Raw genomic sequence first — 144179 nt, 5'->3', positions numbered from 1 at the left:
GGTCTATTTTGATATATCCTCTTTTTATAGTCCTATGACTCGTATTTATTAGTTTTCTAGCATTTCCGACAGTACTTTTTTTTTAGTTTGAACGCAAAAGGACAAAATTCCCCGAAGCGCTGTAAAATAACGTCCTTCTCTCCACCCTGTTAGAGTCAGTGTCAAGTAACCTCGAGGGCGTTGGTGGCCCAGGTGTCTCAGGGGGTGCAATTTGTTGCGCAGCGTTGCGTCATTAAGGCGTACCAGGATCCTGTTATTGTAGGTTCGAATCCCAGATCCGTGCTGATTTCGATCCCATGTTGTCTTACACGTGTTTGTGGGTTTCAAAGCCGTAAATGTCTAAGACCTGCAAAAATTCGGGTCTTCATCCAAAGGTATTACTAAGCTGCTGACCCCGAATCTCACTCACTCCAAATATTTATCTATATTATTGATATTCTTATATTATTGTTAAAGTTATAAGAATAATATTGAAATTGTTGTTGATTTTCAAATATTGTTATTAGGGTTTTTTCTCCAATTAATATGGTTATCTTTTTTTTTGTTTTTACTCTCATCATCATTTGTTTTTCTTACTCTCTTACTCATTCCATACATAGGTTAGGCGCCGCAATTCGCTTTTCAGAGTTGCGTCCCTTGGTCACGCCAGAAACCTATGATCGCGGGTTCTAATTGCGGTTCGCCCTGATTATGTTTCTAGGTTTGTCAGCACCGTAACCGTGCTCGTGGGTATCACCGAAGTGGTAAACGTCTGAAACCTGCATCACTTCGGGCTTTCCTCCCACATTAAGCTGACACGCCGTGATATAACTGGAATAATGTTAAAAGCGGCGTTAAACCCAACTCACTCACTCATTTTGAGTCCGTGCTTTTGTGTGACTCGTTACCATTAAGGAAGATGGAGATTGTGACGTCACTTCACAAAGGAAGTTGTCATGGTAACTCCAAGATAATCCACTGCATAATTCAGGAGAACGTTCACCAAGCTCTATCATGTAAAATATGGTACTTGTTGTTACCCTGCCTGGTGCTCGGCATTAAGCGGCTAGAACAAGGACTGGTCGGCGCGGAGTCAGTATACTGTGTCTGAGTGGGGTATTCATGTTGAACTTCGGCATGGTATCTCAGTGGGCTAGCACTATAAATCCGCATCAGTTCAGGCTGGTACAAGCACATGCACGCACGCACGCACGCACGCACGCACACGTGCATGTACGTCGCTATATAGGTGCAATAATAATCTTGGACGAGACGTTAAACACCATTTCAACTCAACTGTGTCTGGCGCTCGGCATTAAGGGGCTAAATCAAACACTGGTCGGCCCGGAGTCAGTATACTGTGTCTGAGTGGGGTTTTCATGTTAAACTGCGGCATGGTATCTCAGTGAGCTAGCACTATATATCGGCATCAGTCCGGACTAGTACAAGCAGCCACACACATATGTGCATGCACGTCGCTATATAAGTGCAATAAACCCAATTTAACCTCACCTTGTGTTAATCTAAGATAAAAGCGAAAAAAAATACTTCCGTCATCATAAGAGTCGATTGTACGATTCCGACGATATCATGAGCATGTGATCATGCATCACTATCAAATAGTGATGATACCAGGTGTTTGCGATAAGGTACGCGTAACTTTTCGCTCACATCCTTGTGTCGTCTCTACAGTGATCCCTCGCTTCAACGCTACCTTCGGGGTCCAAATAATTGATGAGCGTTAAAGTGAGTGAGTGAGTATGGTTTTACGCCCGCTTTAGCAATATTCCAGCAATATCACGGCAGGGGACACCAGAAATGGGCTTCACACATTGTACCCATATCGGGAATCGAACCCGGGTCTTCGGCGTGACGAGCGAACGCTTTAACCACTAGGCTACCCGACCGCCCCTGAGCGTTAAAGATGATCAGCGGTTTAACGAAGGTCGAGTCGTAGGTAGTAGATGGCCAACAAAACAGTATACATGCTCTGCCTACCTAACACGATCTACGTTGCACGCTTCAGAGTTTAGAAAAAGATTACAATAAAAGTTGTTTATGATTCATACTGTAAAAAAAATGATTTATCAAGAATTTTTATCCGATTTAATTTACCATGGAAATGGGTTTTTTTGCGCTTTTATTCTATATGTTTTTTGCCATTCTGAATGAAATCATATACTTTATTATGATTGGAGCTGGTAAAAATCTGTAACATGAGACGAATTATTTGTTGTTTAACGCCGAACTCCAACTATGTGACAGTGGTCTGTAAATATTCGAGTCTGGACCAAGGAATCCAGTGATTGACATCATGAGCATCAATCTACACAATTAAGATACAATGACGTGCATCAACCAAGTCACTGAGTCTGGCCATCCGATCCTGTTAGTCGCCTCTTACGACATGCATGGGTTGTTGAAAAGACCAATTCTAACCTGGATCTTCTCGGGAAAGATTGTAAAAAACTCTATTTTGACGCTTTCTTAACATGTAATTATTTTCCTACAGAATTGTTAATTTCTTGAACTTGATATAAGTGACATATCAAATAGGGTTACATATGAGGACAGTATGTTAACTGAGGCAGAAATCTGCCCAAACCATGTTCTATCAAGTTCTAATTTGACTCTAAAACATTCCTCTTTTATACTAGATTCCAAAGCTCCATAAAAATTCGTACAAACAGCAAAAGTGCCACTAAATCCATGTCTCAATGATTAACCATAATCTTTAGGAATCCAAGGAAGGTTTTTCTTTATATTCACAGAAAGGACTAGGGGAATTAATTCCATGTGGCTTTTCAAAAACTCCAAATTTCCAATTTCAGAAAAGAGCCAAGTTCAATTCTGTCAAAGGATTTGAGTTTTCAACTGTGTACAACACTATCCTAAATGACAAATTTAAGCAAAAACTTCATTCCTAGATCCATGGGGCATTTGTCACAAAAAGTGGGAAATGCTGGGCTTTTTCATTGATAACATATATGTAACATTTGGGGGTAAAACATTCAGTCAGGTCCCTTTTTTTACATGTACACGTGTTTTTTTCAGGTGAAAGATAATCCGATCTCATAACCGGTTCGAAGGACACTTCTCATTCCCCCCCATGTTTTTTTTTTAAGGTAAACAATTGCCTTGCCTTTGCATGTGTTTGTGACGGATGGCACCGTGGGGCAGTGTATACTCATCTTGTCGCGAACACCTGGTATCATCAATATTTGATATTGATTCATAAATCCATGCTCGTGATTTAGTCGTAATTTATGTAACATTCATTACAATAACAATTACAATTACAGTAATCATTTTAATATGAGATGACATCAAGAAACATATGTCAAATCCACCTTTTGAAAACCAACAATTGTTATTCAACATATTTTCCACAGCAATAGGGATTTGACACGCGTACGGAATGGATAATAATAGCTTAGTAAGAAAATAACTCAGACGTTCTATAATGTCTAACTGCGAACGCTGGGAATTACACCTTGGTATTTTCGTCATGAAGATGCGATGTCGTTGCTTCACGTCTGGGTGTCATTCAGAACGGTCACACTGACATTAATGCGATCTGAGTATGTCTGCTGGTTAAGTCTACAATGAATTTGCATTTTCTCGATTCTGATCGGTCAATCAGAGGTTCAAATTACAATAACCCCCTCTGATTGCAATCTCATTAAAATCAGACCTTAGTTTTCACTACCGCTAAACAAAGATCTGAAGACATCGTTAGGGGTCACGTCAGAACGACCTTTCATCCGACCAATCAGAGTACGCTTACCAGATTATGAAAGTAACAGTCGGAATGTGATTTCTAATCATGCAACCTCGAAAACTTTAACATGGCGTATTCCGAACGATAGTTACGGGTTTAAGGATTGAATCCTTACAATCTAGACCATCTATTAGCCATCTATTGTTCAGGTTTCAAATTTGTAATCGAGAATTTGTCAAAATATATTTCGAAGCGTAGTCGCCAATTTGAAATTAGTGCCGTAAAGCACGAGAAAGCTGCCTTCTGATTGGTCATTCCATTGGTCGGTCAAAGTTCGCGGAAGGTCGGTCTGACATGACCCGTAATGGGATGTCCTGAGATCTTAGTTTAGCGGTAGCGAGAACTAAGACATGATTTTTATGAGATTGCCCTGACTGAAACAACCGATTTGATGTCTCCCAACACCACAGAAGCTAATATTTACAGAGTGAGTGAGTTGTGTTTAACACCGCTTTTAACATTATTCCAGTTATATCACGGCGTGCCAGGCGTGGGAGGAAAGCCCGAAGCGACGCAAGTCTCAGACGTTTACCACTTCCGTGAAAGCCACGATCACGGGTATGGTGCTGACAAACCTAGAAACATAATCGGGGCGAACCGGGATTTGAACCCACAGTCTTAGGTTTCTGGCGTGCCCAAGGGACGCAACTCTGCACAGCGAATCGCGGCGCCTTAGACGACTGGGCCACCCGTGCCCCCTAATATTTACAGAGAAGTACTTCTTTCTAAATCAGTGTCGACGGGCATTTTGAAATGATGACATGTCCAAATTATGGTTACATGCATCTGATGATAATGATTTAGTAAAGTCATCTTTGCGAGGTGTCCATAACTACTTTTATGTCATCATTTGCAGGAAGATCAATAGGGGGTGACGGGAAACTGGATTTAACGTCGCGTCCAAGATTATTGCACTAAAAAACGTGACGTGCATGCACGTGTGTGTGTGTGTGTGTGTGTGTGTGTGTGTGTGTGTGTGTGTGTGCGTGTGCGTGTGCGTGTGTGTGGCTGTTTGTACTAGTCCGGACTGATGCCGATTTATTGTGCTAGCCTACTGAGATACCATGCCGCAGTTTAACATGGATACTTAACTTAGACTCCGAGCCGACCAGCCCTTGTTTTAGCTCCTTAATGTCGAGCGCCAGGCAGGGTAACAACAAGTACCATCTATTAACGCCTTTTGGTATGACGCGACCGGGGATCGAATCCCGGACCTTTCGCTCTCCGAGCGGGTGCTCTACCACTAGACCATGGAGGCAGTCAAGATCAAATAAGTTTTGGATTTGAATTTTACACGATGTACGGCTTTTCTATTAGACAAGAGATCGGTCACATGCCCGCGAAATTGACGTTCATAAGTGTATGAACGACACAATTTGACGTTCATATGTTTTTCACGAGACCGTGTTCTTGAAATGACGTAAACACTGACGGACGAATTCCACATTTCCGTGGAAACCCCTGGGAATTCACCAACACGAATACAAACAGAAGCGTTCTTTCTGATCATTTAGATCCTTTAATCTTCAACTCAGCGTTTTAGTATACATTGAGAAACGTCAGACTGTTTGACTGCATGATTGTTCACAAATGTCCTCGCTATGACCCATCCCAGTGAAATACACATCCATTATTGTAGTATCGATAGACAGTCTACAGCAATCTATGAATTTACCTTAGTGTATTTTTGACACATCTCTTATCACCTTTCAATTATCGGCCAATTGATCAATGATGACTAAAACATGTAACTGCCACAGGTTCATTAACAACTTCAGAAATCTCTCCCGTCACGTTTATCGTGTCGACCATTTTGACGTCTTGTGCTTGATGACTGACTTACTGAGGTAGTTCTTGAAAGACCTTTCTTCATCTAAAGGTGATATCATTTGAATACATGTGTTGTGTCAGATGTTTCCGAAGCGCAAGTTGTGCGTACATACATAAGAAATTGTGATAAAAAGAAGTGATAAAATTGACTTTCTCGTTTGCGACAATGTCTATTTCAGTTAGCTCTTTAAAAAATACAGTGTATTTTTTCTTTGGAGGGAGACGCCCGACACGTTTCTAGGACTCACAAAACATTATTTTTCATAACATCAAACGTGTCAAGTAAACGTTATTATTTTTATTTTTAAAACCTCCGAATTTTCTTTAAACCATGTTCGTAAAAAGAATTAGTTTTGAAATATAATCCGGGTCGAAGAACACTTCTCGTCCGTAGAGAGTGATATTTAGAGCACCTTGTAAAACCATCCTGATATTTAGGATATTCTTTTTAAAACAACGATACCCTCGCCAAATGGTTTCAGCAAATATTGTTTTATCAAGGTTACAGCATTCACGACCTCAAAAGGTTTTATGGCAGACATGTGGACTATATTTCCAAATTTCACGTATCAGTGACAAAAGTGAGGTCCGATGGAATTCCTTACTTTGCCTGTACCATATCTTTCCCCGTGTGTGTTTTTTTTCAGGTAAACAATTGACTTGCCTTTGCATGTGTTTGTGGCGGATGGCACCGTGGGACAGGATATGCTCACCTTTTCGCGAACACCTGGTATCATCACTATTTCATAGTGATTCATAAACATATGTTCGTGCTATAGACAGAATCGCACAATCGATTATAATTTTGCAGAGATTTCTTATGAATATTGAAAGGGTTTTGTCGCTTTTATTTATTATTCAGACTCATTGGAGGGTCATTAGGAGTCCGGCCCCCTCACCACCCTCCCCTTTGGAAAACCAAATGTAATATATTGTAGGCAGTAAAATTGATTTTGATATGTTTACCCCTCCCTTTTATATATGCTGGATACGCTCTTGAATATTATACAACTTCCCATTGGCGATGTATTAAATCCTGCTAGGGCCCGTGCACATAGCAAAAGTACTGTAGGTCCCCATAGTGCCCTAGTGTGTGTGTGTGGGGGGGGGGGGGGGGGGGGGTATATGAGGGGGAGGGGGCACGGGTGGCCCAGTCGTCTAAGACGCCGCGATTCGCTGTGCAGAGTTGCGTCCCTTGGGCACGCTAGAAACCTATGATTGTGGGTTCGAATCCCGGTTCGCCCCGATTATGTTTCTAGGTTTGTCAGCACCATACCCGTGCTCGTGGGTTTCACGGAAGTGATAAACGACTGAGACCTGCATCACTTCGGGCTTTCCTCCCACATTAAGCTGACACGCCGCGATATAACTGGAATACTGTTAAAAGCGGCGTTAAACACAACTCACTCACTCACTCCCTTGTGTGGTGATCTACCTTCAGTGGCTGGCGATCAATAGCCCTTTTTTTATCATGTATTGTGTATTGTTACGTCTTTTTATTGTTCCATGCTAGTTTTATATTCACATCTGTGATCTTGATCTCGTCACTGCATGGCTGAAATATTGCCGATGTGACGATAAATCTTAACTCACTCACTCACTCACTCACTCATTTGCGAAAAGTTTTCGACTTGAAACTGATTCTCGGAGATCGATGTAAACCCTGTCTTGTATTACATGTCGGCGTCGTTGTTGACGAAAGGTGTCAGTTTGAACTTGGGTTTTTTTCCCCAAGCGGCTGTTTGTCGCGCCATTTCATTTCACGACTCTGCGAGATACGTCGTCCTGTGCGTATTCTCTCATGGCAAAGCCAGTGTGTTCGAACCGGCAGCGTAATTCGTCGCTCTAACTCGCCAGGTAATTAAGGCATTGGGCGGTCACCGATGGGACAATGAGAGTGTCGGTTGCTGCGTTTTAAGAACCACACACAATCTCGCCCTGGGAAACAAAGCATCCTCTCCAAGTAGCCGTGGTGACGGAGGCCGCTCTAGCGAGCAGACGATATTGTTAACAGCTCCGGTAGACTATTGTGCTCCGCCTTGCTGTGTCCAAGTGCTAATTACACTGTCTAAATCTTAGCCTTACCTCATTTCCTGGATGAAGCGCAGATTCAGTGTTTGAAACCCAATATGGCGTCGCCCGCCGCCTTCACATCTGAGCAGACGACAGCCAGCAGACGACAGTTCATTGTGTGGAACTAATTTGATACACACTTCAAGACTGATGATTTTAGCTTTGAACTTAAACAAACAGTTTAATCTTGAAAGGAATCTTCTAACCAGTTTTGAAAAGCAAGTCTCTCGCCCCAGGAGAAAGGTAAGAATTTGAAAAGATTTTCTAACCAGGATATGACACCTTGTTTACCAAAATTAGTGTTATATTATGATCCTATTTGTTTATGTAGACACACACTTATCCCGGTAATGTTATACTTTTACTATATCAACGATTGTGAAAAGAAACACAATCTGTATATTTGTTTGGGGTAGGTTCTTCTTCTTGTTATCCTTACAACTATAAAAACTTACAAAATAAGTTATTATTTTGATATAAACTGCCGAGCGAAAGAAAGTATATACCCATGTTTGATGGTGGCTGAAAATGAGTGAGTGAGTATGGTTTAACGCCGCTTTTAGAAACATTCCAGCGGGGGACACCAGAAATGGCTTCACACATTGTACCGATGTCGGGAATCGAACCCGGGTCTTCGGCGTGACGAGCTAACGCTTAAACCACCAGGCCACCCGACCACCCCTGTCTATAATAGAAGAAGTTTATTTCAGTATAAAGGCCACAGGCCCAAGTACCCTATGGATACATGTATTATATACAAAGTACAAATTGGAATTATAATAACGAACAACGAGAAGACAGGGCATCTTTAATGTATTTAGCACATAATGACAAAGTTTCAATGTTAGAAGTTTGTACTTAATTAAGTTCTGGGAGAATATTCATTTTTTAAGTTATTGTTGTGAAAATAAGTATGTCTCATAATTTGTGCATACTAACAAAAATGTAACTCATCTTCTATAAGAGTTTGACAAAAAGGACAAATTTAAGGTTTCTATATAGCTAGGTACACCCTCTCGCCGACTTATGTTTTTCATAATTTTTATTCTCCAATTCTTAATAATTTTGAATGTTTCTTTGGTCTCTTTGGTGTATATGAAGCAAATGTGGTTCACTTGCGAAAAATCTTAATTTGAATGTTCATTTAACTTTGAAAATAGAGATTGAACACAACAGTCTTTAACTCTTTGTTGAAATTCTAAAAGGAATAAATCAATGTTTCTAATATTATATATAGATATATAGATATGTCTACATTTGTTTGTTTGTTTGTTGTTTAACGCCGCCCTCAGCAATGTTCTCTGTAAATAGGGGCGGTCGGGTAGCCTAGTGGTTAAAGCGTTAGCTCGTCACGCCGAATACCCGGGTTCGATTCCCGATATGGGTACAATGTGTGAAGCCCATTTCTGGTGTCCCCCGCCGTGATATTGCTGGAATATTGCTAAAAGCGGCGTAAAACCTCACTCACTCACTCACTCTCTGTAAATAATCGAGTCTGGACCAGACAATCCAGTGTTTGACACCATGAGCATCGATCCACGCAATTGGGATACGATGACATGCATCAACCAGGTTAGCGAGCCTGACCAACCGATCCCGTTAGTCGCCTCTTACGACAAGCACAGTCGCCATTTACGGCAAGCATAGGTTGTACCCAGGATCTTCACGGGTCATGACAAGGAGAGTGACATTACGATGGAAGGTCAAATTTGACAGCAAGTAGTCGTGAATCATTACTATTGACGATTACCTGACGTACATCTACAAAACAAAACATTGCTGTAGGTATTTGAGCCATCGTCGTTCAAGCCATCCATAATCCTCGCCTTTGGACTGATAGATTACCTTTGCTTGATCAGCACGATGTCGACGAGTCAATATGAAGTTCAATGAAAGTAATGAATAACGTCTGTCGAGGGTTCATGGTGACTGGATTGTGTTGATAAGTTGCAACATTAGACTCGCTTGATAATTAATAGTGTCTGTCGGGGGTGATAGCAGCTATCGGCGTGATCCAGCTGGGTAGAGCTTGCATACAGAAAGTCTATTCCCTTCGCTTCGTAGACGTCTTCTATTAATTATTGGTGCTTTGTATTTGCCGGCATCAGGCAACAAACAGACACCTACTTTTTCATGAAGATTGTGTTAGTCGCGGGTGCTACCAATAGAGCAGGACCTGTTTACCTTTTTTGCACCTGGTGCCATCACTTAGTTTCTGTCTTCAATTCATATTATTTTCACCGCTCTTTTGCCTTTTACGCTTGGATAATCGTTGGATAATCGAGATGGATAATCTCTACTGGTGACGTTATGTATTCGGGTGTACACTCCTTATCAAAGCGGGTATTGTTCACGTGTTTGTTGGTGGGTTAGTGAGTGAGCTGGTGGGTTTAACGCTACTTCGAATAGTATTTCAGTTGTATCACGGCGAGTCACCTTGATGTGGGATGAAAGCCCGAAGTGATTCCCGATGGTGCTCACCAAGTGGAACCGGCGATACCCGGGTATTATGCTGGCTGACTAATCCTTACGTGGCCTTGCCTATGGTGTTTCGTTTTTTTCCCGATGGCTACCTACTACTGGGGTTCTACTTCCGGTGAAACACTGAAACTGACGACGACACACACAAAAAGAATAGAATTAAAGAAATTATAATTGAAAACATAATGACACTCTCTAAGGTTTTATTTTGTCAAGCGAATCCTACTTCGCAATAGTATAAAACCGATCTGTTTTCTGGTGTCCCCCTCTGGGATATTAATAAATTCGGCGTTAAACCATACCCACTCACTCACTCACTCACTCACTCACTCACTCGCTCACAGGATCGACTGATTTTGAACCATGGTATCATTCACATCAGCACCATTCACATCTTCGTATGTTTTCCCAACAGTAAGCTGTGCTATAACTGAATACTGTTCAAAGTAATATTATCCCCATTACACCCCACTCACTCACTCACTCACTCACTCACTCACTCACTCACAAATCCCCATAAAGTTGATCGTGCTGCAGAGTATTCGAAGAGGTCAAGGTGACTACGTTTTCGCTCAGTTCGACGATAGCTTCATTTTCAGAATAGACATATGACAGTTAGAGCTATTGTATATTACTCCGACTGTAGATCCAGTGAAACGCTGATTTTGTCAGAATGAAAACATGACCCTGTTCCCATCCCAAAACTTTGGAACTGAGTTTTTTCCAACGTTTAAACCATTGTTCTTGCAGTTGTTTCTGATCTAGGAATTCACTAGCCACCCTGAACGTTCATTTTATACAATAAAAACTGAATTATACATCGCCCATAACATGGTTTAACTTAGGGAAATCATTCTAATCCTTCGGAATCATCATAATCTAATGATTTCCCCATCACTGGAATTGGGAGCTCTTCCCAAAATGGTCGGACATGTGACTCAATATCGGCCACTGTAACACCAGGGCCCACTTGCACAAAACGATCTTAGCGCTAATACTACTGTAAGCCTATGCTAAAGTATGGGAGTATGGATCATCTGAGCGCTAAGTTCGCTTTGTGCAAGTGGGCCCAGGAGAAGTGTATGCATATACATATATGTTCCTCCCTTGCGTTAAACGTTTAAAACAGAATCCGTTCCAAGTTAAAAAACTGAAATATCTAGAAAATATTTTGATACCACCAATTGCTAAGGCCGAATCATCAAACTCGTAACAGACGTTATAGATCTGCAGGTTGCCCCTGACAACAATTGAGTTCATCTATGTTTCCTCTTGGATATAAATTGTCAATGCAATAGAATAACCAGTCTTGATTATCCGCCGGACGTCATGCCATCATGATGAAACTTAGTATGAAAATCATCAAACGTGTTTAAGTGCCATTAGGTACATCTAGGCATTTTCCTTTCTTACACTAGTCTTTTGGAGTTCATTCATTTCAATTTATTCTGGTAATTCCTTAGAATAGCTAAAATTTTGGTGTCCAGGGCCCAAAGTGTGTTTACCAACTTTGAAGAGACTGTATCTTTATGCCCTGAAGAGTCCACTTGGCCCCACAAAAATGGTTATATTCAAATATTAGGAAAATGATTTTCAACGCATTTCAGCATCAACTACACATTTAGCGTTGCTATACATCTAACACATGCGCGTATTGAAATAAAGCAACATATCTTCTCATATGAACAAATTTTGTAACTTCCATCGGTATTTTATAGGTTTTGCTAACGCTGGGAGCTGAACAATCAGATTTGTTTCTTTGTTGTTTAACGCCGCACTCAGCAATATGACGGCGGTCTGTAAACAATCGAGTCTGGACCAGACAATCCAGTGATTGAAATCACGAGCATCGATCTACGCAATTGGGATACGATGACATGCATCGACCAAATCAGCGAGCCTGACTACCCGAACCCGTTAGTCGCCTCTTACAACAAGCAGAGTCGCATCTTACGACAAAAGCTAGCTCGTGTTGCTGAAGACCTGGTCCAATTCTAACCCGGATCTTCACGGTTATTGAAATATTTGTGTATCTACCGACACACTAGTTTGGACGCGCATAATGTGACTTAATAATAAAGAAAATACAGACGGTTTAGCGATTGTGTGGAAATTAAAAAGTCAAACGTTTGTACATGGGTAAGTTTTACTCTTGATTAGAAATTAACACGTGAATTAAGATGTGAGGTGAAATGGGGTTTAACGTCGCGTCCAAGATAATAGCACTAATATAGCGACGTGCATGCACGTGTGTGTGTGTGTGTGGCTGCTTGTACTAGACCGGACTGATGCCGATTTATAGTGCTAGCCAACTGAGATACCATGCTGCAGTTTAACATGAATACCCCACTCAGAAACAGTATGCTGACTCCGAGCCGACCAGTCCTTGATTTAACCCCTTAATGCCGAGCGCCAGACAGGGTAACAACAAGTACCATCTTTTATCGTCTTTTGGTATGACGCGGCTGGGGATCGAACCCCGGATCTTCCGCTCTCCGGGCGGACGCTCTACCACTAGACCACGTAGGCGGTCTGTTGAATTAAGAAGTATCCCTGTTTGAAATTTTGTGCAAGAGAGGAAGCACTTATAAGGCTAACGTTGGAATTAAACTTAGACCATCAGTTTGTGCTCAAAGTCGTATAGAAATGTGTGAGAGCAAACAATTCTAGTATAGAAATCAATCATGTTCAGCTTCATTTTTATCAATTTTCTTTTAAAAACTTCATTGGTTGAGGGACATCATTTCGAGAGGACTTCTCGCAAATTAATGCCGTATATAAAATATATTTAGGGGAAACTGTTTGGTTAGGGTTTTCGATCTAATCAGTTTGTGTAAAGTGCAAAGCAAGTCTGATTCGAATCAGTTCTGCTCTTTGCAACCGCTTTGCTCTTTCTCTGATTCCATTGCTCTCTCTCTCTCTAATTCCATTGCTCTCTCTCTCTCTCTCTCTCTCTCTCTAATTCCATTGCTCTCTCTCTCTATCTCTCTCTCTAATTCCATTGCTCTCTCTCGCCCTCTCTCTCCCTCTCTCTCTCTCTCTCTCTCTCTCTCTCTCTCTCTCTCTCTCTCTCTCTAATGCCATTGCTCTCTCTAATTCCATTGCTCTTGGGGTTAAATGACATAGATCTTACGGTTCAAAAACGCCGTATCGCCACTCGCATGTTCATCTGTAAGTGTATGTCGCATAAGTGACGATGTTCTGCCCACTCATCGAGTCAAGGCACCGCCACCCTGCTACATTAACTACGAATGAAATCAGTCGGAAACGATATTAACCCTTGGCTAGATAATAGTTCTGTATAACGTCCCCCATGTGTATACACGTCGTCATTACAGATCGATTGACAACGACAACGTGGACACGACAATGTGAAGCCATTATCACTGACTTCAGATACATCAATGGAATATAGATAACAATAATACGGTATCTTTATTCAAACCGATATTTTTAAGACCCATTGCGCATTAACCTAGGCTAAACATCGGTCAGCTACCACGACGCAAATCACCAATTAATGTCTGGCTCATGAAACCCGCTTGACTGAAATCCTCAATCTCGTCGATCATTTATCAACCACGTTACTGGCTGTCCGTGAAAGTTCGTTAGCGCGTTTATCAACAAAGAGTAGGAATCAAGGCTTAAGACTGAAAGACTGCGTGGGTGTTTCAATTGTGAGCTCTCTGTGATAGATGGTTTGTTAAAACTACATTGTAAACCAGTGTATCGGTAATTCAAAATGATAGAAAATATCCATCAGCCTCTTAATAGGGAAGATGTTTTCTAGGCATTTAGCAACCCTGGCGGCCATGACGTCGAAAGTCGTCCCCTGGCGTCGACGTCGCCCATAACGTTTCGACTTTTTTCCGAAATGGTGAGTGAGTGAATGAGTTTGGTTTAACGCCCCTTTTAACATTACTCCAGTTATATCGTGGCGTGTCAGCTTAATTTGGGAGGAAAGCCCGAAGTGATGTAGGTCTAAGATGTTTACCACTTCGGTGAAACCCACGAGCACGGGTATGGTGCTGACAAACCTAGAAACATAATCGGGGCGAACTGGGATTCGAACCTACAATCATAGGTTTCTGGCGTGCCCAAGGGACGCAACTCTGCACAGCGAATCTCGGCGCCTTAGACGACTGGGCCACCCGTGCCCCCTCTGAAATGGTTTATGGGTTCAGCTGAGAATGTGTGTGAATGTTTGTTAGTTGAAGATCTTTGGTGTTAGTTGCAGATCTTTGCTGTTGGTTTCAAGATATATGTTATATTTTGTGCAAACGTTTGACCTTCTTGACCATGCTTGAATGAATGAATGAATGAATGGCGATTATGCTATAATGAGCACGGATGATTGTAATGTTATAACGTATGTGCACATTAAGCCATTTTTATTTGTATTCGTTGGTTTAATGATCAGTGACCACAAATGTAAAGAGAGCCTGTTATGTTGTTGGTTGGTTTGTTGTTTGAACTAAAGTTAATTAAAGTTGTTAACGTAGGAAGCGGATTAGCCCTTATACTTGACATTCCTAAAGGTTTATGTTTTGAGAAATCTGCCTATATTATGCGAAAGCAGAGTCCATTGTACGATTCCGACTCAAATAGTGATAATACCAGGTGTTCGAGAAAAGGTGAGCGTATCCTGTCCCACCGTTGGCACCCGTCACAAACACATGCAAAAGCAAGTCAATGGTTATCCTGAAAAAACACGGGAACATATGGTACAAGGAAACAAATAGAGAATAGCATATGACATACTTTTTGTCACAGATGCAGCAAACTTGGAAATGTCCTCCACGTGGCTTCAAAACTGTTTGAAAGCCTTCATGAAGCCTTATTGAAGCCTTCAAAGTTAGAACCATGATCAAACAACTTTTGAGAAAAAGTCGTATGACACTCTTTGAAATCTTAATCATTTCCTATTTTTACCTTGAAACGTTTTGTTACTTTTATTTAAATTCTAACAAGAAACATAAAGCGAGGTTGAAACATATTTTGTTTGTGGAGAGACGTCGACAGTCATTCTGTGGCGTTTCTGTGCGAGATGATCCAGGGGTCTAAGTTGCAATATATCTATCTACAGAGTTGCGTCCGCTGACTAAGGGTTCGACTCCCGGGATTGACTGATTATGAACTATGGTATCATTCACATCATTCACAACAGTAAGCTGTGCTATAACTGAATACTGTTCAAAGTAATATTATCCCCATTACACCCCACTCACTCACTCACTCACTCACTCAGTCGGAAAGGAGCAAAGCATATCACGTTATGTTTGTGACGGGTGCAACCGGTGGGGCAGCATATGCTCACGTTTTCGCGAACACCTGGTGTTTATTCATAAACACATGCTCATGATATTGTCGGAATCGTTCAATCGACTCTGCCTTACCCATATATCTCTATTGGATATGGAAAAGGGTTTGTAGCTTTATTTCACTTTATAAACCTATCACCGTCTTCGAATCTACAACCTCAAATATCGTGTTAAGTTTTGTAACCCACTGTGTTCCCACTGACCTACTGGGGTAGGTGATGAGAAGTTGTTCAATTTTACATTCATGACTCCAGATGGTCCATGCTGCACGTGTTGTTTTCTCTCGTTCACGTTGATCGAATTCCTTTTATACCACGACACACTGTATTGTTTCACTAAAGGTATGTATGTTTCATATTTTTTCTGGTATTTCTCTCGTCGTTATATGGCTGAGATAATGCCGATGCGACGTTGAATTTTAACTCACTCACTCTGGTATTTCTTGCCTTTAGACGGTTCATTAGTTGGATAAAATGACCCTTACATACGTACGCCATATCGTAACATGCGACCCATGGGGTAGAATAAGTCTTCAGCAACCCATTCTTGCCGTAAAAGGTGACTATGCTTGTAAGAGGCGACTAACGGGATCGGGTGGTCAGGCTCGCTGTCATCGATCCCAGTCATGCATGTCATCGATCCCAATTGCGTGGATCGAGGCTCGTGATATTAATCACTGGATTGTCTGGTCCAGACTCGATTATGTACAGACCGCCGTCATATGGCTGGAATATTGCTGAGTGCAGCGTTAAACAACCAACCAACTGTAACATGCTGCCTGCATTCAGTGATTTAGTACTAATTACAGGACTGCCGTAAGTGACACGAACCAAGAGCTGACGTTAATGTACGTTCTTGTCGCAGGGGGACATTCCGGGCGTTAATGAAACACATCTGTCGATCCAAATTTACTTCGTGTCAAACAGTGGATGAGTTGAAGCACTTCGGGTGTCTGCACTAACTAACTATGAGGACTTTGGCAAATATTAGGAAACCTCACAAACAGATGTCAGAGTAGCGCTGTCAACATGCGTGGCTAACAAACAGTAAGCCTGGTTTAGACGTCACACAAGATCGTTACACAATGCCATCAGATGCTGATATTTCTGTATTTACATCTTTTCAGAGCTGTAGTTTATTTCCGTATTTTGGGCCCTGTGGTATATATTACAGTTACAAGTGCTGTAACATGTGGCTTACATATAACATGTAATTTACATTTTCCGATTATTCGGAATTTTGGCTCAGATTGTCAAAGTCAAAACAAGGTAATTTGCAAGAAGATTCAGGTATATCGATGATCTGATATCGTTCAATAACAATCACATAGCCAATTCCCTTCCACTGATTTACCCAAATGAACTAGAAATAAAGGAGACCGGTGAGCTCGCTTCATCTGTTTCATATTTAGATTTATGCATAAACATTCAGAGTGACAAAACAAGAATGTGTGATAAGAGAGATGACTTCAACTTTCTAACAGTCAACTTTCACTTCATGTCGAACAATATTCCTGCAGCTCCAGCCTTTGGTGTCTACATTTCACAACTGTTGAGGTATAATCGAGCATGCTCTTTCTGCTATGATTTCATTGAGTGCCACCGACTCTTTCTCGGGTGAAGTGAGGTGCATTATTGCACTTATATAGCGACGTGCATGCACGTGTATGGCTGCTTGTACTAGTCCGGACTGATGCCGATTTTTAGTGCTAGCACACTGAGATACCATGCCGCAGTTTAACATGAATACCCCACTCAGACACAGTATACTGACTCCGAGCCGACCCGTCCTTGTAACAACAAGTACCATCTTTTAACGTCTTTTGGTATGACGCGGTCGGGGATCGAACCCCGGCGGTCCACTCTTTCTCAGAAGTTGTTTGATCAAGGCTACAACATTCAAGGCCTCAGTAAAGCTTTCAAAAGATGTTATGGTAGCCATGTGGAGGATTTTTCCAAATTTGGCACATCAGTGACAAAATTTATGTCCGATGCAATTCCTTACATTGACTTGTACCATATGTTCAAAAATAATTTAGATTCATCTAGAGCGAGACAAAATGGTTATTTTGAGTTTAAGATTTTTAATTCGCTGTTTATATGTCTTTTATTTACTTACATAGTTACACAATCAAATACCATGGAATTTCAGCTGTGTAGGAATATTGTAAATATTATGATTTATTGTACTTTTAAAAGCCGGTGTAAATGATAACTTAATAGAGTTTAAGAAAACAGTGATTACGTTTGACAAAAGGCGTTTGGTTTGTAAATTAGTCAAACTTGCACGGAAATCGTCAAAACTGATTATATTCTTCTTGATGGGCATTATTTTTGTTTGTTTTACGTTGTAAAGCATGTTCATTGTTTTGATTGTTTGTGAAGCGGTCCTTAGCAAATCCGTTATCGTTTGTTAATGACGTCGCATAGTATGACTGTGCTGATCAGCTAACTTATTACTTAATTCATATTAGAAATTTAGAAATTATTAGATAAAAGAGGTTTAGAAAATCATAATTACCGATGTTTTAATACTTAAAAGAACTTCTACCAAATGTCTGACCAAAAGTCTTATACATATATGTTGTATATCAAGTGTATTTAACATCTATATACTCTGAAAAGTTCATTATGTGTTTCTTGCTGACTACAAAAATGAAGCCGAATATGAAAATTGGGTCAATTTTTTTTAATCTATTTTTTTTCAAAACCCTCAAGGGTGCCAAAGAAGCATCCATTAGTTTATTCATATGTAGTGTCTGAACAAATGAAATCATGCAAAAACAACTGTGGGACCTATATTGCAAGGTCATGTCAACATTCTGCCGGACTAAACACTTTGGTTTTCCGCGATATCTGATTTGCCCGTACTTTATTGGTTTTCGCTTTGATCACACTTCCGATTAAAACCAGATTTGTGGCAGACACCAACAGCTGATGCAGGGTAACAGATAACTCTTCTTTAATTAACGGGGGCACGGGTGGCCGAGTGGTCTTAGGCGCCGAGATTCGCTGTGCAGAGTTTCGTCCCTTGGGCACGACAGAAACCTATGATTGTGGGTTGGAATCCCGGTTCGCCCCGATTATGTTTCTAGGTTTGTCAGTACCATACCAGTGGTCGTAGGTTTCATCGAAGTCGTAAACGTCTGAGACCTGCATCACTTCCGGCTTTCCTCCCACATTAAGCTGACACGTCGCGATATATCTGCAATATTGTTAAAAGCGGCGTTAAACCCAACTCACTCACTCTGTAATTAGCAGACAGGCGTCAAGTATTAGCTGTGATGACTCTTTTTGTGATCGTACAGCCCGCACTTTTCGGCAATTCTTAGAAAACATGGTTAGGACATTGACAAAAATTGAGCTTCGAGGAATGGCGAGGAATCTCTCTGCATTAAGATGTCATATTGCTGGAATATTTGACAAAGCGGTAGTAGAGGAGCGTTGTACCCGTCTCTCTCACTCAGCGGTGATATGACGTGGTATTGATGTCTTGTTATTAACTGTAAGTAATGCTGATGAATACGTTCAGCGTGTTACCGAGGGATTTACTTAGCGAAATCAATGCTGCCTTTGTGTAAGAACAGTTCCACCGCCCAGCCACCAATTCTGCAGAAATTCTGCCATGTCAGCGATTAATTAGTTCCGATGATAACTTTAGACGTATTGATTCATCAGTTGGGTGATCTCAGATTGATATTTATCAAAGATAGATATGATCCTCTGTAGCTCACCTCCTAACTGTGAGCGCCTCCATGATCAAGTGGAGAGCGGAAGGTCCTTTGTTCGATCCCCGGCCGCGTCATACCAAAAGACGGTACTTGTTGTTACCCTGCCTGGCGCTCAGCATTGCGGGGCCAAAACAAGGACTGGTCGGCTAGGAGTCAGTATACTGTGTCTGACCGGGGTATTCATGTTAAACTGCGGCATGGTATCTCAGTGGGAAAGCACTATAAAATCAGCATAAGTCCGGACTAGTACAAGCAGACACACACCCGTGCATGCACGTCGCTATGCAATGGTCTTGGACGCGATGTTAAACCCCATTTCATCTCCCCAACCCTTTTAACTGTATTTTGAAAGCATACGGTGAGCAGTGACATCCAGTGAATGGACGTCGTACACAAAACCTTCTCATATCTACAAAACATAATTATAAATGAACAATTATATAATATTGCAATTTGTTGCCAGTGATTAAATTATATTAAGAGGAACTGATTGCGTCTGGTTATACGACGCTTTGAACAGTATTCTGCTAAATCACATGTATCAGTTTAATGTTGGAGAAAAGCCAACTTCACGCTGGCTGGAGACGCTTAGCAAATAAGGAAGTCAACGTCAGAGATTAATAAGTCCTGAGTATCCATTGGTTGTAAAGGCAAAACAGTGGTGAAAATTATTTAAATGGATCACTGAAAATCAGTAATGAAACAAGGTGTTCACGGAGAAGGTTTGGTGGTGACAGACGAAACGGGGGTAAATTCGGGATTCGAACCCACGATGCAGTCGTACTGCATCACGCGATTGACGAACTATACATAGTCTGGGACTTGGCAGTGAAGACCAGAATTTTAACCTTGAATATAAGACCGGAATATAAGTCCATGTAATTATATTAGTTCTATTTTAAAAGTTGTGATTATTATTTTCCATGTATGTGTTAATTATGAACTGACCTGGGGGATAATTGTCCGATAAATGTAACATCGTTCCGACATTATCCAGGCTGCTTGCCCTGACTGTAGTGAGTGAGTGAGTGAGTGAGTTGGGTTTAACGCCGCTTTTAACATTATTCCAGTTATATCACGGCGTGTCAGCTTAATGTGGGAGGAAAGCCCGAAGTGATGCAGGTCTCAGACGTTTACCACATCGGTGAAACCAACGAGCACGGGTATGGTGCTGACAAACCTAGAAACATAATCGGGCGAACCGGGATTCGAACCCACAATCATAGGTTTCTGGCGTGCCCAAGGAACGCAACTCTGCACATCGAATTGTGGCGCCTTAGACCACTGGGCTATTGAGAGAACCATTGTATGACAAATTAGGTGTCTCCTTTTGTCAACCAGATCAGCCCAATGAGAAACCATGCCGCAGTTATATTTTACCTGAATATCCCACTCAGACAAATTAAACTGACTCTGAGCCCACCAGTCTCTGCATTATCCCCTTAAAGCCGAGCTCCAGGCAGGGTAAGATCAAGTACCATTTTTTAACGACTATTGTTATGACGCGGCGGGGGATCGCCGACCTTACGCTCTCCGTACAGACGCTCTATCCACTACACCTTAGAGTCGGCCGGGGGATCGAACCACAGACCTACCGCTCTCAGGACAGACGCTCTATCCATTAAACCAGGGAAGCGGCCAGGGGATCGAACCACAGGCCTACCGCTCTCTGGACAGACACTCTATCCACTAGGCCAGGGAGGCGGCCACAGTAGGCAATGGGAATACAGGAGATGGAATCCTATCACTGGATGATGTGTATCTTTGAAACAGCGAAAATAGAGTTGGCGTGTTTTTAAAATAGCCGCCTTCGTCGATAAATCGTAAACTCATTACGTGGTTACAAGAACCAGTATTACAACACTGCATTGCCTGAGACATCAACCAGACTTAGAAACCATTCTTACAATAGACAGTTTTCAGACAAGACTTCCGCCAACGAAATGCCCACATAATCTGTTTATCCAGCTGCCTTGAAGGCATATTGATTATCTGTTGACCGGATTACCGGGGTTTCTTACCAATCTTAATTGAAATTGTTTGGGATCTATTTGATAGTGTTTCCCTCGGCTATTTACGTGTCAGTGCTGGCCAGAAGTAGTTCTTCTGAGAGTCTTGTATAAGTCTTAGATCTAGAATCGGCAAATTGAACAACACCGATTGTCGTGCGTGGCGTTTCTACAACGTTTCTTTATGCAAGCCAGCTGCAAGACGCATATATCGAGGAAAGGGGCGGATGTAGCGAATCGGTTTACGGCAAAGGGGCAGGCAACAGTCTCGACACCGGTAACTCTCAGCAACGAGCGAAATATGTCAGATAAACGTTTCAAGTTGAAGGGCAAAATGGATACAGATTGATCGAGAAGGATTTTTCTGTTCTTATTTTATCTTGATGTGTGTGATTTAATATTCAAGGTGATTCAAGCGTTCAATCTTACAAATAATATTTGTATCGTGATGTCAACTTCAGATTTGTGTAAATAATAGTGACAAAACCTTACCTCATAAGACATTTCTACCCAAAGCAGAATCGATTGTATGATTCCAACTGTGCTTGTTTTTATGAATTACTATCTAAGAGTGATGATACTAGGCGAAAAGATTAAATGCCAGATTCAGATGGTTTATTTCGGCTGCAACTGACCAGCTCTCTTTGAAGTTGAAAATGCGATGGTTTTTTAAATAGTTTTGTGTTTTAGCATCCGCGAGTAATATCTTGAAATCATCTTGAAATATAAACATGTTCATCATTTATTTCTCAGAATAGGTTTCTGAATTAAGACAGGGCGGCGAAGATGAAAGTATTTTGAGTGTTGTCATGGCAGTTATTGGTTCAGATTAAAACCATTTCCGTCTTGACCTTGTTGATGTCCGGCCATTCCTGCACAACGAAAAACACCAATTAGGTGAGGTGAGGTGAAGTGGAGTTTTACGTCGCGTCCAAGATTACTGCACTTATACAGCGACGTGCATGTACGTGTGTGTGTTTGTATACTGACTCCGAGCCGACCAGTCCTTGTTTTAGCCCCTTAATGCCGGGCGCCAGACAGGGTAACAACAAGTACCATCTTTTCACGTCTTTTGGAATGACGCGGTCGGGGATCGAACCCCGGACCTTCCGCTCTCCGGGCGGACGCTCTACCACTAGACAACGGAGAAAGCACCAAATATATCCTCATTAAAATGAAGTGATATCCGTGTTCACCACTTCACTTCAGCGCGCAAGGAGAACGTATTATTTCTGTACATTAGAAAACGTTTCCCAACAGAGACAGGCAAATGTGATGCCTGTGCTGATGTCGTATACTAGTACATGTGATGCCTGTGCTGATGTCGTATACTAATACATGTGATGCCTGTGCTGACGTCGTATACTAGTACATGTGATGCCTGTGCTGATGTCGTATACTAATACATGTGAAGCCTGTGCTGACGTCGTATACTAGTACATGTGATGCCTGTGCTGACGTCGTATACTAGTACATGTGATGCCTGTGCTGATGTCGTATACTAGTACATGTGATGCCTGCGTTGTACAGATGATAGTTATGCGAAGGTCGTCATGTGCATGCATACGAATGCTGCAAGGGTGTCATGTAGATATATCGACAACTATGACGTCGTATAGATAAGATGCCAGCGATGACGTAAAAAAAAGTATGATACCAGTGATGTCTTAACAAAGATATGATACCAGTGATGTCTTAACAAAGATATGATACCAGTGATGTCTTAAAGATATGATACCAGCGATGTCTTAACAAATATATGATACCAGTGATGCCTTAACAAAGGTATGACACCTGCGATGTCTTAACAAAGGTATGACACCAGCGATGTCGTAACAAAGGTATGATACCAGCGATTTCTTAACAAAGGTATGACACCAGCGATGTCTTAACAAAGGTATGACACCAGCGATGTTGTAACAAATATATGACACCTGCGATGTCTTAACAAATATATGATACTAGCGATGTCTTAACAAATATATGATACTAGCGATGTCTTAACAAAGATATGATACCAGCGATGTCGTAACAAATATATGATACCAGTGATGTCTTAACAAATATATGATACCAGCGATGTCGTAACAAATATATGATACCAGCGATGTCTTAACAAAGATATGACACCTGCGATGTGTTAACAAAGGTATGACACCAGCGATGTCTTAACAAAGGTATGATACCAGTGATGTCTTAACAAAGATATGATGCCAGCGATGTTGTAATAAATATATGACACCAGTGATGTCGTAAGAAATATATGACACCAGTGATGTCTTAAAGATATGATACCAGCGATGTCTTAACAAATATATGATACCAGCGATGTCTTAACAAAGGTATGACACCTGCGATGTCTTAACAAATATATGATACCAGCGATGTCGTAAGAAATATATGATACCAGGTGATGTCTTAACAAAGATATGATATCAGCGATGTCGTTTTGATACCAGTGATGTCTCAACAAATATATGATACCAGCGATGTCTTAACAAAGGTATGACACCTGCGATGTCTTAACAAATATATGATACCAGCGATGTCTTAACAAATATATGATACCAGTGATGTCTTAACAAAGGTATGACACCTGCGATGTGTTAACAAAGGTATGACACCAGCGATGTCGTAACAAAGGTATGATACCAGCGATGTCTTAACAAAGGTATGACACCAGCGATGTCGTAACAAAGGTATGACACCAGCGATGACGCCGTATAAATATGACGCTATCAAGCCATGCAAACAAATACAATCCCTAGCCGAGTGCACGAACAAGCATGAGTCCTGACATGGATGTGATCTGAACGTTCATCGTACGCTGTGATACCGTTCTCATAGTGAAAGTTACACGCGCTGCGTTGGAGCTTGAAGTAGTTGCTGGCTAAATGTATACATACCATCCACGTTAACACCAGTCTCGTTGATGAGGGGCAACAGACGGTGTCGTCACAGTCGGGTACATGGACCAAAGGATGTTTGACGTCCTTGTCGAACGTATGTCTGTCCACAAATAGCACGTCTCCTGTAATCAACAGGAAGCGTGAGTCTGGTTGTCACTGTCTAACTGGTTGTAATTCTTCCAACCAGCGGCGTCAGACAAACAAGCCACAAGGCCACTTTCCTGACAACCAGGCGCTCGACGTGACCCAGTAAATGTCGGCACACAAAATGTTTTAAGTATTTGTAGATTTGGTGAAAAATATATATGAGCTGTTCATAATAACTATGTTTGTAGGAAGGACTTGAGATATTGTCAACATTGTTTGAGGTGAGGTGAGGTGAAATGGGATTTAACGTCGCGTCCAAGATTATTGCACTTATATAGAGACGTGCATGTACGTGTAGCTGCTTGTACTAGTCCGGACTGATGCCGATTTATAGTGCTAGCTCAATGAGATACCATGCCGCAGTTTAACATGAATATCCCACTCAGACACAGTATACTGACTCCGAGCCGACCAGTCCTTGTTTTAGCCCCTAAATGTCCAGCGCCAGACAGGGTAACAACAAGTTCCATCTTTTAACGTCTTTTGGTATGACGCGGTCGGGGATCGAACCCCGGACCTTCCGCTCACCGGGCGGACGCTCTACCACTAGACCACGGAGGCGGTCCGACATTGTTTGAAGAGAGTGGGGTATTGTACATGTATATGACACTATGGATCTGGAAATCCACTTATTCGGAGTGTGGTTCTTCCAAAATCCTTCAACATCCTGATTGACAATAACTTCTGACGGTGAAACGGTGTGTCAAAGGATATAGACCATGAGCTTCTTGTTGCCTTTTCTGTGCTCTTCGTTTTCTAAATGACTTTATACGCGTTCTATAAGACATAAAAAGGAAAACACTTTTGAAACTTTAGTGCCTGATCAAGGGTAATGAATTGTGTTTGTTTGTTTGTTTGTTTAAAGCCGCGGTAATATTCCAGCTTTGTGACTCCGGCCTGTAAGTATCGAGTCTGTACCAAGCAATCCAGTGATTGATATCATGGGAAATGGTCTAAGCCTTTGATCACACATGTTCAAGTCAGCGAGCCTGACCACCCTATCCATAAACTCTCCTCTACGCCAAGCAAAGGTTTCTGGGGATGTATTCTCCCTGTGGTTTGTCAGCACCATACACGTGCACCTGTCTAGGACCTGCTTCTCTTCCGGATGTCGTCATACATAAAGCTGGACCGCCTCCGTGGTCTAGTGGTAGAGCGTCCGCCTGGAGAGCGGAAGTTCCGGGGTTCGATCCCCGGCCGCGTTATACCAACAGACGTTAAAAGATGGTACTTGTTGTTACCATGTCTGGCGCTCGGCATTAACGGGCTAAAACAAGGACTGGTCGGCTCGGAGTCAGCATACTGTGTCTGAGTGGGGTATTCATGTTAAACTGCGGCATGGTATCTCAGTGAGCTAGCACTATCAATCGGCATCAGTCCGGACTAATACAAGCAGCCAGACGAACACACGTCGCTATATAAGTGCAATAATCTTGGACGCGACGTTAAACACCATTTCACCTCACCTCACCTTACATCAAGCTGACACGCCGTGACATTACTGGAATATTGTTCAAAGCGTCGTCAAACCCAACTCCTCACATGCTTATGTCATAGAGGGAAACGAAGAGTAAAACCGTCAGTGAAAGTCACAAAGGATGCATCAGTGACTTGCCTTTGCATGTGTTTATGACGGGTGCTACCAATGGAACAGGATACCCTCACTTTTTTTACAAACACCTGGTATTATCACTATTTGATAGTGATCCATGAGCACATGTTTGTGATATAGTCGGAATCGTACCAGGGACTCAGCTTCTAGCAAACATTTCTTGGAAAGGAATATGGAAAAATAGTTTTTATGGAAATGGTGTCTCTCTGAAATAAACGACGTGTGGGAGTTGTTTATCGTACAATAGAATTATTCTCTCTGCTGTGTTTTAAACAACGACCACGTGAAATAAGCCACACTTCGCTCTTCATTATTCTTTGCGATTTATCGCGTAGCTATCTCATATATAACTACAGTAAACTACGGTTATAACGAACTCAAAGGGACCACTAACTTTAGTTTGTTATAACCGTAGTTCGTTATAAGCATATAAACAGTATAACAATATCAAATAGTCGTGACAGAAAAATCAGTTCGTTATATCCGTCAGTTCGTTATAAGCGTGTTCGTTATAAACGTACTTTACTGTATAAAAAAATCACGCTTCGTTGTTCTTTATTAGTACTGGGTAAATCCATAATTATTCAATAAATATTGGTTGACTCGTTGATACAAATCTTCCCGTGGGAAGGGTTTTATAATCAGTTAACGCCCTTGCGTCGGGAAGATGTTGATGACACCTTTACAGACACATTTCATGGTTATAGCCTCCCGAGTTCACACCTTAACTCGTTGATGCATCATAAATGATGTACAGTAAACTACGGTTATAACGAACACGCTTGTAACGAACTGACGGATATAACGAACTTACTTTTTGGTCCAGACTACTTGTTGTAGTCATGCTGTATATGTACTTATAACGAACTACGGTTATAACGAACTAAAATTAGTAGTCCCTTTGAGTTCGTTATAACCGTAGTTTACTGTATATATATTGATATAATAACTATGCTTATTCAGTAAAACTACTGTTATGGGTGGACAACACTGATACTGTACTGGTTGACACCGCCGTTGTTGAAGTAGTTTGACGCCGGTGTCGCCCCCGTATATACGCGCCCACGGTGAAGTCGTACCGGTTTTAGACGCTGCCCTGGGGGGAAACTACAGGAATGAGATATCCCCCGGATGTTATATTTTCCGACGCCTCCGATGTGAAGACTCCCCCGTGTATGTTTCTTAATTATTGCGTTATTTGTATTGTTTTAAGCACGGCCTTGACCGCTGTTCTCTATTGGTAATTTGTGTTTAAAACTACCTTGGGGGCTTTTGGGTAGGTGATAAGAAACAATTGTCACTTTGTTCCTTATGTGTTTTGGTTTAAGGTTAAAAATGTGAAAGATATTATAAGTCGGAGGCGAGTTGTATAAAACCTACGAGGGACGCATAAAACCTCATGTACCCTGAGTGATCCTATTTCAACGAATATATCTTATCGATATGTTTGAATTTGACATTGTAAATGTATTAAAACAAATTTAAAGTAGATAGAAAATAGCTGTTCGATTGAGGTTAGCTTGTGAAATGTCACGTGACTTTCACTGACTCAGGAAAAGCGTGCGGCCTTTTGCTTGGAAGCGGGGTATAAGGGATAATTTTTTTTATTCTGCCTTTCAAAAATCCACGTGCAGCCTGCGTTGCTCGTGGCGGGGTATAAAAGATTTGTTACCCCGCTGAGAATTTATTCCCCTCCAAGGCGGGATACACAGTATTTATCAAGATTACGTGGACCAATCAGATCTCATCATTCTGACATGAAGTTAAGATAAATCAGTTTATTTTAAGACGCCCTGCGTTCCAGCTTTTAAATCGAACCTTTCGCTACAATAATAAGAGCGGGCATTGTCACACAACAAACACATATTTTTTTATGTAAATTGTTAAGCCACGGGTACTGCGGTCGGGAAGGACATGCTTGACCTTTTTCGCAAACACCTGGTGCCTTCATTGATTATTAGTGATTTCTTCATAACATGTCCACCGCTATTTTTCTTTTGCGTTCAATGGAATCTGTTTCGTGGGATAAGTGAGACTAGTATTCTTTGGCAAAGACGTTGTATAAATCATTCTTGATTCGTAGATCGGCGTACGCAGTCAGGCCCGGGCGATATTACAAGTCACCCGACGTGGTTAAGCTTGTCAACTTTGCCTTCTGGCACACACCATTTGGGTGCACTTGATTACAAATGTTTTTCACATATTGAATCAGTCACACAAAAAAAACAACTGTAGACGTCAATACGAAATCAGTGACATCATTCAGCGCCATGATACAACACGAGCCCCACCCACCCTATTATCAGCCAATCAGGAAACAGTAGTCCATTAGTGGGCGTGGTCTTTGTCGGTTTATGGAAACATAAGGCAGACATAATTCTTGGTAGCTAATCAAAATCCACGGAATCACTTGCATTATACCTATTGTGACATAACAAAGATCACACGTCATAGGATAGGCGGACTGTTGACAGCTGATTACCTCCATATTCTGCTGACACAAACAAGGACGAATTAACCGCCGCATTGAAGATATAAGATCGACAATGTAAGACACACTATTTTATTGTCCTGTTTTCAGATTGTTTATTGTTATGAGTTTTCATTGGTTTTGCTATATTTTGCTTTTCGTTTGGGGTTTTTGGTGGTTGGTTTTAGTTTTCCATAGTGTTAACATTTGTGGGTAGAATTATAAATATTGTTTGTGTACATTGTATCTGAATATCGTTTTCTAGTATGTAGATTGTGAATATAACGTTGTGTAGGTCGATTGCTTTATGTGTAATTGCTGAATATTTACAACCATCGGCGTAACACATGTTTCTCTTCTGGTGAATGGTTAAGGTATGGAAAGGAGAGACACTTTACTCATGTATTTATACCATTTATTTATCTTTTTCATATATAAATGTAATTGTTTCGCTTTTAGAAGTTACGACAGCGGCAATACTCACTATCCCACCGGAAGTGTCTTCTTATTAAATAAAAGCGATAAAACCTTTTCCATAGCCACGAGAAATATCTGCTAAAAGCAGAGTCGATTGTACCATTTCGACTGTATCATGAACACGTGTTTATGAATCACTATCAAATAGTGTTGATACCAGGTGTTCGCGATAATGTAAGCGTATCCTGCCCCACAGGGGCACCCGTCACAAACACACGCATAGGCAAGACAATAATTCTTACCTAAACGTCTTACCACCAAATTATATAGTTGTTATCAATGAAGAAATGCAATATTTCACATATTCTTTTCTCAGTAATTTTCCTGAACCTCTTCAGATATATTGTAACTAAACTCGATGGTCACCACGTTTTCTGACAAATGCCCCATGGATCAAGGAATGAAGTTTTTAATCTGAAGGCGAAATTAATCATCTTCTGATCTATTGTGATTTTTTATTAATATCATTAAATGATCGCACTTATGTTGTTCTGGTGAATGTTCTATTAACGTCAGGGCCTTTGACGTGTTTGGTACCAGATGCATATCCAATATATATCTCTACCAAGAACCAGTTGGCTAAACCAGAAACCAGATATGTTTACTAGATGATTAATCGCCATGTTCATTTTCTGTGTTGCAGAATGGCGATCGGGCCACGCGACGTGGCCGTCCTGCACGTGCTCTGTGCTGCCATCTTGACCACAGTTGTGGCCACCGTTCGGCCAACATACTGGCAAGACAACTGCCAAACATTGTCCACGGAAGTTGATATCGTAAAGAACATTGTAGCCGAGGTTAACGGTCATAGGTTACCGGTCAGCTGCGTTGCCAGGGTAACGGTGAACAAGTGTGAGGGGGTTTGTGAATCAGTCGTATCTCCCAGTGTGCACCACTACCCCTTTAAGAAGGTAAGAATCCCACAGTCGTATTTGATTTGCAGAGTTGCGTCCCTTAGGCGTGCATGGAACCTATGATCGTGGTTCGAATCCCAGGTTCGCCCGAATAAATGGTTTCAAGTTTGTCAGTAACATACACGTGCTCGTGGGAGTCTTTAAAGCGGTGTGAGACCTGCGCCACTATGGGCTTCCTCCCACATCGAGCGGACAAGCCGTGGTATTACAGTAAACTACGGTTATAACGAACACGCTTATAACGAACTGACGGATATATCGAACTTACTTTTTAGTCCCGACTATTTGCTATAGCTATGCTGTATATATGCTTATAACGAACTACGGTTATAACGAACTAAAACTCGTAGTCCCTTTGAGTTCGTTTTAACCGTAGTTTACTGTACTGAAATACACAGACTTACGATAGTCGAGGTGAGGTGAGGTGAAATGGGGTTTAACGTCGCGTCCAAGATTATTGCACTTATATAGCGACGTGCATGTACGTGTGTGTGTGTGGCTGCTTGTACTAGACCGGACTGATGCCGATTTATAGTGCTAGCTCACTGAGATACCATGCCGCAGTTTAACATGAATACCCCACTCAGACACAGTATACTGACTCCGAGCCGATCAGTCCTTGTTTTAGCCCCTTAATGTCCAGCGCCAGACAGGGTAACAACAAGTACCATCTTTTAACGTCTTTTGATATGACGCGGTCGGGTATCGAACCCCGGACCTTATAGATGGCCAAGACTGCATGGATATAATCAAAAGCCCGTAACTGTCGTTCGGAATACCCCGTGTTAACGTTTTCGAGGTTGCTTGATTAGAAAACACATTCCGAATGCCACTTTCATGGTCTGGTAAGCGACGCTCTGATTGGTATGATGAAAGATCGTTCTGACGTGATCCGTAATGGGATGTTCTCAGATCTTTGTTTGGCGAAAGCGAAAACTAAGATCTGATTTTAATGAGATTACGTGTCGTTAAAAACGTATATGTTATATACAGTTGCAGAAATTCGATCGAAACTGACCGACTCCGTGGTCTATAGGGTACAGCGTCTGCCTCGAAAGCGGTGGCTCGGTCCCCACTATGCTTGTCGTAAGAGGCGACTAACAGGATCGGGTGGTCAGGCTCGCTGACTTGGTTGATGCATGTCATTGTATCCCCATGGCGTGGATCGATGCTCATGATGTCAATCACTGGATTGTCTGGTCCAGACTCGATTATTTACAGACCAAGTGCGGCGTTAAACAACAAACAAACAAACAAACACTCATTCATGATGACTTCTTTCCCCAGGACTGCCGTTGTTGTCGGGAAGGGGAACAAGCTCAGAGGCGCATTGTGATGCAGGAATGTTACGGAGAGGACGGGAATCTCGTGCCGCATCTACATCCGGCAACAACGATCAAGGATCTGCGCAACTGTGGCTGTTTCCGGTGTGAAAATTGATACAAACTGGATTGTGTTGACTTTGGAGTGCATCCGGTTTCAGTCTGAGAAACTGGAATTAGAATTCCGACTCGTCGTTGTGACATGACTCTGTCACAACGGAAACAGACTACCTTCCTAGTGTTCATGGCTGTTGACTGACTTACGTTACTGTTCCTTTGCCGCGATATCTGCTGAACTCGATCACCGTCAGAGGTGAGATAAGGTGTTCCTTTTAGTCATGGTGACACGGAAGTCTTGGTCACAACTTAAACCGGTTTCGGTGTCACGGAAGGATTTTTCACAACTGAAACCGGTTTCTTACTTCTCTTTGGAGACTGACCCGATCCTATGGATTGACTTTATGTTAACCTGACCAGGAATCAATTACAGCCTCCTGACATGTACAGGTCTACTCCCAGTATGATACTAGTTATAAACACGTGTGATACTAGTTATAAACACCTCTAATACTAGTTATAAACACCTCTGATACTAGTTATAAACACGTCTGATACTAGTTATAAACACGTGTAATACTAGTTATAAACACCTCTGATACTAGCTATAAACACGTCTGATACTAGTTATAAACACGTGTAATACTAGTTATAAACACGTCTGGTACTAGTTATAAACACCTCTAATACTAGTTATAAACACGTCTGATACTAGTTATAAACACCCCTAATACTAGTTATAAACACCTCTAATACTAGTTATAAACACGTCTGGTAATAGTTATAAACACGTCTGGTAATAGTTATAAACACACCTATAAAAGTTATAAACACCTCTGATACTAGCTATAAACACGTCTGATACTAGTTATAAACACGTGTAATACTAGTTATAAACACCTCTGATACTAGCTATAAACACGTCTGATACTAGTTATAAACACGTGTAATACTAGTTATAAACACGTCTGGTACTAGTTATAAACACCTCTAATACTAGTTATAAACACGTCTGATACTAGTTATAAACACCCCTAATACTAGTTATAAACACCTCTAATACTAGTTATAAACACGTCTGGTAATAGTTATAAACACGTCTGGTAATAGTTATAAACACACCTATAAAAGTTATAAACACGTCTGATACTGGTTATAAAGACGTCTGATAATAATTGTAAACAATGGGTATGATAGTACGTTGACTAAAATGGCCTCTTCAGAAGCGCAAGAAACCCGACGAGTTCAGTGTCGTTATGTCGTTGATTGTAGTTGTCATGGCTGGTGCTAGTGTTTACATTAACTCACATAAAAAGAAAAATCCCGTTTCTCAGCACCGACCGACCCTTGAACGTGCTGCTGAGGAAATCAAAATTAGATTCGGGTTTTTTTCCATGTTCTAGTTGTTTCCGCCTTCCTCCTTTCCGAAACTGGCTGCATTCAATACCCATTAAGAGGCAGTCTTAACACCACCGTTTTCCTTGAGTTTATGGGGGCAATGGAGTAGTCTAGTGGTGTAAGAGTTCGCTCGTCTCGCTGAAGGCCTGTGTTTGTTTCCCCACATGAGTACATTATATGAAGCCTATTTCTGGTGTGAATTTCTGGTGGAATATTGCTAAATGCGGTGTAAGATATTCTCACTCACTTGTTTATTTATCCAAAATATAATCTAGGTTTGGAACTATTGAATTGGTGATATATACCAAATTCCTGTTGGTATTTTTGTCTTATTCAATACAAAAATCTGAAAAAGCCAATGTGTTTCAAAGTCAAGCCAGATATGACAAGTCAAGAAAAAGCCACACCGATACACAAAAAGGCCAAATTTAAAATTCGATAATTAATTGGTTTCATAATCAAATAAATATTAAACCACAAAATCAGTACGTTTCATAATAGCTATCTAGTTTTGTTTCCCGTGGGTTATTGGTAGATTTCAATATCGTTTATCAACTTTTTAGTGAGATTATCAAGTAGTTTCACAACCACTTAGAGTAACCCCGCTTAGACTTAAATATAGGACAGAGAGAAACAATCAGCTCCGAAACGTCCGCACTTGTTTAGTAAAAGGTCTTGATCACATATAGAATACCGTATTCGACGCAATAAGCGCCTAGGGCGCTCTCAAAATTAGAAATAGGGGGCTCTGATTAATATATTTTTTTGGTGAAAAAAAACAGAGTTGAAAGATAAATTTCGTGGTTTATGCTGACAGCCTGAAATGTTTATGTATGACAGATATATTTTTCCAGAATTTAATTGCCCATAATTAATTGTGCATATAACACAGGAGTGCGTATTATACGCGAATGAATAAGTCTTGTTTACATTGATCAATCGGAAGGGGTGCTTATTGGGATTGTTCACGTGCCAATATATAAGCAAATATCGCCGTGGGCGCTTATTAGAGCGGGCCGCTTATTACGTCGAGTAAAGTAAACTAAATTTAAATTAAATTAAGAATTTCTATAGCGCATGTTCCAATTAACAACTGCTCAAATACGCTAAGGCTACGATTGATCTAGTCAAAGGCTCTCTTGAAAAGACAGGTTTTGGTTTTCTTCTCACTGTTTGTCATATTTCCATTTTCTCGGATTTCTGATTGTTCCATAGCAATGGGCGAGCATGTTGAAATTACATCTCGCCATATGTTTTGGAACGTGACTTTGGAACCACTAGCAGATATTGATCTTTTGATCGGAGAGAACGTGCAGGCTTGTATGGTACTATAAGTTCTGCAGGAGACAATGTTCTGAATGTATAAATGTTTTTGCTTTCTAAAATTAATTATATGGTAATACATCTAGCTCTTCTGGACATATCTTGTATTGCCCAGCTGATGTCGTTCATTGGTATTTTAACATATAATAGATGGAACTGAAAGTACTCTATTCCCAGATGATACTCAAGCATCTAAACTGCACTCTTTTCGTCATATATATGTATTTGCTGAGATCGGTTGTTGTTGTTGTTGTTGTTGTTGTTGTTAAATGTCATGTAATGTGGACAGATCAATTAACTTTGAATTTTAAAGGGGGTTAAAACATCAAATATGCTGAGTAATTTCATCGTCAACTTGAGAGGTATGAAATATTAATTTATTTATTTTAAATGAAGGTATAACTACATACGTATGATGTTGTAGAGCTTAATATGAACATCCATTATTCTAGCAATGATAAATTATGACGCTTAAAAATATTTAAACTTTTCAGTAGGTATAACTGGACTCTTAAAAGTTAACAATCATAATTACGATGATAACCAATATCTATTTACTTTTTTTTAAACTTTCATTGTTCCCAGAGATTAATACAGTATTCCGTCAAAAACATATTTCAGTTTGCATCGAATGACACAATACACTCTTTAAAAAATTAAAGTGAAACAAACATTGTCATATTTTAAACCAAAACGGTTGCAACACACAATCAGATACTATTTACTTATTACTATTTTCAAGCTAACCTACATGTTTATGTCATCTCAATACATGTTTTTTTGCAAGAAAAGTCAAATATTCTCTGATATACCAAGTTTGTAAAATAATGTTGTCAGTTTTTTAACGTTGTATCACGGCTAAGGTCATCTTCATTCTCCTATCTTAGAGACTGTTTGACCTTTTGCAGTTGTTGTGTTACATGCACTACCTATCATTCTGTACAAGATAGGGGTCAATTCTCTGACTGATTATTCTAAACTGTTTCTTCGTTGTTCATTATATTTTGTGTGTTAAATAAACTGAATAGAATAGTATCAACAGAATCCCATTATTTCTGAATAAATCACTATATTCTTAAACAAAGTCTTTTCGTGTGTGTTTTTCATCTACGATGGCCAAGGGTGGAACATCATCATGCAGGGGCATTGGGTGCCATACCCATCCTCGATTACCATCGTGGTTGTGAATGTCGCCATCCCTGGACCACACCAACACGCGTATAATAACAAACACTTACACACAATCTCATTAAAATCAGATCTTAGTTCTCGCTGCCGCTAAACAAAGATCTGAGGACATCCCATTACGGGTCACGTCAGACCGACCGTTCGCGAACTCTGACCGACCAATGGAATTACTGACAAGAAGTTGATATTAGCCAATCAGAAGGCGCTTTCTCGTGCTTTACGGCACTAATTTCAAATTGGCGACTACGCTTCGAAACATATTTTGACAAATTCTCGCTTAAAAATTTCAAACCTGAACAAAAGAGTTTTCGGGGTTGCATGATTAGAAATCACATTCCGACTGTCACTTTCATGATCTGGTAAGCGACGCACTGATTGGTCGGTTGAAAGGTCGTTCTGACGTGAACCCAAATGGGATGTCCACAGATCTTTGTTTAGCGGTAACGAGAACTAAGATCTTATTTTAATGATCTTACTTACACACAATAACTGTGCGCCCGAATTCAAATGGGGGCGGCGGGGTAGCCTCGTGGTTGAGCGCTGACTTCGCTCGTCACGCCGAAGATTCAATTCTCCACATTGGTACAATGTGTGAAGCCCATTTCTGGTGTCCCCTGCCGTGGTATTGGTTGAATATTGGTAAAAGCGGTGTTACACCATACTCACTCACTAATCCAAAGTTTAACGTGTCTTATTTTGCAATCTCACTATGCACTACGACTAAATTAGGACGGAACTTAATTATTTGACCCATGACTCATTTGTCACGAATTGGTTTGTTTGTCTGTTTGTTGTTTAAAGCCGCACTCAGCAATATTCCAGCTATATGAGAGCGGTCTGTAAATAATCGAGTCTGGACCCGACAATCCAGTGATTGATATCATGATTATCGATCCACGCAATTGGGATACAATGACGTGCATCAACCAAATCGGCGAGCCTGACCACCCGATCCCGTTAGTCGCCTCTTACGGCAAGCATGGGTTGCTAAAGACTTATTCTCTACCTGGCTATGTGGTGGCAATAGATATACAGTAAAGTACGGTAATAACAAACTCAAAGGAACAACTAATTTTAGTTCGTTATAACCGAAGTTCGCTATAAGCATAAATACAGCATAACTACAGCAAATAGTCGGGACCAAAAAAGTAAATTCGTTATATCCGTAGGTTCGTTATAAGCGTGTTCGTTATAACCGTAGTTTACTGTACTTACATCTCTATCTTCGGGTTCAGGACATTTGTGTTCAAAAATATAAGCGAATGTCACCCAAAGTTTACTGAAATGCACGACTACCTGATGGATAACATATTCGTGCAACTGGGGGATAGAACATGTAGGCAAGAGGTAAGCGAACCGTTTGCTGTTTGACTCACAAAGGAACATACTGTTAGGTTGCGTGAACCGACGCTCATGAACGCATCACATGTGACGTCAACAATCCAGGACTCGAGATGGACCATTTGTCTCGCGCAGGGTTAGCGTGTAAAGGTTTGAAATCACGTATTCATATCGTGATATGAATAAAGACCCTGTGGTAACACTTGACTGATTGTTAGTTTTGTCAATAAGTGGAACACGTTGGAAACATCTCTTCTGTACGTACAAACTTCTCTTTATGTTGCGTTTCTTTTGGCGTTTAGTATATATAAGAATGCGACCAGTGAAACAGCCTCAACTATTTCATATGCTTGAAAATTAAGAGTGACCACAAACTATCCACATGACTGTATGACAAAGGGGAGACTTCAACTTTCTTATAGTCATTTCCTCCCGAACTAAGCTGACACGCCGTGATATAACTGGAATACTGTTAAAAGCGGCATTAAACCCAACTCACTCACTCACTCTAATAGTCACCTTTCCCCTTATGTCGAGCAATGTTCCAGCATCCCCAGCCCCGGTGGCTGCATTTCACATTCGAGGTACAATCGAGCATGCTCTTCCCGCAAAGAGCGACATACGCATTCAGTATTCAAGGACTTCAAAAATGTGTTACGGTAGAGTGAGTGAGTGAGTGAGTGAGCTTTTAACATTATATTCCAGTAAGATCACGGCGTGTCAGCTTAATGTGGGAGAAAAGCCCGAAGTGATGCAGGTCTAAGACGTTTACCACATCGGTGAAACCCACGAGCACGGGTATGGTGCTGACAAACCTACAAACATAATCGGGATTCGAACCCACAATCATAGGTTTCTGGCGTGCCCAAGGGACGCAACTCTGCACAGCGAATCGCGACGCCTTAGACGACTGGGCCACCCGTGCCCCCTGTCATGATAGAACGTGGAGACATCGAGAAACTAACGCATCAGTGACCAAACTGATGTCACATGCAATTCCCAATTTTGACTCGTACTATAAGACCCCGGGGTTTTTTTTAGGTGAACATTTGACTTGCCTTAACTTAGTGTTTGTGACAAGTGCAGCCGGTTGGGCAGGATACCTTCAGCCTTTCGCGACCGCCTGATAGTTATATACATCATACCGACATGATATATCGAATGTATACCACTACATATATCCATTGGAAGTCACTACAAGATGTATCCAACGTTTGTCAGTACAGGACATACCAATTGTATGGCACATAACATATAATATGTATGTTACTACATAAAAAGAATGATATATCACTTGTATGTCACTACATGACATATCCAATGCATGTCACTAAATTATATATATATATATATCACATGTATGTCAACAGATACACTATACTAGCATATCAAATGTATATATAATTATGCATTTCACTCAATGATATACCCCATGTATGTCAATACATACATGATACTAGCATATCAAATGTATGTCACTACATATATCCAAAGCTTGTCACTTAATGATATATCCAATGCATTTTAATACGCACATGGTATATCAAATGAATTTATTGCATGGTACATAAAATGTATGTCACTACATGATATTTTTTTAATTGATACGGCTTTTCCATTGGACGAGAGGTCGGTCATATGACCGCGAAATTGACGTTCATAAGTGAATGAACGACACAATTTGACGTTCAAGCGTTTTTTTACGAGACTGTGTTCTTGAAATGACGTAAACATTGACGGACTACTTCCACGTCGGTGGGGAAGCCCCTGGGAATTCCCTAGCACGAAAACATCCAGAAGCGTTCTGATCATTTAGACCCTTCAAACTCAGCGTTTTAGTATACATTGAGAAACGTCATGAGTTTGACCGCATTATAGTTCACGACTATCCTCGCCACGACCTATCCCCGTGAACAAAACGAAGAAATGCTCATCCAAAATATGGTGGTAAAAGTCAGCAGCAGTCTATGAATTTACCTCAGTGTCTATTTGACACATCGTTTATCACCTTTCGATGATCGGCCAGTTGATAAATGATGACTTATACATGTAACCGCCACATATTCAAAAACAACTTCCGAAATCTCTCCCGTCACGTTTATCGTGTCGGCCATTTTGACGTTTTGTACTTGATGTAAATGTATTACGACGCGCTGTCATTGTGACCGACTTACAGAAAGCTAATGGTTAATGTGTTGTGTAAGATGTTTCTGAAGAGCAAGTTGTGCTCACATACGCCCATGTCTCCTCCTAATTCCTCCTATTGAGGAACTATTTCATTCCGCGATACGGGGCGGTCGGGTTGCCTGGTGGTTAAAGCATTCGCACGTCACACTGAAGACCTGGGTTCGATTCCCGACATGGGTACAATGTGTGAAGCCCATTTCAGGTGTCCCCCGCCGTGATATTGCTGGAATATTGATAAAGGCGGCGTAAAACCATACTCACTCACTCATTCCGCGATACAGCTGGTTGTTGTATGGCTGTCTGTCACACGTACTAAAGAAAATTGAGTATAGATCTAGGTCTACAACCTTTGAGGTAAGAAATGGTGATAAAAACATTATAAGAATTGACTTTCACTTTGCGTGTGTTCATTGGAGAATCCAATGAACTCACACAAAGTGAAAGTCAATTCTTAAATACATCAATATACATGTATATATTTAATGTACAAAAAAATAGATCAATTTTACAAGCAGCTTCAAATCAGTCACATGATATATCCAATGTTGTCATTGTATGATATATCCAATATACGTCACTATAAGAGTACAAGAAACATATACCATCCCTCTGCAACGGAAAGGTTCAATCTTTTTCTAGCTTCGCCATCGACTGAGATTTACGTTACAACCAATCTGCTTTGCATTTACATCTGTGTCATCATGATCTACACAAGTCCTTATAGTGAATCTTCAAAAGACGTGTAGAATAAGACACCGGGCATTCTATTTCAATCCTGTTCGACATTCAACTTTCAGGATGCTGGTCGGCTATTCTGGTCAAATAATACAACGTAGCAGCTCATGGAGTATGATCGCTATTGTTACCGTTTCTCTTTATCTTCGGCTAACGGTTTGTTTGCTGTAGTGGATTTATTCCCAGCTGCCATCAATCGGTCATGGAGTAATGAGACACCAGGGGCGGTATGCATAAACATTCTTAGAATTTTCTTAAGAATACTCGCTAAGAAAATTCTTAGGTATCTAAAAGCCCTCTTGAGTACTCTTAACTTTAGGAGTAATCTTAATGCTAAAAGTTTTTATGAATATGACTTCTTCGATTTAAGAGTAACTTTTCGTATTTTCAGAATTTTCTCAGACTTAAGACCTCTTTAGCACTCTAAGAATGTTTATGAATACCGCCCCAGGGCCCACTTGCAAAAAGCGATCTTAACGCTAAGATGATAGTAACCCCCATACTTTAACATAGGCTTACAATAGTCGTAGCGCTAAGATCGCTTTGTGCGCGTGGCAGTGGGTGGTTCCGATAGTGTTGTCAACAAAGTCATGAGTGTTCACACAGATGCAAAGGTACTTGCAAGCCAGTGGAGACTTAATGTAAATATGTGACCAACCATGAGATAAGGGATCTTATGGGTGAAAGTCACAGTTTGACTACTTGCTGTATTTTAAAACTACAGTATCTTAGGACCACAAATATACATTTGATGAGCTTCAATTCATATTTATTACAGAGTGACATGGCATCAAACATTTGGATTTATTTTCTGAAAGTTCCCATTTTCAGGCTTATTACTGTTTATGTAATAATTGCAGTTTTTAGGTGTAGTGTATGCTGAAATGCTTTGAAATAATGTGTTATTACATTACGAACGAGAGATACCTTTTTGACAATCCGCACACATGGCGATTTATTTATACGGAAGTAAGTTGACGTCAAACGCGTACCTCTTCATGACGTCACAGCACAATTGTATCCTAGCACCCATATGGTCCCTATTCTCCTGGCGGGTCATTGCATTCTGAATGTTTTCGAAGGTGAAATCAAGAAGAGTATCCACAAGTACTGGAATACCTTGCTTGAAATTCCATTTAAAACCTGTGTTGCAACTTCTCATATCTGTTTAGACGTCCTAAGAATTCATTCGGCGAAACACCACTGTTTGTATGCAAGATAAGGTTTGATTTTACAGTCGAACCTCGATGTGTCGAACTTGCATGTGTCGCATTCCCGGTTGTCTCCAACTCAACTTCCGGTCCCTACGAATTCCTTACACGTTCATCATCATTTAAACCCGGTTCTAACCAACAGGATGTGTCGAATTCCCGGTTGTGTCGAAGTCACCTTCTGGTTCCTACGAATTCCTTCTATATTTATCATCATTTATAATCGGATCTGTCCAGCTGAATGTGTCGAATTCCCGGTTGTCTCGAAGTCATCTTCTGGTCCTACCAATTCCTTCTATATTTATCATCATTTATACTCGGATCTGTCCAACAGGATGTGTCGAACTCCCGGTTGTCTCAAACTCATCTTCTGGTCCTACCAATTCTTTATATATCTATCATCATATATACTCGGATCTGTCCAGCTGAATGTGTCGAATTCCCGGTTGTCTCGAAGTCATCTTCTGGTCCTACAAATTCCTTCTATATTTATCATCATTTATACTCGGATCTGTCCAACAGGATGTGTCGAACTCCCGGTTGTCTCAAACTCATCTTCTGGTCCTACCAATTCCTTATATATCTATCATCATATATACTCGGATCTGTCCAGCTGAATGTGTCGAATTCCCGGTTGTCTCGAACTCATCTTCTGGTCGTCCCTACGAATTCCTCCTATATTTATCATCATTAATACTCGGATCTGTCCAGCTGCATGTGTCGAATTCCGGTTGTCTCGCACTCGCCTTCCGGTCCCTACGAATTCCTTCTATATATCTCATCATTTATATTCGGATCTGTCCAGCTGGATGTGTCGAATTACTGGTTGTCTCGAACACACCCTCTGGTCCCTGTAAATGTCTTCTATATTTATCATTCATACCCGGATCTGTCCAACAGGATGTGTGGAATCCCAACTCAACTGGGAGTCCCAAGTTCAGCATTGTATTTATATCTATGAGTAAACGATGGAGAAATTAGAATAAATGTGATTCCATTCATCTGGCACACGATCTATAATGGAAATGCGTCACATTTTGACACTTATTATATGTTAAAGCTACAGTATCTTAGGAACACCAAAATACAATTCACAAGCTTCAATTCATATTTATTTCAGAGATACAGACAGACTCAGTATCTGCAAAGTCCCATTTTCAGACTATTTTTGTATTGTTTGCAGTTTTTTATATGATGTCTGATTAATTGAAAGTAGACATGTATGCTGAAATAATAATAATATTATTGATAATAATAATAATAATAATAATAATAATAATAATAATAATAATTTTGAAAAAAAATGTTTTTATTACATTACAAATGAACGAGAGAAGAATAAGCCATTTCTGTACAATCCGCACACATGGCGCTTTTCACGGAAATAAGTTGACGTCAAACGTACCTCTTTGTTACGTCACAGCACAATTGTATCCTTGCGCCCCTAAGGTCCCTTTTCTCTTTGTGGGTCACATTGTTTTTTGAACGTCACATATATAAACTTGTACAAACGTCATCACACTTCCTCCCTTAGGCAAAAAACATCATGTGAGTTGCTGATTTGTGACGTAATGACTGACATTTGCCTCATCAAGTCTGCATGAGTGAGTGAGTAGGGTTTATCGCCGCTTTGAACAGTATTCCACTTATATCACTGCAGTTAGCTTTCATGTGGGAGGAATGCCTGAAATTGTTGCAGGTTTTTTACTTTTATTATTTTGACGAAACCCCCGAGCACCGGAATGGCGCTGATAAACCAATGATCATTATTATGTTTGTTTGTTTGTTTGTTGTTTAACGCCACACTCAGCAATATTCCAGCTATATGACGGCGGTCTGTAAATAGTCGAGTCTGGACCAGTCAATCCAGTGATTGACATCATGAGCATCGATTCAAGCAATTGCGATACGATGACATGCATCAACCAAGTCAGCGAGCCTGACCTTTCGATTCCGTTAGTCGCCTCTTACGACAAGCATAGTCGCCTTTTGTGGCAAGCATGGGTTGCTGAAGACCTATTTTACCTCGGATCTTCACGGGTCGATCATGATCATGGCGAATCATTTCAGGATTCGAACCCACAATCTCCTATAGGTATTAGATGAGTAAAGCAATAAGTCGGGATAGAACATCAATAATTCCTATGCCGAATTTGAACGTGAGGTGTCACGTGTCTACGTTCATATCTGTTTCCGGAAGTGTTGTCATTGCCTTCGCCATTGCTGTTTGTTTAGGCCTGGATCGAGCTGTAAAGAAAAATATTAACATGAGTGATAGTTAGGAAATGTTTCGAACACTAGTTTATATATACAACTCAAAAATGTCACCCGACTATGACTAGACAATGGCATGACAGATTAACTCTGGTCTTCTGAAAGAATCGAGTGTGCTTCAACTTCTTTAGTGTGGTACGAGGGGTGTTCATTAAAGATTTCCCCTAAACCACTTAGGGTTATCATATTTGGTTGAAACTTCACATGTGTAATGATACATGTATCTATGGGTTATGTCTGAATTTGCAACACCGTACTATTAATCTTACCACTTTTACAGGTGTTATGATCGAGTAGGGTGTGACAATGGAGCCAACAGAATACCGAGCAGTGATTAGGTTTTTATATTTGAAAGGTCGCACACCAAAAGAAACTCTGTGTGAGTGTGGTGCGTGCGCGTGCCTGCGTGCGTGCGTGTGTGTTGTTTAACGCCGCATTATTCCATCAATATGACGGTGGTCTCTAAATTATCGAGTGTGTGTCTGTCTGTCTGTGTGTGTCTGTGCCTGTCTGTGTGTGTATGTGTTTATGTGTGTCTTTGTCTCTGTGTGTCCTTTTGTGTCTCTCTGTGTGTACTAATCCGGATTAATTTTATACCACAGTGCGAGCCCACGGAGACACCATAACACAGTTTTACATGGATTCTATATCACTACACGTTAAACAGGGAATATATACCGTGGTCTGGTACCTGTCACCGCTCAAGCTCTAACATTTATTATGCCATGAGTTTGATTTGCTTGTCTGATGTTTAACGCCACACTCACCAATATCCCAGCCTGCATGTCTGAATTAGACAACCCAGTGATTGATATCGTAAGACAAGCCCCGACTCTAACAACAGACCCATTCCTCCTAACAAGCATGGGCTGGAGACCAATTCCAGCCCAGTATTTCCAGGGAGCTTGTGTCATGAGTGTCATGAGTGTCATGGGACATGGCCCAATATTACGTTAACTATACATATTGTATAATGACAGTTGTCCAACGACAAACGCACAGTCGGCTGTGTCTCCCAACCCTCTGTTAATCAGACCCACACCATTCTCCTGAGTCAATATGTAATGGAACAAGTAGAAATAGCTGCAATTTGTTCAACTCATATTTGAACGTCCACTCTTGTAGAGATTCTCGATCCAAAAGCAGGCCTCGAATGTCAAGCAAGTGTGGATGTACTTCCTAGCTATAACGATCTATCAATCCGCTGGGTCACATTGGTCTGAGCTTCTGTTCTCGAGTTCGTCTGTTGAAGAGCATCTCATTCAAGGTTTCCATCTTTAATCTACGGCCTGGCTCTAATGAGAATGCTGAAACACTGGCAAGGATAGGCCAAAGCCAGACAAAACGTTCGCTAAATAGCAGTAAGTGATTTAATCTGCACTCCCTAGCGGCAGGGGTGGGTGGGAGGGGAGATAATTATAGATACCTTAAGAAAGTGATACATCTGAATGACGAGACTGGGGCTGGAGTGGACTATATCATCCAGTGTGTCATATCGTTTTTCTATTTTGGCACATACCGTGGACACATTCCCTACCAAAACTCCATTTGGAAAGTGACGTTTTCAGCCCCAGCTCTCTGATCGCTAAGGGATCGGACCAGTGAAGATCCGGGATGGAATATGTCTTCAGCAACCTTTGCTTGCCGTAAAAGGCGACTACGCATGTCGTAAAAGGCGACTAATAGGATCGTGTTGTCAGGCTGCTCATGATGCCAATCACTGGATTGTCTGGTCCAGACTCGACTATTTACTGACATATAGCTGCAATATTGCCGAGTGCGGCGTTAAACTTGACTATGTACAGACCGCCGTCATATAGCTGGAATATTGCCGAGTGCGGCGTTAATCAACAGTTATTATGGGGAGAGTCGGATGGGGGTGTCAGAGGGATCAGAGGATGGTCAAGGTCACCAATAGATTTGAGAGTCTCTGGGGAAGGGTCATACAAAATAATAGTATTACACATATTCGGGGAAAAGCTTTTGTATTTTGTCCATTCAGGGAGGGTCATGAAATAAATGTACAACGACACGGGGAGGGTCATCCAAATTATGAATAAGAGGGAGAGTCATTATTTATTGTACATTAGTGCATGAAAAACCTCTGATCCACTCTCCCCTGAAACAAATGACCGGTCCCTAACTTTGCCCAGACTTTCTCACATGAATGTAATTTGACGGCAATTATTAGCGTCGTCTCATTCAAATCAATCTAATAGCAAGGCTTTTTATTTTATTTTTGATGGTTTTCAAAATATTTGGTCTTAAAATCAATGTAGGTCGAAGGAACTTCCAGATTAGTACTGCAACTAATGCATGAAAACAAACATGTGTTAACATGACAAGACACCGAAAGATAATTGATTGTATTACATTGTACGTATACCTAGTATTCACCATTTATTCACAATTTCTAACGAACAGGTCGCTACATGGCTGAAATAATGCCAGTGCGACTTTAAATTTTCACTCGCTCACTCTTACGAAGAGCAATATCAGTACCGTGTTGGTTTTTCATTTCACCTAACTGTAAAACAGAATCGTCCAAGATATTTGTTTAAAGTCACTTTAATTTTTCAGGATTGTTTTGTCGGTAGGCCAACTAAAACAGTGTAAGTTCCAGTGAATGGCTCCAGGGTATTCATCATGACAGATCCAAACGTCAACGCTAGATAGTCATCAGTATCGAGTACGTGCCGAAACCAGATGGAGTGAAGGGCAAAAACGGAGTGAAAATTTTATGAATGGATCACTGAAAATCAGAGTGTTCGTGAAAATGATAAGCATGTCCTGCTCTACCTGAGCGCCAGTCCCCGGCGATTGTCATTAAAAAAAATGTCTGTTTGTTGCCTAACACCGCAACCAGCAATACTCCTGCCATGCGACGGCGGTCTGTAAACAACCGGACCAGACAAACCAGTGATGGACTGGTTATGTAATGCTGTGGGTGATAGACGTGGAAATATATATGAAGATGCATATCCAGTGTATAATACGGAAGCGTAGCAGGGCCACGGTGAATTCTTTTTTGGTCTAAGTATCTCCTGCATAGGACTTACTATCTCCTACGTAGGACTTACTATCTCCTGCATAGGACTTACTATCTCCTAAGTAGGACTTAGTATCTCCTGCATAGGACTTACTGTCTCCTACGTAGGAGATAGTATAGTAAGTGATACGTAGGAGATAGTAATTCTAGGCCATACTAAGTCCTACGTAGGAGATAGTAAGTCCTACGTAAGAGATAGTATAGTAAGTCCTACGTAGGAGATAGTATAGTAAGTGAGTGAGTATGGTTTTACGCCGCTTTTAGCAATATTCCAGCAATATCATGGCGGGGGACACCAGAAATGGGCTTCACACATTGTACCCATGTCGGGAATCGAACCCGGGTCTTCGGCGTGACGAGCGAACGCTTTAACCACTAGGCTACCCGACCGCCCCTAGTATAGTAAGTCCTACGTAGGAGATAGTATAGTACGTCCTACGTAGGAGATAGTATAGTAAGTCCTACGTAGGAGATAGTTATTCTAGGCCATACTAAGTCCTACGTAGGAGATACTAAGTCCCCACTACGCTACCGTAGTATAACAATAAAGCCACTGAAAACATATTGACGTTTCATACGGCTCATCGAGGTGGCCGAGTAGACTGATGCGCTGTAACTGTGGCAGTCCTGAACCTGTTCTCTCGGTCGTCAGTTCGAATTCCATGTTATCATTGTTGGCACAATGCCAGCGCTCATTTGGTTTTATGAAAACACCGATATCTACGACCAGTGCCAGACTATGGTTTAAAGCGTTCGCTCGTCACGTCAAAGACCCGGGTATGATATCCAACATGCATATGGTTACAATGTGTGAAGCCCATTTCAGGTGTCCCCCGCCGTGTCATTGCTGGGATATTGCTAAAAGCGGCATAAAACCATACAAACTCAAGGTTTGTCAGCATCAGACAACGTGTCAACAGAACGTCAAACGTCTAAGGCTGCACAAGATTCGGATTTTCTCCCACATATAGCTATCACTGCTACACCAAGCCGCGTTAAACCCAACTCACTTATAATAAGTCCATTTATAATGCCCCAAACTCTCTTCAGCAAGTGAGGGGGCACGGGGGGCCCAGTCGTCTAAGGCGCCGCGATTCGCTGTGCAGAGTTGCGTCCCTTGGGCACGCCAGAAACCTATGATTGTGGGTTCGAATCCCAGTTCGCCCCGATTATGTTTCTAGGTTTGTCAGCACCATACCCGTGCTCGTGGGTTTCACCGAAGTGGTAAACGTCTTAGACCTGCATCACTTCGGGCTTTCCTCCCACATTAAGCTGAAACGCCGTGATATAACTGGAATAATGTTAAAAGCGGCTTTAAACCCAACTCACTCACTCACTCACTCTTCAGCTAGTGAATGCTCGTGGCGCTACATTATTATATCCCCGGTCAAAGAAACAGTGTGCACTCGATTTATTTTCATTTTCTGCTCCGTGGGGAGTATACAACCCAAGCTGCCTGTCAGGCGATATAAGGTTAACGGTCACATTACCATCTGATCCTACCGGGTACCCACTCACAGCTGGGTGAACAGAGGCATATTTCGGACACCACAAGGTGACACCACAGGTGCTACACGTGCTACACGTGCTTCAATGTTCCTTGGCACTTCAGTTTCACACAGTTTGGGGCGCATAGCATCCATTCCCTTACGTTATAAGATCACCGCGCGTCGTCAGCTTCGTCAACTGAAGGAGCAGTAAGACGTATTGAGCGATGTTAATTTCCGTATATACGATTCTGTCCTGATATTAAGTTTTCCAGCTACAAACTTCGAGTCGAGTTCAACATGGCTTTTCACGCTCCGTTGTTAATAGCAAAATTAAATCAACCCACCATAGACCGTAATAAAAGGACCAAAATAACCTCACGAGACGTTTCCGGATTAATGGTTTCCCAGAATATTTGCCACTGTGTGGCATCGCTGTAATAAAGCTGCCCTGACTGAACGCGCTCTAAGGGTTAAAACTGTAACTTGAAATAGGTTAACGGCGGGGGTGTAATTATTCATCAAATGAGCTAGGTTGGAGAACCAGAGTACAACCTGTCTCGACAGCACTTGCAGATGAATCTCTACTGTGACGTGTGCAATAGCGTCTCGGTCTTAAACGTGGCATGTTTGGCGTCGTAAAACGAGATATATAAAATGCGTCGGTGTACATTCCGGCTTTGATTGTCCGGTATATTGACGGAGGTATCTAGCTCTATTTAGACTGGCGTTCGGTCACCGGGCATCGAAATACTCTTAGCAATTTATGTCGTGGCGAAAATAACCAGCGCTTTTGTTTGCATCCGTTTTCGAACAATTTGATGGAAATTGATACGGTCGTCTCAAAAAATGAGGTTATTTGTCCATACAAGAAGAAGCAGATTTAGTTGTATGTGGGACCCGGTTTAGAATACTATATATTTTTTGTTTCTTTGTTTCTTTGTTTAACGCCGAGGTCAGTAATAGTCCCGCTACATCCCGGGGCCTGGTAATGGCGTCTTCATCAGACAACCCCGTGATATCATGAGCAGCGCTATTTTGCGTTATGACAAGCAATAAAGTGCACTGGCGGATCCAGAGAGGGGAGGGATGCGCCCGTCGTTTCTGACACCTTACACGTTAACAGCGCACTCGGACACAAAAGTTCGTGTTTGTTTGTTGTTTAACGCCACACTCAGCAATATTCAAGCTAAATGACGGCGGTCTGTAAATAATCGAGTCTGGGTCAGACAATCCAGTGACTGACATCGTGAACATTAGTAGTAGTAGTAGTAGGAGGAGGGGGGGGGGGAGTAGTAGTAGTAGGAGTAAAACCATTACTAAATGAGTAATATTGGATTAAACATGATTTTATCAGTGAGTATATTGCCATTTTGGTGCACTATTTTCAACTGTGATGCTTATCTTGCCCTCTGATTCTGAAATAATGCAATGATTATCCACTGAAACAATGTGTATATTTAAGACGACCATGTAAGTTAACCTGTGTCCGATCCAATAATAGTTTTATGGGAAAAGGCATGCTCGTACTGGACTGATGTCGATTTATAGTGCTAACCCACTGAGATTCCATGCCGCAGTTTAACATGAATACCCCACTCAGACACAGTATGCTGACTCCGCGACGACCTGTTCTTGTTGTAGCCCCTTAATGCCGAGCGCCAGACAGGGTAACAAGAAGTACCATCTCTTAACGTCTTTTGGTCTCACGCGGCCGGGGATCGAAACTCGGACCTTCCGCTCGACAAAAGAGGCCGTCGTGATTTACGGAAATAAGGCGTACTTTTTAATATCGAGAAACGTCACGAGTGCCTCCAAATCGTGTAACGTGAAACAGATAAATCAATATCTCAATATTGGCCGATGTGAATAGGGCGATTGAGGTGAGCCGGGAGCAACAATAATCCAATTAAAACAGATCTTAGTTCCCGCTGCCGCTACACAAAGATCTGAGGACACCCCATTACAGGTCACGTTATGAGATTGAGTGGAACAAATACAACACCGGAAAGGAAAATAACTCTAAAACTGCGGAGCCGAATTTAGCATGCAAATCATTCAAAACGTACATTATGAGAAACAAATAACAACTTTCCAGGCCGGCAATTTATTATCTGGGTGTGTTTCTAAACGCAATGCCTCAAGACAAGACTGGGGGTTCTTCAAGACTGGACGGGGTTCTTGAAAAATGGACGGGGTTCTTCAAGGCTGAACGGGTTTCTTCAATACTTGACGGGGTTCTTCAAGACAAGACTGGGGTTGCTTCAAGACTGGACGGGGTTCTTAAGACTGGACGGGGTTCTTCAAGGCTGGACGGGGTTCTTCAAGACAAGACTGGGGTTGCTTCAAGACTGGACGGGGTTCTTGAAAAATGGACGGGGTTCTTCAAGGCTGGACGGGGTTCTTCAATACTTGACGGGGTTCTTCAAGACAAGACTGGGGTTGCTTCAAGACTGGACGGGGTTCTTCAATACTTGACGGGGTTCTTCAAGACAAGACTGGGGTTGCTTCAAGACTGGACGGGGTTCTTGAAAAATGGATGGGGTTCTTCAAGGCTGAACGGGGTTCTTCAATACTTGACGGGGTTCTTCAAGACAAGACTGGGGTTGCTTCAAGACTGGACGGGGTTCTTCAATACTTGACGGGGTTCTTCAAGACAAGACTGGGGTTGCTTCAAGACTGGACGGGGTTCTTGAAAAATGGACGGGGTTCTTCAAGGCTGAACGGGGTTCTTCAATACTTGACGGGGTTCTTAAGACTGGACGGGGTTCTTCAAGGCTGAACGGGGTTCTTCAATACTTGACGGGGTTCTTAAGACTGGACGGGGTTCTTCAAGACTGGATGGGGTTCTTCAAGACTGGATGGGGTTGCTTCAAGACTGGATGGGGTTGCTTCAAGACTGGATGGGGTTCTTCAAGACTGGACGGGGTTCTTCAAGACTGGATAGGGTTGCTTCAAGACTGGACGGGGCTGCTTCAAGACAGGACGGGGTTCTTCAAGACTGGATGGGGTTGCTTCAAGACTGAACGGGGTTGCTTCAAGACTATACGTGGTTCTTCAAGATTAGACGGGGTTCTTCAAGACTTGACGGGGTACTTCAAGACAAGACTGGTGGAGCTTCAAGACTGGACGGAGTGTTTCAAAACAAGGCTGGGATGATTCAAAACAAGGCTGGGGGTACAAGACACGACTGAGATTCTTCAAGACGAAACAGAGCGTGCTTCAGGACTAGACGGGGTGCTTCAAGACTAGACTTGGGGGGCTTCAAGACACGACTGGGGGTGCTTCAAGATAAGACTGGGGACGCTTCAAGACAAGACTGATGTGCTTCAAGACAAGGCTGGGGGATTCAAGACAAGTCTGAGGATTCATCAAGACATGATTGGGGGTGCCTCAAGACTAGACTGAGGGTACTTCAAGACAGGACTATGGATGCTTCAAGACATTGTTATTTTGCTCTAAAAGTAGGAGCCGCATAAATTAATTTCTTTTTTCTCACAACACATCCAGCATGTCCAACAAACACGATCTAATGAGTATTTTTAATCCCCAGAAAGCCAACTGATCTGTTCCTAATGTGGCCTATCCTAGCTGTGTGTTTGAAGGTCCCCACACAACCCGCGTTTTACATCTGCCGCCTTGTAATCACCTCGCTGCAGTGTGGAAGCAGCAGGACCAATGATTAGCACAGATAATAGGAAGAGGGGCGCTCGTTTATATCAGCCACTGCCGACAGGTGCCCGTAACGTGATCCCCTCAGCGTCAAGCGGGGCCACATGTTTAATGCCTCGCCGCTATTTCTAAAGTACCCCCTATGGTTGCTATTCAGTTGCTCTTCGATAAACCTCATCTATTACGCTGTTTAACCAGGAGGCGTTTCTCCTGCGTCTAAGCAAAAGGTTTCAAATGACTTTGTAATCTAACTTTGCTGAATTATTACACAATTCGGTTATTTATTTGTTTGTTTATTTAGTTCGATACACAACATGTACCATGGAGTGGGGGTATCGTATGGTAGGAACAGATCTATTTCAATCAGATTAGATATACCCTTTCAGTTTATGTAGGACTCTTAGTCGTGTATCTGAAAGTTATGACATAAGTTTAATTCATACTTTGCCAAAAAAGTGAATTTCACACATAGAGACACAGACACGCACGCACGCACGCACGCACGCACGCATGCACACACAGCCACACGCAATCTGTTTCCAAGGAGATAGAAGACCCTTAAAGGTGGATGCGTCGCTTCAGTTCAACAACTGGAAGACAATACGTCTTATTTGACATCGCAATAGATGCTAATTTAGTGCTGTTTTTCCTGTGGGGCCTTACTGTCAAACATGGCCACTCCACATTGAAGTCAATATCAACGTTGACAGCAAATTTCCGATTTCGGATCAACAGATGAAATGTATTCGATGTTTCTAAGCGTATATAAGCCTACTTGATATCTAATATTATGCACTTATAGACTTTCAGGAGGTCGATACCTGTTTTTATGGACCGATATACATAGTCCTGATTTTGTCCTGCTATTTTTAGTAATTCAAGTCTAAATGGAAAACAGCGGACCTTGGATGAGGTCAGTATTAATTTCTATGATATGTCCATATGATATGATATGATATGTCATGTGATCACTTCTCTGCCAATGAAAACAGGGACATCTTCATCATTAAGAGTATGGGATTAAGATTTGGGAGACCTGAGAGCGTATTAATGTTTACGTCGTTAAATCTTGTACTTTCATCGGGATTAAATAAAACAACAAAGTTCTACTGTTTCTTTAAACGATAAATGACAAAATGATAAATCGTTTGTTATTGGGTGTTTTGACTTTACTATCTCATTATTAAGTGAGTGAAGTCTGACGGCCGTTTTAAGCAATATTCCTGGCCTGGCGGAGACATCAAAAGTGAGTGAGTGAGTTGGGTTTATCCCAGCATGTCATTTGAATGTAGGAGCAAAGCCCGAAGTGATGCAGGTCTCGGACGTTTACCATTTAGGTGAAACCGACTAGCACGGGTATGGTGCTGACAAACCTAGAAACATAATCGGAATGAACCACGATTCACACCAATGATCAAAGTTTCTGGCACGCCAAAGAAACGCAAAATTGAACAGCTAATTAAAGAGCCACTGACGTCTGGACCATTCGTGCCCAACATCAAGTGTAGACTCCACACATTGGTCTCTTGTCGGGAACGAAAACCCGGGCCTTCCGCGTGTCGAGCAACACATAAACTACTGGTCTCCTCTCCCAGACCATCTTCCCGAGGCAAGAGAATTAACTGACTATAAAAGTCCAGTTTCCACCCTTGCCGAACTAGGCTGTAATTATTGAGTTACATTTTGGCTGGACTAACGAGTCTATGCATAGTCCAATCAAAATCGCGCACCGAAATCGAAATCCGGTTCGTTAACTGTCGTGCAGATTACGGTCGATTGCAGGATTTGCAAAACATGTGCAGCGCCAACTCATTGTCAGTCGATATTTTCAAAATCTTTTCATGTTTTTAATAAAGGTGCTCAAGTGATTTGATGCATTTCGCGATGTAAGACCCGTTTTATCACAATATATATCTTGATTATCGATCAGATCGTCCTGATCGGGCGCCACCATTTTGTGTGAAGCAAACGCAAATGATACGAGAGGTGGAATCTGATTGGTCCATAGGAGAGGCTTAGAAGGGACAAAATTGGTAATAGCCACTGGTGGCGCTACGATCGAGCCCAGTAAATTCCAGCCTAGTTCGGCAAGGGTGGAAACTGGACTTTTAAAGTCAGTTAACTCTCTTGCATCGGGAAGATACCCCCAGCCCTCTATTACATGTGTTTGTTTGTTTGTTTGTTTGTTTGTTTGTGTGTTTATTTGTGTTTGGTTGTTTTATTGTTGTTTAACGCCGCACTCAGCAATATTCCAACTATGTGACGGCGGTCTGTAAATAATCGTGTCTGGACCAGACAATCCAGTGATTGACATCATGAGCATCGATCCACGCAATTGGGATCGATGACATGCATCAACCAAGTCAGCGAGCCTGACCACCCGATCCCGTTAGTCGCCACTTATGACAAGCATAGTCACCTTTTTCAGCAAGCATGGGTTGTTAACGACTTATTCTACCTCGGATCTTCCACGGGTCCCCTCTATTACAGGAGAGAAGATTCTATTTTTCTTTTTTTAAATAACTCATAATCGTAAAAAGATAAATTAACAATTATGCAATGTTATTTAAATGCAACGTTTCATTAACTCATTTACTGACTTAAAAAGTTTCCACCATTGTGTACTACCATGCCATGTGTTGACTGTATGAGAGGTGCGTAACAATCAGTGGCGTCCAATCAAAGCTGTGGTAAACAAAATATTTGCAAGCAAAAATCGGTTCCAGAAATACCAATTTACGTACGAAGGTATGTCGGTGTGGCAATCCTCAACAAGCTGCTCACGAGTGGAACAAATCTGATTCTATCCGAGACACATCAGTCTGTCCACAACAACTAGAGGCGCGAGAGAAACCAGATAATCGCGGCTGAGAGGGGAGTAGACCGACAAAGAAGGCCTCAAACACGACCCCCAATCACGAAACTGAATGCTAAGACAGCATTTCTCACAGAGCCTAGCGCGCCGTGCCACGAAGATTTCCGCTCTAAGATGATCGTAACTTCCACACTTTAACATAGGCTTTAGGAAAGTGGTAGTTCTAAGGTCGCTTTGTAGAACGGGATCCTGGAACTGGTTCTTGAGCAGGCGAACTGGAGGTCGACAGCGAACCGCTTGACTTCTGTGAAAGCACTTTGAAAGTGTAAAAGCACTAAGGTCGCTGCGCGAACCAGCAGTGGTCCCAGTCGTACATGCAGCGGTAGAGCGGAAGGTCCAAGGTTTGATCCCCGGCCGCGTCACCAAAAAACGTTTTAAAAGGTACCTTTTGTTACCCTGCCTGGCACTCGGCATTAAGGGGCCAAAACAAAGACTGATCGGCTAGGAGTCAGTTTACTGTGTCTGAGTTGGAAATTCATGTTGACTGAGGCTTGGTATCTCAGTGGGCTAGCACTATAAAATCGGCATCCGTCCGGACTGGTACAAGCAGCCACACACACGTGCAAGCACGTCGCTATATAAGGGCAATAATCTTGGACGCGATGTTAAACCCCATTTCACCTCACCTCATCTAGATCATACCGCCACACACTTGTTTCACAATGAGATATATTAGCGACACACATGAATTAAATACGTTTGGCTGGGGGCTTTGTGTTTAAACAGTCATTATATTTTTTTAGAATAACTAGGTTTTTTTTAGCGATACATTCAGTGAAGAAGCTGTGCCGATAGTTATGACACTGGACCAGTGAAGATCCGGGGTAGAATAGGTCTTCAGCAACCCATGCTTGCCGTAAAAGGTGACTATACTTGTCGTAAAAGGCGACTAACGGGACCGGGTGGTCAGGCTCGCTGACTTGGATCGATGCTCATGATGTCTGGTCCAGACTCGATTATTTACAGACTGCCGTCGTATAGCTGGACTATTGCTGAGCGCGGGGTCAAACAACAAACAAACAAAACAAAAGTTGTTTAACTTGGCCCCGTTCGACAAAGCTTTCTCAGCGCTTAACTCCCAAACCATAGGCTTACGACAGTCGTAGCGACAAAATCGCTTTGCGGAACGTGTGCGCAGTCAATTTGTTATGTATTTGGGTCACTTGTTACTCACGGGTTTCCAGCATTAGACAGTGGGAGTTTTGACAGTAGAGACGCTGAGTGGGTCCTAGGGGTCCATATTAACAAATGATCTTAGTGTTAAAGCTACTGTCAGTTCGTCTACATCAATGGGAAGCACGACAGTGCTAGCTGCAATGTTTTGTGCACTGGCTTCACAAATCGATCGTTACACTCGAAAATCTAATTTAGAATGAGATTCGATTTGAATTTCTTTGATGCCATTTCTTTATACATTGTCCGTAAAAAGGTTCAAAGGATGAAACAGTGCTAAATGGTTTGTCAGGGACAAAGGAGATTGTTGTCGGGGGCGTTATGACTCAGAGAATTCACAGGGTACAAACTCTACAGGCGTAGCAGCATTGATTTCGGTTACACTAACACAACCTTGTCAAACATTTATCGTCAAAAGTCGTCAAAATGATAGATCACGATCGTTTGTTTTTGTTTGTTCTTTCCCTTACTTTTCCCTTAAGAGAGTGTGTTGAGTTTGACAGCGGTTTTCAACAATATTCCTGCCAAGGCGGAGACATAAGGAGTGAGTGAGTGAGTTTGGTTTAACGCCAGTTTGAATAGTATTCCAGTTATATCGCGACGTGTCAGCTTGATGTGGGAGGAAAGCTCGAAGTGGTGCAGGCAGTAAACGTTTCCCACTTTGATGAAAAACAGTAACGTGATCGGGGAACCAGGATTCAAACCAACCAGCGCAGGCTTCTGGCACGGTAAAGGGACGTAACTCTGTACAGCGAAGTGTGACGCCTAGTTCCATGAACCAACACTGCTTAGAGAGACACAACAGGGGCAGGCCGTTCTGTATTATGTAGGTGAGTGTTTCGATGCCGCTTAAACAGTAGTTCAATTTTATCACGGCGTGTCAGCTTGATGCTGGTGGAACGTCCGAAAGGATGCAGGTCTCAGACGGTTACCGCTTTGACAAAGACAACGAGTGACGCTTCTATTGGGATCACCATTTAGAGTGGTTAGCGAACTGCGCTTCTTTTGAACTGGCCATCCAGCATGACGTTTGGTTGTTGTCTCAGCAATATGTGATGGCAGTCTGAAATACGTTGGCTGTGCCTTAATTTACAAGACAAAGTGGTGTTTGGGAAAATCTGAGTGAGTGAGTGAGTGAGTGAGTGGGTGGGTGGGTGTGTGGTGAGTGAGTGAGTTTAGTTCCAGCCTGTTGTGGGAGGAAACCACAAACCACACTCGACGCTAAACACTATGGTAAATCCCATGACAACAGTTATAGCCGATCTTAGGTTTCTGGTTCTACCAAGGGACGAAACTCTGCAGAAAGAAATCACCTACCTCACAAAACCCCGTTCTATATCTATTGCAAGGAAAGGAATGATAATATAATCACCCAAATGATTCATTTCAAAATAGAAAAAGAACGTCCGGATTAACGGGGTCGGTGGGGTAGCCTAGTGGTTAAAGCGTTGGCTCGTCATGCCGAAGACCCGGATTCGATACCCCAAATGGATACAATGTGTGAAGCCCATTTACCGGTGTCCCCTACAGTGACATTGCTGGAATATTGCTAAAGTGAGTGAGTGAGTGAGTTGGGCTTATCGCTGCTTTTAACAGTATTCCAGTTATATCGCGGCGTGTCAGCTTAATGTGGGAGGAAAGCCCGAAGTGATGCAGGTGTCAGACGTTTACCACTTCGGTGAAACCCACGAGCAGCGGTATGGTGCTGACAAACCTAGAAACATAATAGGGGCGAACCGGGATTCGAACCCACAATCATAGGTTTCTGGCGAGCCCAAGGGACGCAACTCTGCACAGCGAATCTCGGCGCCTTAGACGACTGGGCCACCCGTGCCCCCGAATATTGCTAAAAGCGGCGTAAAACCATACTCACTCACTCCGGATTAACGAGGGTCTGCATGTACAGGAGAGCCGACAGTTGTGATGCAGGCCTGCAGTTTCGGGCTATGATTAGCAGCACTTGCAGATTGTGTGTTGAGAGACAGGATGAGCTGACGACCAAACGTGGCTAGTCCCACCGGATCAATCAACCCTTCGGCTTAGTAATTAGGATCCGATTAAGTGGAAGATTAAATGAAGCTCAAGATTTATTTTCACGTGATAGGGACAATGTCACCCACCCACGCGCCGGTGAGGTCGTTGGAGACGGGTCTTCATTGGCGGGCTGATGTGACACGATGTGACGGCCAGGAAGATATGTCGGAAGCACTGTTTTAGAGGTCGAAGAGAATATTTGGACACTGTAGCATTACAGATGAAGAATGCAAATATTTAATAAAGGACTGATGGTGGAAATACGAAAGGCGTTCAACGTTTCCCGAAAATGCCAATCAATGAATTTTCAATCAGATGAACTAACCTTGAAGGGCTGAGAAGTTTCTAGTGAAATTCTGCGATTTCGTGTAATTTTAGTTTTTATCGGCCCTCGTGCGTGCATACGTGTAGAATTGACTTTCCGGTGTGACGTTTACCTTGTCAAATATCGTAATTATTAAAATATCATGTTTACATATTTCAAAAGGGTTGATCGTAATGTGTCTTGCCTCAATAGGAGTAAAGGATATGTATAGTATATTTTGTGAATATATGCAAATAAATTTATATCAGTCTGAGATAATTCAAACTCATCATGTATTTTGGGCCGGGTTCTGGAATGCTGAAATAACTACTTGGGCTTTAAAATACTGTATGGAAGTCGGGTTTAATGGTGCTTTGAACAATATCTCAGTTATTCCACGATTGATTTGTTTGTTTGCTTGTTTGTTACTTAACGCCGCGCTCAGCAGTATTCACGCTATATGAAAGCGTCTGTAAATAATCGATTCTTGACCAGACAATCCACTGATTGACGTCAGTAGCACCGATCCACGCAATTGAAGATACGGTGATATGCATCAACCAAGTCAGCAAACCTGACCACCCGATCCCGTTAGTCGCCTCTTACAAGCACAGTTGCCTTTTACGGCAAACATTGGTTGCTGAAGACCAATTCTACTCCGGATCTTCACTGGTCACGATGGATCTGATTACACTTGACTGAAAACTCAAAGTAATGCGTGTTTATCACTTTGTTGATATCAACAAGCGCGGCAAGGTGATAACAGATAACAGATAACAGGATGGTGATCTAGGTTTGGAACCGAGACCCCAAAAGGTGAGGTGATGTGATGTGAAATGGGGTTTAACGTCGCGTCCAAGATTATTGCACTTATATAGCGACGTGCATGTACGTGTGTGTGTTGTGTGGCTGCTTGTACTAGTCCGGACAGATGCCGATTTATAGTGCTACCTCACTGAGATACCATGCCGCAGTTTAACATGAATATCCCACTCAGACACAGTATACTGACTCCGAGCCGACCAGTCCTTGTTTTAGCCCCTAAATGCCGAGCACCAGACAGGGTAACAACAAGTACCATCTTTCAACGTCTTTGATATGACGCGGCCGGGAATCGAATCCCGGACCTTCCGCTCTCCGGGCGGACGCTCTACCACTAGACCACGGAGGCGGTCAGACCCAAAAAGAATAAAATATATACGTCTTTGCTGGAACCAACATGGAGAGGGGACTGTATAGTAGCTATAAGTTTCATGAGACGCTTTTATACCTTGCTCAAACAATTTCAATGTGTTCCATTCAACAACTTCATTCAGCTCAACTGAAATTCTGGAATTAGACATCTAACTTTGTGGTACTGACGTATCCAAACCCTAAAATGGCATGTGTTTTTTGTTTACTTAGCAGACAGGTTTTTTCCGAAATCCTGGATCTGTTCTGTGAGGATTAGACTAAACCCCTTAAAGGGGGACTAAACTCGGCTAATTGGCAGGCCCAGCAAAATTGATTCAAGTCTCTCAAACATAACGTAGGCTGATGTCAATTTATGTCGTACATCAATTTAGCAGAAGAAGTCTGTTTATATTGCGCCAGATTCCATACACGAAGACGCTTCATTATTATTACCCCGGTCAATGGATCGGTGTGCACTCAATGTGCAATTTCAGCTCCCTGGGGAGTATAGAACCCAAGCTGCCCGTGAGAGGCTAGAAAGTTAACAGTCCCATTCACTGCTGGTTGAACAGAGGCATATTTAGAACAAAGTTATGAAAAAAAAGGATACACCACATGGCCGAAGCTCTATAAACACAGGCGGACCCATGCAACTACACTCCGCGACCAAGGTTTAAAGCCACCTGATTTGTGACCATGTGGCACCAAAAAGACAATGCCTTAGTCTCACACATGTCAATGCTAGATCTAAGCAGACATGGGCGTCAGATCACTGAGAATAGAGTCTTTTAAGTGGGAAACGTAATTATGGCTTCTGATCTATACTTAACACATACGATGAACATTGACTCTCTGATGATCTCATAGCAGAATATGAGGTTTGCAGCCCTTCGGTTACTGCACACCCTATGAACCTGCGAGACTATGTCAGAGATCTTATTATGGTGTCCCCTTATTAAAGGACTTCATCGAGCGATACCCAACGGATGGAAGACCTACAGTAACACGTGACACAGTAGAGCTCCCTTTCTGCACATGTTACCAGTGTCGGAACATGTTATGATGATGAGAAGAACCGAGTCTTTCTAAAATTAGCACGATAATGTAAACCATGTGTAGAGATTAAGCAGCTCTTGGAATGAGTGGTCGATGGCTACCTTTATTTCTGATCTCGTAACGTGCTGACGTTAAACTACAAATACCATCAACCTGACGTCAGTACGCGGGATCACCGAGAGTTTAATAACTCACCGTTCCTTCTCATTTTCGACATGGCTTCCATGACACTTCCGGGGTGAAGTGCAAGCGGTGTAGCCACGGCGAGTTGTCCCCCCTTAGTAAGTTTTGTCTTGATACCAACGTTCTGGGATGAATCTGCGACTCGCGATGTCCTCTTCGGCCTTTCGGGGGGTGTTTCGTCTTCTGAATTATTTCTATTGCCCCGACCTGCAACAGACATAACATGTTGGTGGGGTTGATGTGGAAGATGTTGGTGGACATCCCCTTCAGATATATACCTCAGCAAGACCCCCCATCCTTCCACTCAGCCAAAGTGATGGCATAAATCCTGCTGGGGAATCATGCAGGAAGCATAGGTACTGTAAGTTCCCATGATCTCCAGTAACGTTGTCTAACTTTGGTTATAGGTGGTTTATAGCCTTGTTTGAATTGAAAAGACTATAGATAAATCTATGTATAACTATATGATTTCTTTTAAATTTTGATCTGGTTTGTTTTATTAAAAATACTGTGATATACCTTACTATTCTACTGTCCTTTGTCGACAGATTTCTTAAATCTAATATCTAGGTTCCATCGCTATATGGCTGAAATATTGCCGATGCGATGTAAAATTTAACTCACTCAATCACTCCTTCCAGTGAGAAGATATTAATCTTATTGGGGCCTTATGGGAATCTTAAGAGAAAGTAAGGTGGGGTAAAATGGGGTTTAAAGTGCGACGTGAATTGTGTATGTCTCTCTGCGAGCGGTTTTTATATTGCTAGCCCACTGAGATACCATGTCATTCTGCTCTCCGGGCAGACTATCCACAATCTATACACTATCCACTAAAGGCTGTCAGAGGAAGATAGTGTTTGGATGGTATAACTCCTCTATGAACACTACTTCAGCTATATCACCCCGTGTCTACTTGATCAGGCCTACCAATGAAAACTGACATACTGCCACAAAAAATGGCATACGTCTAAAATACACAAGGAATCGATGCAACTGAGTAACACCATCATAAATCTGAGAGCACGCTGCCAAAAACATGGAAACGGCAGCACTAGAAGACACAGGCTGCAACATTCCAGACTAGGCGTGCGCAGAACAAGAGTGAGTGAGTGAGTGTGGTGTTACGCCGCTTTTAGCAATATTCCAGCAATATCACGACGGGGGACACCAGCCACCTGAGGCTTTCCTCCCACATCAACAGGCCCACCAATGCTTTTTGTTTGTTTGTTTGTTTGTTGTTTAACGCCACACTCAGCAATATTCAAGCTAAATGACGGCAGTCTGTAAATAATGGAGTCTGTACCAGACAATCCAGTGATCGATATCATGAACATCGACCCATGTGATGCGATGAAATGCATAAAAAAGGTCTGCGAGCCTGACCACCCGATTACTTGCCTCTTTCGACAAGCATGGTCGCCTTTCACGGCAAGCATGGGTTACTGAAGACCTATTCTACCCCGGACCTTCACGGGTCTCCGACAAGCATGGGTTACTGAAGACCTATTCTACCCCGGACCTTCACGGGTCTCCGACAAGCATGGGTTACTGAAGACCTATTCTAACCCGGACCTTCAAGGGTCTCCGACAAGCATGGGTTACTGAAGACCTATTCTACCCCGGACCTTCACGGGTCTCCGACAAGCATGGGTTACTGAAGACCTATTCTACCCCGTACCTTCACGGGTCAACCCCAGTAATGAAATTGGTTTAGTATTCGTCAATAGTGACGTATGTAGGTCACGTGTCACTTTAGACCTAAAGCATTCGGGTGCTGTTCAATGGTCAAGTAGCTTTAGATTTATGTAAATAGGCGTAAAAGGGGACATAGCGTTTACTTCAAACATCTTTATCCATTCTTGTATTTCTCAATTATAGTTAATAGAGTATGATTACTGAATACAAAGAGCACCCAATTTATAGATGTCAACTTCTTTATGAGGAACACAACTGATGAACTCCGTATGTACTCCGTAACGTTGTGTTCCTCATAATAAAAACAATCCATAAATTCTCTTCCTTGTGTGTATCACTTCTAAATGGTTGGTTGGTTTGTTGTTTAACGCCGCACTCAGCAATATTCCAGCTATATGACGGCGGTCTGTAAATAATCGAGTCTGGACCAGACAATCCAGTGATTTACATCATGCGCATCGATCCACTCAATTGGGACCAATGACATGCATCAACCAGGTCAGCGAGCCTGACCACCCGATCCCGTTAGTCGCCTTTTACGACAAGCATAGTCGCCTTTTACGGCAAGCATGGGTTGCTGAAGACCTTTTCTACCCCCACTTCTAAGTGCCTTTCAAAGACTTGGAATTAATGCAAATGCCTTTCAAAGACTTGGAATTAATACTAATGCCTTTCAAAGACTTGGAATTAATGTACAACAAAATCTGCCTCTAAAACTGAAACAGACAACAGACTACAACATCCAGATTACAGACAAAATAAGAGAGACCAAGAGCCTGCCAATGCAATTAAACTCAATCAAACACTCCACGTGTTGTAATATTCTGAGGAAGGAAGCAAACGTGGACACATCTTTGGAAAAGAGGGGTGGTTTTGTGAGTCATTTGATTAATGCTGTAATGAATGTTCACTTCCTGTTTTTTCAGGACTTAAAAAGAAAGCCTTTCCTCCGAATGAAGCGTGTATCTGTATCTGCTATCAATCAGCCTGACAGTATTGTGGTCTCTGTATCACTTAGGGGCCGACCATTTCATATCCTGGGTTGGACGGGATTGTTTTGAAAATAGCATCAGGTGTTTCCCAAAAATAAATCACGGGACATGACTTTTGTCTGAAAAATATTGTTTGTTGGGCAAATGAAAATATTCCTCCTGAAGAAAAAAAAAATAAAATCTTAGCCCCCTCCATCACCGGAATGCATAATAGCCGGTCCCTGCTGAAAACACAACCTCAAAGTCTTTCTTCAGATCGACTTTACAAACGTGTGTTTACCTTTAGGTCTATTCTTGAGTACATTCTGTGGGAGCTGATCCAGGTATTTGATGTAGTTGGAGTTATCAACTCTCTTCTTGTAGCTTTCTTCAATTTCCTGCCTCGTTCTGGGAATCCGGAAGTCGCAACAGCAGCAGACGACTGTGGCTGAAATATCAAAATATCACACAGTGCAGACGCATGGCACAAACAAACTGGTAGCTAGACCTGTATTCTGTGTTGTGGTGTGCAGTGGGTGTGATAATACTCAAAATCCTTGATGTATGCTAGAAATATAGAATTTCTGATGAAACAACTTCAGCTAAAATCTTCCATTACAAGCATGATATACAGCCTGGCCTCTGTGGTCTAGTGGTTGAGCGTCCGCCCGGAGAGCGGAAGGTACGCGTCATACCAAAAGACGTTTATAGATGGTACTTTTTGTTACCTTGCCTGGCGCTCGGCTTTAGAGGGCTAAAACAAGGAATGGTCGGCTCGGAATCAGTATACTGCATCTACTCAAGCCACACATGGGAGCCGACACAGAATGGCATGTAAGGTGTCCGAAACAAGCAGCATCCAGCAAGAGAGGGTGAGTTAGGTCCTAACGCAGCTTTCAACAGTATGTCGGGCGGTGGGGTAGCCTAGTGGTTAAAGCGTTCGCTCGTCACGCCGAGGACCCTGGTTCTATTCTCCACATGGGTACAATGTGTGAAGCCCATGTCTGGTGTCCCCCACCTTTATATTGCTGGAATATTGCTAAAAGCGGAGCAAAACCCATCTCATGGGTGAAGCTGGGATTCAAAACCCACAGTCATAGGTTTCTGGCATTCCTAAGGGAGACAACTCTGCAGGGCGATAATATACGACTGGGTCTCTCGCGCCAATGAAACTACTTCACCCGACCTGTACATGGACCAAGTGTAGCTGCAGTAGGGTTATAGGCTAGCTGTTGATGTTCGCAGATATCAAAATGGACCTTATGCTAAAAGGTTTCGTCAACAAACAACTGTTTATCCCGTTTAGGTTACTACTCACCGAAAGTTCTACTTGGACAAAGGGAGTTAATCGAATTGTATGAAATATTTTACTGATATTATCACCAATATCTATTTCACTGTCCAGAAACTGATAATTGTTTGGTTCTTTCTTTGGGACGAAAAATATATATATCTTGGAGCAGTGACCGAACAAATACTGTAAAGAACGGTTTATCTTCCATGGGCAACGAACCATCAGCTTATGGTTATCTTCTCTTGGACATTTCCCTGACCCACATCAGAAAACATAAATACGATCAATGCCTAGTTAAATGTATCCCTTAAAAAGATTTTATCAGATTTAATCAACCAGCAATCGCGTTGACGTCACTTGGAGGGTGCTACTATAACCAGAGTGTCGCACCCCCAGAAGCATTAGGTAAGGGCAAGCGATGTATAACGTAATTCCGTTGACACGTGCTGACAATTGTCAATCAAAGTTAACTTGGGGTCTACCGTCAGCGCGGTTCACCAGGGTGGTCCAAGGTTCTTACATCGAACGAAAGCACTAACGTTTTCATCATTAGAGTGAGTGGTGAGGTGAGGTGAAATTGGGTTTAACGTCGCGTACAAGATTATTGCACTTATATAGCGACGTGCATCCACGCGTGTGTGTGTGTGTGGCTGCTTGTACTAGTCCGGACTGATGCCGATCTATAATGCTAGCCCACTGAGATACCATGCCGCAGTTTAACATGAATACCCGAATCAGACACAGTATACTGACTCCGAGCCGACCAGTCCTTGTTTTAGCCCCTTAATGCCGAGCGCCAGACAGGGTAACAACAAGTACCATCTTTTAACGTCTTTTGGTATGACGCGGCCGGGGATCGAACCCCGGACCTTCCGCTCTCCGGGCGGATGATCTACCACTAGACCTAGGAGGCGGTCCTAGAGTGAGTGAGTGAGTATGGTTTTACGCCGCTTTTAGCAATACTCCAGCAATATCACGGCGGTGGACACCAGAAATGGGCTTCACACATTGTACCCATATCGGGAATCGAACCCGGGCCTTCAACATGAAGAGCGAATGCTTTAACCACTAGGCTACCCCACCGCCCCCTCATCATTAGATAGACGGTGAGGTGAAATTTGGTTTAACGTCAAGTTAAAGAACATTTCAATTATTCACGTGCGTGCGTGCGTGCGTGCGTGCGTGCGTGTGTGGCTGCTTGTATACTAGTACGGTTTTCTAGTGCAAGCTCACTGAGATACCATGCCGCAGTTCAACATGGACACTCCACTCAGACACAGTACACTGACTCCGAGCCGACCCGTTCTTGTTTTAAAAGCTGAATGCCAAACGCCAGGCAGGGTAACAACAATTACCACCTTTTCACGACATTTGGTATGACGCCACCGACGCTCTATTTACTAGACCATGCAGGTGTTTAGAAAGACGAGTCCTGTACTCACTGATCGTCAACAGGAATGACGCTATCGCGAACACGAGATGCCACACCCGAAGAGGGCCTAACACCTTGGTTTCTATGGAAATGCCGCTGTCGCTGTTTATTTGGGCCTTGTTCACCTGCAACAGAAGCAAAAATAATTACTAAAGTATTTTGTTAATTTGACAGTTTGTAGTTTCACGCAGCAACATTCCAGCTGTATGATGGTGGCCTGTAAATAATCGAGTGTGAACGTGGAGTTTGAGCAACGATCCACGCAGTCGGGATACAATGACACGATGGCAACCTAGTCACTGAGCCAGACAAATCGACCATTGACAAATGAAATACATAAAAATAACATGCAGCACTCCTTTTCTGTCATTAAGAAGGGAGGGGGTCTTCTATACGATAACGGGAACCCGAAAATCCTAGAAAAAATCATTCAGTTCTCAGATTTTAACATTTTATCGTATCGTGGAAACGCTGGATGCCCTGAAAAATAATGAGTTATGGGTCAGGAAATGTGTTCGGCTACATTGAAATACATATTTCAAACATACTTAGTTGTTTCCCTTATATGTATGGGTCGTGTCGTAATCTAGATCTCGATTATATACAGCCTGACATATTACAGTTGGAATATTGCTGAGAGCGGCGTGATCATGTGGTCGCGTGGTGTGGTTGATTTTATGTCCCTTCACTAAGTTTGTACTCTCCGATCAGCTTTAAGTACACGCGCGCGAGGACGCGTTTTGGTACGTGCACGTATTAACGTCCTTCGTGGCCTTTGCAGGTAGATTTTAATTCTCTCCCCACAGTTACGAGAAGGAGTCCCGGGAGCCAATATGACTCAGAACCTCAGTACACTTAGCGTTTGCGTCCGTCATCGGGGTTCAAGGACATTGGAGATTTCTTTTTATAATTATGATTTTTTTGTTAACGCCGCACTGAGAAATTTTAACAGCTGTGTGACGGCGGTCTGGACCAGGCAATCAAGTGATTGACATCATGAGCATAGATCTACGCAACTGGGATACGATGACATGCATCAATGAAGTCAGCGAGCCTGTTCACCCCGACCGCCTCCACGCCCCATGCTGCTCCAGTCTACTGACACCTGGCGGTTATTATGTGGGTTGTTTGTGAGTACATGTGTATCCAAGACATGAATAGCAAGCGTGGTAGGAGTAAACACGAGTCAACGGGGAACAGATTGTATGTTATTGTCGCCTCTGCGTGGCTAGGTAGAGGCAAGACACTCTACTCCGTGCATTAAAGTACCTATACTAAGGAAATGGATATATTCTAAGTGGACACGAGGGAGGTGTTTCATATATAATTTCCTTTTGGACTTCAAAACAAGTGTCCTCGAAACAAGTCAGGACTGGTGTCATTCACTGGGTTTCATGAATGCATCACAATATGACACACAGAATACCTCATGTACATGTATGTTGAGAGAACGAGAGAATCATGGGGACAGAGAGTAAGGGGAGGGAGGGGGGGGAGATGTAGGCAGTGACACAGAGAGGTCGAGAGACAGAGAGGGGAGAGACAGTGGAGAGAAAAAGAAAGAGGAGACACAGAAAGAGGAGACACAGAATGGAGAGACAGACAGACAGGAGGAGAGACAGACAGAGAGGAGAGACAGACAGAGAGGGGAGAGACAGGGAGGGGGGGAGAGATGTAGGCAGTGACACAGAGAGGTCGAGAGACAGAGAGGGGAGAGACAGTGGAGAGATACAGAAAGAGGAGACACAGAAAGAGGAGACACAGAATGGAGAGACAGACAGACAGATAGGAGAGACAGACAGAGAGGGGAGAGACAGGGAGGGGGGAGAGATGTAGGCAGTGACACAGAGAGGTCGAGAGACAGAGATGGGAGAGACAGTGGAGAGAAACAGAAAGAGGAGACACAGAATGGAGAGACAGACAGACAGGAGGAGAGACAGACAGAGAGGAGAGACAGACAGAGAGGGGAGAGACAGGGAGGGGGGGGAGAGATGTAGGCAGTGACACAGAGAGGTCGAGAGACAGAGAGGGGAGAGACAGTGGAGAGAAACATAAAGAGGAGACACAGAAAGAGGAGACACAGAATGGAGAGACAGACAGACAGGAGGAGAGACAGACAGAGAGGAGAGACAGACAGATAGGGGAGAGACAGGGAGGGGGGGGGAGATGTAGGCAGTGACACAGAGAGGTCGAGAGACAGAGAGGGGAGAGACAGTGGAGAGAAACAGAAAGAGGAGACACAGAATGGAGAGACAGACAGGAGGAGAGACAGACAGAGAGGAGAGACAGACAGAGAGGGGAGAGACACATAGAGAGTTGAGAGACAAGGAGAGGTTAAATACACAGAGAGGAGGGACACAGAGGAGAGACACACAGAGAAGGGGAGAGACACATAGAGAGTTGAGAGACAAGGAGAGGTTAGATACACAGAGAGGAGGGACACAGAGGAGAGACACACAGAGAAGGGGAGAGACACATAGAGAGTAGAGAGACAAGTAGAGGTTAGATACACAGAGAGGAGGGGACACAGAGGAGAGACACAGAGAGGAGAGACGCAGAGAGAGGGGAACACAGAGAGGGGGAGAGACAGAGGAAATACATAGAGAGAGGGGGGACACAGAGAGGGGGAGACACAGTGAGGGGAGAGACACAGACAGTGGGAGACAGACAGAGGGGGGAGGGACACACAGAGAGGACAGACATACAGAGAGAGGAGAGGGAGTGAGACACAGAGAGGAGGGGAGACACGGAGAGTGAAGAAACAGAGGGGGGAGACACAGAAAGGGAGAGACAGACAGGGGAGAGACACAGAAAGGGAGAGACAGACAGAGGGGAGAGACACAGAAAGGGAGAGACAGATAGAGGGGAGAGACAGAGAGGGAGAGACAGACAGAGGGGAGAGACACAGAAAGGGAGAGACAGACAGAGGGGAGAGACACAGAAAGGGAGAGACAGACAGAGGGGGGAGACACAGAAAGGGAGAGACAGACAGAGGGGGGAGACACAGAAAGGGAGAGACAGGCAGAGGGGGGAGACACAGAAAGGGAGAGACAGACAGAGGGAGGAGACACAGAAAGAGAGAGACAGACAGAGGGGAGAGACACAGAAAGGGAGAGACAGACAGGGGGGGACACAGAAAGGGAGAGACAGACAGAGGCGGGAGACACAGAAAGGGAGAGACAGACAAAGGGGGGAGACACAGAAAGGGAGAGACAGACAGAGGGGAGAGACACAGAAAGGGAGAGACAGACAGAGGGGGGAGACACAGAAAGGGAGAGACAGACAGAGGGGGAGACACAGAAAGGGAGAGACAGACAGAGGGTAGAGACACAGAAAGGGAGAGACAGACAGAGGGGGGAGACACAGAAAGGGAGAGACAGACAGAGGGGGGAGACACAGAAAGGGAGAGACAGGCAGAGGGGGGAGACACAGAAAGGGAGAGACAGACAGAGGGAGGAGACACAGAAAGAGAGAGACAGACAGAGGGGAGAGACACAGAAAGGGACAGACAGACAGGGGGGAGACACAGAAAGGGAGAGACAGACAGAGGGGGGAGACACAGAAAGGGAGAGACAGACAAAGGGGGGAGACACAGAAAGGGAGAGACAGACAGAGGGGAGAGACACAGAAAGGGAGGGACAGACAGAGGGGGGGACACAGAAAGGGAGAGACAGACAGAGGGGAGAGACACAGAAAGGGAGAGACAGACAGAGGGGAGAGACACAGAAAGGGAGAGACAGACAGAGGGGGGAGACACAGAAAGGGAGAGACAGACAGAGGGGGGAGACACAGAAAGGGAGAGACAGACAGAGGGGAGAGACACAGAAAGGGAGAGACAGACAGAGGGGGGAGACACAGAAAGGGAGAGACAGACAGAGGGGAGAGACACAGAAAGGGAGAGACAGACAGAGGGGGGAGACACAGAAAGGGAGAGACAGACAGAGGGGGGAGACACAGAAAGGGAGAGACAGACAGAGTGGAGAGACACAGAGAGGGGGAGACAGACAGAGGGGGGAGACACAGAAAGGGAGAGACAGACAGAGGGGAGAGACACACAGAGATGGAAGCGACAGAGAGAGGAGAGAGACACACAGAGAGGGGAGTGACACAGAGAAGGTGCTGACAAACCTTGAAACATAATCAGAGGAACGGGTTAACGATGTACCTGGTCTAAATACATGTGTGGATGGATAGCATTTGAGTAAGGGAATTTTTATCTTGTCATGAGATAACTTAAATGCTACAGTTTCTTGTCCCGCTGTCTTACATCGTCGTGAATTGGGCATTTTAATCCCGCTTCAATCCCTGTATGAAATTAAAATCATGATAATGTTAAATTATAAATGAAGGCCATCATTGCTGGCCATGCTAACCCAAACGTTTGCATGACTGGATATTATCCATGCTACATCCCTTGCAACTATCGATAACATGGACTTCAAACACCCTGTCAGGCACATGAACAATAACACGTGATTGCAATCGGTTCTGTCTACGGATTAAATGCAGACTTCCATAAACAGGGGCCTTGGTGGAAAGGTGACATATGGCACCTCTTGCAGCGTCACCAAAGGACCTCAAAAATCTAGTATTAATATCCACCTTGTGCCAGCTTTAACATGGCCGTTAAGTTTTGAGTCACGTGTTTGACCTGCACGTGCTGCAGCGCGAGACAGGTGGATCACGTGTAACGCCATAGCCTCACCCGTCCGCACTACTATGTCATTCTGACACGCGACGCTACAAAAAACTATTTGCATCTTATATATAGCTCGGAGTGTGTACTTCCAGACTTACCTGCTGGCTTTATGAGGACTTGCGGACTAACTGTCTCGGGTGAATTCATTTTGTAATTAAGACTGTCAACATTATTTCATGATGGACATATAATCCGTAATTACGAGTTGCGAGTAGCTATTTTTGTATTACCCATAGTCTGTCTTTCTGAGAAAATGTAGCAACTGTGGGCATTGTGATCATTAGTGGATACATCGGTTCACACTCTGAAGAGGATCGGCCATTGTCTTTGAAAATTGTCTTTGGGGTGTGGTTTGTCGATTGATCAACTCAGTCAATCCACTGTTGAAATGACGTCATGAACAATGGATGACGTCATGTTATTTGCGAAAATGCGTGTTTGTGACGCCACACTACTAAGGGCCTCCTCACAAACATTGAAAACCGTGGAACTATTGGTGTATTAGCCAATCAGAAAGAAGCAAAATAATCATACTCGGTGAGAAATACAGAAAATAATTGCTTTCGATGTTGATTTCCTTGCCATTATAGGTAATATGATATTATATCCCATGGTGTACTTCGTGATCAAGGAAGATATTACAGTTACATGGCCATCCAGTGCGTGAGTGAGTGAGTGAGTTAGGTTTTAACGCCGCTTTTAACATTATTACAGTTATATCGCGGCGTGTCAGCTGAATGTGGGAGGAAAGCCCGAAGTGAAGCAGATCTCAGACGTTTACCACTTCTGTGAAACCCACGAGCACGGGTATGGTGCTGACAAACCTCGAACCCACAATCATAGGTTTCTGGCCTGCCCAAGGGACGCAACTCTACACAGCGAATCGCGGCGCCTTAGACGACTGGGCCACCCGTGCCCCCCCATCCAGTGCGAACGACATCTTTTGAAAATCACATGTGGACACCATTCACACACACACACACACACACACACACACACGCACACACACGCACACACACGCACGCACGCACGCACACACGCTCGCACACGCACATACACGTACACATACAAATTTAACAAAATTATCTATAAAATTTTAAAATACACAATGATATATATACTTTAAAATAACTAACAAGCTGAGCTGTTTCAAAATACGTCTTTGTGATATAATTATTAATTGATAATATTAACACTGAATTGCTACTTTTTGTGTCAGTCTTGGAAAAGTTGAACGCCTATTACATGTAGTTCCACGCCTGCACATGTGACTTGTGATTCCCTGGCTACACGTAGTTAAGCCTTGCGTAATGGTGGCCGTTGTTTACGGGGGCTGGTCAAAAAGTTCTAAGCCTGACTAACTTTGAGCCATAACGAAGTGAACTAACTAATGCAGTCTCTTGTTTGAGAAGTTCATTGCAAGTGCATTTTGGTCTGTTGGGGCCGTGTGTATAGGCCGTTTGTGATTGGAGTCCAAATGGAGACAGAAATGGAAAAGAACGGGTACCGAGCAGTCATCGAGTTTCTTACTTTAGAGAAAAGTACTCTCCAAGAAATCCATAACCACATGTCACAAATGTATGGGGATAAGTGCCCTAGCTATTCCACTGTTAAACGTTGGGCAGCTCTGTTAAAGGCTGGGAGAACAGGCCTTGATGGTGACCCTAGGTCTGGACGTCCCTCAACTTCCATCAATGAAGATTCAATCAAGAAGATAGAAAAACTTATAATGTCCGATAGATGTATTGTCATTGCTGAACTTGAGGAAGACACAGGTCTAAGCCATGGATCCATTGAAACTATTATTCATGAACATTTACAGATGAATAAGACATCTTCCTGTTGGGCGCCAAAGTTTCTAAATTTTGATGTTAAGGAAAAAAGACCTGACATTGCCAGAGAAAATTTAGAGCTAATGTTGGAGGATTTCGTCAAATTCAAAAAGAGATTAGTAACAGGTGATGAAACATGGGTCTACCACTAAGATCCCGAGTCAAAACGTCAATCCATGAAATGGCACCATTTCACCTCTCCGGCACCAAAGAGATTCAAGTCTTCAAAATCAGTGAAGAAAGTTATGTCCACTGTATTCTGGGATGAAAAGGGTGTAATCCTTGTTGATTACTTAGAAAATCCAAATACGATAACCGGTGCCTACTATACTGATTTGCTTCATCGCCTGAGAGATTCTATCAAAGAAAAGCGGCGAAGAATGCTGACTGATGGATTTCTACAACTTCATGACAATGCCTCTTTTCACACCTCACGACTTGCAAAGGCTGCTGAGCGACAATGTGAGTTCGAAGGGCTTCCTGACCCTCCATACTCGCCAGACCTGGCACCAAGTGATTTCCACCTGTTTCCTAAACTGAAAGAACACCCCTTCGTGGAAAGCGCTATGACGACAACGATGACCTCAAAGCTGCCTTGAATAGGCTTTCATGGTTGCTTCAGAAACATTCTTCCTGACTGGAATTGAAAAGCTTCACTACCAACATGAGAAGTGTATTGAAAAGCAGGGAGATTATGTTGCAAAATAAAATTAAAAACACTTTCACAATTGTTGGTTTTGTTTGTTAGGCTTAGAAGATTTTGACCCGCCCTCGTAGAACAAATGGTAGTATGACAAAATGGGGCACGACTAATTAGGTATGACCCAAGGAAGTCGTAATGGAGGAGTCACATCAAAGACCAAGCGTTGTCTTTCTAATGTAACATTAACATAGACTATAGCAATCAAAACAAAGTGACTTAATGTGTGCCTTCCCCTATGGGGATTCGGTGTTGGATTTAGTATCCTATAACCTAAACCTTGCTTCCATTAGGGGACTGAATGTATCGGGTGATCAGGCTCGTTGACATGGTTGATGGCGTGTCCATTGTACTCCGACGACGCGGATAGTTGTTCGCAATATCAATCACTGGTTTGACTGGATGATTCCTGGGTGTGGCGTTAAACAATAGTCAAATAATATGTTCATGCTTAAGATAATTGAATCGCAATACAGTATATAGTAAACACAATCATGCAAATAGTTTCAGTCAAAATGAGTGAGTGTGGTTTAAACAATATCACAAGAAATGGGTTTCACACATTCTACCTATGTGGGAAATCGGAGTTACGAGCGAACGCTTTAACCACTTGGCTTCCGCAAAGCCCTTACAGTCGAAGGGTAGTCTTTCTAATTTAAATTTAACCAACGACGCAGCATAAGTGACTGAATATATGATTCACAAAATATTATATACGGAGAGCGGTGATATCTTGGCAAATAATCTCCATCTTCAAAAAACGTAAAATCAAAGGTCGGGTATTAACGCTAGCTACACCTGGTAAGGTCGATAATGCGTCACTCAAATGGGCAGCGTGTAGATGAATAGGATAACTATACCTCGTTAAGGCCTGTTGTCGTCTGCGACAGCACTAGGTGGCAATGAAATAACACACAGCCGATACTTCGTAACATCTTGCCACTCGCCGCCATATCAGCGCCTTCAAAATGGCGCCCCATATCACCTTGCAGTCTACCTCACCGTGAGAGAATATTAATGTAAGGGATTGAGGTGTTGCACTGGTAAGGTAGCGATATAACTGGGTATTCTCGGGGGAGTGATTTTCATAGTTACCGAAAGCGTTCGATATCTGTGACAAATGCTGTTGATGTAAATGGCAGCTCGTGCCACTTAAGCGAGAAGTCAGTTGTCATAGCAACGTGTAAACATATCGATCTGTAGTCGGATTAGGTTTCTGAATTTGATGAATCCAAAAGAATGGATTATAAAGCCGTTTTCGTCAAAGTGCTTGTATTAAAGACGTCAACATTTAAGTGTTTCATTGGACCTAGAAAATAAAACTTAACGCATTCATTTTCAGTTTGTTGTTCGAAGACCCTTTGAAAATGTAATTCCATGTATCTATCGAGACCAAACATTTATTGTACAGGGATTAGGCCACACATGTATTGTATAGGGATTTGTTTCTTGAAAAATTGGGCATACTGTTGAACTGGGCACGAAGTAGTCTTGTCGGTCAATCATGAGGGGAAATATACATGCTTTTTATAGAAAGGCCCTAAAAAGCTTCTGTACTAAAATGCTTCTGTGGCTTACAGTAACATGTACAACAATGTTTGCAGGGATCACAGACTGCATACATTGAATTTTACCAATCAATATTCCCTTTAAAATGTTGACGTGGTAATCACGTGATAGTCGATGTGCAGGAGAGGGGTTCGGGGGGTATGTTCCGTACTTCTAGATGAAAATAATCTGTCCTCAGCTTTTTCAAAAACATTGTTTTCGGGCTCGGCTCCACGTTGTGAATATGTTCTTGGTCCACAAACTCGTTTGTCTTTCAAGGGAGAGTATATTTATGTTGCAGCCCTAACCAAAGATATAGCAGTCGGGCAAACGACTTCTACCTACCATTACTTCTATTTACAAACAAACGACGTTCTACTTACAAACTTCTACCTACAATTACTTATATTGACAAACAAACTACGTTCTACTTGCAAACGACTTCTACCTACCATTACTTCTATTTACAAACAAACTACGTTCTACTTACAAACTTCTACCTACAATTACTTCTATTAACAAACAAACTACGTTCTACTTACAAACTTCTACCTACAATTACATCTATTTACAAACAAACTACGTTCTACTTACAAACTTCTACCTACAATTACTTCTATTGACAAACTACGTTCTACTTACAAACTTCTACCTACAATTACTTCTATTGACAAACTACGTTCTACTTACAAACTTCTACCTACAATTACTTCTATTGACAAACTACGTTCTACTTACAAACTTCTACCTACAATTACTTCTATTGACAAACTACGTTCTACTTACAAACTTCTACCTACAATTACTTCTGTTGACAAACAAACTACGTTCTACTAACATACTTCTACCCACAATTACTTCTATTTACAAACAAACTACGTTCTACTTGCAAACGACTTCTACATTTAAAAAACTACTTCTACTTACAAACAAACGATTACTACTGAATTTCTTGGCTCCGGTCTACTGTCGAATTCGCAAACCGTTAAATTAAAAATGGCGTTTTGCAGTATGCATCGACTACCTGTTTCCGCAAATGATGATTAAATGTGGCTTAGGTGTTAATAATTTCTATACGTAGTTGTTATAATAGTATTTAAGAAGTCTGCTTAAGGTCATTGTGTCTGGGGAACCGTGAAGATCCGGGATAGAATAGCTCTTCAGCAACCAATTCTTGTCGTAAGAGGCGACCAACGGGATCAGGTGGTCAGGCTCGCTGGTTGATGCATGTCATGATATCGATTATTTACACACAACTGTTATATAACTGGAAGACTGCTGAGTGCGCCGTAGCGTTAAACAACAAACTAAATATTGTGTATGGGCACTAACACACTATCAGGATAGGTCCATGCCTGAAACCTATTGCGCTTGGTTCGAGTCAGGTTTTGCAGGTATGCCCTGATTATGTTTCTTGGTTTGTCAACACAATGCATGTGCTCGTGGGTTTCACGAAAGGGCAAGATCTGCAACACTTAGGGCTTTACTTCCACATCAAACGGACAGACTGTGACGTAACTGAAATACCCTTCAAAGCTGAGTTCTCTTCCGTGTGTGTGTGTGTGTGTGTGTGTGTGTGTGTGTGTGTGTGTGTGTGTGTGTGTGTGTGCGTGCGTGCGTGTGAGTGTGCAAGTGTGTGAGTGAGTGACCCTCTACCACTAAGCCACGGAGGCGGTCTTCAAGTCCAAAATAACTGATTTTCTTAGTCATGCAGAAGACGCGGAGGACTTTTAAAGAGTTTTAATAGATTTAAATTGAAAACTTCTCCCTCCCCATGTTACTTGATTACTCGAGTATGAATGATGAATTTACAATGTATTAAACTCAATGTATTTATATGTATAACTCCCCTTAAACGTCCGGGTTGTTCCACTTTTATCAACTTGTGTTGATATATTTGATATCAAAAACCACTCGGGTGAGATTTTTCTATATAAATTACAAATCTGATCACCAACAAATATTCCTTGTAGAAATAGAACATAAAATGATCCCCTTGAAATGACTGGAGTGACAAGATACATGTGAGGCTTCATTGATCCAAAGTTTAGAGTTACCTCCCCTTAGCAAGTACCGTATTCGACGTAATAAGTGCCCCTCTCCAATAAGCGCCCAGGGCGATATTTGTTAATATAGTGGCAAGTGAATAATCCCAATTAGCACCCCTTCAAACTGATCAATGTACACAAGACTTAGTTATTCGCGTATGATACACACTTGTGTGTTATATGCATCCTTAATTATGGGCAATTTAATTCTGGAAAAATATATCTGTCGTACATAAACATTTCAGGTTGTCAGCTTAAACCACAAAATCTATCTTTCAACTCTGTTTTTTACATCAAAATGATATTCTAATAAGAGCCCCCTATTCCTAAATTTGAGAGTGCCCTGGGCGCTTATTACGTCGAATACGGTACTTGAGTATTTGCTGAAACCGACCTGAGAACTCGCGTAGCTGTTTGAGCCTTGATGCATGGATGAGAACTAATCATCCTCTCAAATATGTTGGGGCTGTCATTGATGCAAGACCAGATTTCACAAAATGCGTTTTTGCAAATCTTCAACAGCATACCAACACTACCGGCTTGTTGTTCAGTGATTTTCTGAGAATGTATTTTAAAACACAGTGTTCAAACCGGACATAAAATAGTTTTGTCGGCATAACAGACTGCTTAAACTATTGATGTCACTATCTGACATGAAGGCACACAATTTGACACAAAGTAATTAAAACCTTCTTTATTAGGTGTAGAAATACCCAACAACTATTTTCATGCACTGGTCATCATATTCTTGCATTCTTGTGCTAAATCTTTACATGAATACAACATGGTATAAAATAACAATTTAATACAATCAACATCACCAACATCTAATCACGGGTAGGAGGAAACAGCACAGAGCTAAAGTGTAAATATCATAATGCGTGCGCACATAATACAACATTGGTGGTGAACACAATTTCCTTGAACAATGTCACCTTGGCCACATCTTTGGCATAAGTGGCAACAAAAAATTAATTATTTCTTCTCAATCTCATCCTCTAAAAACGGTTGTCTTAATCATTATTCATCATGAACAACTTTCATCATTCAGAAACCTATACTGAACAAAAAAAGTTAGTGACCATGAGACTGTGTGCTCTTAACTACAGGAAAAATGAATGAGTGAGTGAGTTGTGTTTAACGCTGCTTTTAACAGTATTTCAGTTATGTCGCGGTGTGTCAGCTTAAAGTGGGAGGAAAGCCTAAATTGATGCAGGTCTCAGATGTTTACCACCTTATTGAAACACACGAGCACGGGTATGGTGCTGACAAACCTAGAAACATAATTGGGACAAACCGGGATTCAAACCCACAATCATAGGTTTCTGGCATGCCCAAGGGACGCAACTCTGCACAGCAAATCATGGCACCTCAGATGACTGGGCCACAAGGAAAAACGACTTTTTTGGTTTAGTACATATGCCTTCCTTGTAAAACATGGATGACCATTTTTAACTGTTATCTGTATTATTGTCTAAAATCATCTCTACACTGACTCAAAATCCCATGAATCTAAAGTCACTTAAATGAAATCACTGATATTCTTAGGATCAACTAACACTTTAAAAACAATAAATATTGTCCTTTTATAAATGACATAAAAGCATCTCTGTGTTCTGGAAATCTACTGAAAAAAAAGGTCAATTTGTTGTTGCCTCATCTGACATACCGTATTCGTTGTAATAAGTGCCCTGCTCTAATAAGCGCCCATGGCGATATTTGCTAATATATGGGCTAGTGAACAATCCCAATTAGCACCCTTTCCAAATGATCCAGTACACAACACTATTTATTCGCGTATAATTACGCACTCGTGTGTTATACGCACCCTTAATTATGGGTAATTAAATTCTCAAAAATATATCTATTGTGTATAATACACACAGATTCTTCTTTTATATCATTTCAGAATGTCAGCATAAACAAACAAAAGTTACAATCTTTCAACTCTGTTTTTTTCTCACCAAAATTATATTCTAATAAGAGCCCCTTATTTTTAATTTTGAGAGCGCCCTGGGCGCTTATTACGTCGAGTACGGTAACCAAAGAATTTTACAAAGCAGAACCTCACTGACTCCAACATGAGAAACTCCGCATATCGCCTACTGTATCTTCATGGGAATAGTTACATTTTTGAGCACACAAAGTCTCATTCCAATCGGATCGTTTGCTCCGTTACAATATATCTCTCTAAGTGAAGTCCTGACGGACTCGTCACAGGAAGTAGTATCAAGTGAACTCCCTCATCAGCCTATCAGTCATGAGGCATTCAGAGCAGCATATCTGTATCCTAAAGACGAACAGGAATGGGCAGTTCCAAATGGAACATATAAAAAGGTGAGCTATTTTCTGATTGCATTGTTTCACAGACAAATTCTGCGATTCCACAAACGCAGAAAGATTTACAGAAAATGTTACTCAAAGCAGAATTGCAGAAAAATCACAGAATTTGCCTTTTTTATCAAACAATACACTTTTTTTCATTATTTTCAAACTTATATATCAAATTTTGCTCTTGAATGATGCCCAAACATGCAACATGTGATTCAAACATACAAATTATGAGTCCTACAATAAAACAAAATTTTAAAATAAATAATTCTCACTTTTAAATGTTCCTGTGGTATTACCACTACATTAACCATGTTTACCATAAATAAATATCAGTGACTCTTGTATGTATATCTATTTGCATAATTCTATGTCTTGAAATGTCTAAATGCAAAATTTTTAAAGAATTTCTGAGGGGGAAATGGTTACGTATCGAACAGTTTTGTATAGAATTTGGTAATTTTAGAGCAGAATTTTTAGTTTTACAATATAATTCATCTGGCTCTGATAAAGGATAAGTTTTTGTGTTCTGTATTTTTTGCAAACAGTGAAATGTCTGAATCAAGATGTAAAGAAATAAAGGTCTAACATGTTAGAAAGCTGATTAAAGATGTGCTTTCATTGGGAGTTTTTCATGCAGCAAACGGAGCAAAAGACCTGATTTTAATAACACAGTAGCACACACATTGAGCAGGTTGAGGAAAGTTGGTTGTCAGTTAGTATAACTCCCATGTCACATTCAATAAGTAAACATCTCTAAACCCAGGGGGCGGTCGGGTAGCCTTGTGGTTTAAGCGTTCGCTCATCACACAGAAGATCCGGGTTCGAATCCTGACATGGGTACAATGTGTGAAGCCCATTTGTGGTGTCCCCCGCCGTGATATTGCTGGAATATTGCTAAAAGCGGCGTAAAACCAAACTCACTCACTCACTCACTCTAAACCCAGGAGAGTCGGCCAATATACTTCATGGTCCATGCATACACTTGGAGTTGGAGGTTCACTGCACATGGGCTAACATAATAAAAGTGTTCACAGGAAATACAGTGAATATCACATAATAATGAGCCATATATATATCAAAACACTTTCCTCAAACACAAATACCCTTCAGTTTCTTCGAGGCGACATTGATTCGTATTTCCTCATCAGCATCTCGTCATGTGTATGATCAATGTTTGTACACATAATTACCAAAATGTTTTTTTTATTTATTTGCTTACAGATTCCTTGGTCCTTGGTGTGAAAATGGGATAAAAAAATTTAAAAAGATGTTTTAGTTAAAAATGTTCTGAAGTGCCGATTTCAGTGAATTAACAAAGTGATGGTATTAATACTACTCAAAAGGAGTTAAAGAACACCCGATTCTTACATATTACTATAGTTACTATGAAAAGTGACTTACCGCTGCCTGTCTTTGTAGACATGGGTATGTCTTTTTCGTCTTTTAAACCCCTCAAAGATTGCCTATGTTTCTGTGTCAGGGATGAAATCACGAATGTTTTCGTTATCTCATCGACTAGGTAGGCGCCATATTTGTGAAGCTATACGAGATACGAACAGCAATCGGATTGGATATAGTGTTTTCATTACAAGGGGCACAACTGAGGTGGTGCCAGGATCGAGCCAAGAAAAGTGGCCTTGATGTGGCAAGGGTAGAAACTAGGCTTTGATATAGGCTAGTGGACAGGCTTGCCTCGGGAAGATGGAAGGAGGTATGTGTTGCAATATGGTGACATAAATAACATTCAAGTCTGAACTTGACTGATTGCTCGGATATGTTGTCATACGAATAGTATTAGATATTTCCATGGAACTTAAGCATGTGCAAGTTCATTACACATAAATACACAGGTCAATAAGTCGTCAAGCTACGCCAGAGTATGAAGTACGTTTCAGGTACCCTATCAAATGTTAAATAGTACGTTCCACAAATTGCTATCACAACTATGTTCACTGTGTATGAATGTATAACTGCGACATGATTAGTTTTTCTCAGAATGGTCTGGACTTGCTTCGAAACAGTAGGCAATTGCTTCCTTCATCTATCTTACCCACAGAGCTGGGCCCCGTTCCTCAAAGCAATCTTAGCGCTAAGGTGATCGTATGTCCCATACTTTAACATAAGCTTACGATCATCGTAGCGCTTAGTTCGCTTTGAGGAACGAGGCCCTGAACTGATGATGTAAATATCAACCTGCTTAAGGTAATGTATGATGGGCTGATATAGGTAAAACTAAACTAAAACGCAGATTTTAAATCCAATTAAACACCGGAACACTCCACAGCACTGCTAGATAAATAAGAGTCAAACAAACTGATTAAAATACGAGTTTCTAGCACTATCATCATCACTACCATGTTATATGTACAGGTGTATATGTTCTAAAATAAGATAAAACTACCTATCAAAGTTCTAAGCCAACTAAAATTACACTATCTGGAGATTTTTGACTGGACTATGGTTTTAAAATTGCATAATAATTCAATGATATTTAAAAACAAACAAAATAACGGAAAATGCATAAAAACATTTGTGAATCTAATCCTGCAATTATACGTGAACAACAAATGCTTGATAAGCATTCAATGATATACTTACATCCACATGTAAAACCTGAGATCATCTTTCAAACCATGCAAAATAGTTCTAACAGGAATGGTAAGTTTAAACAGGTGTGACATTATGTTGGTAATCAACAGGTGAGTACCGTATTCCTTCTACTAGATGCCTGAGCGTCTATCAATTTCACATAAAACATTGACCCGGCATCTATTAAAGGTCCATCTATTAGAGGCCTGGCATCTATTCTGTTTAATGATGGCACAGTGGCAACTCACTACCTCACAGAATCCCACATTCTGGTCATTCAAAGCCTACACTTGCAGGAAACGGTCGTTATAAAGTGAAGGGAGTAATCAGTATGTGTTTTAAGCTGAAGGTAAATAATAATTCTTGATGAACAGATCCAAGACCTAACAACAGCTGAGAAGCATATGTGACCATCGATGAGATAAGGGACCTTATGGGTGAAAAATCACATTTTGACTTTTCATTATATTTTAAAATTACAGTATCTTAGGAACACAAAAATTGAATCCATGAGCTTTGATTCATATCTGTTACAGATACATGTCAGTTGGACTTATTTTCCCACTTATAGCTGTTTATGTAATAATTGCAGATTTTAGGCATAATGTCTGATGAACTGAAAGTAGACATGTATGCTGAAAGTTTTGAAATAATGTTTTTATTACATTACGAACTAACGAGAGAAAAAAATTAATTTTTTTACAGGTCCACACATAAGGCGATGTTCACTGAAGAAAGTTGACAAACGTCATATGACGTCACAGCGCATTGGTATCCTAGCACGAATAAGGTCTCTTTTTTCCTGATGGGTCACATATGTTATTTTTATGACAACTTCACATCTTAATAAAACAACTACTCCAATGTACCACTCTGACCAACCAAACCAAACAATGTTCGGGCGAGTTCCACTCTCCTACCCAGAGTTCCATGGGCCGGCAGCCAGCCAGCATATTACCTCTGCCACAGGCCAGCGCCATGTGACGATTCGTTACATCTTTCACAGTCCATTCAAGATATTGCATATGCTTTTCATCCGTTTCATGTTTGACAAGTCTACACATTTTCATAAATAAATTTCAAAGATTGGTTACGGTTCTTTAAGAAAGTATGCTAATACGTGAAAATCTACTTGTTTTTGCGTAGTTATCCTTTGTTTACATTGGTTGTACGGCTCCACATGCTGTCATCGAAGCCTAACGGAGAGCTAGCGATACGGTCACTTTGATGCATAAATATAAATTTGTGTGATAGTGACCAAGGCTAAGATCTGCTCTTATGTGCAAGTGGCATCTCTATGAGCTTGCTCTCATTCTACAAAGTGCTACAGCTATCGTAAGGCATCATGGGACTTGGAATAATCTTAGCTAGGATGTGAAGTAGGCCAGGAGTTGCCCGCCCTACAATCTGGCAGAGGTGGCACGGTGGTCCAGCAATGTTTGCATGTCCCTGAGGGTCTGGTGAAACTCCACAGTAAACTCCTTGGCACTCGTTTCCTCGTCCTCCACCCAGGACGAAATAAATGTGCCAATCCTGCAACAGTGAGTGAGTAGGTGGGGTGCTTGAGAACGATATGAATACTTATGAGTCATGTGACCCATCACCTGGAAAATGATTGGCTGGGTATCAGAAATACAGGGGCCAGGAGACCCATGGAAAAATGGAGGCTGATTTTGAATAATTCTGGGGTCCAAGACCTGGGCTGACTACCCGATCCATATGGTCGCCCCTTACAAACATAGGTTGGTGGGGACCACAGACCCTCTTCATTTTTTTATTGACAGATTTTTGGCCACAAAATTAAGGTCGTAAAGTAGGTAGGAATATAAACATGGCTGCAGGAAGAATGGGGAAGAAAACAGCAATACCGTATTCGACATAATAAGCGCCCACGGCGATATTTGCTAAACAATTGGCTAGTGAACAATCCCAATTAGCACCCCTTTCGATTGACCAATGTAATACGTGTGTTATATGCACCCTTAATTATGGGACATTAAATTCTGGAAAAAATATATCTGTCGTATATAAACATTTCAGGCTGTCAACATAAACCACGAAATTTACGATCTTTTTTTATTCACCAAAATAATATTCTAATAAGAGCCCCCTATTTCTAATTTTGAGAGCGCCCAGGGCGCTTATTATGTCGAATACGGTATGTGTCAAGGCTGGATTGGCAACAGTAAATGAATTTTGGGTCAAACATTTAACTTACACTAAACTACAGTTTTAAAGAACTCAAGGGTCCACCGATTTTAGTTCATTATAACCGTAGTTTGTTATATGCATATGTACAGCAAATATACAGCAAATTGACGGGGTGAAAACACATTTCATTATATCCGTCAGTTTGTTATAAGCGTGTTAAACGTAGTTGACTGTATTTCATATATTTCTGGTCAGCGGAATAAAAAATATACTGCTTCTGATTTTTCACATTTCAATTGTTTTTCGTCAACAAAGTTTAAAAAAAGCTCTTGCATTACAACCATGTCATACTGAAAACCTATTCTGATCCGTAATCTTCAAAAAGACTTTTTCAGGAGAATCCTGAAAAAAACTACATGGCATTTACTTTGCATGGACCTGTGATATACTCACTCATTTGAATCCATTCTGTAGAAGCAGCCATATCCATTCCTGCACATGGGGGACACTCCGCCGTACACAGACGTGTAGCCGATACTGCTTGTCGACAACACATAATTACCTCCCCCGCCACTGAAAATTTGAAATATTACATTTCTGTTATTCTTTTTGGTTATAGAGATCTCATGGAATAGGTTTTGCAGTCATAGCAATTTATCGTTGAATGTAATGAAACAGAAAATGTCTTACATATATTTTGGGAATGCAACAAAGTAAGCTCCATTTGACGAGACATCGAAATTTGGATATCGCACAAAATGCACAGCCTGGTAACAATAACCAAAGAAAATGTTCTTTTTTGTTATTTATCGAAAAATAACAATCCTTTAAACCTTATCATTATTTTGTTAAAACAAATTATATTTTCAACTTAAGAAATAACAAGTATCAACCAACATTCCAATTCATATAGGAGATCACTGAATCTTTTGAGTTAACAAAGTATTCTTCTGTTATTAATTGTAATAGAGATTACTTTCATAACCTATGGTCAAGCTGTCATGCTTTATTTCTTTCTTTGAATATATTGTTATGCAAAACAAATGCTCAAGAAAAATTTAAAAAATATATATAAAATGTTAAATGTTGTATTTTGCTGTTTGAAACAGTACTTCGGTTATCAGAAGTCTTTGATCAGAACAAATGTTAGAGACACTTTCACTGACTATAGCTGAAGTGATTCTTGCAAATCACATCACATACCATTGTCAGCTTCATAGGCCTTGTAGTTTCAGAGATATCAAACTTGCAAAAGTTAACAACAGACGGACAATGTACCAAGACATAAAAGCGTGACACCAGCACATGGTAAAGCACACTTTCCAGGAGAGTGAGTTTGTATTGTGTTCGTTTGTCGCCTCTTACGACAAGCATAGTCGCCTGTTACGGCATCATATTGAATACCTCTTGAAGAAAGTAGCATCTGTGAAGATGTCGGGCATGGGCAGTCCCTCCTCCTTGGCAGTCAAGTAGAGTCCAAACAGATGGCGGTCACAGCCGTTCATGTCCTGGGACTCCGTCATCAGCTGCTGGTGTCGGGACACGGCTCGCAGAAACAGCTGCAGGCGCTTCTGGGACTGTAACCATGGCAACAGTACAGTAGAGAGTGATTGTTAATTTTCGCAGTCAGCAATATTCGAGCTATATCATGTCAGTCCATGAATATAAAAGTGAAGGTAAAGGGAATCCAATAGACCACGGCGGCGGTCTTTAACTGCCATGTTTTACTACATGATGTCACTGTTTCCTGTTGATACTCACACTGACTCGAGCATCCAGCATGGATTTACACCAATCTACCGCCTCCACTGTGCAAGACCTCATCGTCTCAGTGCGAGCGTGGTAGAAACGCCGGGTTGTCGCTGTCTCATATGTCGGGGCAGGTCTGTTCAATAAATGTTTCATAAGGTTTTGAACAAAGCAATGAAAAGCATAACGATTGGCTGGTTGGTTGGTTTGTTGTTTAACGCCGCACTCAGCAATATTCCAGCTATATGACGGCGGTCTGTAAATAATCGAGTCTGGACCAGACAATCCAGTGATTAATATTATGAACATCGATCCACACAATTGTGATCAATGACATGCATCAACCAAGTCAGTGAGCCTGACCACCCGATCCCGTTAGTCACCTTTTACGACAAGCATAGTCACCTTTTACAGCAAGCATGGGCTGCTGAGCCTGAAGACCTATTCTACTCCGGATATTCACGGGTCAAAAGCATAAAGAACATGTCATATGTATAACATGTCTGAAAATTGTGTTGAGTGATTTAACATTAAAAGAATCATAACATACCATCATACCAACAATTGTTCTTGCACTATTATGACAGCAGTGAGGCTTGCATTTCATCAATAATGTTGTAGGGCATGTACAGTTACAGATATCAGCGACAATAGGTCTTCACCAACCCATGCTTGTCGTAAGAGGCGACTATGGGATCGGGTAGTCAGATTCGCTGACATGTTATATGCATATCATCACATACCAATTGCGTGGATCGATGCTCGTTATATTGATCAATGGATTGTCTGGTCCAGAATTGATTATTTACTGACTGCCGTCATAATGTTGGACAATTCCTGAGTGCAGCTTTAAACAACAAACAAATAAACAAACAAACAAACAAACAAAACCTTCCCCTGCTGTTTGAACTTTAGTTACAATTCTGTTGTCTCAAATAAACAAGGTCATATATTTCCAAAGCCACCATTACGCAGGCATGACTAAACTATGTGTAGCCAGGGTATCACAAGTTGTTGCATGTCAATCCCTGAATAGTCTGGTCATAAACACTCGATTACTTACATACCATCATCATTTAGCTGGAGTGAGTGAGTGAGTGAGTTGGGTTTAACGCCGCTTTTAACAGTATTCCAGTTAAATCATGGTGTTTCAGCTGAATGTGGGAGGAAAGCCCGACCTGATGCAGGTCTCAGACATTTACCACTTCGGTATGGTGCTGACAAACCTAGAAAAATAATCGGGGCGAACCGGGATTTGAACCCACAATCATAGGTTTCTGGTGTACCCAAGTGGGCCACCTGTGCCCCCCATTTAGCTGGATCACAGCATTAAACAATAAACAAACAAAGAGTACAGATTCAGCAATTCCATTTTAAAGTGAAGGATGTGAGACTGTATGCGACAGGGTACCTACTTCCTGTACTTCCTGAAGTATGTGAGTTGCAGCGCCATCTGTACGTGAGCATCGGGGTGAACTTTGACCGACTTCAAGTATTGTTTGCCGTAGTCTGTAAACAGCCCTGTCTTCACCTCCACAGTGGCACACTAGCGAGAACAGGGTGAGTGAATGAGTGAGTGGGTTTGTGTTGATGGGATACAGAAACAATACAGCAAGTCACGATATGATACGTATTAAATACAGAGGTCGCGATACGTATCGTATGCATATTTAAGTCAAATTGCGTAGATGTGAGGTGAAATGGGGTTTAACATCGCGTCCAAGATTACTGCACTTATATAGCGACGTGCATGCACGTGTGTGTGTGTGTGTGTGTGTGTGTGTGTGGCTGCTTGTACTAGTCCGGACTGATGCCGATTTATAGTGCTAGCTCACTGAGATACCATGCCGCAGTTTAACATGAATACCCCACTCAGACACAGTATGCTGACTCCAAGCCGACCAGTCCTTGTTTTAGCCCCTTAATGCCGAGCGCCAGACAGGGTAACAACAAGTACCATCTTTTAACGTCTTTTGGTATGACGCGGTCGAACCCCGGACCTTCCGCTATCCGCGCGGACGCTCTACCCCTAGACCACGGAGGCGGTCCAAATTGTGTATAAAGGTATTGACTATAAATAATGTCAGAGCAGGTTCAAAAGGAAAAGCTAGTTGCAGACACATGTCCCTTGCAGCTTTTTTAGAAGGGTTACTTAATTACAACACATTTTGCAATTTTGGACTGACAAAAACGTCAGGGAGTCATTAATGTAATGTATTTTAGCAGGTGTATCATCTTGTATCGATACATAAAAAATGTATCATGTATCGTATCGCTGCATGAAAACACACAATGCACTGATGCATCGTTTCACCTCTAGTTGGTGGGTGAGCGAGCGGTTTATGCCTTAGCTTTGACTTTTTCACAACTTCCCACAACCTTGAACAGGACTTGAGCAGACAAACTTGCTATTCCTTTGGAAAAACAGAATACAACAGTTACTTGCGGTAGAATGACTCACTGATACATCAGGATACATTAAGTTTCCGTACAATATCAATAATCGCGGTTGCTCATAGAAACTTTCACTGCATGTAGCATTATTCAGCTGTCTGTGTATCATCAGATTACTGTTATTACTCTTCATCAAATCTAGGAGATAAAACCAGGGGTCCGGAAAATTTAAAATCCCAATCGGACATTTACATTTATGCCACGCCCCATTCAAACAGCGTGTTTTAGTACGACTTTTTACACACAAATTACAAGTTGTTACGTATTCATATTATGATGAATTATGAATTGTTTCAATTTAAATTGTTTAATTCACCGGACAATTAATAACAAATAATATCATTTTAGATATATATGGAAAACATACGTTTGTTTCTGTTAAAATAACGATCTGTCAACGTTGTGAACGGTCTAATTAATATTCATGAGTCTGCTCAAGTGTACGCGTTGTAACATTTGGATCGAGACTATTATCCCATATTTGGTTATCACGTGACCTCACGGGAAAAGTGGTTTTTTTAAACTAAAGATTTTTTAAAAACAAAGTTGTCATTATCAATGATGTGGCAGTCAGTGGATCCAGGCAAATCTAAGGGACACAACTCTTCACAATGGATTCTGGTGCTTCAGATCACCGGACTACATGCATCCATCTTGTACATTGTCTTGAGATGTATGAGAAGATTTCAATGCCACACAATTTGTTAATGACACACGTAACCATGGTAACTCATGTGTCCAGATCCTACGTATTATATACATACCAGTTCTTTAAATGCATCTCTCGTGAACTTGATCCTCTGTTGAAGGACATCATCAAGGTCAAACGTGAGTTCTTCAGGGGGAGGTAACTGTCTTACAGCTGTGCTGCCCTGTCATAAATAATTCACGTCACCTTATTATCAACACCACCACTACACATGGTACATGCATAATTGAGTGAGTGAGTGAGTTGGGTTTAACGCCACTTTTAACATTATTCCAGTTATATCGCAGCATGTTAGCTTAATGTGGGAGGAAAGCCCGAAGTGATCCAGGTCTCAGACGCTTACCACTTCGGTGAAACCTACGAGCACGGGTATGGTGCTGACAAACCTAGAAACATAATCGGGGCGAACCGGGATTCGAACCCACAATCATAGTTTTCTGGCATGCCCAAGGAACGCAATTCTGCACAGCGAATTGCGGCGCCTTAGACGACTGGGCCACCCGTGCCCCCTGTACATGTATAAACTTTGATGGGAACCTGTAGCAAGACGTTGCAATATATACTCACCACCAAAAGAAACTCGAACACCATTGATGTTGTTAATATAGGAAGAATTACTCATATTCAAGAGATATTAGATTGGTTTGATGCACAAATGAATATACAGTAAACTACGATTATAACGAACTGGAAGGGGCTACTACTTTTAGTTCGTTATAACCATAATTCGTTATAAGCAGATGTACAGCATAACTACAGCATATAGTTGGGACGAAAAAGTTAGTTCGTTATATCCGTTAGTTCTTTTTAAGCGTGTTCGTTATAACCGTAGTTTACTGTACTGGTATGTTGTGTGAACCGATGCTCATGAACACATCACATGTGATGTCATAGATCCATGACTCGAGATGCACATGCAGGATTAGCGTGTAAAGTTTGGAAATCATGCGGATCGTATCGTGATAAGAATAAAGACACTCTGTGGTAACACTTGACTGATTGTTAGTTTTGTCTTTAAGTGGTACACATTGGAAACATCTCTTCTTAACATACATTTTTCTCCATATGTTTTATGGTTCGCGTTTCTTTTGATGGTGAGTATACATTCCGGGTTTTACTGCCATGCAAACTAGTGTGTCCTGTACCCTTATAAATTGTGAATAATTTCAAATAATATGTGAGTATGTGAGTAGGGATTTGCGCCACTTTTAGCAATATTCTAACAACATCATAGCAGGTGACACCAGAAAAAGACTTCACACATAGTACCCATGTGGTAGTGAGGTGAAATGGGGTTTAACGTCGCGTCCAAGATTATTGCGCTTATATAGCGACGTGCATGTACGAGTGTGTGTTTGTGTGGCTGCTTGTACTAGTTCGGACTGATGCCGATTTATAGTGCTAGCTCACTGAGGTACCATGCCACAGTTTAACATGAATACCCCACTCAGACACAGTATACTGACTCCGAGCCGACCAGTCCTTGTTTGAGCCCCTTAATGCTGAGCGCCAGACAGGGTAACAAAAAGTACCATCTTTTAATGTCTTTTGGTATGACGTGGCCGGGGATCGAACCCCAAACCTTCCGCTCTTCGGGCGGACACTCTACCACTAGACCACGGAGGCGGTCGACCCATGTGGGAATGGGTCTTTGGTATAATGAGCGAATCCTCTAACCTCAAGGCTACCCCGACCCTGAAATAATACAACCTGTGTCAGTAGCTGTGGTAGAAGCTAACACTTTTAGTCCACTAGTCCTTACAACAATAACACAGAAAGACCCTTAATAATGGCAAATTTCTACTGGTCCTTATGATACCTTAACTATTGGGCAGTTTGACAAGGACTACAGGACTAGTGCCACTTTCTAACGCCGCAGTAGCAGGGTAAAGGGGATTTTATAAGCTTGATGGGCCGGTACACCATGAGACTAAAAATCGAGAGGTGTACCTACACAGACATGCATAAGGCATAGGACTCTTTCATGTACGATGTATTAAGAGATTTGTATGGAAATAGTACGACCGTATTCGACATAATAAGCACCCAGGGCGCACTCAAAATTAGTCATAGGGGGCTCTTATTAGAATATTACTTTTGTGAAAAGCAGAGTTAAAAGATAAATTTCAAGGTTTATGCTGACAGCCTGCAATGTTTATATACGACAGATATATTTTTCCAGAATGTAATTGCCCATAATTAAGGGTGCATATTAAACACAAGCGCGTATTATACACGAATAAATAAGGCTTGTGTACATTGATCAATCGGAAGGGTGCTAAATGAGATTGTTCACTAGCCAATATATAAGCAAATATCGCTGTGGTAGCTTATTAGAGTGCGGCGCTTATTACGTCGAATACGGTATGTTGTTTAGCCTTAAGAGGATATGTCTTATCAAAATGAGTCGATTAATTTCACCACTTTCATAATGATCAGATACAACATGTGGTTCAATCATCCTAGTCCTGAGAATGCTTCGAGGAATCTCTGCTATCATAGCTAAAATGTTTATTTCTAAGCCTGGGGCGGTCGGGTAGCCTAGTGGTTAAAGCGTTCGCTCGTCACGCCGAAGACCCGGGTTCGATTCCCGACATGGGTACAATGTGTGAAGCCCATTACTGGTGTCCCCCGCCTTGATATTGCTGGAATATTGCTAAAAGCGGCGTAAAACCATACTCACTCACTCACTATTTCTAAGCCTAAAAAAAATAACAGTTTCATCATAATATCTGCCATACGTTTCGTTTTTATTTCCAGTTTTAAAAAAAATTCAAAAGTCTGAATACTGAAAATCAATGCGATCCAAAATAGCATGCAGTTACTTCACTTCACATGCCCACTGCTTTACTGTGGATCTCAAGTTATGGTCATGGCAGCTATAGGAGCTTGTATGTTTGTTAATGTAGGGAGGCCCTCCCAGGTTGATGATACACGACTGTATATTTGGTTACATACTGAACAAGCAACAACAAAAAGCACTGCCCGCCCACCCGCACTATAATTTCAAAAGTCATTGCCCGAGAACCAATTCTTTTATTTTTTTTAAGCTTAAGTCTCAGTTTCAGAGAATAACAGGTTCGTACTTTAGACATGGATATCACATGAACTGCCAAAATAGTCAAGTGGCAATTGACGAAGCAGTGACCCTGCCTGACTGACATAATTCAAGCCAACTACCAGCGGACAGGGCAGAGTCCACGCCACATACCACACATCACCTCAGGGAGATAGCGGTACTAGGTCAAGGTGCATCAGGTGCCTGTCAACTATCTGGATCTGTCACAATTTGGTGACACTCTGCTGGGCTGAATCAGTTTCATGTCTTGTCTCATATATTTTCCATGTCAGCATGCCAAGGGGAAAATAATAAAATAAAATTTTAATTTTTTTTTTTAAGTTGATTTCATGAACAAAATCATGAAAATTCTTAAAACATTTTAGCAAATCTGAAAAACATGTATTCCAACAAATCAGAGAGCCTGAAAACTTAATCGCCTTATTTAGTCAAAACCTTAAATCTTCCCGACTGTCCCATCTGAGCGTGTCACTGACCTGCCACTTGCCATCGACCTCCTGCATCTTGACATGGACATAGTATGTGCTCACCACCAGCACCATGGCGTCAAACGGAGCATGCTGAAACACAAAATGACATGTTTTTTGGTTTGTTTTTTCTTTAACGCTTCACTCAGCATTATTCCAGCTATATGACGCGGTCGGTAAATAATCAAGTCTGGACCAGACAATCCAGTGATTGACATCATGAACATTGATCCACGCAATTGGGATACGATGACATGCATCAACCAATTCAGCAAGCCTGACCACCCGATCCCGTTAGTTGCCTCTTACGACAAGCATGTTCGCCTTTTACGGCCAGCCTGGGTTGCTGAAGACCTATATCTTCACGAGTCCAATGTACACACCAGTCAACTATAGAACAGCCAGATCAACTGAGACTGTTTATGTTGATTTATATTTTACCAGACCCCATTAGTCGCCTTTAGCGACAAGATTTACAGAGAATATATACTATACTTACGTCACAGTTGGAGCAGAACAGTCCGTTCTTGTGAGCAGAAATGTTGAGGGATTTATCAAAGAACTTGTTGTCTGCATTACCACCTAGCCCCCGCCACGCCAGCTGAAAACAGAACGAATATTACTATAATGATTTGTCAATCATGGTAATGGGAGTGAATAGTTTTTAAGTAACGTCTGCAATTTGAAATCAGAGTGAGTAAATTTGTTGGGTTCAATGCCCCTTTGAACCAGTGTTCGAAATAAGCCCCTGCCTATAGGCCTGAGGCAAGTAGATCTCGTGTCCGGCCCTTAGTTTCAAATTTGTATGGGTCCTTCTGGCCTTCAGTAAATTTATGTGCCGATTTATTTGTCGCAAAGAGCTGCAGTTTCAGGTCTCGAAGTTGCGACCTAAATTTGTCAACTATCTAAAATTCAGAGGTCACAGAATGATTACCTTGAAAAATATCTTGTGGCAACTAAATTCAAAAGCTTCACATATGTAGACACAAAAATAAATAACAGCTGATTGTGGAAAACACGTCTGCTAATAATTGTACTTGCGGAATAATCCCTCATCAAGTCGACAATGAACAGAAATACAGAAATATGAATGTTATTTCGGCTGACAATGCTCACTGGATAAGCAAGGATATACCTATGTACGGTTTATGTCACAAATAACAAAAATCAAGAACAGTTTCCACTAATATACAATTCCAAGACTAGTCTTATGACTTGTACATATTATAAAAAATAATTTCAAATGCTTTTAGCTACCTACAATATTTGCAAATCAGGAACCACACCAATAAACTTATAATTCTTCACATCTTCAAAATGAGCATCGTGTGATCATACATTGAAGTGAGCCACCTTGAGTCCATCGCCATGACTGTTCTCTACAGGGCGTGTCCAGGGGAACAGTCTTTCATTCCACATTCTAGTCATCTCATCCGATGCGTTTTTGTTTACTTCAATCAAAACCTACAAGTTTTATGTCTTTCCTTGATTTGACCCTACTGAGTATTGTATCCAATTGACCCACCTGGGCTTTAAACTTCATGTCAAGTGATATACATCTCAATTAGGTAATTATGGTAATAGTTCTCAGACAACCCTGCGTAGATCCTTTTGTAGAATCTGTAAATAGGGTCTAAAATGATTGCTACACATATTTGAGCCTAAGTCCAGTTCTTGCCAAGGAAACATTCTGAAACAAGCATGAAATACTCACATCCCCCGCCAATATGACATGTCGGGTGTGTGCAATGCATTAGCTCCTGTGAACTATGTTCACTGGGCCTTTTTGTAAAGAAATATAGTAGGTTTTTCAAGATCTGCTCCGGAAACGAAGACTACCTCCATTTTCAGTCTAAATCAAAGTCGTTGCCATGGAAACGCAAAAAATAACTTTTTTAAAAATCCCAAACTATCAAAAGCCACCAGTTCACCACTAGACCTATCTATGTGCCAAGTATGGTGAACAAATATGGTACGGTTTTCAGGATCTGCTCCGGAAACGAGGACTACTGCCATTTTCAGTCTAAATCAAAGTCGTTGCCATGGAAACACAAAAAAATAACTTTTTTTTAAATTCCAAACTATCAAAAGGCACCAGTTCACCATTAGATCTATCTATGTGCCAAGTTTGGTGAAGAAATATGGTACGGTTTTCAAGATCTGCTCCGGAAACAAAATGTAACGGATGGACGGATGGACGGAAGGACGGCCGGACAGAAGGACAGACGTACGGCACCCATTCTTATATCCCCCTTCCACTTAGTGGCGGGGGATAAAAATCCCAAACTGTCAAAAGGCACCTGTTTACCACTAGACCTAACTATGTGCCAAGTTTGGTGAAGAAATATTGTAAGATTTTCAAGATCTGCTCTTGAAACTAGCACTACAGCCATTTTCAGTGTAAGTCAAACTCGAAAAATAATTTTTGGGGGAAAAAAATGAAAAGGCACCAGTTGACCACTAGACCTATCTATGTGCCAAGCTTGGTGAAGAAATATTGTACAGTTTTCAAGATCAGCTCAGCAAAGGTGTGCTACCACTATTTTCAGTCAACGTCGTTGCTATGGAAACTAAAAAAAAATAATTTTAAATCCCAAACTATCAAAAGGCACCAGTTCACTACTAGACCCATCTATGTGCCAAGTTTAGTTAAGATATCTTTCCTGGTTTTTGAGTTATGCTCCGGAAAAGAAACATGACAGACGGAAGTCTTGATGGACAGATGGAAAGACAGCTTGACAGCACCCATTCCTATAGCACCCTTCCATTTTGTGGCAGTGGATAATAATTCCCAGTCAGATATTTACTCAACTCTTGAGACCTACAGCGGGTACCCAGGTACGGCAATAGGGGGTAGGGTACCTGGGTAGTAAAATTGGACTTACTTTAACCACTAGGCTACCCCTCCACCCCTGACAAACTGAGATCATTAGCGGGGCAAACCTAGCATTCATACTGAGTGTACCTAATTTCGGAGCTACTTGACTGTGTCACGTACCTCACTGGCATCGGAAGGAGTCTCGTCAGTCAGGTCCAACAGGAATATAGACTGCTGGATTTTCTCGAGATTCTCGTAGTTCTTTGGATTCCTGGCAATAAGGCGACTCCTCATCTGACAATAATACACGGAGTGAGTGAGTGAGTGAGTGAGTGAGTGAGTGAGTGAGTGAGTGAGTGAGCGGGTGGGTGGGTGGGTGGGTGAGTGAGTGTGGGTGGGTGGGTGTGTTGGTGAGTGAGTGAGTGAGTGAGTGAGTGAGTGAGTGAGTGAGTGAGTGAGTGAGCGAATGGAAAACTGGTGAGTAAGTGAGGGAGTGAACTCAAACGCATGAGGCATATTTCACGTTGTTCAGTCAACAGCAGGGTGTCCAGATGTTTTCAATTCAACATCGAAGATGTTTTGACAATTAGACAGCAACCCATGCTTGCCGTAAAAGGCGACTATGCTTGTCGTAAGAGGCGACTAACGGGATCTTGTGGTCAGGCTCGCCTTGGTTGATGCATGTCATCGTATCCCAATTGCATGGATCGATGCTTATGATGTCAATCACCGGACTGTCTGGTCCAGATCTTTGTTGAACTGTTGCATGGTACGGGCTAAGACGATAAATCCAGCATTAGTACACGCACGACGCACGCACCGCACCGCACCGAACACAAAAGCATGCAAGTCTCTATATAGGGACAATAATCTTGAATACATTTAACACCATTTCATCACACCTCATATCTTCATACTCAGGAAAACATCTTTTCCATTGAAAGGGTTTTTTTTAGAGCTTTCATTTGAAAAGTTGTATTTTTCGCAAACTCAATCGTAATAAGTGGTACTGGCTGTCATGTTGTTGATATCGCCAACCCAACATTGTGGCTGCACATTGTAAATTGTATTCAGATAATCAGACTGAGTAGCATAGCAAAACAAATAGCTTATGAAAATCAAGTGCGGGTAATTTGATATTGCAAGAAACACCGGAATGGATCCAAGGGTAAGTGAAGGTTCACCAAAACGCAAGCCCTGGGCCTGTTCCACAAAGCAATCTTAGTGTTACGATTGTCGTAAGTCTGTTTAAGTATGGGAGTTGCGATCATCTTAGCTCTAAGATTGTTTTGTGGAACAAGGCCCTGGAGATATAGAGGATGGTGACGAATAGGTCCAGGATACGAGGTGTGTATGAGGTAAAATGGGGTTTAACGGTGCGTTCCAAGGTTATTGCACTTACATAGTAATGTTCATGCATGTGTGTGTCTGGCTGCTTGTATTAGTCCACACTAGTTTTATAGTGCTTGCTTACTGAGATACCATTCCTGACTCCGAGCCAACGAGTCCTTGTTTTATCCCTTAAATCCAAGTGCCAGGCAGGGTAACAACAAGTAGGTCTTTTGGTATGATGCAGCCAGGGATCGAACCACAACCTCTCCAGGCAGACACTCTATCCACTAAACCATGGTGAGGTGAGGTGAAATGGGGTTTAACGTCGCGTCCAAGATTATTGCACTAATAATTATAATTATATAGCGACATGCATGTACGTGTGTGTGTTTGTGTGGCTGCTTGTACTAGTCCGGACTGATACCGATTTATAGTGCTAGCTCAATGAGATACCATGCCGCAGTTGAACATGAATATCCCACTCAGACACAGTATTCTGACTCCGAGCCGACCAGTCCTTGTTTTAGCCCCTTAATGCCGAGCGTCAGACAGGGTAACAAGTACCATCTTTTAACGTCTTTTGGTATGACGCGGCCGGGGATCGAACCCCGGACCTTCCGCTCTCTGGGCGGACTCTCTACCACTAGACCACGGAGGCGGTCCACAAAACCATGGACCCAGTCCACAATGGAATGGGGGTATAATACACGGGACAATGGTGGAGACAGTATACCTTGGCCCATTCTGTGCGGTCGTCTGTGGTGAGGTTCCCGATGGCCTGCCCACGTGGCATCTGATCACACTTCTCTCGAATGGCCTTGAGATGATGAAGAAATTCCGGCTGTGTTTTGACCTCACCCTCCGAGTCGAGACACTCCAGGTTGAAGTAGTGACCGCGGCATGTCACAATAACATTGGAGGGGGCTGGGCCTTCAGTCTCTGCAAGTATTGAAAACCCATTATGACCCTCTTGTACAACTATATCATGACAAGAGCAGGGTTAGACAATATGCTACTCTACTCTACAATAAGTTGTTTACTGTGGCAATCAGCAACAGTTAAGGTATGTCTTGATACGATAGCCAGAATGCAACCAGGTGCTTATTCTAGAGGTGAGGTGAGGTGAGGTGAGGTGAGGTGAGGTGAGGTGAGGTATGTCATGATAGATAGCAACAATGCAACCAGGTGCCTATTCTAGACCACAGAGTTGCTGGGTGAGGTGAGGTGAGGTGAGGTGAGGTGAAATGGGGTTTGACATCGCATTCAAGATTATTGCACTTAAAAGCAGCGTGCATGCACAAGTGTGTGTGTGTGTAGCTGCATGTACTAGTTTGGAATAATGCCGATTTTACAGTGCTAGGCCACAGATATAGCATGCTGCAGTTTAACTTGAAAACCCACGCAAGACCCAGTATACTGGTCCTACCCAGTACCCACCCGACCTGAGTACCCGAGTACCCGAGTACCCAAGTACCCGAGTTACCCGTCCCAGGCCTACATTTCAGTGTATCTTGTTTTTATCAACACATCATCATACACATGGTACATAAATGTTTCATAACTGAATTATCTTAATAAAGTAATGTCATGTGAAAACTACATATTCACCTGTTTGAAAGTAATACTGTATTTTATCCATGGTCAGTCCCGGTATTTTGCACGTATTGTACACACGATGAAACTGGAACATACAGAGTGGTCTCCCCTGGCCATCCTTCTGTGGGCGTAATTTCTCTCTGAAAAATCACACCAAATATGTGAAAAAATCATAGTATAGTTTCTACCAAGAGAGTTGAGTATAATAAAATCTGATTGGTCGACCAGAAGTATCAAATGACAGAAACATACCAAATTTGTGGATGACTTTTGGCACCCATGTTTCTGATACAATGTAGTATCATCATAATAATGTATCCTTTTCTGTAATTTTATCAACACCAGAAAATGTGAATGTTTAAACAATAACTTTCTTTAATGACCCATAAATAACTGACCACACTCAGTTATCTGGCTCTGGGAGTCTCAAACATCCCAAACTGCCACCACTTGTCTGCCAAGTTATAAGTGAGTGAGTTGGGTTTAACGCCCCTTTTAACAGTATTCCAGTTATATCGCGGCATGTCAGCTTAATGTGGGAGGAAAGCCCGAAGTGATGCAGGTCTCAGACGTTTACCACTTCGGTGAAACCCACGAGCATGGGTATGGTGCTGACAAACCTAGAAACATAATCCGGTCGAATCGGGATTCGAACCCACAATCACAGGTTTCTGGCGTGTCCAAGGGATGAAACTCTGCAACCCATGCCCTCGCCAAGTTATTAACCGAATCACTGTGTCCTGTAAACAATGACAGCCTGGACCAGGCAAACAAGCGATTGATAAAATGAGCAGGATAACCTGCGGTCAGGGCTCGATGACATGGACTCAACTAAGTCACCGAGCTTGACATACCAATACACTTAACTATTCAAACTTCTAAATGCCACTCAAAGAAGCAATACACTTAGTCAACTCTTACAACCAACATAGGTTGCTGGGAAACAAATAAAACATTAACTAGTCTTAAAACGTTTTGTTTGTTGTTTATCACTGCTCTCAGCAATATTCCAGCTATATGACAGTGGTCTGTAAATAATCGAGCCTGGACCAGACAATCCAGTGATTGACATCATGAACATCGATCCATGCAATTGGGATACGATGATGAGCATCAACCAAGTCAGCGAGCCTGACCACCCGATCCTGTTAGTCGCCTCTTACGACAGGCATTGTCGCCTTTTACGGCAAGCATGGTTTGCTGAAGACCTATTCTACCCCAGATACTCTCACAATGCCAGGTCAGTTTCAACATAGGAACTCACTGTCTGAGGATCTGCCAGAACTTGACCATGTAATGCAGGAGCAGGGCCGTCCGCTCCAACTGGGTTCCGTCCTTTGCCGGCCAGATGTCCCGAATGTACGGGCCGGGCCCCGCCATGTTGACCAGGAGAGCAGACGGCATCCGCCATTCCAGGTACGCATAATCCTCCCACCACTTCTCCAACTGGAACAACAGATTCAGTGTTGGGATGACATCAGTTTCAGGGTTGGCATGACAACAGATTCACTGTTGGTATGACAACAGATTCGGTGTTGGTATGACAACAGATTCAGTGTTTGCATGACAACAGTTTCAGGGTTGGCATGACAACAGATTCACTGTTGGTATGACAACAGATTCAGTGTTGGTATGACAACAGATTCAGTGTTGGTATGACAACAGATTTGGGGATGGCATCAGGAATATGGACCACCCAATCCTGTTAGTCACCTCTTACGACAAGCATAGTCGCCTTTTATGACAAGTATAGGTTGCTGAAGACCTATTCTACCCCAAATCTTCTATGACCAGCATGGGTTGGTGGGGACCAATTCTAACCCGGAATCCCCATGGGGTCTTGGACGCATGCCTTCCTGCAGCAAATTATACAAACCCAGTTCCTCTTGTACTTTGCCTTCTCAGAAAGTTTCAGATGAAGTTCTTTGCCCAGACCAGCTTCAAACTCTCTCACAATTCTCTCAGTCTCTCCATATTCTTCATCTGTCACAAAGGGCTTGGCTAAAATGAAAACAGATTTTTTTAAATTTGTCTATAAAAACAATGTGTGTACTTATATTGTGCTAGCCTCTGAAGTCCCGGTGCATGCTCAAAGCATTAACATTGTTATCCTGGTCAATGGATCAGCGTACACTCAATTGTCATTCTCAGCTCCCTGGGGAGTATACAACCCAACCCAAATGCATCATTACCACATTAACAAGGAATTCGACAAGATGCAAAGACTTCCTCATTTTACATACAAGTAACATATTTAGATTATGGCTGTTTAAGATGCAACTGCTCACAAAGGAATTTAACAGTGAATAATATTCATGACAATTTGCTATAATAGTTGTAACAGTAAATATTTTGTTTCTCACACCCACATCAACCCACCCACACTCACCCATCCACACCCACACCCACATCAACCCACCCACATCCACATCAACCCACCCACATCCACCCACACACACCCACATCCACCCACACACACTTCAACCCACCAACACCCGACCACATCCACTCATCCACACCCACATCAACCCACGTAAACCCACACCCACATCAATCCACCCACACTCACCATCCACACCCACCCACCCACATCAACCCATCCACACCCACATCAACCCACCCACACTCTAATCAACCCACCCGCACCCACATCAACCCACCCACACCTACATCCACCCATCCACACCCGCACCCACATCCATCCACAATACCCACATCAACCCACCCACACCCACATCCATCCACAATACCCACATCAACCCACCAACACCCACTTCAACCCACCCACACCCACATCAACCCACCTACACCTACAACAACCCACCCACCCCCTCCCACACCCACACCCACACCCACATCAACCCACCAACACCCACCCACCCATCCACATCAACCCATCCACACCCACAACAACCCACCTACACCCACATCCATCCACAATACCCACATCAACCCACCAACACCCACTTCAACCCACCTACATCAACACACCCACATCAACCCACCCACACCCACATCCATCCACAATACCCACATCAAACCACCAACACCCACTTCAACCCATCCGAATCAACCCACCCACATCAACCCACCTACACCTACAACAACCAACCCACCCCCGCCCACACCCACACCCACATCTACCCACCCACACCCAGCCACCCACATCAACACATCATAAAAAATCTATGATGTGTAAGCAAGTTGGGAGTATTAAATTGTGGACATGCACAGCATGTAGACGTATGTTTCAGGTTGCTTATTGCTTCCAACTGACCTTATGTGACAGTAGAAATTCATATTTCACACAGAAAATCAATGTTATCCTAATCAATCATTTCAACATTGTAATTAATTATTCTTAATTAAATCTGACATTGATACTGATTGTAATTTGTTGTGTTGTAGCACCTGGCAATAGATGCCCGCTACCTGGTCACCATGGTAACCAAAGATCACACTGGTGATCACAACATTGTCTCCAAGTTCCCTCAAAGTTTTATTCCACTTACATGGTACTGCCATACATGACTGATATTAACTTCATTTCTTTCAGTGACAGTTCACAACTCAGAATTTATGCACCTCCTAAAACAACATCTGCCACCTTTAAGTCCAACACATCTAATTCGTCCTACGCCTCCTTCCACAAAGCGATCGTAAGTCTATGTTAAGGTATGGAAGTTACGATCATCTCAGGATTAAGATCGCTTTGTGGAATGAACTTTAGAAAGTGTATCATGAATCAAGCAAAGCATCAAGGCCAGTAAGGCAGCGTTAGAAATCAGCACTAGTCATTTAGCATTTAGTCCTTGCCAAACTGCCCAATAGTTACGGTATCATAAGGACTAGTAAAATTTTGCCATTTCTAGTGGTTTTGCTATATGTTATCATTATAAGAACTAGTGGACTGCTAGTTTCTAATGCTGTAAGGTCATTTTTTTCACACTGTGCAACAGATGTATTTATTTTATTTATGCATTCACGGAACAAATAATTGTCTTCTCTAATAAGAACATTTTAAATTAATTATTTGCTCATCTGGATCAAACAAATGGTGCTGATATAGCAAGTACTCATCATAGATTTCAAACTAAGAGCATTTGGCATGCAAATGGGGTAAAAAGTGTTAAATTCAGATTTTCCTAAATTTAGGTCTAACATTGGTTATTTTATCTCCATATCAGAATGTTGAGATCTGATTGGTCTATGTGGTCTTAATAAACATGATAAAATATTATGCATACTGTCTGGGAGGATAATATATTTCTTATACCCCGGCAAGAAGAAAACAGGCAGCACATGTATTTTTGAGTGGGAGAATAAATCCCTTATACCTCGTTTCAAAGCAAAATGCTGCACATTGTTTACGAGTCAGTGAAAGTCATGTCTCACTGCACAAGTAACCTCAGCTGAATCAAACAGCTGCTTTATAACAATTTTCATTTACAATAGCGGATGAAAACATGTCCCAGCCGGAGGCAAGTGGTATGAAACCTCACCAAATAAACCCTGAGTCATATTGCGACAACAAATTTATCTTGTCAACAATTTATCTCACCTCCAGCTAATGGTATAAAACCAAACGTGGATTGCATAAAACCACATATACCCCGTGCGATACTGCTACAACTTCTAATGTATCCCTCCTGGGAGGGAAATGAATTTCTGAGCTGGAGAATAAATGCTTTATACCCCGTCATGAAGAAGACAGGCTGCACGTGGATGTGTCCTGCTATAGGGTATTTGAAACTATTTGTATACTGAAGTATCTATGAGTTCTTAATGTTGATACTATACCCATACAAAAAAGTTATTGATACGAAACTTTTCAGTGCCACAGAGAAATTTACATTTATTGAGGTTAATATGTTTAAGATGAACAATGAGAAGACTGAAAATATAATTATAAACATTTAATGGAACAGCCTAGTTCACTTGCAGCTGAAGTGAGTGAGGTTTTACGCTGCTTTTAGCAATATTCCAGCAATATCACGGCGGGGGACACCAGAAATGGGCTTCACACATTGTACCCATGTCGGGAATCGAACCCGGGTCTTCGGCGTGATGAGCAAACGCTTTAACCACTAGGCTACCCGACCACCCCACTTGTAGCTTAAAGTGATTAATTGCATTTCTACATAGGAACTTTTTATCCATACACACAGAGAAGAATTATTTTATAATTAATCGATATATCAATATATTGTGATACTTTTCAGTAGAAATATCCACACTAAAATTTCAAATCAGTGACACCACTTCATTTTTAACTCCTATCACAAGGGTCCTAGCACGGAGCCCTTGTCATATGTCAAGCTTTCCTCGAAAAACCATGATTTTGGCACATTCATAGCGTATACATAACGAGTTCACTGTATATGTAACGCATGTCTGACGTATCATTGGCATATCACTGACTTAGACATAACTTATGACAGCGTATTAAAGTGTATTGCCAGCGTGCATCTGGCGTGTTCAACGTATGGCCAGTGTATGCCCAGAGTATGAGTAACGTATGACTAGCGCGCTCAGCATAGGGGAAAGGTGCCTAAAACAGGCCCCGTGGTAGTATAACTAGTAGTGTATGCCCATTCATCAAATTACCACGAAAAACGAGAGCAGTCTAGATAAGTAAAAGGTTCATACGTTCCCATACGCCGAACATTTTGTGCATTCACAAAAATGTTTTTAAGCCTCAAGTAGTACAAACAGCGTGCTTTTAACATATACAACTTACACCTAACTTATCCATAGTATGTTTCAGCGTTGCCGGCGTTTTGGCAAAAATTCTCATACGTCGCCATATGTTACTGCTATACGTTGTAGTGTGACAGGGCCATTGATTTTAAATACTGTAAACATTCTGATACCTTGGCTTGCTTATGAATCTTGATTTAACTTGCATCAGGCATACTGACATGAAAACCCAGTTGCACCAAACAAAACTAGTTTTACCCTGTTTCCATAAATTTATTACAGTTGAAACATAGGCCGGTCTGCTGCCAGTGTCAAACAAATTATGACGTATCAGTGAAATATGTTATAGGAACATATATGTGCACATTATGTTGATGTACCAACAGTTTTATGATGTCAAGCCCACGAAAGCATGACATATTACACGTAACACCTGGATCAGTGATGTATAGGATGTCGTGTGGTAAATAACCTTAGATGTATTGCATGTGTTCAAAGATTGGTGTTGTGTTAACAAGTAGGGTTTAGGCAGACACAATTTGGAACTTGTTTTTACATGCACTAGATGCTTGAAGGCATAAATATAAGGCTGCATTCAACAATAGGTTGCACTGGGTTGCAATAGGTTTAATGTTTTACATAGCTAAATCAAACCCTGGATACTATCCATAAATGTTGATTTATGCCACAATCAGCAATATACCAGCTACATCACAAGAACCTATAGATAACCCGGGGCAGACACATCAGTGTTTAAAAGTAGGAGCACTAATCATGCTGCAGAATGTGCTAAATACTTCTGCTTGTTTGTTTGAGATGACTAGCCTGAACATGGCCATAGAAGAATTCTCATTAGATTTTAGAGTATATTAAATGGACTAATATTAGCTGTTCTTACAAGATTGAAAAAATGTTTTCTCAACTCGCATATTAGATAACTGCTAAAAGTTGCAGATGAAGCCCTAGCCTGCTGACTTGATAGATGCATAAACTGATGTTCATGATGTCAATCACTGGATTGTTTGGTCCAAACCGTCACATAGCTGGAATATTGCTGATTGCGACATTAAACAACAAACAAACAAACGCTAAGCCCTAAGGGAGCCATCCAATCCTCCTTTAAGAAGGCTTATAGTTATACAACAAGCGTGGGATACTTGTATAATGTCCTGCCTGAGACGTTCAGTATCAGGGCCGTATTCTTGACTAGATACACAATCCGTGTGTGGCACACTGTGACACTCACCCACAGCTGCTGTACTGTTATCAGCATGAGGATAACCCAGTAATGTGGGTCACCGGGATATTCAATATGTGGCCAAAGTACCTCAGTGACTAAGTGAATGTGTGGCTTGTTCGGTAATATCTGTAGCAGTTACGCCCCGACAAATGATCATCACACCCACACACAATACTGTGACACACAATGATTCAAGATTCTTGTCTAGTGTATGAGTGAGGGGAGGCCTTCTTGATTCAAGGTACTTCTCTAGTGTATGACTGTGGGGGAGACCTACTTGATTCAAGGTACTTATCTAGAGTTTGACTGTGGGGGAGACCTACTTGATACAAGGTACTTATCTAGAGTTTTACCGTGGGGGAGACCTACTTGATTCAAGGTACTTATCTAGAGTTTGACTGTGGGGTAGACCTACTTGATTCAAGGTACTTGTCTAGTGTATGACTGAGGGGGAGACCTACTTGATTCAAGGTACTTGTCTAGTGTATGACTGTGGGGGAGACCTACTTGATTCAAGGTACTTATCTAGAGTTTGACTGTGGGGGAGACCTACTTGATTCAAGGTACTTGTCTAGTGTATGACTGAGGGGGAGACCTACCTGATTCAAGGTACTTGTCTAGTGTATGAGTGAGGGTAGACCTACTTGATTCAAGGTACTTGTCTAGTGTATGTCTGAGGGGGAGACCTACTTGATTCAAGGTACTTGTCTAGTGTATAACTGAGGGGGAGACCTACTTGATTCAAGGTACTTGTCTAGTGTATGTCTGAGGGGGAGACCTACTTGATTCAAGGTACTTGTCTAATGTATGAGTGAGGGGGAGACCTACCTGATTCAAGGTACTTGTCTAGTGTATGAGTGAGGGGGAGACCTACTTGATTCAAGGTACTCGTCTAGTGTATGACTGAGGGGAGACCTACTTGATTCAAGGTACTCGTCTAGTGTATGACTGTAAGGGAGACCTACTTGATTCAAGGTACTTGTCTAGTGTATGACTGAGGGGAGACCTACTTGATTCAAGGTACTCGTCTAGTGTATGACTGTGGGGGAGACCTACTTGATTCAAGGTACTTGTCTAGTGTATGAGTGAGGGGGAGACCTACTTGATTCAAGGTACTTGTCTAGTGTAAGACTGAGGGGGAGACCTACTTGATTCAAGGTACTTGTCTAGTGTAAGACTGTGGGGGAGACCTACTTGATTCAAGGTACTTGTCTAGTGTATGAGTGAGGGTAGACATACTTGATTCAAGGTACCTGTCTAGTGTATGACTGTGGGGGAGACCTACTTGATTCAAGGTACCTGTCTAGTGTATGAGTGAGGGGGAGACCTACTTGATTCAAGGTACCTGTCTAGTGTAAGACTGTGGGGGAGACCTACTTGATTCAAGATTCTTGTCTAGTGTATGAGTGAGGGTAGACCTACTTGATTCAAGATTCTTGTCTAGTGTATGAGTGAGGGTAGACCTACTTGATTCAAGGTACTTGTCTAGTGTATGAGTGAGGGTAGACCTACTTGATTCAAGGTACTTGTCTAGTGTATGACTGTGGGGGAGACCTACTTGATTCAAGGTACTTGTCCAGTGTATGACTGAGGGTAGACCTACTTGATTCAAGGTACTTCTCTAGTGTATGACTGGGGGAGACCTACTTGATTCAAGATTCTTGTCTAGTGTATGACTGTGGGTGAGACCTACTTGATTCAAGGTACTTGTCTAGTGTATGACTGTAGGGGAGACCTACTTGATTCAAGGTACTTGTCCAGTGTATGAGTGAGGGTAGACCTACTTGATTCAAGGTACTTGTCTAGTGTATGAGTGAGGGGGAGACCTACTTGATTCAAGGTACTTGTCTAGTGTATGACTGAGGGGGAGACCTACTTGATTCAAGGTGCTCGTCTAGTGTATGACTGAGGGGGAGACCTACTTGATTCAAGGTACTTGTCTAGTGTATGAGTGAGGGGGAGACCTACTTGATTCAAGGTACTTGTCCAGGGTCTGCTTCAGAGGAGGGATGGGGAGAGAAGGCAGTTCCTCCGTGTACTGAAACGTCTTCTCGGTGTCCGACAACATCAACGCGTCAACCATGGCTGAAAATAACATTACATTTGTATTGATAAGGTCACCCTCAAACAAATGAGACCAGAGAATCAAACCAGTGATCATAACATAACATAGTCATAATAGAGTAGAATGATAAGAACACACAGACGTTAACACTAACATTTCAACCCACACCAAGTATTTCCTCATCCATTTGAAATTTTCTCACACCATTGAAGCAACAGCTATACTTCGGTACTCAATGCTGGCTATATAACTCTGCTGCAGGAGAGTACTAGATTTGGGTCCTGCGAGTAGGCTTGAGTAGTGATATTTCAGTGGTCTCAACCGCTGCTGGGGGCATGAGAGGCCCAGTCGTCTCAGGCACTGCAATTCACTGTGCAGAGTTGCCTCCCTTGGGCACACCATCTTCCCGACACAGGAGAGTTAACTGACTTTAAAAGTCCAGTTTCCACCCTTGCCGAACTAGGCTGGAATTCCTGGGCTCGATCGTAGCGCCACCAGTGTCTAGTACGAGTTATGGACCAATCAGATTCGACCTCTCGTATCGTTTGCATTTGCTTGAAACAAAATGGAAAGTGGAAACTGGACTTTTATAGTCAGTTAACTCCCTTGCCTCGGGAAGATGTAGGCACACCAGAAAACCTATTACTCAAATCCTGGTTTGCCCTGATTATGTTTCTAGGTTTGTCAGCACCATACCCGTGCTTGTGGGTTTCATCAAAGTCTTCAACATCTAGGACCTGCATTACTTTGGGCTTTCCTCCACCATTAAAATGATTAAGCTGACACTTTGTGATGTAACTGGAATACTGTTCAAAACAGCATTAAACCAAACTCACTCACTCACTCACTCAAACCCTGCTAAATAGTCTGTGAAAAAAACCAACATCATTAAAATCAGACCTTAGTTCCAGCTACTGCTAAACAAAGATCTGAGGACATCCCATTATGGGTCACGTCAGACTGACCTTGCTCGAACTTTGACCGACCAATAGATTGACTAATCAGAAGGCAGCTTTCTCGTGCTTTACGGCACTAATTTCAAATTCGCAACTATGCTTCGAAACATATTTTGGCAAACTCACAACAACAAATTTGAAACCTGAACAAAAAAACATTCTGGAGTGGCTAATAGAATTTATAGATTGTATGGACTCAGCCGTTAAACCCATAACTATCATTCGGAATACCCCGTGTTGAAGTTGCATGATTAGAAATCACATTCCGACTGTCACTTTCATAATCTGGTAAGCCACGCTCTGATTAGTCAGATGAAAGGTCGTTCTGACGTGACCCCTAATGGGATGTCCTCAGATCTTTGTTTAGCGGTAGCGAGAAATAAGGTCTGATTTTCATGAGATTGTGAAAAAAACGTAATCTGCAGTATCACCTCACATCCTGACATAAGGCCTATATTACTAATGTCAAATAGATAAATCATAATTGAGGTAAGTCAACATGGTGAACCTACACGCACTTGGGGGAGCTGTACTTCGACTATCACTGAGCACCAGTCACTCAATCACTGTCTACTGGTTTAGGAAAAAAACAGCTTACTGGTAAACATATGTTGTGCTTTGAACAGTGTTTGTTTGTTTGTTTGTTTGTTGAATCACTGAGCAATGTTCCAGCTATATGACATCATAATCAACTCTGGACCATTATTTATCATGAAATTGGCAGTTGACTTTGAGGAGTCAAAATCTTGGCTACTACAACACTTCTGCGATCTTTGTATCACACATCACAGATTGACGAACTTGTAAAATATCTGCATGACAGTGATCGTTGCGTCAAGTTTTAGAACTTTTCTGAAGCTGCTTTTTTTGTGTTAATAACAAGTAGGTTTAACTCTAGGTCTTCTTCATTTTGTGATAAAATGAAGTGATGAATTTACTTTCAAATTCATTATGTTGACGTGATACTGTAAATCGTGAAATTAATGCGTCTCCAAAAGAATGCGACCACTGGACCCTAGCCGAAAATGTGACTCAATATGAATGGGACATCCCCGCCTCTCAAGCATCAGTGGATTTATAACTAAAGATGGCCTCAGTCAGGTTTAAAATCCTCACCTGAATCCAATCTTACATTAATCCAATCACACACCAAATAGCACCGCTTATTAGCGTTGAGTAAAGTACTTCCACAAAAACAATACATGCGCACCGGCTCGTGTCAGCCTTTGACGCAGTCGCAAAGAACAAAGGGTGGTGTCTGTCTGGACTTGCAGGTGTGATCAGTGATGACATAAGTGAGTAGAACTCTTGTCTTGACCCCAGCAGTAACAATTCACAGGACGTAATTAGTGTTTGAATGACATTGTTTATATACTTGATATACAAGTGCTGCTCAATAAACAGTGGTGTGGAATACACCAGCGTATGTCTAAATTGATATTTATGCTATCCAAAATGTCTTATTGTTGATATAAATGCGATGCTTAAAAATGCGAGCAAAGGCCACACGCATTTTTCGCATTTAATTCACGCTCGTGTTAATTTCAAGATTTACAGTACATCCACAGCCCTGAACATGTCTACCTCATTACTGTCATGATCAAACTACAGTGACCATACAGTGTGTGCATACATAAGGACCATATCTCACAAGCATGATCAGAAAGATAATACATATTGGTTAATAATATTGTTTCCAGAACATGCCAGCTCCATCTGTTGTAGTGATGATGCCTTCTGTTCACTGTTCGAAATGAGCGCCTGCCCGATGGCCCGTGACATCTCATGTCGGACCCTTCATTTCAAATTTTATATGTTGTATGTGACGTAATAAGCGCCCAGGGCGCACTCAAAATTAGAAATAGGGGGTCCTTATTAGAATATTATTTTGGTGAAGAATAAAACAGAGTTGAAAGATCGTAAATTTCGTGGTTTATGCTGACAGCCTGAAATGTTTATATACCTCAGATATAATTTTCCAGAATTTAATTGCCAATAATTAAGGGTGCATATAACACACGAGTGCGTATTATACACAAGTAAATAAGTTGTGTACATTGATCAATCGGAAGGGATGCAAAGGGGATTGTTCACAAGTGGGCGCTTATAAGAGCGGGGCGCTTATTACGTCAAATACAGTAAACATATTTTTTTCCATAAAGTGGAGGGATTGGCAAACAAGCAAATTTTGCTCATCTGAATGCCTCTCCCAAACATGATACATATACAAATAGCAATGTATTGATAGTGACATGAGAAATAGCATACATTGTATAATTGGCATTAACGGTAAGTATTGTTCTGTAAGTGTTTAATTACTGGATTATCTTCTATAGCTACAGTTACATTATTATTTACATTCAGCACAACAACATCGCAGTATCATATAGCAAAGCCAACATCTCAGACAAAATCTCTTAAACGGCAAGAAGATAGAATAAAACTGTGCACTGATTTCAAAATTTCAAGACTTGTTACTGTCATTAAATTTGAATTACCATTTAGAATTTGTTCAAATTTGTTTGGGTCCTTATGGCTTGCCGAAAATTTATATGTTGATTTATTTGTCACAATGAGCTGCAGTTTTTTAAATGTGAACTTCTGGTTTGGGTTTGGTTTGGTTTGTTGGTTTGAGCAATATTCCAGCTATATGACGGCGGTCTGTAAATAATTGAGTCTGGACCAGAAAATCCAGTGATTTACATCATGAACATCAATCTACGCAATTGGGATCGATGGCAATCGATGGCATGCATCAACCAAGTCAGCAAGCCTGACCACCCGATCCTGTTAGTCGCCTTTTATGACAAGCATAGTCGCCTTTTACGGCAAGCATGGGTTGCTGAAGAGTTGAGTCAGGGTCTGCAGGTTCAAAAGTCGGTGGGTCCTGGTGGCAGCCTGGCAATGTATTTTATTTCAAACACTGCTGCTGCCACAAAATAATGAATATAGAAAATATTTGTGATCCATTGCAGGGCTTGACATTCATAGAGAACATAGTCAATATATCGTAATATGTACAGGGTTTTACAGGATGCACAATATTGCATCCTATACGCAACAAATCAGGTCGGTAAAGATACTTTAAACTGCGAGTCCTGGGGGACGAAATTACATTTGGCAGTTTGAATCATAGGAATTTGAAATAGTCTCTATAAAATTTTATGAACAGTCTCTTGTAATTCCATAATGTCTGCGCCATTTAGACCCATCAAAACTCTAGATTTCATGTTACAATCTTGTATATATACAGTATTCGACGTAATAAGCGACCAGGGCGCTCTCAAAATTAGAAATAGGGGGCTCTTATTAGAATATTATTTTGGTGGAAAAAACAGAATTGAAAGATAAATTTCGTGGTTTATGCTGACAGTCTGAACTGTTTATATACGACAGATATATTTTTACAGAATTTAATTGCCCATAATTAAGGGTGCATATAACACACGAGTGCGTACACGAATAAATAAGTCTTGTGTACACTGATAAATCAGAAGGGGTGCTAATTGGGATTGTTCACTTGCCAATATATTAGCAAATATCCCTGTGGGCACTTATTAGAGCGGGGCGCTTATTATGTCGAATAAGGTAACTTGCATTTCTATCCTGCAAATACACTCAACATTGAAGTCAAATTCTATGACATGCAAAGCAGGATGTAAAATGCTTGGTAATCAAGTGAAGCCTGCCAAACGTGGCCTGCCCGGCATCCCCATGTTCATGCCAAGGAACCCCGAAATGATAGCTGAGAGTCTCCTGGACTTGCAAACAGACCCAGATAGATCCCTGTGTAGTGAAAATATAATCTTCTAGCCAAGCATGAATCGCCATGGTGGTCAGCATATCTGTCTGCAAATACTGGACTCAAAATCAATCAATCAAGGCTTAACCTAAAAAATCTGCTGTATTGCCCCCAATCACCATATATAGATCTACTCGGACCCCGTGGAATCGCGGCATTCATGGTAACGCAGCATTTGTGAAACCCTGCATAATTAAGAGGTGAGATTCACTGTACAGTAGCAATTATGTAGAGAGAAATTCACAAAATAATCACACGACACGAATTTTCCAATATTAGTTGTTGCTTTAAAGCGATTGGGGTATGTAATATACTCAGACATCGTTTAGGGTAGGGCTGGGACGAGTCCAAATTTACTACCCGGTACCAGCCACTCTATTACCCGGCCCTACCCGGATACCCACTATAGGTCTCAAGAGTTGGGTACAAAATGTCCGAACGGGAATTGTTTTACCATGTTTACTGCAGCCCTGGCAAAAACTATTTAGATACATGTATAAAACAATCTGATCATGTATAATCTGCAGTTGACAGACGCTTTATCCTTACTTGAACACATAAAAGTCAGAACGAATGCCTGCATAGAGTGAAAGATATGTGAACATTAGCTATACTTGTAGTGTAACCATTGAGTTTTATTGTTAATATCATTAAACAGTATGTCACCTAACTAACCACGGGGCCGGGTAGTCATGTGGGTACCCGGGTCCTACTCAGGACCCACCCGACCGGAGTACCCGAGTTACCGATCCCAGCCCTAGTTTAGAGTATCATACACATATTCCTTACAGAATCATGAATCATTCATTCGCCGTGAAGTTCATTGTAATTCAAGTTACTCAATTTACACAATCGCTGAATAAATAACAGAAGATCAAACGAACCGATGATTAATGCCACATTACTTCGGCTAGTACATAACACATAAGTCGATGATAAATACACGCATATTAATTTTTACCGGCATGATGAAAAATGAACAATGGTAACCGACTGCAGTTGGTTGATTAATACTAGACAAATATATATGCAACTTTACCTGTTTATTTGTTGTAGCAAGGAGAAGCTCTAAGTCACAAGAATGTACGGAGTATTATCAGCGAAGTGTCTGCAATCTCGTTCAAGGACTATGTAGACTCTTCACCTGTATGCTACTCGGATAACACATTAATAAACAGGCATGTTTTGTGTTGACAGTCGACAGCTGTGGTTCAAAGTCTACTTCCTTTTTCAGGGGAGGTAACTCTAAACAATGCACACACGTTCAGTGAAACCTGATCAAGACGGCCTGTTTCAACATGAGTTCGAACCAGTCTTGCGTATGATAAATTTTAAACACAGCTTGTCGGGAATTCACTTGACCATCTAAATATTTGTAACTACAGGCTTCCGACTGCGAAATCCCTGCTCCACTCTAGCATTATAAACCCTCTGGCCTTTTATAGTTATCCCATGTGTATACAACTAATTTGTCAGTGCTGATGTAATCACATCGTTCACACTACCCTATACACGAGAGAGAGAGAGAGAGAGAGAGAGAGAGAGCGCTCCCCTTTTCACGAGAGAGAGAGAGAGAGAGAGAGAGAGAATAATTTATGTAAGACGTTGTTTTGTCACATTTTGTTGACACAAATGTTGATCAACCAAACTACATCGATATGCTACTTTAGAACATGTTTTATCAAAATACATATCTTGCTAGCAATGTACAAGTTTATGGATAACAACTTCTGGTTTATTGCATTTTATAGCGACGTCTCGACGTAGATTAGTACACTGTTATCATCTGGCTTGAGTCCATATAGAGCTCTTTCTGTCGATCTGTGCAATGACAGCACTTTCTATATATAACCTTTGACATGTGGGTAGTCATTAGCTCACACCTTCCCGAGGAAAGGGAATTAACTAACTGCAAGCTGGACTTTTAGAGTCAGTCAACTCCCTTGCCTCGGGCGAATGTTAGCTCAGAGTAACGATACGACAACAGGAAATGCCTCCAGGATAGTTGTACGACAGGGAAGCATGCATGGCCCTAAAATAACTGCAGCTGAACTAGTAAATTAGACTGTCCCACAGTCCCTGAACAATATTATTTTCTCTTTCGCCCAGCCCTTACTGTAAAGTTGTAGTGAGTGAGTTGGGTTTAACGCCGCTTTTAACAGTATTCCAGTGATATCGCGGCGTGTCAGCTTAATGAGGGAGGAAAGCCCGAAGTGATGCAGGTTTCAGACGTTTACCACTTCGGTGAAGCCCACGAGCACGGTGCTGACAAACCTAGAAACATAATTGGGGCGAACTGGGATTCGAACCCACAATCATAGGTTTCTGGCGTGCCCAAGGTACGCAACTCTGCACAGCGAATCGCGGAGCCTTAGACGACTGGGCCACCCGTGCCCCCCTGTAATGATGTAATTTATAAATGAATCAAGTCTAACTTTTCCACAGGAATCTCCCATCGTACTGTAGCTCCTATTTAATTTAAATGGAGTTTCTATCAAACTTATATATTTTCAGAAACTACGCGTTAGTCTTCCCGTAAATATACGCACATGAATATTTCTTGGCAGTCACATCTTTTTCCATGAGATGGCCGATATATTCTGTAAAAACAATTCATATTGTTCATTGTAAGATAATTAATTATATGATTATAGTAAATATTTCGCCTGTACCTCATTCAGATTGTCTTGAAGAGAGCAAATTGCAGCTTAACATGTATACTCAAATTTCATTATGTTTGCGTATTCAACGTAGTTCTATACGCATGTTGCGTAATCGGTGATTCCAAAACTCGAATGGACAACTTCTCTAAAACGTCAGACTCTGCCGATGCCAACATATCTCTCAGATGAGACAAGGTAAGCGAGTATGGTTTTACGCCGCCTTTAGCATTATTCCGGGAAATTAATCAAAGGGGACATCAGAATTGCTCTTCACACACTGTACCCATGCATGTGGGGAATCGAACCCTGGCCTTCGGTGTGACCATTGAACGCAATAACCTTTAGGCTACCCCACCGCCCCCATTTTATACATATGCTATAACCAAAGCTTTATTTTGTCATGAATATTGGAGATACTCGGAACAATATTGGAAATAGCGGGTTTCTTATTGTGAGACATGTCGTCCTTGATTTGAGATCTCTAAATTATTGAGCTTTTGGTTCTCCAAGTAAAGAGCTCTGAAATAAGCAAAACCTGCTAATGTTTATAAGACATGCATTGATACAGTCGAAAACCAGGTATATAACACTGGGCGAGGGTTGACCTCTCGAAGCGTTCACTCATGCTTAACAGCATTTTAGGGCCATGAGATAGGCCAGTGTTTAAAGCGTTCACTCATACTCAACAGCATTTTAGGGCCATGAGATAGGTCAGTGTTTAAAGCGTTCACTCATGCTTAACAGCATTTTAGGGCCATGAGATAGGCCAGTGTTTAAAGCGTTCACTCATGCTTAACAGCATTTTAGGGCCATGAGATAGGTCAGTGTTTAAAGCGTTCACTCATGCTTAACAGCATTTTAGGGCCATGAGATAGGTCAGTGTTTAAAGCGTTCACTCATGCTTAACAGCATTTTAGGGCCATGAGGTAGGCCAGTATTTTATGCGTTCACTCATGCTTAACAGCATTTTAGGGCCATGAGGTAGGTCAGTGTTTTATGCGTTCACTCACCACACTGAAGAGTCGGGTTAGAGTCCCCTCATGTTTAAATACAATGTTTGAACCCATTCTTGGTGTCCCCCACCACAAATATATTGGAGCATTGGCAAACGCGACCCAAATTCTAAATAACGTTTCGATGCATTGAGGTGAGATTTATGTTATGATGTTATACACATGTCGCGAACTGACCAATGCCGAGGTGCACGGGTGCCTCACGTCTCTTTGAGGTAAGCATGGTCAGGTGTTTATATAGAGGTCTGAAACACGTTATTCGATTGCTGGCACAATCATACCTTGTAACTCCGTGCTGACCCATATTTCCGCCATCGCGACTGCCGTCCTAATACCGTTATACAGGTGTGAGGGTCACAACACAGACAAGATAAGACCGGTTGTGGCTGTTTGGAACCAGTGCCTATCTTTAAAGACCCAATGAGCATTGGCAACTTATTTACCCATGCGCGCGTTTGTGCCTGTAAAATTGTGTTTTATTTGTGTTGTTGCAGAGAAATTTGTTAAAATGCGTCAGGGAGGACGCTTTAGGGGATATTTGGTATAACGCTGTATAAATATTTTAACATAAGTAAGCCATTGATGTAAGTTACAACATTGTAGAAACGTTAATGATTAAAGAACCGTCTCCTTAGCTCTAGAATGTTTTAATAGTTTTCCCGTTGAAATCTTGTTGTTTGTTTGTTTGTTTGTTTGTTGTTTAACGCCACACTCAGCAATATTCCAGGTATATGACGGCTGTCTGTAAATAATCGAGTCTGGACCAGACAATCCAGTGATTGACATCATGAGCATCGATCCACGCAATGGGGTTCGATGACATGCATCAACCAAGTCAGGAATCCTGACCACCCGACCCCGTTAGTCGCCTCTTGCGACAAGCATAGTCGCCTTTTACGGCAAGCATGGATTGCTGAAAATAAATCAGATCTTACTTTATGTTTTTATCATCCATAATCTTAAGAGCTGAACTTAACTAATGCTAGTTCTGACAGTCATATCAGGGAGTCTACGTATCTTTGTTTTATGTTTTTACTCCCTAGTCATATGGGGAGGTGAGATAGTCTAGTGGTTAAAGTTCGATTCCCCACATGGGTACAATGTGTGAAGCCCATTTCAGGTGCCCCATATATGAACGCTTCCGTTAACAGGTATTTTTCAAAGTTCTTCAACCTTATGTAATTATAACGTTGAAAGATCGTAACGATCAGTAGGAAATTAAATTTTAAAAACGTTTATGTCATATCTCACATCGTGCCTCCGTCTTATGACAATTCTGCCTTTTCACTCGATGAGTTACACGTGAAAACAAAAATTCTACATTATTTTTCAAAAGCGCACATTATTTTTTTAATCTAGATCTCACTCCTTGTTTATTATAGTGCTTCCAAAGCGTGCTTCAACCAACCACTAGTTAGTACACACATGACCATTGTGCGTCCACAGCGTGCTTCAACCAACCAACAGTTAGTACACACATGACCATAGTGCTTCCAAAGCGTGCTTCAACCAACCAACAGTTAGTACACACATGACCATAGTGCTTCCACAGTGTGCTTCAACCAACCACTAGATATTACACATGATATCAAGACCATGGTGCTCCTACAGTGTGCTTCAACCAACCACTAGTTATTACACATGATATCAAGACCATGGTGCTCCTAGAGTGTGCTTCAACCAACCACTAGTTATTACACATGATATCAAGACCATGGTGCTCCTACAGTGTGCTTCAACCAACCACTAGTTATTACACAAGATATCAAGACCATAGTGCTTCCACAGTGTGCTTCAACCAACCACTAGTTATTACACATGATATCAAAACCATGGTGCTCCTACAGTGTGCTTCAACCAACCACTAGTTATTACACATGATATCAAGACCATGGTGCTCCTACAGTGTGCTTCAACCAATCACTAGTTATTACACATGATATCAAAACCATGGTGCTCCTAGAGTGTGCTTCAACCAACCACTAGTTATTACACATGATATCAAGACCATAGTGCTTCCACAGTGTGCTTCAACCAACCACTAGTTATTACACATGATATCAAGACCATGGTGCTCCTACAGTGTGCTTCAACCAATCACTAGTTAATACACATGATATCAAGACCATAGTGCCCCTAGAGTGTGCTTCAACCAACCACTAGTTATTACACATGATATCAAGACCATGGTGCTCCTACAGTGTGCTTCAACCAACCACTAGTTATTACACATGATATCAAGACCATAGTGCTCCTACAGTGTGCTTCAGCCAACCACTAGTTATTACACATGATATCAAGACCATGGTGCTCCTACAGTGTGCTTCAGCCAACCACTAGTTATTACACATGATATCAAGACCATGGTGCTCCTACGGTGTGCTTCAACCAACCAACAGTTATTACACATGATATCAAGACCATGGTGCTCCTACAGTGTGCTTCAACCAACCACTAGTTATTACACATGATATCAAGACCATAGTGCTCCTACAGTGTGCTTCAACCAACCACTAGTTAGTACACACGATATCAAGACCATAGTGCTCCTAGAGTGTGCTTCAGCCAACCACTAGTTATTACACATGATATCAAGACCATAGTGCTCTTACAGTGTGCTTCAACCAACCACTAGTTATTACACATGATATCAAGACCATAGTGCTCCTAGAGTGTGCTTCAACCAACCACTAGTTATTACACATGATATCAAGACCATAGTACTCTTACAGTGTGCTTCAACCAACCACTAGTTATTACACATGATATCAAGACCATGGTGCTCCTACAGTGTGCTTCAACCAACCAACGAAATGGCAGAAGAGGAAGAGAAGATGGTAATTATTTTATCATTGTGTCACACTTTGCATTTACAATGTATATAAACATGATAATAACATGGGAAACATGATAATAACATAGGAAACATGATAATAACATAGGAAACTTGATAATAACATAGGAAAGGTGATAGTAACATAGGAAACATGATAATAACATAGGAAACTTGATTATAACATAGGAAAGGCGAAAATAACATAGGAAACATGATAATAACATAGGAAACTTGATAATAACATAGGAAACATGATAATAACATAAGAAACTTGATAATAACATAAGAAACTTGATAATAACATAGGAAACATGATAGGAAACATGATAATAACATAGGAAACATGATAATAACACAGGAAACATGATAATAACATAGGAAAAGCTAGCTCATGAGGCTTACGAAACACAAATGTACTTAAAACTATCAAATACTATTAAAAATAATAAACATGTATACACACAAATGATTTAACTACAGAATAAGTAATGACTGAGATGAAACTATGAATAGATTACAACGTGATAGGAAAGAGAGTGGCACTAAGGAGGGGTGGGTTCTGCGTTTGTACATGGTGGAAAGAGTTGCGGCTGGGAATTGTGAAAAAGAGACCATGTAACATTATATGACCCACTTTAAGACACCTGCGCCTTCGTTAGAGTTTTGATGTTATGCAATATTTTAGTACCTGGGTGTTCGATTTCTACAATCACTCAACCCAAGCTGGGACCGGGACACACAACAGTAATTTACGAGTCATTACACATGTCCTCGGCGCACAGTCCATAATTGATGGGAACAATCGACTGGGAAATTCAATTTGACATTCAATATGTAAATCACATGACGTTTGTTCACCATGTAACTGCAAAGGCTGCACATAACTTGTCTAATGAAAAATGGACGAACTATAGACCACAGATCTGCCACTTTCAGGTTATCCAGCTGTATAAAGTTCCAATCTAAAAATGAGTACGTGAGTGAATTTTGTTTATAACCGCAGTCATCAATATGACGCTTTTAACAGTATTCCAGTTACATCGCGTCGTGTCAGCTTAATGGGGGAGGAAAGCCCGAAGTGATGCAGGTCTCAGTCGTTTACCACTTTAGTGAAACCCACGAGCACGGGTATGGTGCTGACAAACTCAGAAACATAATCGGGGCGAACCGGGATTCGAACCCACAATCATAGGTTTCTGGCGTGTCCGAATTGCGGCGCCTTCGACGACTGGACCAATCATGCCCTGTAAATAATCAAGTGTGGACAAACCATTGACTGTATAGAAATAGAATGCAAGGGTACGCTTGCAACTCTTGTCTTCAGCAACCCATGCTTGCCGTAAAAGTTGACTAAGCTTGTCGTAAGAAGCGACTAACGGGATCGGGTGGTCAGGCTCGTTGACTTGGGTTGATGCATGTCATCGTATCCCAATAGAGGCTCATAATGTCAATCACTGTATTGTCTGGTCCAGCCTCGATTATTTACAGACCGCCGTCATATAGCTGGTATATTGCTGAGTGCGGCGTTAAACAAAAAAACAAACAAACCAACAAACAAGTTTAATGTCTCTGTCAACATAGACGATGCCTTTTCACTGATGATATATGCAAATATGCAAGTTGGATTGGATTTTAAGGCTTTTTTCATCAAATGAGTGTGGTAACCCTCAACATGATGGTCAGTGTTTGGTGTATCATGTCAAAAAAAAGGTTCCACATTCGGATGGGATATACTGACTACATAGTCATGGATTTATCAGAGCCTAACGGTCCAGTGATCCATGACAATTACTTATTACTACTTACTTAGTCTGATACCCACAACTGACCAACTCGCGTAAGCTGCTAAACTTACGAGCCTTAACAGCTAATCCTATTACAAGGGGGTAAACCTAGAGAACGGCACAGCCACAACGGGGGCCAGGAGGGGTTGAGCCATTTAAGCAACGTTACGAGCTGGCGGGGCACAGGCACGGACAGACAGGTACCGTCTCACCCCAGTACTGTACAACATAGGTAAAGGTCTAAGAGTGAACCTTTCGGTTCGTTTTTCTAATGTGAATATCCCATTTGGTCCGTACAAACATGATGTGTATGTATGTATGTATGTATGTATGTATGTGTGTGTGTGTGTGCGTGCGTGCGTGCGTGCGTGCGTGCGTGCGTGCGTGCGTGCGTAACTATCTCCTATATGTCCCCCATTATTTTAGCTATATGACGGCGGACTGTGAATGATTAAATCTGGACTAGACAAGCCAGTGATTGACATCATGAGCACCAATCTACGTAATTGGTATACGATGACATGCAACCAAGTCAGCGAATCTGACCACCCGATCCCGTGAGTCGCCTCTTACGACAAGCACAGTCGCCTCATACGACAAGAATGGGTTGCTGAAGACCATCTAACCCAGATCTGCACGGGTCTGATGTGACACTGTCTATACAGAATGTACTCAATAAAATGACAATATAACCCAGGTTCGTACGGGTATTTGGGTTGTACAGTTATTGGTGTTTCGCGCGTCTATCTGCTTTATCAACAACAGGTTAATCAATATGTAATTTATCACGCTTAAAATATTTCTACAAAAAGTTGGCTACTTCAAGCTACTTGCCATGTCGACACTTTGTATTTTACTGGTGCTTCATTTAATTATTGTGTGTGTGCGTGTGTGTGGTGTGTGGGTGTGTATGTGTGCGTGGGTGTGGTTGTGTGTGTGGTGCGTGTGTGTATGTGTGGCATGTGTGTGTATGTGCTGCTTTTCAACGCCGCACTCATCAACGTGTTCTGTAATAAATCGACTCTGGAGGGACAGGCAATCCAGTGATTAATATTGCGAGCGACTATCCACGCCGTCGGTATATGTTGACACGCCATCAACCAACTCACTCCGCCTGACCACCCGATCCATTAAGTCGCCTCTTACGACCAGTTAAGTTGTTGCATGGCGACTAATTCTAACCTGGAATCCCAATGGGGTCTGTTTTATCAATAACAGAAGAACTCGATGTTAATTCAAAATAATAACTAGTCCTTCATATATTTTACATGGTTCATTTATTGTTTTAATAAGTGCTCCATTGCCCTTAGGACGCTGGGTATTATTAATTCTCTTCAGGGACACAGTGGGAACTGACTTGCGTGTAAATATGTACAGTATGTGACGCTGTAAGATCAAATATATAGATCCCAACGTTCTGGGGGTATGACAAATGGGAGCCACGTGAAGATCCGGGGTAGAATAGGTCTTCAGAACCCACGCTTGTCGTAAAAGGCGACGGTAACAGGATCGGGTGGTCCGGCTCGCTGACTTGGTTGATGCATGTCATCGTATCCGAATTACGTTGATTGGTGCTCATTACATCAATCATGCACTGGATTGTTATTTACAGAACGTCGTCACATAGCTGGAATATTGCTGAGTGCGGCTTTAAACAACAAACAAACAAATGGGAGGTATCGAAATAATAGGTAATAAGATTATTCATTTCTCATTCAAGATAACTTTCACAAGGAAAAATGTTTTCTATAAAAATAATCCCCCATCCCCCCCCCCCCACCCCCCCCCCCCCACCCCCACCCCCCCCACACACACACACACACAACGACAACCACACACACACCGAGTTATCATTGAGTTACTGTACGTTCAACAGTCTGTACGTACGTGACACTGTCGATCAGAAGCTGTGGATAGCACATTTTTTTCAACTTGTTCAATCTTTTTACTCTTCTGCCAACACATGGGTTGTGGCCCTTGACTCACATAACGGTTTCGCTAAATCAGCAATTTACCTCAACAGTATTGTATATATCACACACCTATTGAACTGAAATATACATGGAATAGTCATTATACTGATATTTTCACTAAAATCGTCAAACTAGATTTCTCAGTCAAAATAGTTAACCGATGTATTGTTACTTTTTACTTTGTTTTAAAACTTGCTTTAAAATTACACTGTCCCGTTCTTTTTACTTGATACGAGTGATACGAAATACATTTTGTTTGTGTCAGGAGGAAAGTTTTAGCGGCGAGTTTCTCTTGAATCACGTGAACTGCCATCAGCCAATCAAAATTGCCGATACTCCGCCATCTTTTATTGTCACTTCCTCTTTGGAGAGCACGAGCGAGGGTGGAAAGAAGTTCAACATCGTAAATTGCGATGATTTTACTCGAAATAAGCAATAGGATAGTCGAAGAGACTTTGGCAACAAAATTCAGAAATGTTTTAGAAGGGTAAGTGTTTGTCAAAGCTTTAAAATTCAACACAAGTCATAGCCGGCGTCACACGGTCGGAGGCAGTGCCCGTTCATTCCACTTCCGCATGTCAATTATTGCTAAAGGCAAGGGTTCTCAAAGTTTACAAGATCTTTAGTTAAGGGTTTTCTTCCACGAGCGTGTTTAAAAGCAAGCACGTTTCCTTTTGTTAAGTTAAGGCTTCTTGCTGAACCCTTGTCTGCGTAATATCGCATATTTTAACCGATAACACATACATTTTCCTTATGCATTTCGTGCACCGCTTATCATTCGTGTCGCAACGCCCCAGTAATCAACATGAAAAACTAACAAATGGACTGTGTAGCCTCTATGTCAAAAGCATTTACGAGTACTTTATCAGTCTGTAACGATGGTCCATGTCGGATGAGCTACAGACTGCCTCCTGTCTGATCTGGTTTGTTGGAAGTTAACACTAACAGTCAGGGGAGTAACCTGTGACTCAGCTTCCTGTGAGGCACAGGGATGGTTCATGGAGTGTTGTGTTTGCCAGCTGCAGAGCATGCGCTGGAGCACAGTTGGTGACTTTAGTCACTTGTCCCAAGTCCAGTCAAATTCTGTTTTGTCTGGTATACACTGCTCATAATACTCCACATCAATACAATCTACTGAGAATGGTGACAAGAGCCAAGTTTGGGGTAGTAGACTCAAAAGTTTTGGGCACAGAGGGTAGCAGTGCATTTGTGAATTTATGTAAACAGTCATGTGGTTGTGTGATTTTCAGTAGTGTACTATTGTGTGGTTTGTTTGCATACACAACTATCAATGTGAATTTGCTGAATACACAATTGATCCCAATCAGATTTGTTTACTGGAGTGTGACATGTTCGATACCTCTCCTTAGGAAGTCCTGTCAGGTGAACCAGAAAGCCAGTCAGATATTTGGAGTGTAGATGTCATGGCCCTAAGAACAGCGACAGGGCCCTGTTTGATAAAGCGATCATAGGGCTATTTGTTAAAATAAGCACTAAAATCTCTTCCCCTTTCTTGACCATATGTGCATTATTATTTTTTTTATATAAGTCCCCTTGACCAAGTCATCACATTATTTATGATTAGCAAAGAAGTGTTCAATTCACAATTGTTACAGGGGTGGTCAGGTAGCCTAGTGGTTAAAGCGTTCGCTCGTCACGCCAAAGACCCGGGTTCGATTCCCGACATGGGTACAATGTGTGAAGCCCATTTCTGGTGTCCCCCGTCGTGATATTGCTGGAATATTGCTAAAAGCGGCGTAAAATCAAACTCACTCACTCACAATTGTTACATAGATTTGGGGGCACGGGTGGCCCAGTCGTCTAAGGCGACGCAATTCGCTGTGCAGAGTTGCGTCCCTTGGGCACGCCAGAAACCTATGATTGTGGGTTCGAATCCCAGTTCGCCCCGATTATGTTTTTAGGTTTGTCACCCGTGCTCGTGGGTTTCACCAAAGTGGTAAACGTCTGAGACCTGCATCACTTCGGGCTTTCCTCCCACATTAAGCTGACACGCCACGATATAACTGGAATACTGTTAAAAGCGGCATTAAACCCAACTCACTCACTGTTACATAGATTTGCTGTAGACACTTGGGAACAAACATCAGCCTCTGAGCAGGTCTTGATAAATCCCTGGTAATGGGACATCCTTTCAGCACCCTCCCACAACACTCACTCTCATCAAACAATTGTTGAACAAACAGCTGCAAGGAGACCAACAATACCACAAACATATTTTGTTGTTTTCTGTTATGAAAATCATCAATTTGTGGTTGTCTTTTCAGAGGGAAGCCTGATGGTGTGGACATAACAGTTGCAGGTATGTGTGTCTACAAATCATGGCTGTTAGGTTAATGTGTTGGCATAACTCTATAATTAGTGGGTTTGGCAGTGCTAATAGACATGATATAGAAGTTATATAAGATATATAAGTTTTGCCTTAACATTATCTTGATTATACATTATGCAAAAATTAATCAGTTACCCAAGTAATATAGATTTTGTAAGTTTCAGTCACGTCATTAGAGTCAAAATGCGAAAGAAAAGTTTGAAAAAATGACAAATAGTGTTTTAAGTGATTTTAAAAAAAGGCATATTCCACATATTTTCTGCAATTCGCAGAATCACAGAATTTGTCTAAGCCCTTCTGTCGTCAGAGAATCGCAGAATTTGTCTGGGACTGTTCCATGCTGATCTTTTTTCAATGATGAATGCAAGCATCACATATGTGAATTCTGTTGCATTAACCATGTCAACAAGAGAACCGTGAAGATCCGGGGTAGAATAGATTTTCAGCAACCCATGCTTGCCGTTAAAGGCAACTAACGGTATCGAGTGGTAAGGCCCGCTGACTTGGTTGGTGCATGTCATCATATCCCAAATGTGTGGATTGATGCTCATGATGTCAGTTACTGGATTGTTCGGTCCAGACTCGATTATTTACAGACCGTCGTCATATCGCTGGAATATTGCTGAGTGCCGTGTTAAACAACAAACAAACAAATGTTAACAAGAGCAAAAGAGGTTTTACTCATGTCTTTTTTACTAAGATATGTATTGCTGTTGTGAGTCATTTGACTGAGTGTTTAAGCACAGGTATCATGTCTACCAAAGATCTGTACTGCAACAGACACGCACACACTCCCAATATTTTCATACCCACCCACAAAATTGCCTTGGTACATAACATACTGGTTTTTATAAACATTAAAATAACGATCCACACTAGGCAGTGTTTGAAGTAATTTTAGGAGCCAACAAGACATTTGGGCAAGTGACCCATAAGTGTTGCCGGCCCATTTTCAAAGTTACCTGCCCGCATCTCAGACATTATCAATATTGAAATATCCCAAAACTAACAGACAAATCGCATCTTGATTCAGTTGAAAGAATGCAAACAATTACTTGAGAATCTACAAGGGTTTATTATAAAACTGAATACCGTATTCGACGTAATAAGCCCCTAGAGCGCTCTCAAAATTAGAAATAGGGGTCTCTTATTAGAATATTTTTTTGGTGAAAAAAAACAGAGTTGAAAGATAAATTTCGTGGATTATGCTGACAGCCTGAACTGTTTACATACGACAGATACATTTTCCAGAATTTAATTGCCAATAATTAAGGGTGCATATTATACACGAATAGATAAGTCTTGTGTACATTGATCAATCGGAAGGGGTACTAATTGGGATTGTTCACTTGCCAATATATTAGCAAATATCGCTGTGTGCGCTTATTAGAGCGGGACGCTCTTTGCGTTGAATACGGTATGTAAGTAGTCTTAAAATTATCTGCCAGATAGTCTGGCAGGTGGAAAAATCTTTTCATGCCACCCCACAGAAAAGTTACCAGCAATAGGTGGGCAGGTGGCCAGGCAGTTATTTCGGACACTGCCTCTCGGCACAATAGATTGGACACATTTGGGTGAGACATGTGCTGTGCGGTACACAGTGAAGCGTTTGACACTAATTATATGTTAATTTATTCACCATGACAAACCCTCTCTGTATGACTCAAACAAGTGGGATCAAAGTGTCCTGTAGTTACCCCAAGTGTTATAATAATTGCCTATCATATATAATCTGTAAGCTTCATCATCATTTGCACTAAAACGATTGCTAAGGATGTACCTGGTAATCTACAAGCCTTGAAGTTGATTTCTTAGTTCTATCTAACAAAAGTATGAGTGTATGTGCCTTGAAGTTTGTGTGACAGAATGTGAAAGTAGAAATGTTCATCCTTTGTGTTGCCCCTGTTTTCAGACTTCGATGGCGTGCTGTACCACATATCAAACCCTGATGGAGACAAGGGGAAAATCATGGTACGTTCATCTTTATCATCTTTATTTCAATATCAGAATGACATGGATTGCATTCAAGAAATGTTTTGCTGACCAGTTAAGTTTTGTACCTCAATATTTTTATATTGTATTTTAAGTCAGTTGGTTTGTGAAGAACTCATTCTGTTTATGCAGGTCATGTGCAGGATGTTTATAGATTTATAGATTTATGGATACATGTATATGTATTTTAATCAATCAAAACAATGTGTTTATTGTGTCAGTTGGCTCTGGAATTTGATTCTATATACTGAACAAATAAGACAGGATCACCTTACAATATTGTCACAACTGAAATGTCAAATAAAACTTCCCACTGTTTCCATGTTTAACATGGCTTAACATGTTTAATGGCTTTGAAAGTGGATTGTTTTCAGGGAAGTTCAATGTTTCCTGGTGTTTTTATCAACAAGAATATTAATCAGTCATGTATTTCGCATTTTATTTGGAAATTGTAGAGGTCAATATGCCCTAACCATAATGACGATTTCCTTGAATGTGTCACCTGTGAGTTGAATGTGTCTCCTGTTTGTTGGTTGTGGTACCTGTGTGTTGAATGTGTCACCTATGTGTTGAATGTGTCTCCTGTGAGTTGAATGTGTCTCCTGTGAGTTGAATGTGACTCCTGTGTGTTAAATGTATCTCCTGTGTGTTGAATGTATCTCCTGTGAGTTGAATGTGTCCCCTGTGTGTTGAATGTGTCCCCTGTGAGTTGAATGTGTCCCATGTGAGTTGAATGTGTCCCCTGTGAGTTGAATGTGTCCCGTGTGTGTTGAATGTATCCCGTGTGTGTTGAATGTGTCCCCTGTGAGTTGAATATGTCCCCTGTGAGTTGAATGTATCCCGTGTGTGTTGAATGTGTCCCGTGTGTGTTGAATGTGTCCCGTGTGTGTTGAATGTCTTCCCCTGTGAGTTGAATGTGTCCCCTGTGAGTTGAATGTCTCCCCTGTGTGTTGAATGTCTCCCCTGTGAGTTGAATGTGTCTACTGTGAGTTAAATGTGTCCCGTGCGAGTAAAATGTGTCCCGTGTGAGTTGAATGTGTCCCCTGTGAGTTGAATGTGTCCCCTGTGTGTTGAATGTGTCCCCTGTGAGTTGAATGTGTCCCCTGTGAGTTGAATGTATCCCGTGTGTGTTGAATGTATCCCGTGTGTGTTGAATGTGTCCCGTGTGTGTTGAATGTGTCCCGTGTGTGTTGAATGTCTTCCCCTGTGAGTTGAATGTGTCCCCTGTGAGTTGAATGTCTCCCCTGTGTGTTGAATGTCTCCCCTGTGAGTTGAATGTGTCTCCTGTGAGTTAAATGTGTCCCGTGTGAGTAAAATGTGTCCCGTGTGAGTTGAATGTGTCCCCTGTGAGTTGAATGTGTCACCTGTGAGTTGAATGTCTCCCCTGTGAGTTGAATGTGTCTCCTGCGAGTTAAATGTGTCCTGTGTGTGTTGAATGTGTCCCCTGTGTGTTGAATGTCTCCCCTGTGAGTTGAATGTCTTCCCCATGAGTTGAATGTGTCCCCTGTGAGTTGAATGTGTTCCCTGTGAGTTGAATGTATCCCCTGTGAGTTGAATGTGTCCCCTGTGTGTTGAATGTCTCCTGTGTGTTGAATGTCTCCTGTGTGTTGAATGTGCCACCTGTGAGTTGAATGTGTCCCCTGTGTGTTGAATGTGTGTCAATAACATTACTTATTTCCATGTTATTTACAGATCAGCATCTCCCTCAAATTCTACAAGGATTTACAGGAACATGGAGCTGACACAGTAAGTTTCCTTACACTCAACGCTTGTACCCATTCTTGCAAATGAGTCAAAGAAATACTAGGTTAAAAAAATAATAGTCTTGGTCCTCAGGCTCCAAGGAATTTGTTTGCTTGTTTTGTAGGGAGTTCCTTTCCTAGGTTGATAACACAACTATTTATTTGTTTACATACTAGTTTGAACAAACAAACAAACAAAAAACATCCGCCATCACTTCTATCAAAAGTTATTGCCTGAGAACCAATTCTTCTTTTTTTAAAAGCCCTATAGTTAATTCATATTGTGTCACAGACTTGCTCAGTTAGATTATCTCTTGGATTTGGAAAAATCATGCTTTTTTTTGTGCTGAATTTAGCCATTCTTCCTGAAGTTCAAACTTGTTGGAAAGAAGACTAGTTCTCAACCGTTTGAACATTCTGATAATTCTGATACCATTATTACAAAGATTTCCGTTACACTCAAATTTGACCTTTCTAGTCTAGTATCCTACCTCCTTCCTTGATGCTGTATTGACTGAGATTGGATCAGGTCTGATTTCACTGTACGTGTTTGCTTAATGCAGTCCTTTCTGTCCCCAGTTGATCAAGAGAGTATATGGATCGTACCTCACCACAGCCGAAGCAGGTAGGTGGCATAGTCACTAGACGTCTAGCGATACATGTCATACGATACATATCCCAATACCGTGGGTGTGATACGATACATATCCCAATACCATGGGTGTGATACGATACATATCCCAATACTGTGGGTGCAATACAATATATATCCCAATTCTGTGGGTGTGATATGATACATATCCTAATACTCTGGGTGTGATACAAGACATATACCAGTACTCTGGGTGTGATATGATACATATCCCAATACCATGGGCATGGTCGGTGTGATACGATACGTATCGCAATACTGTGGATGTGATACGATATATATCCCAATACTGTGGGTGTGATATGATACATATTCCAATACTGTGGGTGTGATATGATACATATCCCAATACAGTACTTTTTACAGTTGAATCAATACCCTGAATCAAGGCTTATGACACGACAAACAATGATGTTGACAGGACATCATCAAAACTCATTCAATTACTGTTCAATAACCGTTCAATACACTAATATAACCTGTAATGTCATGTATCATATGTATTGGTTTATAGGGGTTGTCAGTTGGGAAATTATTTTGTTATTTAAAGTACTTTATTGAGTTTTCCTTTTGGATGTATGATAAGAAACATTTATGAAGTAATGATCATGAGCTGACGTGTAATGACTGATATGATGATGCTCTAACTTATAGGACGAGAGGGGCATGGGTGGTCCAGTCAAAAGCGCCTCAATTCGCTGTGCAGAGTTGCGCCCCTTGGCCATACCAGAAACCTGTGAATGTGGGTTCAAATCCCGGTTCGCCCTGATTGTTTCTATGTTTGTCAGCTACCATACCCATGTTCACAGTTTTCACCTAAGTGGTAAACATCTGAAACCTGCATAACTTCAGGTTTTCCTCTCACAATAAGCTGACAGTGATATATCTGGAATACTGTTCAAAGCAGCATTAAACCAAACTCACTCACTCATAAAGCACAATGTGTTATGTTTGACAGGCTACAACGTGTCAATCGTGTTTGACCTTGACAACATTCCGTCAGATCATGAAGAACAGGTGAAGAAGGCAGCACTCCTCAAGCGCAACTGCTTTGCGTCGGTGTTTGAGAAATACTTCGACTTCCAGGAGCAGGGAGAAGAGAGCAAGAAGCGAGCTGTCATCCAGTACAGGGAGGATGAAACAATGTAGGTGCTAGCTGTGTTCCAGCTCATGTACCCATGACAATGTGGGTTAGAATTGGTCCTTGCACCCATTAAGATCTGGGTTAGAATTAGTCTTGAGGAAGCCATGCTTATGTACCCATGACGATCTTGGTGTGAATTGGTCTTGAGGAAGCCATGCTTGTCTTCCCCTGTGAATATCTTGGTTTGAATTGGTCTTGAGGAAGCCATGCTTGTCTCCCCCTGTGAATATCTGGGTTAGAATTGGTCTTGAGGGAGCCAAGCTTGTCTCCCCCTGTGAATATCCGGGTTAGAATTGGTCTTGAGGAAGACATGCTTGTCTCCCCCTTTGAATATCTTGGTTTGAATTGGTCTTGAGGGAGCCATGCTTGTCTCCCCCTGTGATTATCTGGGTTAGAATTGGTCTTGAGGAAGCCATGCTTATGTACCCATGACGATCTTGGTTTGAATTGGTCTTGAGGAAGCCATGCTTGTCTCCCCCTGTGAATATCTGGGTTAGAATTGGTCTTGAGGGAGCCATGCTTGTCTCCCCCCATGAAGATCTGGGTTAGAATTGGTCAGCTGCTACCCATGCTTGTCTCCCCCTGTGAATATCCGGGTTAGAATTGGTCTTGAGGAAGCCAAGCTTGTCTCCCCCTGTGAATATCTGGGTTAGAATTGGTCTTGAGGAAGCCAAGCTTGTCTCCCCCTGTGAATATCTGGGTTAGAATTGGTCTTAAGGAAGCCAAGCTTGTCTCCCCCTGTGAATATCCGGGTTAGAATTGGTCTTGAGGAAGCCAGGCTTGTCTCCCCCTGTGAAAATCCGGGTTAGAATTGGTCCGCAGCAACCCATGCTGGTTTCCCCCCACCCTGTGAATATATCTTGGTTAGGATTGGTCTTCAGGTACCCATGCTTTCCTCCCCCATGAAGATTTAGGTTAGAATTGGCCTTAAGTAACCCATTCTTGTTGTTAAAGGCTACTAACGGGATTGGGTGATCAGGCTTGCTGACTTGGTTGATACATTCCAGTTGAGTTGATTGATGCAAATGTTGTTTTTTTTCAAGACTGTCTGGTCCAGATATATTTACAGACAGCCATCATATTGCTGGAGTATTGTCAATGTTAAAGGTAGCCTCAGGGCTGGTAGACATTCTTGATTAATTTCCCTTCCTGAAGAGGCGACTTAATGGATCAGGTGGTCAGGCCCAGTGACTTGGTTGATAGCAAGTCTTCTTACCCTGACAGCATGGATCATTGCTCGTGATATCAATCACTGGATTGTCTGGCCCAGACAAAATCATATACAGGCCCTTGCATATAGCTGGAATATTGCTGAGAGCCACACTCTCATTATCTTTGTTTCTGTAAGGGGCGGTCGGGTAGCCTAGTGGTTAAAGCGTTCGCTCGTCACGCCGAATTCAATTCAATTCCCGACATGGGTACAATGTGTGAAGCCCATTTCTGGTGTCCCCCGCCGTGATATTGCTGGAATATTACTAAAAGCGGCGTAAAACCAAACTCACTCACTCATTATCTTTGTTTCTGTTGACAGGTATGTAGAAGCTAAAAAAGATAGAACAACCGTAATTTTCAGTACAATCTTCAAAGATGACGACGACATTGTGATAGGGAAAGTGTTTATGCAGGTAAGGACTTTATCAACCTAATATCTGGTAATATCTCATAAAAAATAAGCTGATCAATCTAGGTTCATATATTACTCATGTGGTATTCTAATAGCAAACCTGACAATCTATCAAGGTTTTCTTATCTTGTAGGTAGCCTTTTTGAGACTTATCGTCTCGTTTGGGCTCAAATTCAAGAAGAAATTTACTTTGTTGTACCACAAGGATACACTGTAGGTTAAAATTCCCAGATATTTATGAGAGTAGATGTGTCTTACTTTGATAACTGGAGGTACCATAAGTCCCCATGATCCCCAGCGATGTGGCCTAGCTTTGGTTACTGGTTGCCCATTGCCCATGTTTTAAACTGTATTAATTATATTGTTGTTTGATTTTTCTGGCCCAGACTTGATTATGACTGATGTCATATAGCTGTAATATTGCTCAGTGTGGTGTTAAACAATAAATAGACAAATAAACTTGTAGAGCTGACTTCAGGTAAGATACGTGAGTTATCTAATATTGAGGATAAGCTGACGTGTGGGATATGTAGTGTATGGGGAAATGTGCACCAATATCCATATTAACACCACTACATACTTATTTTTAATTGATTTTCAAGGAATTCAAGGAAGGTCGTAGAAAATACCAGCAGGCGCCACAGGTGTTGTTCAGCCACAAGGAACCGCCCCAGGAACTCGATAACACTGAAGCTAGAACTGGTGATAATATAGGATACATCACTTTCGGTGAGTGGCAATCCTAGACATTCTGACAAGACCTGTAATTAGATGTTGTCAGATCTTTATGTAGCAAGCCCTAAGATTTTATCAGATTGCCAAACGTTAAGTTAATTGTATGCAGGGCTTGGTTCATCTATATGAAACATGCACCAGTGCAACCTATTACAAAATGGAACCTGATGCATACTTGATGTATGCAGTATGTTTGTATTACTAGAGTAAATGTGTGAGTGAAAGTATGTTATTTTCTGTAAAAAAAACAACTAATATGTACTGATCGGTTGTGCTTTATATCATGGGCTTTTTGCTACCTTGGGCGGAAGCATATTTTATGTAACAGGTATTTATCTTTAAAAACACTAATAGAAAAGAAAATGGAACCTGATTTATGTCTACACACACTAAGTGCATGTCAAAATCTTTTAAATTTGCAGCTAGACCTTCCATGTCCACACAACATTGATTTTTTGAACACATTCAATATCTCTTAGCTTTATTTACCAAACTACATCAACAATCCCTGTATTGTGTAATTTGTCATGCTTTTTGGGGCATGATGTCATCAAACTGTTGGTACAAACTGTTGATTATCTGCACGTGTTTCAAATTTGATAAATTTATGGGACCAAGGTACAACCTGGTGTTGTCTGGTGCAACTAGGTTTTCATGTCAACATGCACCTTATATCAAGTATCTTCAATCGAGCCCTAGTATGACACATGAAATGTGTGATAATGATTTCGGGGGCTTTCGGGGGCGGTCGGGTAGCCTAGTGGTTAAAGCGTTCGCTCATCACACCAAAGACCCGGGTTCGATTCCCGACATGGGTACAATGTGTGAAGCCCATTTCTGGTGTCCCCCGCCGTGATATTGCTGGAATATTGCTAAAAGTGGCGTAAAACCATACTCACTCACTCACTCACTCACTCTGGGGCTTTCGAGAATTAGCAGTTTTTCTGGGTTTTTTCAATTACTGGCAAACACCTATCTAGTTGTTATGATATTCACTGACTTGTTTCCTTGTGTTTTTTTCAGTTCTGTTCCCTCGCCACACCAACAAGAAAGCTCGGGATAATACCATCAACCTAATTCACACACTTAGGGATTACCTGCATTATCATATCAAGTGTTCTAAGGTGAGTTGGACCTGGCATAGGTTTTAAATGGATGTATATTAGGCTGAAAAAATACTCAGGCACCACACCACCCACATCATCATAAAGTCCGCCGCATGTTACATTTTTATTTCCATGTAATTATTGTTTTTAAATCCTAACACTTAGAAACAAACAATATAACACACAGTTACTTCCCTTTACATCTTGTGTTATGGTCATGGAGGCAATAGGAGTTTGTATGCTTGTAGGATGGCCCTTTGCCAGGGCGATGGTACACAACTGTGTATTTACACACTAGCTTGAAACACGCACACACGCATGCACGAGCACACACACACGCATGCACGAAATCACTGCTTGCCCTCACTATAGTTTCAGAAGTCATTGCCTATGAATTTTTTTAAGCCTTATTTCAGAGAGTGTTTAAATAGGCGAGGAATTCATGTCGGCATAAATATGTCAAAAGTTTTCGATATGATGGTGGGTCCTTCAGGTTGGCTGCTATTGTTTATAATCAAGGGACCCCATATATCTTATGTTATTAACATTCAGTCCCTGACCATCCTTGATTAAATTCTGTGCTAGTGTGGTGAATGCAAGAGTAGACATATGACTTCCTCAAGGCATTGTAGGGCGGTCGGTTGCCTAGTGGTTAAAGCGTTCGCTCGTCACGCTGAGGACCCGGGTTTGATTCCCGACATGGGTACAATGTGTGAAGCCCATTTCTGATGTCCCCCACCGTGATATTGCTGGAATATTGCTAAAAGCAACGTAAAACAATACTCAATCAATCAATCAATCAAGGTAGAGCTCTCAAAAGTCCCCTTTTTTTACCTCCCTTGAATAAGTTGATCTGACCTTGACCTTCAGGCATACATCCACCAGAGGATGCGGGCCAAGACCACGGACTTCCTGAAGGTATTGAACAGAGCCCGGCCTGAGAACAAGGACAAGGAAAAGAGGACAATAACGTATGTGAACAGTTACTATGGTTACTACTACACAACTGAAGTGCTCTTTGTATTTCTTGTGATATTACCTCCTTTAGGCGTGCCAGAATCCTGTGATTATGGGTTTAAATTTCAGATTTCCCTTATAGGTTTCTGAGCTCCCTTAAAGTTTCACCAAGAGGTGAAAGAGCTGCATCACTGTAGATTTTCCTTCCACAATAAGCTGGCACGCTTAGAAACGTAACTCACTCTGATATTATTGTGATTCTCAAAACACGTTTAGGCAAAAAAATCAATTTTTTTTAGTGTTTCTCCCAAAACCGTATTGATGCACAAACTGATGCAACTAATATGCAAATGTGAAGTTCATGTTCTATGTTTGAACTGGTGGTCTAACAAAGTTTTTACTTTTCTTTCAGGGGTAGAACCTTCAAGGCCAATTAAGGAAGATTTTGTTTAAGCCATTTTTCCAATCATAGTGATAATAATATACACATCATTGTATGATTGAGGTTCCGCATAGGTTGGACATGAAAAGTGCTCTGTTACCATAGTTACTACTGAGCTTCCATCCCGTAGCTCAACGCCCTCTCCGGATTATTATACTTTGCTTTTGGGAGGGCAATTTACAAACCAGTTTGCTGATATTTCATTCTTTGCAACTGACATTTAATTTTCTGTTAAGATTTTCTCACTAAAGGTATTTACGATATATACATTTTTATTAGAAGTTAAAGGACACTGACATTTTAATATGACTATAGTTAATCTCTCAGGCCATGAAGGATTACTATGGTGATATGAAAGAATTGGGTGTTTAACTTTCGTAGTTTATACTTAAATAAATTGGAAGCTAGAGTGTGTTTTGATATTTAAAATAATCATGTATAATCTATGGACACAGGCAGGGGATTTCTGTGTTGAAGGTTGGCTCACCGGTTCATGCACTCAACTGCCATTCCAAAAAATCAGGTTTGAATCCCCATATTGGTACTGGTGAAGATACCTTTTGTGTACCCTACTGTTGTATAATGGGTGTCACTTACATAGACAAAGAACCCAACACAAACAATCGGGTACTCAGCCTTCAAAGTTCATGGTAGTCCACTAGCCCAAGAGTACTCAGAGCTCCAGATAAGCTGCGTATCTGCGTGAAATACGCATCAGAAATGCAGAAATACGCAGTAAAATATCATCCAAGCGTATCAAATACGCAATGAACAACACAGATACGCTACAAAAATAAAACTTGTGCGTATCATCAACATATTGTGAAGTAACCCTGCGTATTCGATTAGCAAATCAGCAACTTATTTTGAAATTATAAACGGGCATTCCGTCAACCTTGCCAAACTACGCATAGTGGTTTTTTTAATATTTAACTTAAATACCCACATGTGTAAAAACTAGTGGGTAACAGAAATTTGAATACCCAGATAGAATTACTGATACCCAATGATTTTAAAATGCATGGGTAAAATACCCACAACACCAAAAGCTTATCTGGAGCCCTGGTACTACGTTGTGCAGGACAAATAATAAACCAGGTATGGCTGTCTTTATTGACCAGCCGCATTTGAGGGCTATCATTCTGAAGCAGTGTTCAATACTTCAGTGTTGCTGTAAATTGAACAGAATAAATCTGACAGACAATGTAAGCATAGTCAATACTTCTGTCTTCAAACAAGACTAGGGGCCACAGGTGGCCCAGTCGTCTAAGGCGCCACAATTCGCTGTGCGGAGTTGCATCCCTCGGACACGCCAGAATCCTATGATTACAGGTTGGAATCCCGGTTCTCCCCGATTATTTCTAGGTTTGTCAGCACCATACCCGTGCTTGTTGGTTTCACCGAAGGTCTAAAGATCTGAGACCTGCATCACTTTGGGCTTTGCTCCCACATTAAGCTAACACTCCGCAATATAACTGGAATGCTGTTAAAATCGGCATTAAACCTAACTCACTCACTCACTCACTCACTCACTCACTTAAACAGGACCATCAACAATCTTGGGGACCTAAAGTAAGGCTTACGTTGATCCTCAAGCCCTATCTTAAGAAAAACGAAGTTCTAAGGCTGGTACTTGACAAGATTGATTTTTCAAATGAACATGGTGTTCTAGCTGGGTTACATGTTGGTGCCAAGAATAAATACAATTATTCGACTCTCAACAAGACCTTGGGTAACTTTGTAGAAGGTAAATTGCAATTGTCTATTTTTACTTTGGCGTCTTTGTAACACAGAGACAGATTATTTGTTTGTTATTTCAGCCTTTGTCGTGTCTCTCCTATGCTGAGGGATTAAAAGCTTATTTTAATTGTTGATTTTCTTCATTTAATCTTTCTTCTCACACAGAATCTATGCATTAGTTTTGTTGAACAAACAGTACGTGAAAGTGATCGGAACAGTGTTGATATGTGTACATTTCTGGTGTTTGTGTTAAAAACATGTATGTAAAACTTGATTGTAAATAAATATCTTAAATAACACCAACCACAATATCCTTTTTTGAAAAAGATCCTTTATTTTGTTAACAAAATCATCATTTCAATGTTATTGCATAGTACATTCACAAATACAAGCTTCAAAATGCTCCTTTTTCTCAAGGAAAAAAGTTATATTTTTGTTTCAATGTAAAGGATATATATATATATATATGTATGTTTATAACAAAGCTTGCACATATAAAGCTTCAGAGGTGTGATCAAAGTAACCATGGCCTGGTATTATTCAATAATATGTAAGATGGATGCTTATATACTCACTACCAAAAGAAACGCTAACACCATACATGTTAATATATGAAGAATTACTCCTATATTAGAGATATTAGATTGGTTTGGTGCTGAATCGAACATACTGATAAGCATAACACAGCACATGTCCTGCCATAGATCCATGACTCGAGATGCACCATTTTGTCTCGTATAGGATGAGCGTGTAAAGTCTGGAAGTTACGTGCAGCATATCATGATAAGAATAAAGACACTCTGGTAACACTTGACTGATTGTTAGTTTTGTCATTAAGTGTCATGGGGCAGTTGCGTAGCCTAGTGGTTAAAGCGTTTCGCTCGTCACACCAAAGACCCAGGTTCGATTCCCGACATGGGTACAATGTGTGAAGCTCGTTTCTGGTGTCCCCCGCCGTGATATTGCTGGAATATTGCTAAAAGTGGCGTAAAACCGTATTCACTCACTCACTTAACGTACATACTTCTCCATGTTTCTATTGTTCGTGTTTCTTTTGGTGGTGAGTATACATAAGCAAGCCAACATCTTTATATAGCATTCTATCCTGTGATTGCTGTGGTTAATATTTCTGCGACTTGAACCAACTGATGTTGCTTCCCTGTTACCAGATCAATGCATGATACAGCTGATTGACCTTCGGCTGGTCACTGGGTACATATGTACTGAGGAATAGAAATAAGGGAACTATTTGGAAGGAAGTGTGTGTATGTTCCCTGAAGATACCATATTTCCTCTGCTGGGTCTGTAATAGGTGCTGGCTTCCAGGAAGCATTGTCAGGCCTCAAAGTTGTGACTAAAATGGTGGCTAAATTTCAATTTTTTCTTCGGGGCGGTTGGGTAGCCTAGTGGTTAAAGCGTTCGCTCGTCACTCCAAAGACCCAGTTTCGATTCCCGACATGGGTTTCTGGTGTTCCCCGCTGTGATAGTGCTGGATATTGCTAAAAAAGGTGTAAAACCATACTCACTCACTCACTCAGTTTGTCGTCTGTCTAAAATTCACAGGTAGCCAAATGACTACATTCAAAAATATCTTGTGGTGACTTACTTCTATTGCTACACATATGTAGACACAAAAATAAACATGTCTGCTTCTGATTGTACTTGCAAATAATTCCTCCTAAAGTCAACAATGAACCGAAATGCATAAATATTAATGTAATTAGTATTTTATTTTAGTTGATAGTTCATTGGATAAGCAAGGATATACCTATATAATCTAGTAACATAAATTGCATCATTGTTCGAGTCACAAATAACATAACTCAAGTGCAGTTTCTACTAAGATACAATTCCAAGACAAGTGTTATGACTTGTACATACAAAAGTTATTTGATAAAGTTAATTTCAACTGCTTTTGGCTACCTACAATATTGGCTTGACTTCTTTATTTTACCACTGGCTACCTGGAAAAAAATACTTGTAGCCATATGGCTACTTGGTAGAAAATGTAAACTTTGAGGCCTGGTTGTGTATGTGTGTTGGATAACTGTTCACTTAAAATAAGTTTTGGATCAAGAACCTGACATTCTGTTGTTCATGTCAATTTGTAAGTGATTAACTTAGGCAACACTGTAGTTAGCAATATTTAGCAATGATTCTTCAGGTTTTGAAGTTTATTCAAAGAATAAAGAATAAGGGTGATTATTAAAGGAAATACAGTAAGTCCATGTGAATACATACATGGCCAAACATTTCATTCACTGTTATGAACAGGCGACTATCCTTGTCGTAAGAGGCGACTATTCTTGTCGTAAGAGGGGACTAATGGGATCGGGTGGCCAGGCTCGCTGACTTGTTGTTGCATGTCATCGTATCCCAATTGCGTATATCGATGCTTGTGGTATCAATCACTGGATTATATTGTCAAGACTCGATTATTTCCAGACTGCAGTCATATAGCTGGAATAATGCTCAGTGTGACATTAAACAACAGTCATTCATTGTAGATATTTGTATTTGATCTACACTATTCCTGTTCCCTTATTTTACTCTGTCAGTATATATTCATCAACACAGACCCTCCTGTATGTATGTTCCAGTTGGCAATAAACTTGTTTAACCAACAAAGCAGCATTAATCAATGGTTTATACCCGAAGGGTTGCTACCTACGCAGCGGGACGTCATTGGTCAAGATAAAGGATGCATTTATTGTTTGGTGACAATTTTTTGTTTCAGAAATTATTTCTTAATCCAAACATACAATTGAAATAATTGTATGTGACAAATTGTTTAGGTTCAGGTTAATTTGTGTTTTTACAATATATGAAATATTGGTATATTTCTAGACAAGAAAAAAAAGTCCTAAATCTAAAATTTTTGAATGGGTCAAAATAGGCAAATGTTACATGAAATACTTAAAGATTGCTAGATAACAACCATTACTAGAAGGCAAACTTAAACATTGTTCTGGGTGCTTTTTAAAGGATGGAAGTGTACCTCATGATTATGTTAACTTGTTTATTGTATGATATATTTATCACAGTATAACTTTTAAAAACTATTTGGACCAGATGGTCAGGTTATAACTGTACTTATTCAACATGATTCATGTTGTGTCTGTTAATTGGTCAGTCCGATATGGGTGACCCTGGGTTTATCACATCCCTTGGTAGTAGCACCAGATTCGTTATTGGTCTTAGAGGTGAACATTTTATACATGGTTCTCTAAAGTAGCCTTTTACAATGTTACGCTTTAATCTATCTGCTTACCTTACAAGCCTTGTACTTCCAAATAAGGATTTCTTTTAGGCTTTGTCATGAAATCAAGATATTATGACTTACCAGTACTTTTTGAGTGAGTACTCATCACTAAATGTCTGTAGATTATGAATCATGCTGCCTCTATTTGGTTTGGTGTGAACAAGACCGTTTAAATTCCAATTGTTATATGACTATACACTTCTAACAGCAGGGTTAGAAATTTACGCTAGCCCGGGGCTAGTACAAATTCCTATGGGCTAGTACAAATTTCCCCATTGTTTTAACGGGCATTTTATCCTCACTCAGGCTAATAAAGCTTTAAAGTTTTGTTCTAACCCTGAATAGGGTAGTTAGCCGCCACAGTTATCAGTGGATCCTGCATTTGTAAAAGGGAGGGGTCTAATGAATGGTTTTCTCGGGGGGGGGGGGAGGGGGGGGTCCTCCTGATCCACCCATGTTATCCCTTACCGGTACATTTCCTCAGCTCTCTATTACAAGCTGATCAAGGGGCACAGGTTGCCTTCACCAGTGTTGTATAGCATCCTGAGGTCTTGCCAGGATCTGCTAGTCGTTGGTTTGAGTCCCAGATGTACCCTGAATATGATTATTTGTGTGTGTGTCACGAACTTGGGGTCTCTGTTAGCTTGATTCTTGCCTCATTCCTTAAGGGACTGGTCGGCTCGGAGTCTGTGTACTTTATCTGAGTGGGGTATTCATGTTGCAGTGTGGTATCTCAGTGGGCAAGCTATGAGACCGGCATTTGTCCGGACTAGTACAAACAGTCACACATCCGTGCATGCACGTCACTGTGTTAGTGACATGATCTTGAATGCAGCGTTAAACCCCATTTCACCTCACCTCACCACACTCCAGGCTCAGAGTATCCTTTCCTGAATTATATATATCACTTTGTTTCAGTTTCCTCAGAACTAGTGCCATTACACAAAACAACCTTAGCGCTACGACCCATAAGTCTATGTTAAGGTATGGGAGTTACGATCACCTTAGCGCTAAGATCGCTTTGTACAACAGCACCCTGACCTGCAGCTACCCTGCATGAGATGTTGTTAACAGTTCAAAATTAACAGAACTCCTTGTCCTAGACAAGGAGAGTCAAGGAGAGTGATATGTTCTTGCGGACGACCACTTTTACAATAGGTGGATTACTGGCCGCGCTTTTTTACAGACTATTGAAAAATAGAACCTATTTCTTTCCCCGTGTATACAGTTTTTCTGATCACTGGAATGTTGCCTAATTTAAGGTTTTGTTAACTTAATATTCCTTTGTAAACAATAAGATATAGCTTAATATAATAAACTTGTCACAGAATATGTTCACTGTCTAACCCGTAGTCCCTATATTGAACATACTGTCTTGTGTATATATATTGATATTATCATAATAAAACCAGTGCCTAATGAGATGGTGTCTTCTTGTGTTTGATACTTGTCTACGACCTCAGTCACATCTGTTCTTCACAAGCCTGGGGGGGTCACTAGTGGCCCAGTTGAGTGATGTGCCACGATTCTCTGTACAGTGTTGCAACCCTTTGGCGTGCCAGAAACCTATGATCATGGGTTTGAATCCGGTTCGTCCAGATCATGCTTCTAGGTTTGTCAGCACCATGCCTGTGCTCTCGTGTTCCAGAAAGTTGTCTGAAATTGCATCAGTCGGGTTTTCCTCCCACATTAACTTGACACGCTGTATTATAACTGGAATACTGTTTATAGTGATATACTCTTCCTAAGCTGACGCTGGGGGGATATGGGCAACAATATAGGTCCCCAGCACCCCATGTTTGTGGTGAGAGACATCTAAATGAATCAGTGATCAAACTCTTCGACTTTGTTGACTGATGCTCATGTCAATCACTGGATTACCTGGTTCAGACTTACTTATTATTTTCACATTTGGGGAAAAAAGTTCATTTTTCTTCTGCTTGGACGATTGTTTTGATGTTTAACGCTGCACTGGCGATATTCCAGCTATATGACAGTAGCCTGTAAGTAATCAAGTCTGGACCAGACAATCTAGTGATTGACATTATGAGCACGGAATTATGCATTTGGGATTCTATGACACATCAGCGAGCATGACCACCCATCCGAACCAGTCAGGTTTGTCTTTTAGGACATGCATGGGTTGCTGAAGACAAATTCTAACCCTGAACTTTAGGGGTGTTGGTGATCTAGAACTCTGGGAAGAACTTTATTTAGTTCATTTTCATTAAGGCTAAAACATGTTTTGTGAAAAGCTAGTACTCTGATAGTAAGGCTTAATCCATGTTTATCTCCATGGTCCTGTGAGAAATGGGTGGGTGATACTGGGAACTGCAGCGATAGCCCGTTCGGGGAGCTCTCTGTTACCGAGAGTGTAACGAAGGTGTCACGCGCTGGGAAGGAGCTTGTGGGAACTGTCATCAGGGGAGGTTACTCTGTACAAGGAAGGGACGCTTGGATAGCTAAGTGGTTAAAATTTTCTCACGTCACCACAGGATCGATTCACTTCATGGATAGATTGTGAGGCACATTTCTGGTGCCCCCCGCAGTGTTAATGCTGTAGTTTTAATAAACGTTTGTTGTCGCTCGCTGTACAATTATTTCATTGAGGACCAGGACATGGAGAACCCAACACGGATGGGCAAGTCATCTTCTGGTGCTTGAAAACATCTTTTGATTGCTAAATCGGATTTTGAAATTTCACATTGAATATTTACAACCGATCCAGAAAAATCTCCTCGGAGGGCTGTCAGAAAGAGTTGACTTGTGGAATTTCTCTCCACACATGCTGTCACAGCATCATTGCGCACCAGGATTGAATAGGTCTTCAGCAACCGATGCTTGCCATAAAAGGTGACTAACGGGTTACGGGTGGTCAGGCTCGCTGACTTGGTTGATGCATGTCATCGTATCCCAATTGCGTAGATCGATGATTATCACTGGATTGTCTTGTCCAAACTCGATTATTTACAGAACGCCGTCATATAGCTGACGCATTGCTGAATGCGGCGTTAAACAACAACGTGTCCCATGGCGGGGGATAGTGATAACGCTGTTTTCTTGGGGGGTTATTTGGTATAAATTTGTTTAGTGGGAGAAAATATATGCTTTTTGTTTCATGTTTTATATTGTATTTGTATTACCTGTAATTAAAGGATGTTGTGTTGTGTCAAGGTGTTTACTGTGGCCATTCATGGTGACGTGGCCTCTTGCTTCAGAGGGGCACGGGTGGCCTAGTCGTCTAAGGCGCCGCGATTCGCTGTGCAGAGTTGCGTCCCTTGGGCACGCCAGAAACCTATGATTGTGGGTTCGAATCGAATTATGTTTCTAGGTTTGACAGCATCATACCCGTGCTCGTGGGTTTCACCGAAGTGGTAAACGTCCGAGACCTGCATCACTTTTTTGCAGAGCTCCAGATAAGCTGCGTATCTGCGTAAAATATGCATCAGAAATGCAGAAATACGCAGTAAAATACAATCCAAGCGTATCAAATACGCTACGAACATTACAGATCCGCTTCAAAAATATAACTTGTGCGTATCATAAAAATATTGTGAATCAGCAACTTATTTTGAAATTATAAACGGGCATTCCGTCAACCTTGCCAAACTCCACGATGACAGTTACATCATGATCATTTCCATCACACTTTCTTGTGGAAGTATCGTGGTATTTTTGAGTCCTATAAAGCTCTCGAACCCACACGACACCAGTTTGCAGGGACTAGATGAAAAGTGATTTTAAATATTTAACATGTGTAAAAACTAGTATGTAACAGAAATTTGAATACCCAAATAGAATTACTGATACCCAATGATTTTAAAATGCATGGGTAAAATACCCACAACACCAAAAGCTTATCTGGAGCTCTGTGCATCACTTCGAGCTTTCCTCCCACATGAAGCTGACACGCCGTGATATAACTGCAATAATGTTAAAAGCGGCGTTAAACCCAACTCACTCACTCACTCTTGCTTCAGACGGTTGAATCTGTAAACAGACGAATGAAAATACACAGAGGGGCAAAAATAGTATAGCGAGTTTTTTTTGTGGTTTTTTTTTTGTTTTTTTGTTCATGTATTTGAAAATTGAAATAACTGTTGTTAAACTTGATTGTCTATGTAACCATCACTCATTCCTGAAACAGTTCGTAAAAAGTAATATATGGCTGGGTAAATCTGTGTAATAACAAATTGGTTCAATGAAGACTGGGGTAAGAAATGAATTTGCAACCACGTGACCTCTACCATGTTTGAAATGTAAATTTGTGAGTGAGTAAGTATGATTTTACACCGCTTTTAGCAATATTCCAGCAATATCGCGACGGGGGACACCAGAAATGCGCTTCACACATTGTACCCATGTCGAGAATAGAACCTGGGTCTTCGGCGTGACGAGCGAACGCTTTAACCACAAGGCTACCCCACCACCCCTTAAATTTGTGCCGAACAAAGACAAGATGTCTTTGCTACCCATCAGCTGTTGTGTATTTTGCGAAAACATTTTTAATTTAAAAAAGTTTTAAATCAAATTAGATTTTATAATATAAACCATGCAGAAGTGTTCTTTCAGTGCTGACTAAGCTCTATTACAGTTCATCTCTTTATATGATATCCCTAAAGTAACATATTTTCGATTAAAAATCAACTATATGATAAAATCAACGGAGGGGTTTGTTCCTCATTTTTTTAAAATTTCACATTAGGCACATTTTACAACAGCCCCTACAAAACGACCCGTGGCTGGTCTAACGGGTCGTAGAATGGTTGGTTGGTTTGTTATTTACCGCTGCATTCAGCAATATTCCAGCTATATGACGGCGGTCTGTAAATAATCGAGTCTGGACAAGACAATCCAGTGATTAATATCCTGAGCATCGATCCACGCAATTGGGATACGATGACATGCATCAAACAAGTCAGCGAGCCTGACCACCCGATCCCGTTAGTCGCCTCTTACGACAAGCATTGTCACCTTTTACAGCAAGCATGGGTTGCTGAAGACCTATTCTACCCCGGATCTTCACGGGTCGCTCGTAGAATGCACAGGCTTAGTAGACATAACTTGGCAAGACCCGTCATGGTTTATGCTCCCTGCAGTGTTTTATTTTTAGATACTCCTTTGTCGGC

General features: G+C 41.6%; 5 protein-coding genes across 6 annotated transcripts; 3 read left to right on the top strand and 2 right to left on the bottom strand.

Annotated features, from left to right (window-relative positions):
• Nucleotides 1-7477: 7477 nt before the first annotated feature.
• Nucleotides 7478-31895, top strand: LOC139464436 (partner of bursicon-like). Of its 2 annotated transcripts, none has more exons than XM_071245969.1 (3): nucleotides 7478-7906; nucleotides 29463-29730; nucleotides 31021-31895. In XM_071245969.1, the coding sequence occupies exons 2-3, from the start codon at nucleotides 29464-29466 to the stop codon at nucleotides 31171-31173; spliced, it is 420 nt and encodes a 139-aa protein (XP_071102070.1). In that variant the 5' UTR covers nucleotides 7478-7906; nucleotide 29463; the 3' UTR covers nucleotides 31174-31895. The 2 variants fall into 2 exon arrangements, with proteins under 2 accessions (XP_071102070.1, XP_071102071.1); XM_071245970.1 differs by lacking the exon at nucleotides 7478-7906 and adding an exon at nucleotides 28387-28420.
• Nucleotides 31896-42278: 10383 nt separating this feature from the next.
• On the bottom strand, nucleotides 42279-73389 carry LOC139464435 (uncharacterized). Its single transcript, XM_071245968.1, has 5 exons — nucleotides 73259-73389; nucleotides 65178-65292; nucleotides 62743-62889; nucleotides 59788-59982; nucleotides 42279-42742 (listed from the first exon to the last, which is right to left on the bottom strand). The coding sequence occupies exons 1-5, from the start codon at nucleotides 73376-73378 to the stop codon at nucleotides 42663-42665; spliced, it is 657 nt and encodes a 218-aa protein (XP_071102069.1). The 5' UTR covers nucleotides 73379-73389; the 3' UTR covers nucleotides 42279-42662.
• Nucleotides 66001-69307, top strand: LOC139465075 (uncharacterized). Its single transcript, XM_071246772.1, has 4 exons — nucleotides 66001-66016; nucleotides 66671-66848; nucleotides 67352-67482; nucleotides 68076-69307. The coding sequence occupies exons 1-4, from the start codon at nucleotides 66001-66003 to the stop codon at nucleotides 69305-69307; spliced, it is 1557 nt and encodes a 518-aa protein (XP_071102873.1).
• Nucleotides 73390-81628: 8239 nt separating the features above from the next.
• Nucleotides 81629-115059, bottom strand: LOC139464916 (peroxisomal carnitine O-octanoyltransferase-like). The gene is made up of 16 exons (XM_071246517.1): nucleotides 114993-115059; nucleotides 113585-113635; nucleotides 106181-106297; nucleotides 99149-99273; nucleotides 98537-98718; nucleotides 97285-97412; nucleotides 96410-96615; nucleotides 94525-94638; nucleotides 92026-92127; nucleotides 91536-91619; nucleotides 88036-88143; nucleotides 86233-86363; nucleotides 84830-84953; nucleotides 84473-84645; nucleotides 83522-83641; nucleotides 81629-82450 (listed from the first exon to the last, which is right to left on the bottom strand). Exons 1-16 carry the CDS (start codon nucleotides 115024-115026, stop codon nucleotides 82318-82320), a joined length of 1932 nt encoding a protein of 643 aa, XP_071102618.1. The 5' UTR covers nucleotides 115027-115059; the 3' UTR covers nucleotides 81629-82317.
• Nucleotides 115060-121654: 6595 nt separating this feature from the next.
• LOC139464915 (actin-related protein 2/3 complex subunit 2-like) lies at nucleotides 121655-140472 on the top strand. The gene is made up of 11 exons (XM_071246516.1): nucleotides 121655-121791; nucleotides 123590-123624; nucleotides 125567-125625; nucleotides 127339-127392; nucleotides 127968-128013; nucleotides 128999-129185; nucleotides 130716-130809; nucleotides 131411-131537; nucleotides 132567-132667; nucleotides 133520-133620; nucleotides 134019-140472. Exons 1-11 carry the CDS (start codon nucleotides 121718-121720, stop codon nucleotides 134041-134043), a joined length of 903 nt encoding a protein of 300 aa, XP_071102617.1. The 5' UTR covers nucleotides 121655-121717; the 3' UTR covers nucleotides 134044-140472.
• Nucleotides 140473-144179: the final 3707 nt, after the last annotated feature.

This window comes from Haliotis cracherodii, unplaced genomic scaffold (assembly GCF_022045235.1).
Source record: "Haliotis cracherodii isolate W230 unplaced genomic scaffold, xgHalCrac1.p SCAF_17, whole genome shotgun sequence".
Lineage (NCBI taxonomy): Eukaryota > Metazoa > Mollusca > Gastropoda > Lepetellida > Haliotidae > Haliotis > Haliotis cracherodii.
This window is presented reverse-complemented; position numbering and strand designations above follow the sequence as displayed.

What these genes read in the sequence shown, in the direction of transcription:
- LOC139465075 (XM_071246772.1), top strand. An exon ending in GGGGGGGAGAGATGTAGGCA is followed by an intron (nt 66,849 to 67,351) that starts GTGACACAGAGA and finishes GCAGTGACACAG; the next exon opens with AGAGGTCGAGAGACAGAGAG. An exon ending in AGGGGAGAGACACATAGAGA is followed by an intron (nt 67,483 to 68,075) that starts GTTGAGAGACAA and finishes GGAGAGACACAG; the next exon opens with AAAGGGAGAGACAGACAGAG.
- LOC139464436 (XM_071245969.1), top strand. Translation starts at nt 29,464, where the DNA reads ATGGCGATCGGGCCACGCGACGTGGCCGTCCTGCACGTGCTCTGTGCT. An exon ending in ACCACTACCCCTTTAAGAAG is followed by an intron (nt 29,731 to 31,020) that starts GTAAGAATCCCA and finishes TTCTTTCCCCAG; the next exon opens with GACTGCCGTTGTTGTCGGGA.
- LOC139464915 (XM_071246516.1), top strand. Translation starts at nt 121,718, where the DNA reads ATGATTTTACTCGAAATAAGCAATAGGATAGTCGAAGAGACTTTGGCA. An exon ending in TAGGGAAAGTGTTTATGCAG is followed by an intron (nt 130,810 to 131,410) that starts GTAAGGACTTTA and finishes TTGATTTTCAAG; the next exon opens with GAATTCAAGGAAGGTCGTAG. An exon ending in TATAGGATACATCACTTTCG is followed by an intron (nt 131,538 to 132,566) that starts GTGAGTGGCAAT and finishes TGTTTTTTTCAG; the next exon opens with TTCTGTTCCCTCGCCACACC.
- LOC139464916 (XM_071246517.1), bottom strand. Translation starts at nt 115,026, where the DNA reads ATGGCGGAAATATGGGTCAGCACGGAGTTACAAG. An exon ending in ACAGTATTACTTTCAAACAG is followed by an intron (nt 96,616 to 97,284) that starts GTGAATATGTAG and finishes CAATACTTGCAG; the next exon opens with AGACTGAAGGCCCAGCCCCC. An exon ending in GAGATGCATTTAAAGAACTG is followed by an intron (nt 86,364 to 88,035) that starts GTATGTATATAA and finishes TGTTCTCGCTAG; the next exon opens with TGTGCCACTGTGGAGGTGAA.
- LOC139464435 (XM_071245968.1), bottom strand. Translation starts at nt 73,378, where the DNA reads ATGGGGCGCCATTTTGAAGGCGCTGATATGGCGGCGAGTGGCAAGATG. An exon ending in CGACAACAGGCCTTAACGAG is followed by an intron (nt 65,293 to 73,258) that starts GTATAGTTATCC and finishes CTTCTGTTGCAG; the next exon opens with GTGAACAAGGCCCAAATAAA. An exon ending in GTCGAAAATGAGAAGGAACG is followed by an intron (nt 42,743 to 59,787) that starts GTGAGTTATTAA and finishes TTTTCTTTACAG; the next exon opens with CTCGATCCAGGCCTAAACAA.